The sequence below is a fragment of the Gavia stellata genome, chromosome 1 (assembly GCF_030936135.1).
Source record: "Gavia stellata isolate bGavSte3 chromosome 1, bGavSte3.hap2, whole genome shotgun sequence".
In the NCBI taxonomy this organism is placed as follows: domain Eukaryota; kingdom Metazoa; phylum Chordata; class Aves; order Gaviiformes; family Gaviidae; genus Gavia; species Gavia stellata.
Window position 1 is genome coordinate 40,701,275 of NC_082594.1, and position 144,179 is coordinate 40,845,453.

Genomic DNA, 144,179 nt, shown 5'->3' on the forward strand with positions numbered 1-144,179 from the left:
ATTACTTGCCTTTATTTCTGAAAGCTGAAAACCTGAATTCTTTAGAACTACTGGTACAGTTCTCTCATATGAGCCCTTTTTGGAAGACTTGCCAGTTACTGAAAGCTTAGCAACCTAGTTTTCTTATCTACCCATGTGGAAACCCTTACAGCAAGGTGCATTTCAATCTTCTTCCAAGAACCGTTGGCTAATGTAGCCATACAGTTTCATCTAAGGTGTCTTGATGGCATGTGAGATACCCACATGGGAGTAGCACAAATGATGCAGAATACATTTTTGTTCTCCTAGAAAGTCAACTGATGGTTTTGTGGGAATCGGAAACAGGTGCTATTTAGTCAATTGTCTCTCACTCCATATTTCTTAATGCTTTTATTTCTGTTCATAGATTTTTGGATATGGTGGTTCCTTTTTTCACAATGTTGTTACACCTTGACTAATGACCTCCTTGATCCACTGTACCCCATACCTTTTTAATTTTGCATGGAGTATTTTCCTATCTTGCAAGAGAACCAACCTTTGCTTGGATTTCTGGCTAAAATTATGGTAGCTTTATGTGGCACTACAAAATATAAATCATTGCATTAATAGGTGCAAGCAATAATTTTCCAATGCAAGACACATAGTAACACAAAATGTCTGTGAAGGTGTGTTTATATATAAACAAAGAAGGCTATTGGGAGGGTGATAGTAGGATTGTAATTTGGGTAGATGCTAGGAAGGTATTTTGTATGTATTTTAAAGTTATTATTAATGGTGCTTTTCTGAATTACTTAGATGATTTGATTATTAGTGTGTTGAAACATTGATAGGACTAACACTAAATCTTTTTCTCCAAACACGAAGTGTGTTCCCTCTTTCCTGCAACAAGATTTTGAGTGCAACAACTTTTATCATGAAATGTATCATAACAAGAAATTACATTTAGTGCTGCATGAATAAGAAAAAATCTTCTGTTTTTTAGACTTTTCAAAATATTTACCAGTTTTTATTTCTGCAGTTCATAAAATCCATCTGTAATAATTTGTGTTTTTTAAAGCCACATCTACTGCATTTTTATAGTAAATATTTTTCTCTGAAGTGTTCAGCTGTTAACTCGTTAGTACCTCACTGATACAAGAAAAAAGAGTAGTTATCCACCAGTACTTTGTAATGTTTGGATGTTTCTGTTAACAGATGCCTTGAGATTTTCAGGTAAAACATGCACACAGAACTAAATGTGTAAATGTATTTTCATATATCTATGTATTTCTTAATATATTGCCTGTGTGCCTCACATTGAAAAAAATGAAAAATCTTTATTTTGCCAAACAGAGTTTAAGAAATTGATACAAAAATAGGCAATATTTAAGAGATGGAGAATAAAAAAGGAATAAAATATTTCATAAGTAACATATTTCATGAGTAACTTAGCTTTCAAAAAAACAAAATGGTGCTAGAGGAAAGTACTGCAGAAAGAGTTAGATACTATGTCAGAACGTGTAAGTGAAAATGCATGATGCTCTGATTGTGGTTGTTTAGAGCTGACTGCACATTGTACCACAGATGTTACTTTTAAATGTTCTTTAAAGAGCTGTGTCATAGGGATTCATGTGAACCTTATGAGCGCAACAGGGCAATTTTATAATGGCCCTACATATATGCAGTTGTAATATGTGATCACAATATAAAATGACTGCACTTACTCTGATATTCAACATATTTGTTTCAATTAAAATTAATGTGAGGACATTTTAAGTTTAAAATGTGGAAAACAGGATATAGGCTTTCAATGTGAGCTTCCTCTAGCCAAAAGTAACTGCTCTAAATTTTGTTGGCCTGTATGGCACAAAATAAGACTTGACAGCTGGTTTCATACTTAACCATATTTTACCATTTGCAGTCAACTCAGAACTGTGTTTTAGTGACTGATATGTTACTGAACCATGTGCCTGATAAAATGAATAAAAAAAGAAACAACTCTAAACAGATTTACTCTTTTAGTTTTTTAGGCAGGACCAGTGTACCATCTTACGAAAGCGAAAACAAAGAGGAAAAAGCCAACCCCAAAAACCTAGACCAAACTCAACAGAAAACTAATTTCCACTTTTTTCAGAAGATAATATGCTTGTAAATTTAACTGGTTGGGAGATTAAGGCTTGATAGACAAAAAATACATATACATTCTATGTATCTTGATAACTGGTTTCTGATGGAAATCCCTACAGCTTAGAGAAAATAGTTTTCCAAGGCCAAAAAGGTCTCCAAGATGACATTTGAGGTAAACCTAGCCTCTAGCCATTTCTAGAGCTGGAAATCCCAGACCTACTAAATGTAATAGATTTGATCAAAACCATGTAAACTTTCATACATCTGAAAGATGTATGCACTTAACCTCAACAACGATTAGCAAAAGTTTCCAGGTGCCATGTGAAGCCTGTCTGAACTTTAGCTCTAGCTACTACTAGGTTAATTATCAACAGCTTCCCTTTGCCCAAGGATCAAGTAACATTAAATTATAATAAAGCAGGAAAGTATGTAACTGATACACATACATCACTTAGACACACAGTGTTCTATAATTCCCTGAGACTGATAAGCCAGTTTCAACCTCTAAAACAAAACTTCACTAGACCTTCATTAGCACATTTATGTTAACAGTTACTACTTTCAGGCCACATTTCCTATACCATGTCACTACTTACTCAAAGCAGTGTATCTTTAAGACTTCTAGACTGCTTGTGAGTGTACAATATCATGGAGCTGGTGCCCTGAAGTTAGTGTCAACAACAGTGATCCTTGACTGTTAGTAGTCACTGAAATGATCAGGTCCAAAACTTTTGGTGCAAGGAAGCTAATGCCAAAGTCACCATTTTCTTTCTTCCCCTACACCAAACTCAAGGTCTCCTCTTACAAGATGTTTGAATCTCTACAGCTCCTAGCCTTTGACTCTGTCCCTAGACTATGCACAGTGCAGTAGTGGGGCTGTTACTTTCCCAGGCCAACAGCTGCCACAGCCTGCTACTCCAATTGCTTAGCTATTTCTTTTCTTACGGAAAAAGCAATCTTTTCGCAGTTCTTGAGCTTCTAGTTCTTCTGTGACAAATGTTCATTGGTGATTTGTTTGTGATTCCAGGGCCTCTGTTTCCAGCCTGTACCCATATTGTCAAGGCCTTTGTTACTACCCTATGCTTAAACTGCATGGCATAGCTTCTATGACATAGTAGGCATATGTGCTGAACAGTGGGCCAGGGATGTTTTCTAGCACAGGGCCATTGGGCCTATAAATGCTTATCCAGTTATGCTTTATTTAGTGTGTTTATGCTTGGGTTCAAAACAAGCTAATAGTAAAGTCTTCTTGGCATGTTTCAACTTCTGTGGGTGCAACAGGACTGTATTTTGGCTATAGTCCAAACTATAACAAGTAGGATGTCCTACCCATAAAGATCAAGCCATTTTCAAGAAACCTCAAGATGTTTTTGAAACATGCTTTGGGAATACTCCTAACTAGAACCTCTCCATTGTATGTGGAGACAGAATATTTTTTAATTTATTTAGTACAGTATTTGGGGCTTCCAAACACAGATGTTGAATAAATGACATGTTCTTAGGCCTCTTAACTGTAGAATGCTAAAGACCACTGTTCTATTACCATCTCACCATGTTGGTAAAACTTAGATAAGTGCACACTTTTTTGACACTTGATGCCAGATTAGATATCAAACTCGCTATCAGTTCTCAGTGAATGAGAACAGTTCTGAGTGCTTTATCAGGGAAGCACAAAGGTGGTGAGAGTTTGAGAAGAAAGATGTTGCTGAACATGGGTTCAAAAACACCTTTCAGTCATTTAGGGCAAGCAATTTTAATATAATATTAAGCACAGGTGGAAAGTATGACTATGCCTAAAAAGGATGTTATGTTTTTTGAGTCATCTGACATTCATAAATTTAGTTGATTGGAACACCTGTACCATTCATATTTCCCTTTTCTGCATCTGTTGTCTTTGCTGGCAGAACAGCAACTGTTTATATCATGGGTGAAGACTGTTTATCCCAAACAATATCCAAAAAATCTCTGACCCTAAACCATTACTTTACAAATATAAAATAATCATCAAGGAATTCTGTGATTTTGCATCTGACTTACAGAAATACATATCCACTAGCACTTACAACTGAAATATTTATATTATCATAACAAGTATGATGTAAAAAGTAGACTCTGTTATGGAGAGAGACTATCTTTATTTCACAAGATAACTCAGTACCCTCAGTTTCCATTGGTTTCTATGGCGTTAGTGGTGTGTATCTTCATTTTGCAGAAAGTCATCTTATCACAAGAATGCTCTGCTTTTGTTCTTTTATTTTTTTCCTCTTATGTCAGAGTGCCGATCATTGTATTACTTCACTTTGAGTTCCTGTGACTTTGTCTGAGAAGTAAACACATAGTTGCTGTGACCCTCACAATGGGAACAACTTACATAAATTGCACATTACTTGTTATGTATTGGCCTTTGGAATGTGTTGCATTTGAAAAGATCTTTCCTACAAATATTCCAGAAAGAGCAACTCATTTTCATTATTTAATTACAGAAGTTGGTGTCAGTAGTAGATGTCTAAGCATATGTTCACCTTGCTGATTAAATTTTCAGTACAGTTTGCATATGGACAGTAAATGTTACAGATAAACATAATATATTTATTCCAAAAAATAAGATGAGAATAATGAAAAATATTAGATAACTTTAAGAAAGGTGATATATCTTACATTGTTCTCAATCTCACTTGCAGTAAGCTTGTGCCCTAGTTTCTTGGATGGAGTATTTAGTATTATCCTTTTATATCTGCTGTCATTCATACAGCAGATATTGAAGTAACTTCCTTATCCTAATCAGTTTGCATGAACAATCCATTTTGCATGAACAATCAGATTTACTGATTCAGTAGAGAGCTCATTAGTGTTCCTTTAGAGGAAAGGTGCTCACTAGGGATGCCAGAGACCCACAGATCTATTCATGTATGTGCACAGGAAATAAATGCTATTGGAGGAGTATATAACATAAGAACTGTGCATAGTTGAATACACACAAAGGAATGATAATCTATAATCTTGCCTCACAGCAGTTCTTTTTTCAGAATTCCATTTGTTATAGAAATAGCAGAATACATTAGCAACCTGTAATTACCAACACCTTGTCCCCAAATTTAAAAAATTTTTTAATGAAATGAATTTAGTTAACATCAATATCTTCTAATGGATGTTCTCTTTGAAATTTCATTAGGAGAGTTTCTCTGTTCTTCTTTGCCTTATAGATGCTTATGTTTCCATTGATCTCTGTTGTTTTTGACTGAATAATAGATGTACATTTTAGAAGTTTCCAGCTAGAAATTCTGCTTCTGTGTAGGCCCCATTGAAATTAGCAGCAGTTTTTGCAGCTGTTTTTCAGAACGAGAAGAAATACCCTTCTTAGTGTCACAGGTAGCAACAACATGATGGATCAAATACTACAGAAGTCTATTTTGCTAGAATTCAGAAACGGGCAGCAAAGCCCATTTTATCTGCCTAGCTGTAGCAGAGAAAAGATAATGTCAATGCATATACTGATGAGACATGCTTCCTTTCTCAATACTTAGTATTTTAAGACAAAAATTAATGACATTAAGTGAGTTTCCACATGTAAATAGTTATAAACAGAAAAATTTTCACTTAAACTACACATTTAAGCAATGTCTTCACTTATTGAGCTAGTCTGCTTGAAAATACATTATATAACATTCCAGAAAGAAAGATTACATATGAAACATAATATATTTCTGACTTAATCATCTCCATCAGTCTACCACCTAGTGTAGAATAGGTTATCCTCCAAAAATCTACACAGTGAAAGTATTGGGATGCATAGGACTCCTACTCTGAAATATTCTTGAGCACAAATTTTGCTTTATGTAAATTTTGCTGTATATGTGTATTTCCCCTGACTTCTAATTAGAGAAAGGATAATTATATTAAAATGATATTTTTATATTATTGTCTTTTGTATATATCAATAGACCTAGGTAAAAGTGGTAGTGAAGTGATTAAGAATCACTTCAGAGAAGTGGTTTCTAAGTCATTGTTATGGCTTTACTTTGAAGGATAGTAGAGGAAAAATAGGCATTGAAAGGATCATGGATAAAGATTTGATTAATTCTTATCTAGACTAACATATCCTAGTTTTGTCTGTGGTGACACAAAAAAGCAAAATTGTAATTACTTTCACATTTTTTTCCTCATGCATCTGCATCTTAGCTTTCATTTAATCTTGTAACTCTTGTAAATTAATGTGAACAGTTACCATTTGGATGCAACTAATGTAATACCATTCATGTAAGAATAAAGGATAGCTATGAAAAAGCTCTAGAGATCCCAGCATTTAATTGTCTGAGTTTATTCTCCTATTGTGAGCTGTGACTGAAACAGGAATAAGGGCGAAGGAATACATTATTGGAGTAAGATCATATTGCCTGTCCTCTGATGCTTGAGGAATCATTTCTGAACTACTGATGCACAGTTGTAAAGATTTGGTTTTATTTTTAAGGGGAAGTTAAAAGAAGACCTGTCTCAGTGGTCCAGAAAAGATCAGCAGAAAATGTGTTTTATTGAGAAAGTGAAAAGCTTAATCTATTTAGATCATCAAAGAAAAACTTAAGGGGTGGTTAGATCATAGTCTACAGTTAGCTAGATAAGAAATGGAATTTTTCATAATATAGACCTCTTCAGTCTAACAGATACAGCTGTAAGTGTAAGTCAAAGGTGCATAAACTGAGAACTCAGAGTAGAAATAAGACTTTTTTGATTATAAGAAATTAATCTCATTGTTTACAACATTGAAAGCTTGGAATTAAAGTTTTCAACTCAAATTTGGATGTTCTAAGAGTCCTGTCATAGTGAAAACTGGAATTAAGTCGTATGATACATTGAGGGATTTTTGCAGTCCTCTCCAGTAGATAAGTGAATCACCAAAAATGTCATTACAGCACTGGCAAAACTTTCTACTTCCCATTTAACAGAATACGTGTTACTATTCAGCATTGTCTTAATTCCTGCTTCTGATTTCTGAACGCTTACTTTCAGGAATAATCAGTTGAGCGTGATCTGAATTTGAAAAAATCTTTATTAAACCTTTCCCTTGCTGCTTTCTAAGAAATGTGCTTTTCCCTGTCATTAATTAACCCTTTAATTTAGGACAATAGTTCATCTATAATGGTACCACTAACATTAAAATAAGAAATAACAAAAAGAGGGGGAGAAAGGCAAACAAAGGCCTCTCCTATACTTAGAGAGGACAATATAGGTATTGCTGCACAGTGGTGTACAGTTAGACATTTATTTCAAATGTCTTGCCTTTCAGTGCTGGTAACACACTGGAATTGCTGTATCTGAGATAGTAACTGCCTTCCATGCCACAGAGTCTCGGTATTGCTAGTAACCTGCACAATAATAGAAATGTTAAACAAGGATACAATTGAAAGTTACAGAAAATTTTAGTATTTTAGCAGCTGCCCTGAGACATATTTGCAAGGCATTGTAGCTCCAAAGTGAGTTCAGGACTGACTTGATCTGAGATAATATGCCATTGTTCTATGCCAGTATCGCAAGTCCAAAGGACCTGAGACTGTGCATTCGGAGAACAGCTTTATGTGTGTTTACTGTACAATTTGACTGTAAATTCTGAATATTTAGCAGATAGATCTATGTACCATGTAGATTATCACTAAAAATGAACAGTGTGCCTTCCCTTTAATAAAGCTGAATGTGATCAGGACTATGATGCGTCTTCTGAAGACTCCAGAGAATAGTGTAAGACCCTCTTCCTTCTTTGAGCTTATATTATAACATTCTGGCAATTGCACTAGTGCACATGTGCAAAGGCTTTCTTTCCGCTATCAAACAGGATGAGAGGAAGATAGAATGGCAAAGCAATTAAAAAAAATCTTTAGTCCTGCCTGAAGAGAATGGGTGAGCACTGAAAAAGCATATCCTTGTAAAGATTAAGACAGGATGAGAAATACATAGATCAGTGACAGGACAAGAGGCAGTGGGCACAACCTGAAACACAGAAGGTTCCATCTGAACATCAGGGAACACTTTTTCACTGTGAAGGTGACTGAGCACAGGTTGCCCAGTGAGGTTGTGGAGTTCTGCTCCTTGGAGATACTCAAAGGCATCTGGATGTGGTCCTGGGCAGCCAGGTCTAGGTGGCCCTGCTTGAGCAGGGGTGTTGGGCCAAATGACCTCCAGAGGTCCCTTCCAACCTCGGCCATTTTGTGATTCTGTGATTACTGAGATGTTAAAGATTCTTCCTACATCTGATTAAAGACATGAAAAAATTAAATGTATAAAGTAGTTTAAAATTACTATCTTTCAGTATGAAATTGCATTATTACAAATTTAATGAGTGATTTTTGCTACTTGTAAAAAAAACCCATAGGAACATCTGGTACTTGTCTGTCTACCTTCAAGGTAGAGACAATGAAAAGATCCCTGGAGGAACTGCGTGAGACTTAAAAAGAGCGGAAAAAATGCACACCTGAAGTAACTGGGTTACGTTTAGATAGATGGTCATGAGGTGCTATTAAAAAAATTGGTCATCAATAGTGATAATCAAAAATAATACAATCTGGGCTCATGTTCTCCCACCCATTTCCCTCCTTTGAATCTCTGGGGAATGTATAATCATGGAGGTCTGAAAAGCTGAACAATTGTTTTTTTTCTTCAAGCAGTGAGCAGAGGGTACAGCTATCCTTGGCTATGGCGTGCCATTGCTGTGTGAATGCATGCATTCTTTCCCTTACCACTGCAAGTGGAAAATGCTGACATTTTCTTTGGCAAGAATGTATTATGCTTCCAGGACAAGCAATAGTGTCCTTCTAATGCATGGTATCTTTTTAGTTCAAATGCACATTGCAGGTCTCTGGGGATTCTAGGAAAGGAAGGAAGGTGTGTTCAAAAAGATACTGTAATGGTGCTAGAGACCAATTAATTTACCAGTGGACTAAGGGCTTGGGAGAGTCAGATTTTGCGAATCAAGTGCAGGCACTATCCTCAACATCATAGATCCTAAACATCTGAAGCATAGCTCTAGATTCACTGATTGAATCTGAGGTTGCATGGGGTTTTTCTTGCTGCTTGTAGGTGACAGTGTCTTTGATGCAGCTGAAAGATGGACCCTTCCCTCTTACTGTAACAGGTGATGCCACTCCATTGATCATTCAACTGCAATATTTGGCCAGCAGATTGATGGGGACTGTCTTTCCGCCTTCTTGAAGGGGGCAAGAAGAAAACCCATTGATTCCTACCTTTAACTCTGCATCAGCTCTACTATATCTGATTTTTCTAATATTCCTTTTTTTGCTATTCTTTTTACTAAAAAAAACCAAATGAAAGTGATTTTTCTTAGTGCTTAGACTCTTTTTCTGGCCTGCCTCATGCTTATCCATGGCATAGCTCTAGGTTGTGGCAAGTGGTTCTCACCTAGGTATGTCCACACATGTTTTGAGAGATAATATGGGCCAGAGAATACTTGCACTCTTCTGAGGGTTAATACAGTTTACATCTTTGAACACAGTCTATGCCATGCCACATGACCTCAGGACAAGAGTGTGTTCGCTGGCCTGTGTTGATTATTGGTGTTAATACAACCAATCAATCTAAATCTCTCCATTCACATCTCATCTTTAAAACTCAGCTATCTTAAGTCTAATGTCTGAAGGGTAGCATCCTGTTTGACTCCTTCCTCATCTGCTCTCAAAACTTCTTCAGTTAGTAGAGAGACAGAGTAGAAACAAACCTTTAAATGCTTTAAGCAGACCTAGGTGCTTAAGCAAGGGCAGATGACTGCAGCTTAAATATCTAACATTCAAATTTGAAAATTCAGAAGTTTTTATTGTAATACCAAGACCTAGAGAATCATCATAATCAGATTTCTTTTACCTTCATTAATATATGATAACCAAAAGGCAAAGACCTAATGTTATTTTTTCTCCATTATTCGAAATATTTTAATAAGGCTTTACTTTCTGTTTTGCTGTATAGGCACTTAGGCATTTTCAGCTTCAGATTTTTATATATTGCTTTCCATGTGTAGTTTCTTTTAACTTTCCATTTGAACTTTCAGTTCTGAGTATTCATGGACAAAATCATCGGCATGTTGCTCTGATCTCCTCTCCATTGCTTTTGATAGGCAAAACCACTCTCTCCAGCAGTATGACTAAAATCTGCTGCCTCAGAGGTGTAGTTCCTGCATACAGTCAAGCAGCACCCTTGGGGAATGGTTAGTTGCCATGAGCAAATCATGTCCTTTAAGATACCCCTACTGATTGAGAGGAGTACTCACTGATCTTTCCTACTGGGATGTTTCTAGATTTTTGGTTTTCCTTTGTAATGTATAGGCAGTAAAAGGAGACAGAAAATAAAAGTCCCTGTGGAAGGAGCAAAAAACATTTGTAGTCCTGCTGTGGTGAGAGGATAAAAGATCCTCAAGTACAAAGAGACAAGTAGTGAACCCTGATCATTCATCCAGCTACTGTCTCACTTTACTGTCCCCCGATACTTTTTAAGAATATTTTTTGGGGATTCAGTTGTAAACAAGAATTCATCTTGTGGAACAATGTCCATATGTTTTATTACACAGCAAAAGCAAGACAACTCAATGAAATTCTAGTTGACTGAATTTTCACAAAGGGGTCTGAAAGCCAACCTCCAAAATAGGCATGCACAGTTTTGTGAAGAGAAATCACTTCAGTACACAGGATCTTTAATTTGATGCACTTACATTAAAGCTTCATGAATTTACACTTGGGTAGAACAGCTACATTTTTAATATTTCAGCCAATTTATAGGTATAATTTTTGTTGCATTTCGTAAGCATTTTGCCTTACTAAATACAGAATATTTTAGTTTGCTAAAGTTAAGGATTCTCTACATGGAATCCAAAATAAACTCATGATAGCTTCCTAAGACTGCCTTGAATAGTTCATGCACTAATTAATAGTAATTCTCATTAACACATCACCTTCATTAGCACATTTATTATGCCTTTCACCGTGTAATAACCTGATGCAAAAGATACTATGAAAGGGAACTCAGTGGGTAAACCTAAGATGCAAACTTAATCTGGAAGAGTGAGATTTTAAGGAGGAAATATGAACATCATGGGGAACCAAATTAGGCTCCAGAGTGTAGACATACCAAATTAAACCTAATACAGGTTTAACAGGTAAGCCAAGTGTCTAGGGCTCTGCTAATACGCATATATAAAGTGGGATTCACTTGCCTAAACATAAATACTAAATGCTATTTCAGTTAAGTGCTTGAGATATCCACATAAGCCTGGCAGATATGATACAGGATTAACAGCAGGCATACACTTTTCTAGTCAAGCAGCTGAGGGCCAGATGTGATACACTAAGTCGTACAATGTTGCTCCAGTGCCTATGCTTAACCAACTGAATCCACACCTAGACATTCATTGAATATAATGGGAATTTGGAAATATCTTTCGCATACTAACTTTTAAATGTACATGCTAAAATTTACATGTCTACAGTCTGGGTCTGAATCTAGATTGGATCTTGTTTGCATAAACATTGGTGTTTAGAGTCATTTGAAGTGATTGGTGGTATTCCACCCAGCTTTCAGTCAGTACTATGGAAGGGGCAGGGTGTCCTTCAGATCTTCAGTCATAGCTGTCATTTCTGTGTGCCTGACTTGAATACCCTAGAATCTCAACCTAGGAGGCTGTGTTCTGGCAACTGCATTGTATGGTGTACCCTAGGGGTTAATACTGCATTCAGTCTTGTTTAACATCTGATACTGCCATCCAGAGAACCCTTGACAGGCTGGAGAAATGGGCTGGCAGGAACCTCATTAAGTTCAATGAGGTGCAGTGCAAAGTCCTGCACCTGGGGAGGAACAACTCCAGCACCAGTATATGTTGGGGACTGTCCAGCTGGAGAGCAGCTTGGCAGGAGAGGACCTGGTGGTACCAGTGGATGATAAGTTGAATGTGTGCCAACCATGTGCCCTTGCCACAAAGAAGGTTAATGGGCTGCATTAGGAGTGTTGGCAGCAGTTCAAGGTAGGTGATCCTTCCCCTCTACTCAGCCCTGGAGAGGCCACACCTGGACTGCTGTGTCCAGTTCTGGGCTCCTCAGTACAAGAGAAGGGTGGTCATACTAGAGAGAGTCCAGCAAAGGGCCACAGGAATGATTAAGGGACTGGAGCATCTCTCTTACGAGGAAAAGCTGAGAGAGCTGGGACTGTTCATCCTAGAGAGGAGAAGGCTCAAGGGGAGTATTATCGATGTATGTAAATGCCTGAAGAAAAGGTTCATGGAGGGTAGGGCCAGGCTCTTCTCAGTGGTGACCAGTAACAGGAGAAGAGGCAGTGGGCACAACCTGTAACACAGAAGGCTCAATCTGAATATGAGGAAACACTTTTACTGTGAGGGTGACTGAGCATAGGTTGTCTAGGGATGTTGTGGAGTCTCATTCTATGGAAATCTTTAGAAGTTGTCTGGATGTGGTTCTGGACAACCAGCTCTAGGTGTCCTTGCTTGAGCAGGGTGGTTGGACCAGGTGACCTCCAGAGGTTCCTTCCAACCTCAGCCATTCTGTGAATTGTGTCCAAAATATATTTCCAGCTTTGTATTGTATATCTATTTACTAACCGTGTATTTTTGCATGTCCAGGTTTGATTTGCCACTGATTTGAAAATTAAGAGTGACTACATGTCTCATTTCAGACACAAAGCAGTTCAAAAGAGAGAGTTACCCAATTCCAGTCAAGGAGTAGGTGTCTCATTCATTTACTTGTCTTTCCCTGGATATGCTCCAAATCCAGTAAGGACATCAGCATCAAGAATCTAGGCATTAGAGATTAAAACATAAAATGTAAAACATACTTAAGTTTTGAGCATGGACACTGATTCCTAAAAGTACATTTGACATTTCATGCTGATTTTCTAACTTCCTTTTTCCTCTGGAAACACTGTTGTGCTTGACATTAAAGAAAAAATGGATTAAACTTCACAAAAAATGCAATATACAGTCAGAAATTTATTTTTTGAATGAGACTCATATAGGTAATACTGATAGAAATAAATAGTTTTACTTGACAGGAGGAAGGTAAACAACATATTATATGATCAGTATCTAAATTTTACAGTGAATGTTTTTCTGACCTTGAGAAATAACATAATTTGTTACTATTAAGCTGCTGGCAGAAATATTTACATGGCAGCTTGCAGTTTGGAGCACAATATATGCATTTTTCTACTTCACTGACAATTAATAGGTTAAAGAAGCTTTAACCTTATTTGGAAACCTAATTTATTAAATGCTGTCACAGTAATCTTGCAGCCATATGCAGGGTGAAAACATATTTCAAGTTCTACTCAGATTTCCCTGTAAATGCATTGGAAGATTCCTTTTTCTTGTATCACAAATGAAATCACTCATCTAGTAACAACACTCATTCATGCACATTACTGATACAGTTAGAAATACTGTGCTACTGGTAGTAATATAACCTCTTTGATAGGTGTTTTCTTTTTTCATGGATGTTTTATGAATTCTTAAGTATTTCATTTATTATTTCTGAAGTACCTCACTAATTACTTCTCCTGGTGAAAGTCTTTAATGACAGTGTTTTGTGAGAACCTAGATTTTCCTACTTTTGTTAGAAATCTCAGTATGGATATGGGTTCATCTGATAGAATTCAGGACTACAGCTAGGACTAGGCCTATGAGGAAAACCCATTGCAATTACAAAATCAAAACAATTTAATGTTAATGCATCTTGAAATGTGCTTTCTTTTAATATTTTGAGTGGGAGTTAACTTTTAATTAGTTGAGAATGTCTCTTTACGTGTTGCTCTGTTTGCTAAAAAGTCTTATTAACATGACTTGTGCTACTTTGAGCAATGTCTTCACCTATTTTTCAATGTAAATTTAAGTTGTATGTGTTGATTATGCATATGTATGCTAGTGAGTACTTTAATTGTGCAGTAGTTTAAATACCAAGCCTAAACATGATTATGTTATGAACTGAAATTAAGGGCTACATTAATGATCAGTTTTACATTCTCATCTATACTTTATCATCATATTTTTTCTTTTATTTTTTTCTGGTATGTGATTAATTTTGAGGACTTAGAAATGTCAAGACAAATCTCATCTTTCACATGAAGAAAAGCTGAATGTCCAGATGAATGCCACTGTTCAAAATTTCTCTTCTATAAAGATCAGACATTAGTCACACTTCCCTCCTCATGCTTTCTTCCACACTTGCCTTGATCTGTTCCTCAGGGTCAAAGAAAAAACTGGCAAATGTTGATTTGGTTTTCAGAGGCCCCCCAGATGGGTTCATAGATTTTGGAGGCAATGTTGCTAAGGCTGACACTGATAAGCCTAGTGTTCACAGCCAAGTCCAACTGAGCTCTGTGCCTTTCTGAGAAGATCTACTGGCATCTAAATAACATATGAACAGCATGATTTATTAGATTACACAAAGCAAACTTCTGCACTCAAGCCATATCTCTGGTGCTCTGTCCTTTATTGCCAAGTCATTAACTTTTCTCCCTTAGTTTCCTGTGAAGTTGAGATAAAATGCTAAGTACTTAACATCTGTGAAGTACAATATAAATGACAACAGGCACCAAAATTACACATTGCCCTGCAGCATAGCTGGTAGCCTAACAGTTTGATTCACTACCTATTTGATTGTCTTGGAAATTTTAGGATATGCAAGCCAGGTACAGGTATGTGCCTCATTATCCTCGTCACAAGGAATCTAGCAGAGCTGGAAGTTGTATTCATGATACTCTCTTCATAAATGCAGAATTCTAGTCAGGCTTGCTAGGTCTGAACAAATCACTGAATCACTTCCACTGTCAGGCTGGCAGAACACACACTGGTGTGACTGTAAAGACAGAAATTTGACAGTGGTAGTGAACAATTATTCTTCTGGTCTTCTACAGTGTTCTAACAAATTGCTGTAATGGTCTGCTTAACTAATTGAGCCTTATGTATACAGTAGAGTATCTTCAATGGGATCGAATATTTCAGCTTCTACAATGGTAGGAACTTTCATCTTGATGGAGTTACTCCTGCTCTTTATGTGGGTAAATCAGAAGATAAGTGCCAAGATACATTGACCTTCTATGATAAAGTAGAATGCCAGATACTCTCGGGGGGGAAAAAAAAGGAAGCCTGACATTTAAACTTACTGGGTTTGGGTTTTTTGTTCGGTTTTGATTTTAATTTTGGAAACCCAGTGTGAACACTAACCAGATGTTTTTAATATCCTCTGACATACTTTCCCTTGGGATGTGATTTCAAAAAGCCTTAAATATATGTCCTTAGAGGAATAAATGCTCAAGAAACCTGTAATAAGCCTCAGTCCATTCATTGTTATACCCATGAAAGTCAGCAACAAATAAGAAATCTGCCTTTTCTGTTCACAGAAAACATGCTTTTTTTCACTCCAAAGAAAACAGTTGTGCCCATAAAGATGTCAAAAACTGAGAAGGTTTGACTTCTAGCTATAAATAACACTGTTAAGATTCAAGCTCAACGTATCACATCTCCAAAAAAGTGAAGTGATGAGATGCTGTATGTGAATTATTGAAGAAAAGTCAGTTTAAAAACCATGAGAATGTTGGTGCAATGCAGAGAAATAGGAGCATCAGCTCTCTTACACTGAGCTTTTTACCATAAGTAAAATATGATAATCTCTTCTACAGAAGGACCATCATACAGAACTCAACATACAGAAAAATGTAGTGGATAGTTATCCACTAGTTGAGGTTATCAACCACTCCTCACAGTTTCATATCATCAGTGAACTTGCTGAGGGTGTATTCTGCTCCATCGTTATCATTATCATTAATGAACCTGTTAAGCAGTATTGGAGCCAGTACTAGCCCTTGGGCTACAACACTGGTGACTGGCCTTCAGCTGCTTTTTTACACAGCTGATTACAACTTTCTGAGCTTGGCAGTTCAGCTAGTTTTCAGTCCATTTCCTTGTCCACTTACCTAGTACATACTTTATCAGCTTGTCTATAAGGATTTCACAGGAGAAAGTTTCAAAGGCTTTGCTGAAGTTCAGATAAACAACATTCACTGTTCTCCCCTCATCCACACCACTCATCTGATGGTGGAAGGCTATTGGTTTTATTGGACATCATTCCCTCATCATAAATCCATGCTGACTATTCCCAACCACTTTGTCCTTTCCATGTTTGGAAATGGTTTCCAGGATGATTTGCTGCATCCCTTTCCTAGAGATTGAGGTGAAGCTGACTGGCATTTAGGTTCCCAGATCTTTTTTTCTTGTCCTGCCTTAAGATACCAGTGACAAGTTTTTTTTCTTCCACTCTTCAGCAAGTTATTCTGATCACCATGAACTTTCAAAGGTTGTGAAGACTAGCCTCAGAATTACATTGACCAGCTCCCTCAGCACTTGTGGGTCCATCCCGTTAGGTGTTGCAGAGTTGTGTATGTCCGGTTTGTTTAAACGTTACACAATCTCATCTTCCTCCACTGAGGGTAAGTCTGCCTTCTTCTAGACTTTCCTTGTGGTCTTGGCAACCTGGGATTCCTGAAGACTGGCCTTACAGTAATGACTGAGGTGAAAAAGGCATTAAGTACTTTGTTTTTTTCCATGACCTTTGTCACTAGGTGGTCTTTCCCATACTGCAGTGGACTCACATTTTCCCTAGTCTTCCTTTTGCTGCTGATACACTTTAGTATCCTTTCTTGTTGCCCTTCACATATCTGATCAGATTCAACTCCAGATGGGCTTTGGCTTTCCTAAACTCATCCATTTATGTTCAGACAGATATATTAATTCTGGGTCATCTGTCCCTGCTTCCACCTCTTCTGTCCTTGCTTTCTATGACTTAGTTTAGTCAGAACCTCCCTGTTCATCCGTGCAGACCTCATACTGCCTTTGCTTATCAGTTGCTAAGAAGTTGCAGTACTTAACTATTATCAATAAAAAGTTCACATTAACTTTATATAGCTAATAAGATTTCAAAAGTTTTTTCAAAATAATATGATTAAAAGTAGTTGTTGATGTTTAACAGAGTTACACATGAGTATCTATGAGTATCTTTCTGTTATATTCCTTATTTTACTGCAGTACAGTTTTCATCAGAGGAGGGTGTATGTGACATTGCTAAATCTAAACAGCACTAATATAGTGGCTTGAACATTGCCTGGAATTCATCTAAATACTGTTCTGTCTGGTAAGCAAAGCAGCTGAACTTACAATTTAAGTCAATAGAATAATGTACACATTGTTGTGGTGGATTGACCCTGGCTGGATGCAGGAGCCCACCAAAGCTGCTCTATCACTCCCCTTCCTCAGCTGGACCCAGAGGAGAAAAATACAAAGAAAGGCTCCTGGGTTGAGATAAGGACAAGGAGATCACTTGGCAGTTACCATCACAGGCAAAACAGACTTGACTTGAGGAAATTAACTTATTTATTACCAATCAAATCAAGAGTAGGACAATGAGAAATAAAACCCAATCTTAAAAACACCTTCCCCCCCCACCCCTCCCTTCTTCCCAGGCTGAACTTCAGATTTTCTCTAACTCCTCCCTGCAGGCAGCACAGAGGGATGGGGAATGGGGGTTGCAGTCAGTTCATCACACTCCTTCTTCCTCACACTCCTCCCCTGCTCCAGCATGGGGTCCCTCTGTATGGGATCACCCGGCTAAACCGGTTTCGGAGCACAAAGGCAAGATTGTAGGGAGTTGTGATTCGACTCAGCTTTGTCTCACCTTGACAGATCCTTATCTATGCAGAGAGGACACGTGGGGGGGAGCAGCGGAAACTGCTTAGCCCCGGGTTGCCTGAACACTGCTGAAACCGAATGGAGCTGCCGTGAATGTTCCTTTGACAAACTAAATACCCTGAGTACCATTCCACCACTATTCAGTAACTTTGTGTGCTAGACATCACTAAATTAGCCATACAGACTATGGAGCCATCAAGGCACCAGAGATAAACATTCACGCATAATCCTGCCCCCACCCATCAAATCAAGGAATAAAAACCATAAGGTTTGGGCAGAAAAAGGGGGAGTCTTTTTCCAAGGATACAGCTGGCCTGTAGGAGACTCTTTCCCCCTTGTCCAGGACGCTGTGCAAGGTAACTTCCAAGAGGTCTTACCTGAGAGAAGGGGGTAAGTGATTAAGAAAACTTACGTATGATATTTGGCATGCTTTAAGATCGTGATTAGTGCATTCTTTTAAGGTATTAATATCTAGCACACTTGTGAATAGTGTATTTAATTGCACTATTGCATTCCTCAATTGTATCCATAAAAACCTGCAATAGTGGTGTATTGGACCTATGAGTGGAGTTCAAGTAAATTGTTAATTCGAACCTGACAGTGAAGTCTTTTCTCTCTGTCACACTCTCCTATGGGAGACAGTCCTCCACAAACTCCTCTAACATGAGTCCTTCCCACAGGCTGCAGTTCTTCACAAACTGCTCCAGTGTGGGTCCTTTCCATGGGGTACAGTCCTTCAAGAACAGACTGCTCCAGTATGGCTCCCCCGCAGGGTCACAAGTCCTGGCAGCAAACCTGCTTCAGCGTGGCCTCTTCTGTCCAAGGGTCCACAGGTCCTGCCAGGAGCTTTTTCCACCATGGCCTTCCCACAGGGTCACAGCCTCTCTCAGGCATTCTTCTGCTCTGGCATGGGGTCCTCCAGGGGCTGCAGGTGGATATCTGCTCCACTGTTAACCTCCATGGGCTGCAGGGGGACAGCCTGCTTCACCATGGTCTTCACCACGGGCTGCAGGGGAAAGTCTGCTCTGGGGCCTGGAGTACCTCCTCCCCCTCCTTCTTCACTGACCTTGGTGTCTGCAGAGTTGATTCTCTCCTATATTCTCTCTCCTCTCTTCCCTAGCTGCTGTTGCAAAGGTTTTTTTTCCCCTTTCTTAAATATGTTATCCCGGAGGCGCTACCACCGTCGCTGATTGACTCAGCCTTGGCTAGCAGCGGGTCCCTCTTGGAGCTGGCTGGCATTGGCTCTATGGGACATGGGGGAAGCTTCTAGCAGCTTCTCCCAGAAGCCACCCCTGTAGCCCCCTTGCTACCACAATCTGGGCACTCAAACCCAATACAGTTGTATACAGCTACAAGCTGCAGTCAACTAAATGTATCTTGGTAGCAGTCAGTTTAGTTGCACTCAAAAAGGTGCCTAATACTGCACGAGAGGTGCTAAGGAGACCACAGCATTCATGAAGGACATTGAAACACAACAGAGGTTAACATGATGCCATTGGGAGATTGTGTCGTCTTGGACTGGCAGTCAGAGCCAGGTGACCTACCTCAGACCACAGTCTCAATGGCATCTATGTATGCTCAGATGATTCAAACCATAATGTCTATATGTAAGCTAGTTTTCTTATCTACTGTTATAGGCAGTGGTGATACAGTCAATGGAGTCATGGCAGTTAGAAGGTGTGGTTCGTCCTAGCATGACATCTATAGCCATTAAATCTGCAGAACCCTCAGTGATACTCAGCTGAACACACACAGACATCTAACACCATGTAAAGCAATATACGACACCTCAGTAAGGTATACATAGATGGCAGCTATGACACAGTTATGAGATATCTGTGCTCTTGTGGAGTAAAGGCTGGAAGTCAGGCAGTATACAGGATCTAAATCACCTGTCCAGGGTGCACACAGGTTACTAAAGACGAGATTGGTTGTGAAACCACAGTGACAATGTTCCATGGCACCTAAAAGGATACTATATACATGGTTTGATTTTCTCGTGTAATGAGATCATGACATTTGTGCTGCTAACCTACCAGTATATGACATTCACAGTTCTCATGGATCCTGCATCTTACCTGTCTGTTCCATGTGGATGTCTTTGACAAGGTATCTCAAATGACAGTGTGTGTGTGTAGACTACTGAATTGATCTTGGTGTACCATCTGGAACTGTCCCCTATTTCTATAACTGTTTTGCTGCCTTGGCAACCTATAGAAATACGAGGAAAAGAATTAAGTGCTAGTACTGTTGATCCTTCTATTAGCTAAACTGAATGCTGCTGTTACTCACAGAGTTTGTGAAATTATTTCCCTCAATTAAAACAAGGAGCACTTTTAACAACAACGTTGTTAGTACTAGCTGACAGTAAATCTTGTTCCCTTTAAAATGACAATGTGATGCTGCTATGCCTGGCTACCTGGTAGCTGGCCGTTTAATTTGCTGTCTGGAGGTGGATTTAAATGTCTATATTTATGTACCCAACCTAATTAATGTAAGTCTGTGACCCACTGAGCATTCATGAGGAGTAAGTAACACACCTAGCAATGAAATAAAGGATTCTAGCATTCCTTTCCCTTTTTTAGAATTAAACTACAAAAATCCTCTTAGTAAAAGGTGTAATAGTTGTTGTGCTTCATCGTTGTGTTCTTCTAAGCAGAATTATTGATGTGTCATAAATGATTGGGACTGGTGTTACTGTTTCTTAGATAGTAACTTCCAGAGGAAATCTTAAACAACTATTAGAACAAGTAAAGATACTTGCTGATGTGTTCAGCCTTAAGGAAGTCTTGCTTTTTTCTCTCCAGAAACAGATCAAGGGGACAGATGAGAACTTTCTTTACTAATGCTGTTAGAAGATTTGCGGATGATAGCTGCCTTAGAGAAAAATAGAACTAAAAGTATTTTCCTGTCATCTGTTATTATTACCACAGCTGCCCCCCCCGCCCCTTATTACTATTTCTATTAATGGAATTTTGGGGAAAATGATGTGTTATTAATTCAACTTAATATTTCCTAATTTCTCTGCTTGACATAACAGAAGTCTTAATCAAAATCTAAGCTTATTCGTTGTATTTAGGGTCAGGTGTAATGAACTTGATCATCGAATCGTAGAATTGTATAGGGTGGTGAAGACCTTTAAGATCGCAAAGTCCAACTGTAAACCTAACCCTGCTAAGTCCACCACTAAACCATGTCCCTAAGTGCCTCATCCACATGTTTTTTAAATGCCTCTAGGGATGGTGACTCAACGACCTCTGTGGGCAGCTTGTTCCAATGTTTGACAACCCTTTCAGTGAAGAAGTTTTTCATAATATCCAATCTAAATCTCCTCTAGTGCGACTTGCAGCCGTTTCCTCTTGTCCTGTCACTTGTTGCGTGGGACAAGCACCCACCTCTCTAAAACCTCCTTGTTTAACATCCTGAGTATCACAAATTTAGAATTGTATTCTGTCATGAATACAATAGACACTGTGTTCTGTCATGAGCTCATTAATATATAGTAGTGATTGATGAGAGATGGAAGTTGACCAGCATTAAGAAAAAAACTATAAACAAGTTTTTAATTTCTATGTAAGTTAAACAAAAAGTAAATGCAACTTGTAACAGTACATTGGTTTTTAACATCATGTCAAATTGTCTTAGAGATCAAAAGGTCATTCCATTTAAGCAATGTGCACATATTTGAGTTTTAGAAACTTGATCAGTGGGTACTTTTTGGTATTTCTTTAATAATGTCATCATGTGCAATTACTTGCATAGTTGATTGCAATATTGTGAAGGATTTACTGAGCATATAACTTTACTAGATGAAGTAAAAAGATTTTTGAAAGATACAGGAAACAATAAGGATGAGCCTGCAGGGAAGGCATATCGTTAATCCGTGGCTGCTTTGGAAGCTGCATCAGGGTGTTGATTCTGGGAAGAGATTAGCAGGAAAGTCTTGTTATATGGTTGCTTTCTATAGGAGCTTTGCAAAGCAGCTACAAATTACCCGCAAAATGTTACTTTTCTTTGAGATTTCTGTGTTCCACTTATGGGATAGGTGGTGAATGTGCTGTGTAACTGCCAAAAGAGAAAAAATGCTGGACCACGTAAAATTGACGAGAAGCCTACAGGAGAAATCTTGTCCTCTCTGAAGTCAGTGGAGCCAGAATTTTACCTCATAAAGCTATTTGGATTACTTTGGAATTGAACTTCCATGGATGTTCTTATGAGACCATTTTCATTATGAAAACAAAAGTGTGAATCCTATGTAATAATTAAGCAGTTTTATTTGTGCAGATAATTCTGACAAGGTACCCATAAAAAAGAAATACCTGTTGAATAGCTGGTTTGACGATTACCAAGATGCTTGTTAACTTCCAAGTGTAGAACATACTTTAATATTATCCAGAAAAAAAAAACCAAACGAAAACCCCAGCAAGTTTTGTAAAATACAGTAATCTTTTTATAATATTAAAAATGTATATAAACCTTGAGACATGCATGGAGTTTAAATATTTCACAGTCTTAAGGCTATTATAAAAGTTTTAGGTTTTTCTAATTTGGCTTATTAAAAATGTATATTAGAATAGCAATAAATGAAAACAATTGTAATTTTTTTTCTAGAAAATTGGTTCTTTATTATATTAATCTTCAGAACTTACGAGCAATGTTCAAAAATCTCATTTTTAAGCATTTCTTTGTGAAATTGGTAGTGTTTAACTGGATTCCATCACATAATGAGATTACTAGGCCATATATTAAATGTTAAAAGTACAATAAGATCTCCTATTCTGGGGTAGGTTTAAAGCTTTTTGTTCATAACCTAGCTCATTGTTTTCAAATTCTGTTCTTCATTATGAAACTTAATTTTTTTTCCCCCAGAAATTTCCCATGCTGTTTCTTCTGAAATAGGTAGCATTTTCAACTTTTCAAAATGTCAATAAAAGCAGAGAAGATGATAGCATAGTATTCTTTTTGAAAGAAAATTACTGTTCATTTCCAAAATATTTTTTTATCAAAATTACTGTTCATTTCCAAAATATTTTTTTTCATCTGAAAAGATCAGGTGTATCAATGCAAAGCAAAATTAAAAAATGTGTTAATCATGCATGCTTTCCAATAGAAAGAAAACAAGTCTTGTTTAACTAAGTCTGACAAGCTTTCTATGAAATAAATTTGCTGGAGACAGGATGCGTTCCATGGATTTATTTCTCATTGCTTGCTTCTATTGTATTCAGTAAAGATGTCAGTCTTAAAATTAAAACCAGGCCTAATTGCCCATCTAATAGTGTGCTTCACATAATTGCATTATGAGACTATGTGGTGGGTTGACTACAGGTAGAAGCTAAGCCCTGCATAGCTGCTCACTTACACACACACACCTGCAGGATGGGTGAGAGAACAGGAAGAGCAGAAGTGAGAAAACTTGAGAGTCAAGATAAAGACAGTTTAGTAAGTGAAGCCAAGGCAAACCGTGGCAAGGTGAGGCAGATGGTGGGGTGGGGGGAGCAGAGTGAGAAACAGAGAAGGCCTTCAGATTGTGCACTGTTCAGCAATAGCTAAAATGTTCGTGTATTATCAACACTGTTTTGGTCACAAATCCAAACACAGCACCATACGTGCTGCTATGAAGAAAATTAATGCCATCGCAGCCAGACCCAGTACAGACCATAACTTCACAAATTCAGGATGAATTTTTTCACTTTCAGCAACATATTTTAACTTTGCAGATGTTTTGGAGAAAAGTAAATAAATTCTTATACAAGACTACAACATTGTTTTGTCCAAGTTAAAGGTTTGTTTTCCTCTTCATTGAAGTGTATGGTGTCCCTAAGGTTTGGAGGGTTTTGCAGAAGAAAAGTTTAGTGGGAAAATGGTAACATGGTTGCCTTTGTGTCAGGATATGATTGTTGTTCTAAATCTGCAAATTAATTTGAGTTAACAACATTGGGGTTCATAATGGTCAGTTTGCAGATGCTTACCTGGAGACTTCTCTGGTTAGAAGGTAAGCTGGTTGTCTAATGACTCCAGGATATCCAGATAATTATTTCTTTTTCAGAACACTGACTATATTCATTATGATCTGCAAATTCTCTATTCACAAAAAAAAGGTAACTGGAAAAAAACCTGGACATTGTAGAAATGTTTAATATAAGCAATGCTTCCTTTGAGAGACTAATTTTGTAGGCTTTCCTAGATAACTATAAAAAAGATAGAATGTACCAATACATTCTTCCTTGCTTGTTTCCTCAATTCTGCTAAGTGTTCTTTGCGGTATTGTTACAGATCTGTAGCTTGTCCAGTGCTTCCTGAGGCTTCACATTGTGTGTGTATCCAAACATGAATAATCTTTTTCCCTGCTTCTCGCCTTTTGAGAGCATCCTTCCTTGATGATCTTTCTGGCAACTTCATTATTAAACAATAAATAGTAATTGTTCCTCTCTTTTAGCCTTGTGAACTAATACCAGCTGAAAAGTATTACATGTCATTGTGTACTTGAAACTGTTCCCTGCACTTGTTCAAGCAAACCTTCAAAGATTTGATCTTCTAACACTTCTGCATGCATTCTGGATTTTTTTTCATATTCATTACATCTTTGCATGCATGTAATACTTTTTCTTAATAAACATTGGGGTTTTGAAAGTTGGTCCGTAATCAGCAGGTATTGGTAGTCATTCTTTTCTTTGGTAATCATTTAACTGATGTGAAAGCTTTTAATAACCTTCAATTTGATCATAAAAAATAAGTAGTATTTTGTTGTGTGTGACACAGATGAATAACCTTTAAATTTGTCATAAATTACTAATTGATCGCCAAGACTAGGTATTTGTCCATCTTTCACAGAGGGCATAAATAGATCAATTTGAACTGGTATTTTTTAACCATGTTTAGAGCATGTTGTTAAAAAAATAGGTAAAGTTATCATTCTGGATTAGAATCATACCCTTGTTTTCACATGTCATTTTTTTTCTTACTGCATCTGAGCATTTACAGAATACCTAGCACAGACTGTGTTTTCTTCCTTGATGAGTCAGAAATTTCAATCACTTTCTCTTTCCTTGATAACTGCCTTGGCATTTCGAAGTCTATTACAGAAAAATCTTACCTGCCTAACACATATTTTATTATCATTTTCCAGACCAAAGGTTTAAAGGGGTTAACATTAATATTTGGCATGTGTTTGGCTGTGACGGATATAAATGAGCATTTACAAAAGGACTATAGGAATATCTAAATAGAGATATTAGATACAGCTGTCACTGAAGAAAGGAGTACAACAGTCGAAACTCTACTTTCACAGTTGTATTTTGCTCAGGATCTAAACTAGCATGTTACAAATGTCTTTAAACATCTTTGTCATGAGCTCTATGGTTCATGGGCTTTGCTAATATAATCAAAAACATACATCTTACTTCTAACAGATTTGAGGTATTATCGATCTTCAGGAAGTCATGTAGGAAGATTCCTAAATGCTCTAGGGTCTTTAAAACAGTTCAGTTCTTTTTTCCCTGGATAAATTAGAGTGCTAAGGCTTCCAAACAAGTTTGAAGTGGCTGATCCTCTTCTGTGTACTTTGGGCAGAAAGCTTATACTGTTGCCAGAAGAACAGCAGTCTCAGTTTGAAAGTTGAAGGCCTGAGGCATAAGTATGGAAATTAAAATCTTGCATTAACAATAAAAAAGGTCACTAATTACCCTTGACTTTTAAATACAGAGAACAGGTCAGCAGAAAGAGTAAGCCTCTACAACAGTGAACAAACTTCCTAACAGAACTTGTTACAGTGTATTTTCTCTGAAAATAACAGAGGAACTGAGTTTCTATCAGAAGCATGTTTGTGACATTAAAAGCTAGCTAGCAGTGTTCCTGAGAGGTGACTGACTTTTTTTTTTTCCAAGTTAACTTTTAACATCCTTTTCCAATTTTTTTTAATCTATTATTATTATGCTGCATGAAATCCATTTACACAGCTTTTCACACAGGGCTGACAACGGTAGTTGGAAGTAGAGATTACTGACTCACTTAACATTAAAAAAGAGAAAGCATTTACCAAATGTGTTGCCATTGTGATCCCCAGGTTCATCACTTACATAGCTGAAAGCTACAGAAAAATTCAAATAGCTACACTCTGGGGTAAAACTGGTGTTGATATAATTAAACATGTGTAAGCAGCAGCCATGGAATATTTCTACTAGTCAAATGGCCTTAACCACAGACTTTATTTGTCAATAGGTCCATTATCCAGCCTCAAGAATATTAGATCTAGTACTGTTTCTTTGAAAAGTTTTTTCTTCTGGGACAAAACTGAAATATCGGTTTGTGATTATTTTGTAAGAGAAAAGTGAATGATTAAAAAAGTACTCCAGTAAAAAAAATATCCAACACTTGGTGAAGAGAATCAGTCTGTATTGTCCCTCTTGTTCATATGCACCTGTAAAATCAGGAATTTTGCATTTATGCAGGTTGATTTCCCTTTATTAGGGAAATAGTTAATTTTATTAGCATACCTATTTCCTTTTTCTTCCTTTTAATCTTTAGGCTAGCACAGATCTGAAGTCTTATTTATTTAAATATTCTATAATGCAGACAGTTCACTTTCCCTTGGATGCTACCGGTCTATTTAATAGACTTTTGACTGTTACTTGTACATTTGCAGGATTGTATTTCTCAGCTTTTACTTTTGAGACCTCTCTGAACTTGCAATTTTAATAGGGCAGCTTTTACATTTTTCCAGTATATAATGCTCATAGTACTTGTCTTTATTCATTTAACACATTACAACTAATTTCATACAATTTCAAACTGCGTGGCAAAAGTCTGAAACTTCTAAAGTGGTTCTGTTCTTTCCCTTGTTAGCTTTCCTTAGCTGTATATTCACTTATTCCTTTGGTAAATCTGAGATCACATAAAAAGACAAAACTGTGTTTCTCTCTTTCTTGCTGCTTTTTTTATCATAGGAACGTAAAAATTCTATGTTTCATGACACAAAGTTCCCGGTACCCCATTCTACTCATCTTCACTGCTGAATTCAGACATGTATTTTTCAGTTGTGTTCACTTGTTTCATTTCCTTTTCTGAAAGTCCAATTTTTTTCAGTATACTTTTCTGTATTAAAATTACAATACTAAAATTACATGTCTTCGTTTTGGATCATGGATTGTTTATATCCATCCTTCCCATGTATATTATGACATGACCTTCCAAAAAAAATCATTATACTGCATATGCTAATAAGATTTCCCTCAACATTTCTGGGTTCTTTTTAGTATGCACCACCACAAACTCTCCATTTTTTAAATTTGAATTTTCCATTCCTTCAGCTAGCTTCCAGATCCATCCCATACCTTTTTGCTATAAAGGGCAGCCTACTGAAGGGGGAAACAAGGTATATAGGTGGTGTTTTTTCAACTGTTGTGCAAGTGTCTGCGTAAAAAAACATCTCAAGTATGCACAACGGAAACTCAGACAATTTTATTTCAAGTTCTTTGTTTCAAACATTATTCGTAAGTCTAAAAAATACATGCCCTTTGAACTATATGATCTCATCTTCAAACCATCCCTGTGTTAGGTTAAGTTTACCTTAAAATAACTATTCATGTCCGTTTTGACATTTCAGTGTTGCTGGTAACACCAACGGTTACTTTCCAGATCTTGCTTTTGTACAATCTCAGGATTTGTTTTGCTGGCTGCTTTTTCCATGATATTAAAGACAATGTCAATTTGTGCTCCCGTTATTTCGTGTCAAGGAATTAGATGTCAGCTTTGTATCTATCTTCATATATTTAAGATTTATGGGGATTTGCTGTGTGGTGTTTTTTTTTGTTTGGGGTTTTTGGTCTTGTCATTCGTTTTGTTTTGGTTTTTTTTAATAGAAGTTTACAAGTTGTCACAGTTGAACTTGGTCTGGAATACCAACATTGATATTCAGGTATTTTACGTTTTTTCAATCTCTCATTTTTATTATCAGCAACCACGAATTTATCAGGTAGAAGTGTGGGGAAACAGCAGGGGAGGACTTACTGATGCCTGTCGAAGTACAGGTGGTAGTGGGCTATCCAGAGAATTTACTGTTGCAGTTTAGGAAGTCTTCACTCAACAAGCATAATTCTTTAAACGACTGTAGATTTGGCAGTTTACATCCGGTTACTTACAAAAACTTTACTCTTTGTTCCAAGACACCTAGCACCAAAACAATGGAAATTAATAAATAAGATGTAATATTTTATTATGGGTAGCACAGTGCCTCTTTTTCAGCCCCAAAGAGGTATTCTGGCAGAAATATTTGATGTGTAAACAAAACATTGATTGTATTGAAGTGAAACATGCAGAACATGAAGTTTCAGCCTACATGTTAGGCTGTTAACAGCTTTGTTAAGTTCTAGACTGAAAAATAAAAGAATTTACAGTAAGAACATTGTCTTCATTAATGCTTAGGATTATCATCTTGCCATGTTTTCACTTTCAAAACTTAGATTTTAAACATGCTATGAGTACTTAAGCGAGCAGATGGAACCAAACACCTGTGGTGGGACTGAATAATACTGTTTATCTGCATTTTTTTTCTTTTACAACTCACCCTTTGCCATCAGAAGTGAGAAATTTTCAGTGGTTATTCTCTACACATAAAACTGATTTTTCAATAAGGAGTTGTTCTAATCACTTGTAATAAAATCCCATTAGTTACTCTATTTCTATTATATCTTTGAAAATAGAACATAACAATCTACTACTGTAGGTGCAGATACATGTGAGAATTTTTTACATTGAACAAACTAATTTTTGCTGCTAAGCCAGCTGTGCTTTGGAAAGTGTCTGATTCAGAACTTCTTTTGTGATTATTACAGAGTTTTCCATTATTTTTATTACGAATCACCTTTTCAGAAATTAGCATGCTTTTTCTTAGATTAACATTGTGATTATTCAAGCACTGTCTACATAAGTTTTCTGTCCATTCTTTTTCTTTTGAATGTCAACATACATATTTTTGAAAGTATATTTTAATACACATCTGTAAACACTAATTTCAGTTACGTACTTTTATATCCCAGAAACTTCCAAACAAAATGGTAACAGATTTAAAAATTTAAATGGTCTTTTGAGACCACACACAGAGACATATATATGTATGTGTATATATTTACCTATGTATATAAACCCAAGAATGTATAATACAATTTTCAGAAACAGTGTATATTTTAAGACTTTTGTTAAATTTGTGTGTTCCTATTCACTCTTGCTATCTCAGTATCTTGAATAGTATTAAATTTTAAAGAGATGAAGGATTTGATACTATTATCAGTGAAATAAATACCATTGAATTCAATATATATAAGACAAAACTTAAGGATAAGACATGATCAATGAATAAAGATCATAACTAAAAATGTAATAGGCTAAATGTGTGGTAAATGAAACTAAAACGAGGCCAATATTTTATAATGAGGTAATTAAATATTTAAACTGATCGCATTTCCTGTGGCCAGATGACTGTAACAGAAGAGCAATATACAAAGCACCTTACTGATTCTTTCAGCAAAGAGGCAATGCTTTGGCTAAATTAATTTATTTATTCCTGAAATAGTCTTCAAGTCCTGTTTTAATGTTTTTTTGTGGTCTGGGGTCACGTAGGTTGTACAACGCTTGCTGGGATCTTCAAACATTCTCAGAATCGCTGTTTTTCTGTTCTCATTAAAGTCAACAGGAAAAAAACTCAGTGATGCTTTTGGGAATAGACTTGGGCTATGTTAACGTACTTTTGAATGTCATTATGGCATCCTTCTCTGGCTCAGTAGTCATGAAAATAATTTCAGACTTGATGAAACAGAAGTGTATCTCTTCACGGAACATCCTGTTCAGGAAGAAAGGAAGATAACAATAAAAACAAAGGAGAAAGGGAGAAAGGAGAAGCAATACATTCTTTCTATAAAGTAGTGAACTCAGGATACTATTGTCAGCAGCAGTAGCATTGATCCATTTTACTATAGACCTTCATACTCTTACTTGTTTGTCTGATTTTATATGTAGTTGATTTAACTGTTGTATTCTTTTCTAACATGCACATACTCCATAATGCTTATAAATCAATACTGCTTTTAATTTACCAGCTTCATTATCCAAGTAAGTATGAAGTTTTCACACCTACTGTTACTGCCTCTCAAACTGTGATGGTGACAAAACTTTTGGCTCTTGTTGGAATTCTTGAAAATTCTGTTCTTCAGCGGGGAAGTGAAAACCTTCAGAAACCACAACATAAGTAAAAAGTTCTCTGTTTCCAATTTAGAAATAGGTACAGCTTTATTCTGTATTTTATACACAAATAGAAGGGAAAAGGCAATGTAGAATCCAGCCAGGAGGAATACCTGCTGAAAAAGCTAACATACAGAGTGGCATAGTAAGAAAGAAAACCTAAACCATAGTCCAAGTCCAATCATTGTCTTTGCTTTATATATCAATAGAAAATACTGAATAGGAGATACCCACCTGCCCTTTCTCTACACACATAAATGTCATCTTTTCTGTCTCCAGCCTGGTACGAAAACAGACGAGCGGGCCAGACTAGCTGAGCCTGTCTGCAACAGTGGTGGTGCCTCTCTGGTAATGTATTTAAGAAAGGGTGAAAAAATGCTGTGCAGCAGCTGTGAGAGAGGAATGAGAAAATGGGAGAGAAACGACGACACAGACCACAGACATCAAAGTGAGAGAAGAAGAGGGAGGAGGTGCTCCAGGCACACGAGCAGAGATTCCCCTGCACGCCATGGAGAAAACCATGGTGAAGCAGGTTGTTGCCCCTGCAGCCTGTGGAGGACCTCATGCCAGAGGAGGTGGATGTGCCCCAAGGCAGCCATGACCCTGTGGAGAGCCCACACTGGAGCAGGCTCCTGGCAGGACTTGTGACCCTGTGGAAGGATCCACACTGTAGAAGTCCCATTCCTGAAGGACTGTACCCCATGGAAAAGACCAATGATGGAGCAGTTCTTGAAGAACTGCAGCCCGTCGGAAGGACCCACATGGGAGCAGGGTAACAGCACGAGGAGGAAAGAGTGGCGGAGACGAAGCGTCACAAACTGCCTGACATGCCTCCATTCCCCATCCCCCTGTGCCACTTGGGGAGGAGGTAGAAGAGTCATGAGTGAAATAGAGCCTGGGAAGACGGAGGGGGTGGAGGGAAGGGATTTTTTTAGTTTTCTTTTTATTTCTTACTATCCTACTCTGTTATTAGTTGGCAATAAATTAAATTAATCTTCCCAAGTCGAGTCTGTTTTGCCCATCGTGGTAATTGGTGAGTGATCTCCCTCTCCTTACATTGACTCACAAGCTTTTCATCTTCTTTTCTTCCCTTGCCTTGCTAGGGAGGTGGAGTGATAGAGCAGCTTGGTGGGCATGTGGCAGCCAGACAAGATAAATCCACCACAGATATTCAAGTCACCTCAGACATGAAAAATGTACCAAAGTTAATTTTCCTGTAGTCTGTTCTCAGGCTAAACTAGTATTTTTTGTGATTTCTGTGTTGTTCATAATTGTTTTTTCAAAAAGATAAATTGTTTACTTTTTATATTACACAATGGTTTTTGTTTTTTTAAAAATCAGAATATTTAAAATTTTCTCTATTTAAAGGTTGAAAAAAGTACAACTGGTTTTTTTCGCAGAATTCTGTGTTCTGCATTGTAGTTTAGCAAAAATAAACTCAGTATTTCTAGTCTGTGAGCAATATTTGCCTATTTCCTCTCTGTTATAATCTCTATATTCTATCCCAAGTGATTAAGTATTAGTTTACAAGCTAGATACAGATGCAAACTCACCAGCTTTTATATAAAACCTGAGGCAACTGAATGAATATAGCTTTCAGTTTAATTACCAGTTGTGTATATCTAATTCTCCACACCATTTGCATCTGTTTCTGCCATTTTTGTTCCTAAAGAGACATAAATCGGTCTAGTTGAAGCGTTCTTATACAACGTAGAAAATACAGAAGGAACAGTGGTGGTTGTCAGTCTCACAGGAAAAGAAAGTCTATTCTCTTGTGCTGTTGTCATCCTGTAATATAATGTCTCATAAATCAAATGTTATGTTTGGGGGCGTGTTACAATGAATTGTTGAACAGTTACATATAGCATTTACTTACATTTTTACTTTGTTTATAAAAAAAAAATTGGTTGCTTTACTTCTAGTGTCTTTTCATTTTGACCCTGCTTAGAATTTGCAGTTTTGTTTCTTTATTTTAATCATCCAGTAGTTGCTTGGGAGGTCACTTTTCTTAGTTTCCTCGTTAATGTAAAGAAGATTCCTGATAAAGAGTGAGAATGAAAGGGAGAAAAACCTTGAGGGGAATGGTAAGAGAGGGATGTGACATAAGCAAAATGATTCAATTTTTTATCTGTTGTGTAACAGTTGAATAGTTTCATCCAAAGCTTATAAATAGTTTTTATGCCTCCTGGCTCTAACTCTGAGTAAAGGCTGGAATGTAACATGAAAAATATACATAAACTGTGTATATGTCTCATCTGAAACAAATGGTTGTGGCTACAGTTCATTTACCAAGTGGAGTCCCATTTTGGTGCCATGCAATTAGTACACTAGTGCAGAGAGCATTTGAGATGTATTGCTAATTAATTGTTAATAACCTGCTGGGAACATAACCAAGACAGGCACTAAACGGCAAAGCTAGTTATCAGGAGAGACAGAGAAAAGGGTTTAAAGGTTTTAATCAGAATTCTGCATACAGCTTGCTTTCTTTCTATGTAGTGTATACATATATCATACAGTATCAAGAAATTTGTGTCCATAATGTGAATAGCATCTGAAAAGTTTTATATTACAAGTTCTGTGAAGCTCAGCAAACTTAGGACTATGCTCAGTAACCAAGAGAGAGAATTATGTATACATGTAGATAATTAACAATACACTTTAAGTAGAATTCATTCAGTGAGAAAGTCTGTCAGAAGGACATTGATAAGTGAGATCACCAAATTCTGTAGGGAGAAACAGTGATTTGATGATGATAAAGACAAAGAATCACAACAACTTTGAAGCAATTTATAATTGTCTTTTGAAGTTTAAGGATATGATCAGGGTAAGAAAAGAATTCTTCTCATGCATTTAAAGCTACCACTAACCCTCAAGCTTTTGGTGTTGAAACATATTCCCATAGTTCTAATGCCTTTAATAGAAGAATAAAGTATCTGTAAAGGGCATGAGATATCCATGACTAGAAGTAGGTGATAATTACCGCCTACCTGCAGAAATTCTTTTCATGTAATAAGGTGATCATAGCCCTTTGAACATGTTGATTTTTAGAAATGTAAGAACCAGCTCTAGGGAGGTGAAGAAATAATGGAACTGGTTGGAGACAGTTGAGATGTTTGTTCTGGTCCTGCCAGGTGTAACAACATAATAAAAGTGTGGAAGGGGAGGGGCAGAGAGAAAAGGAAAGAAAGCAAGGGGGACAGAGAGGGAGAGAGAGAAGGATCTTTCATAAGACACACTCATGCTGAATGTCGAGTATTTGAAGAAATATTTTGAAAATCAGAGTATCTTTTTTGAAAACTGAAATTTTAACTAAGCTGGCACTGCTGAGCATAGAGGGAGACCCATTATGAATGCCTTTTATTCCCATTCAGTTATATGGTTGAACTATTTTGAGTCCAACAACTCTGGAAACAACCTTTTGAGAAGTCCATGACACTGGCTAACCAAGAAATGGCCTAAGCAAGGAAGCAGAAAATCCAGAAACCATGAATCTAAGACCTGTCCAGGAAATTTGAAAAATGTTTGTTTAATAAACTGGAGAGCAATGGAAGCTGGGCAGTCTGGGAATGGCTTGTTAAGAGGTTAAGGTGGATTGTGTGGGGAAAAAGCTGGACATTCAACTGAATGGCATTTAAGATAATGGTAATTCAAGGGAGGTACTCCCAATCTATAGAGAGGCCAAACAAAAAAAGGATGCTGGCTGTCCAGCCACAAGATTTCATGAAACTGGTTTATTCTCTCCCATCATTACAGACTGATTCAATTAGCATTATCTGTTACAAAACTGATTTTTCATAACATTTCTGCTCAACTCTAAACATCCATGTTTGAACACTCTGCTTTTCTATGTCAATACTTCCTGATACAGAAAATGCCAGTTCATTAAAAAAAAGAAAAAAGAAACCAGTAAAAAATTATGTTCTATGCTGAAGAAGAGTTTTTATATTTTAGACTCCATTACAACTATCAGGTTCTTTCACCCTTTTCTCTACTTCCTCATTGTAACTGCAGAAGTTGTGGTAAAATTCTGTTAAAAATAAATACGTATACACACAGGGTACCAAGGGAAGGGAAGATAAGGGTTCCTAATTCTAAGCAAGACCCTTCAGCTGGAAGAAGAGAGATGTGAAGTCATTGTTTGTGCTGCGTATTTCATCTGTCCTGTTTATACTGGACATTTATAAACCCTTTTTAAAGAAACAACCAAGTCACAAAGAAAGGGTAGGAATTCCTCTCCCAAAATTGGGGCAGTGCTTTCCCTAACTTTGTGTCACATCCACTGTGAAAGTCAAGTTTCTTCTTGCCTCCTTATCCACTGACTAGTAATTCTGGAATTCAGTGGTCCAGCTTTCATAGGAAAAGAAAACATCATTCTTGGACAGCTCCGTGACCTGGAATTTATGGTATTTTGGGGAGATCTGAGTGTTAACAGTGTTCCACTTTAGCCTGAAATGAATACACTAGGTTTAGAGCTCTAATACATTAGCAATTGCATGAAAGACATTAATACAGAAATATTTTTGAAAGCATGAGGACTATCCATGTAAGCACCTGTGAGCACATGGGGTCAGATACCATAGTGAAACTTAGGGTAGCCAAAAGAAAGACCATAGCTTTCAATGGCATATAATTTAAAATCTATTGAGTGAGATAGGTATAGGAGGGAGATGATAGCAATTTCTGTTTCAAGACTGCTATTCTACAACACTCGCACCAATCAAAGCCTCAGCCCTTCCAGTTCCGCTGTGACCAGCAACATGGACCCAGGGGAGAGGACACTCTAGCTATCATTCAACATGTCAAGGGGTGCAGAAGTTCCAGCATGGGCTAACGTATCTACAGGGTGTGGGATGCCCATATTGGACGTTCCCCATAATTGGGCACTTTTTCTTCACTACTTACTGTTTTGCTAACTTGAATGGTTAGATGCAGATGACCTCATTGATCGCATCACTCCAGGCCAACTTACTTGATTTTCTCCATATGTAAAAGCTGCTTAGATGGTGCTGCTGGGGTTCTTATTACCCACTGGTCTCACTCCACAGTTGTGTCACAAGGAAGTAAAGTTGTTAACAGGTCATCTGTGCTTGTTTGGGGTTTTTTCCCCTACACATAGCTAAATCATGAGCGCAGCGCAGACAGTCCAGACCGCACTGGCAGTGCTTCGAGGTAGGCCTCCTCCTTATAAGTATTTGTGTTTGGTTTGTTTTTCCACTGCATACCAGAATCATGTAGTGAATTCAAGCTAGGCAGATGTCTACAAAGTCTCTCTCACTTGATCAGTGTTTGAGGCGGGCTTTAACTTGCGACAGTGTGGGATCTGAATTGCTCTCTGGATGCCTCTCTGCTTCTGTCATCTACAGAAAGTGCATGTCAGTGCGTGGGTTCAGCTAAATACATATAATTTAGCAGTATGAATGTAAGTTCTTATATGTAGCCTTGAATCAAATATCTAAAATCCAAGGAAATACTGTACTTTAACATACAAGTTTGTGAATTGCTCTTGAAAGGCTTCAGTTTCTTCCTGCTTGGGCCCCATGTGACTGTGCCTGCCTTCCATAGGCCAGTGAACGCTGGCAGGTATTCCCACATCTTATGATAAAGCAGTACTGCACTTCACTTCAGACTTTGTATGTACACTGCTGTGGGGAACCTAATTTAGACTATCTGGGCTGCTTTCTTCAACCCCAGTTTTAAAAATTTTTTGCAACCCCTGTGATGGCATTTAAAATTGGTGGTCTGGATCTTGTGTGTTTAGTTTTTAGAAATGCCTGTTATCTTTAAATAAGTGATGACAGTAACTTAAATCCAGACTGATTTAATGTCAGACTATAGCAGAGTTCTGAGAATACATTTTTTCAAGCCCTTAAGCTAGTTTCTCAACCCCTTCAGCTATTTGCTAAAATAGCCCAAGGGAAGTGAAACAGTCCTAAACCATTTAGTCCTGAGTCATCTAGAGAGATCGGTGGCTAGCGTTACAGTTACTGGCGTTAAAACACTAAATAGTAGTAATCATTGTAGAATCTTACCTAGAAGTCTCTTAGAAATAACAATACTAAAAATCATACTATGACTCTACATAGATTTGAAAAAACAGACAAGAAAATGAGAAAGACATTTTCAGTCTCTTTGCTATAAAAGAGGTTACTATTTATAATAAGTAATGACAATCAGTATTCAGTACCTAGAGAAACGAAATCTCCATATACTTGAGATCTATAGTAGGAAGAAAAAGGAAATGTAAATTACTATTTTTGGAGTGAATGCTACACATAGAACAGAGTCATGGGAGGCATATAGTTAAACAACCCCCTCTCCCCCTAAATCATAAAGGTAAGAGAAAATTTCTTCAATGTACATGGGTTATTTGAGCAAATCAGATATGATTTAAAGGCTGAATTCAAAGCTTAAATAAAAAAAAGGTTTTCTATCTGAAATAGTAATTTAATTTAGAAATTACGGAAGTCTCTACCTCAAAGAACCAACAAACTACAAGAACTAATCAATGCATAGTTATCAGAAACAGGAAACCTGCAACAAAATTTGTGGAATGTACCTGGAATGATGTTACAGATAGGAGATGAGATTCTGGCTGTGGCCACCTCTGATTGCACATAATATGTGAATGAAAGAATAAAAGGTTTTTTGGTGGGTTTTTTCCCCGCTCATTTTTTGGACCCATCACATGCATTGGGGTAAATTTTGTCATTTTTGTGTTGCCATTAGACAATGTGGATTTGAGATAAGGCTGAAGAAGATTACATGAACTATGCTAAACAAGGTTAGCAAGGTATGACAGAGACATACAGGTCTTACATGAATTCCAAAAGCAAAGTCTGTAATAGAAATAAAAAGTTTTAGCTACTCAGACATACTTGTGAACTAACGTTAATTGTAGTCATTAATGAAAAGTTGGCTTGTGTTTTAGATAACTTTTATAAGGCATTTACCAAATACTATTATGAATACGGATACACTAGATTTTTTTTCTGAATTGTTACATTACTCAATGTAAATAAAAGAACATTGAACTAAAGGAAGGCAACATCCAAAATTAACCTACCGAATTCATTGTCATAGTATAAGACATCTGTCAAATTCTAAAGACAGTATTTTAAAAATTGGATGAATTTACATGATACATAATACGGTATTTCTGTGTTCCTGGAAAAGATGGAAATTTGATATGTAACAGCATATTTCAAACAATATTTCAACCTTAAAAAAATTGCACTATAAGCTGCATCTTCTCACATACATTAGTTTCTTTTAACCTTTTCTCAAACTAATTAACATTATCTTTTATTTGAGGCATGATTTTAAACTAGATGGACTGCTGATCTGATGAACTGAAGTAACTTGGATTTTTGTGGGGTTTCTGTCTTCAGAGATCTTTATGAAGAAGCTTTTTTTCTGCATCCCTATGAAAAATATCAGTTGGGTTTTTTTCCTAGAAAAGTCCACATACCAAAAAAAACAAACCAACAAAGAGTAAAATTTGTTTTGGAAGTAGATCTATGTTTTTTGGAAAAGTAAACATTCAGGGAGAGAACACTAGCCAATACGATTTTACAAGCTGGACGTATTTGTGCCAGAAATTCATTAAGTTTATACTTACAGTGGGTTTAGCACTGACTCTTTACCAGCTTCAAAAGTGTTAAGTTGATTTCCAAGGTTGAAGTGATTTAATTCCTCTATTGTATTTTAGCATGTGCAATATATTGGGCCTAAGATCTGTCATATCCAATAAAATATGTTTCTGATGTGGAAGAAAAAAGGGAGCTCTTTCTGCAAACAAGAAAAAATTTAAAATGAAGAAAAAAACAAAAACAAAATTTGGTCTGGTTGGTGAGATAATACTTGTGTCATAGGACTTGGCAAAGCTCTAAAAGATTGTTAGAGAATTCCTGGTGTAACTGAAAGCAGTAGGAAAGATACTACTGACTTCTGTGGGGCCAAGATATTCCTGCCTACTGAGGAAATAACTCTGGACTATGAGTGGTCTAAGCCTTTGATCACTTTAAGTAACATAATTTTTAAGTCCAATATGTTTATTGCAAGCTATTTCGTTACTTGTTTCTAAATGATTGTGTCATTTTCTGATTATTAAACAAAACAGAAAAAAAACCAACAAAAAATACAAAATTTTTTCAAGCCCCTAACATCTGTTTCTTAGTACAGATGGACACAAAGGACTGGCATTGTTCTAACTGTAACGAACATAATAATATATAATTCTAACTTTAACAGGCATATTTACAATAATATCTAATTCTCTATATAATAGCTTTAGTGTACTTTAAGAGAAACACAGATTTGACAATCATGATATCTGTTGTGCAGATCTATCCTCAGAAATAATCAAATGCTTCAAGAAGCATTGGTGTTTAAATAACAGGGGTCTCACCCTTTTTTAAAAAAGAAAAAAATTAGAAAAAAAAGAACTTCAGTTGAGTTTGGACAAATGTTTATTCTGATATGCATTGGTGCTTGAACTCAGAACTTTCAACACTCTTTTATATAAAGGTTTTTTCCCTAAATATTCTAGCTTTTAATTTGCAACTTCCCTAGAATTACTAGAAAGCTATTTTATAAAAGTCTAGCTACTATTTATGACTGCTATTTTTTATCTCCTCTTACGGAATTTACGGGAAAAACTAAGTTTACATATTCAAAATTTACCTGTTTAAGAAAATGTAACGATGTATTTTTTAAGCAAAACATTAGAAAATGTGTGCATTTTACAGAAAATCAGAAAAGCTGAAAGAAAAGTTTTTCTGGAACTATAAATAGCAAATGTATACTATCAATCAGCTGCATTTTCTTTCTGAAGAGCAACTATGTAAAAAGGATTCATTTATAGGTCTATAGGTGCACTAAAGAAAATGTGTGTATTTTCAGAGTCACATTTTTAACTATTTTAATGTTAAAAATAAGTTTTGACTCTGCTTGCTTCTCAGAGGCACAGTAGCACAAAGCAGTGGCACAGCTGAGATTAATCCCAATCTGGTGTATGCCTGATAGCTGGCAGAATCCCACTTACAAAACAGTACATTTATAATAAAAGCACATATTTATGGAAATCAATGAAGCTTTAGAAGTGCTACTCAGGACTGAAACTTTCTTGCAGCATCTTCATTGTCATTAAGAAAAAAATAGCTTGACTTTGAACTCTCATTCAAAAGAAGGCATTAGACATGATTATTAACAATATATCAATTTCAGTTTTGACTAAGTTAAACCAAAAATCTTTTAATGCGATAAATTGAAGAGCAGAATGTGTAAAAATTCACAAAAAGCACGTTGGATAATAGGATACCTAATCTAAACAACAGGAAACACCAAAGCCTTGTTACCTTTACTCCTGGGTCAGGAACATCTTCAGCAGAGAGTCAGCTGCTTAACTTGAGGCTAGGATACAGTCTGAAATCGCCTCCTAAACTTAGACTTCTTTTACCATAACACTGCTTTTTTAGTTGTTATTATTTACATTGTAATGATCATACTTTGTCTCATTTGCAACAGATGATACGAATTCTTCTAAACATATTGTTTCTGGATGAACTGATAAATAGTAATGAAGTCTGAAGTCTTAGCACACATGGGACCATCCAGAGACATTTAAGAGTAGTAAAATGCAAGCTCTAGCCAGTGTTTCAAAACTAATTTTTAAACCTAAAAATCCATCTATTCTCTCATCTATACATTTTTCACCTTGCTTTTAATACTGATTTCTTTGAGAAACCTTTTTTATATAGGATCTAATTTTCACCAGGCACTGACATAAATAGATTCTTTTGGGTGCTCAAGTAATACAGAACAGCATCCAAATAATTTGTGTATGAGTTAAATACTGTCAGTGATGAGCAGAAATACGATCTTGGAAATTTCTCCTGCCACATAAAAAGGTGGAATCATGCTGACAAACAAAAATCCATCAGTACGAAAGGGTACAAATCAAGAGATTCTTGGCTTTCTTCCACAGCACAGTAAGTTACACATTGCTTTGTGACCATGAATACCACCAAACTACAATAAATTCGGTGAGGACGGAGAGTACTCGGACATACACAGAACACATCCTTTCATACTGAGGTTTTTTCTCTTTTCCTTTTTTCTAGGTAGAGGTCGTGATTTGTACAAGTCTTTGGTTTGAAATATTTCAGAAGTTTCAAAATCTTAGAATTTCTTCCGTAATTACTTAGAAAATATATCTGAATTTCACTTTGTTCCTGTTTATCAAAACTGTGACACCTTCAAATCTGTAATTCACAATTTTTTAAGTTATTGAAGAAAGAATGCACAGTGAAATGCTATTGACAGTGCACCTTGTAAATCAATATTAATAAATCAGTATCATTACTGTGATATTCAAAACTTGTTGAGTTAAGCAAATAAAAGCTCAACTCACGTATACAAATTAGCTGTAGGATTGTGTTAATTTCCATTTTACTCGATTATCAAATTATCATTTTGATAATACTCTTAGATAACATTAAAAAAAATTTCTCCAGTAAACATGTTATATTTCCATATATATATACACACACACACACACATAAAATTCCCTTCCAAGAAGATGACAGGATTGATCTATGGAATATCAATCAATTTCCTAAAATAATTATGCCTTTGTTTTACTGAGACTTGTTCAACCCTATCTGAGATCTGCAAACGTGGAAAAAAAAAAGTATAGACATATTGGTGGGCTCAGTAGAGCAGAATTCAGTATTCTGAGAGACTTCATGGTAAAATGTTCCAGTTAAAAAATGTTTTTGTTAAAATAATATTAGTGTGTTATCCTTAAATTAATCATATTTTGATATTAAACATAAGGACATAGAATCCCGTAAAATCTTTTTTTCATCAGGTCAGAAAGATTTCAGGAAAGTTCTCATTTTAAAAATCAGAATGATTTCATCAGCCACTTTAGTTTATTATTCAAGTTTCCATTTGCTCCAGTTTTTTATTTTCCTGATTCTTATTCTTGCAGGTGTTCATTTCTTCACCTTCCTGCTGCCATATCTACTGTGCAATGACAAAGGGTAATTAAATATTAAAACATTCAGTATTGGACTTAGGTGTTCCGTCCAAAATGTTAAATTGCTAACCTCTCAATAAAAGGATTGCAAGTCCAAGAAATACAGTGACATTTTCAATGCCAAAATAGCTACCATTTTTATATTCTAAATATAATAGACAAAAAGAAATTCGGGTTTTTTTTGTGTTGTCTGTTATATTATTATTGTTACTACTACTACTACTATTATAGACAAAGGTGCTTTACCTAAGTGTATGGAAATGACTGTCTTTTGTTTACAACAGAGATAATGTATTCCAGAGAATGAGGCTCAGAGGACTTACTCCCCAAGTTTTTTCCAGTTGCCACTTTACTGCTTGAAGACTTTGGCATGGTCATCTGGCCCCTTGCTGATTATTATCGTTGTCTTTTTTCACCGAGTTGCCATTCCTACTGATTTCTTAAACACTAGTCTTTGCATTACCTATCTCAACTTGGATCCCATCAACTGGCTTCACATCTCCTTGAGTAAAATTTTAAAATTTTGGTTGTCTCTCGTAGTACACTGAAAAAGAAATGATTTTGAAGTATGATATTGAAGATTACACTTCCAAGTACTGAACTTCTCAGATGAGAGTTTGAGTGGGTTATTGAGAAGCCTCTGCTGTTAGACTGAGCCAGCTGGAACCAGCACAGTAAAAAAGAGCTTTTCCAAATGTCTTAGGCAGTAAACGACTACTGAAAATCCAGATGAGACTGCAGTTTTATAATCGTGATTCCACTCATGCAAAAAGTGAAATGTTCTTATTTTCCAGGATGAAGAGGTAAGTATAAAGCTATTGTTTTCTTCTAAATTTCTGTTTCTGATTTCATGGAGTTAAATTTTTCATAAATTAGGGGAGAAGAAAAGCGCTGTTTGTTTGTATTCCTTTCATGGACTTCCCTGCTTTCGTCCTTTAGTAGACAGCTTTAGTTGAGTCTCTGACCTACCCATTTCCTTCTTTAGTGTTTGTATCAACAGTTTTTCAGCAACGAAGATAGTTTTTTTTAAAGACAGTTGTAATGACTGCTACTTATGTTTTCTAAAGCTGGGCCCTTTCACTGTTTCTGACTGAGTATTTCAATGTTACGTCAAATTACTACAATGAAGTGGAATGAAAAGAATACTTATTTTCTTAGGTTGATCCTGTAATTGAAAAGAAGCTAACAGCAGGCTAACGTACACCTATTGTCTACAAGAAAAAATGTTGAAACAGAAATCACTAGAAGTGTTTCAAGGTGAAATGATTTTTTTTTCCCCCTCTCAAGTTTAGATTTGTTTTGACTGTTAACAGTTATGCTGCCTGCTATGCTGAATCAGGCAGCAAAATCACTGAATTCTGTGTATGATTTTTGGTACCTTTTTTTTCTGTTACCAGGAGAACCCATCTAGTTCATGGGGTGGGGGAATCACAGACCTATAAAAATACATCTAGAAGTGGTGCCAGAAGGTCATCTGCTTCAGTTTCTGTCTTAGAAACCATTCACTTTCTCTGTTTCTCTTCCAGTGATAGTAGACTCCACAGTTTTCGCACACATTGTTTCACGGCTATTCTAGCCTGATGATTATATTCTTTTTCTTCCAAAATTTATCCAATGGCTTCCTTTCTGCAATTTAAACACATTGTTATTTTATTTCTTGTCTTGTTTTGTTTTGTCTTACCCTGTCCTATCCTGTCCCTCCTGGAACAGAGAACAGACAAGTCCCTACATCTTTGCAACTTACTGCATAACTGAAAACTATTTTCATACTGCCATCTCCTCCTCATGTTCTGTAGACTAACTAAATCATTCAGTCACAGGTAAAAGATGTTGATAATGCCCATTAATCTCTTTTGACCTACTTTCAGTTGGCTCAATACCATTCCTGAAGTGAGAAGTTCAACAGACAGAAGATTGAGGTTGAGTACACAGACTTTTCTGTACCTTTTCCAAAGTATCTCCAGACTTCTGAGAGAGAAATCTCATGACTATCAGTACAGCCATTTTCAGTAATCTCACTAGAAATTTTTCCAGAACATTAAGGTTTCTCCTTACCAGCCATTTTTTAATTCCTTTATGCAAACAGGAGAGAGAATATTTTCCTGAATGTTAGTTAATCACTGATTTTTTTTTTCTTTCATTCACTGCTTTAGTTCTTGTTCCTTTCAGAGGTTTCAAAAGTGTTTCATGATTGTTCTTCCATCTGTGAAGTATTCAATCTATCTGCTGATAGTTAAAGACCCCTTATGATTTATGCACACCATACATGAATTCCAGAATGCAAGACTTATAATACGAAGCATTAATATTTATAGACCTTTTCCTGAAAGGTGCTGAACATTCACAGTTACGATTTATTTCTGTTTCAGTGAGTATTGATGATACTCGGAACTCTACAGGAGATTCTAAGCCTGGTCAGGATTATCTTAAGTTGTTTTTCCTTATGGAGGACACAGCTGGTCAGACCTCAGGGCACTCATCAGTGTGAAATTGTAAAATAGTATTTTTTTTTTAGTCTAGTAAGATCCAAGAATATCATAAAAGCAGAAGAAATAAAGTTTTTATGAAGGTTAAGAGCCATTTAATATTACTTTTATTCTCACATATTTATTTAGCAAAGCTTTTTATTTTCTGTCTGTTATTCAAGTCCTTTTAATAGCTGCTCCTGTTACTGGTACAGTTTTTTAATTGGAATGAAACATTTCTGGTAGTAATATCTGACTTTCATCTAACTGCAAACTATCTGCCCAAATTTAAATACTATCATTTTCTGAACTTTATATGTATCATGTATAGCTGGCATAGTCCTAATTTCAGTACTGTTGGAGGTATAATGCATTATAGACTAGAATGTATTTCCAGAACAGCCCTTTATCATATTCACCTTTCTACTTCCTTTTTTTTCCCCTCATTTTTTATTTATTTTTGCTTCTTCACTCATACTGCTGTTTAGGACACCATATTTTCTTGCAAACCTAATTTTTTCAAAGAAATTTCCAGGCTTCTATAAAAATCACATTTTCTTAAAATTTGAATTGCTTACTAATAAATCACAAAATTCATGCTGTTGTAGCTTTTTAATACAATCTGTCACTAAAATCATGCAGGTTCTTTAGCACTTTGGGGTTTCATGTTGAAGTGTTACTGTGTCTGACACAGGAAAAGTTGCATATGTGAAGAATGAGCATACCTCTGTTTTGTAAGGGCCATTTTACGACTTTGTTTGCAATGTGTCTCATTTTGTACACCTCATCAATATGGAAAGCCAAAGCCTGAGAAAGCCCTTCGAACAACTGAGTCATTTTGCTCACCATTGTGCTTAAGCATTCTTTATGGCTGAGGGTATGAAAATTAAATACACAAACTATTTGAAAAATAGTCTTTCCTGTAGTATTCAACCACGTGCAATTCCAGACTCAGTGGCCACATGCTGAAACAGCATTTTTTATTACTATATACTGCCTGAAACATGACATTTATTACAAGTTTGGGTAGTAGAAGAGGTGGCAGCTGCGTGTATTCAGTTTGTCATTTGTTTCTCAAGGTTACCAGAACGAGGACAGCCAGCCATTTACATACTTCATTTACAGAATAATTCATAGCATACATTTCTCAGTACATTGTGGGAGCCAGAGGTCTATCCCACTTCACTTTTTATAAGATGAAAGAGCTGCAGATATTTCTAGAAAATTGTTCTCTGCCTCTGGCAGAAGCCTTTGGGTAAGTGCTTTGATATTGGACTGACAAGTAACATGCCACTTTTAACAGAAGAAAAGTCAGGTCTTTTTTTTTGTTTGTTTGAAGAAGCCATGAGAAGTTCAACAAACAAACTTACAACTTGTCTTACTCTCAAGAAAGGAGGTCAACCAGCCATATCCTGTCTGAAGAGCTGCAGAGTTTCAACCCTGCTAAATTACTTTAGCAGTTCAAAGACACAGCTGATTGTAGAGCTTTTCCCAATCCTATTCCTAAAACTGGAGTTGCTCCACACTCATGTGCTGCTTGCCCCAGATGCTATTTTTTATCGGTACTCAAACAGAAGAATTCAGACTGGGTTTATTCAGACTGGCAGTGGGAAACCATCTGCTGTAGTTTGTGAGCATTGCAATACAATATAAAGTTATTCCGAACAATTCAACAAAGCAATTCGCTTAGAGCACTGGCAGTCCAACCAACAGTGACATCTGCCAGAAAATGAATATAAGGCATTGATCTACTGATTACAATTTGGTACTGGGAAAAAAAAAGTGGCAATGCAAAGACAATCTCTACAGTTTGTATCTACCTCCCAATCAAATACAAAAAATTTTCCTTTCGGAGGATTAAAATAGTCTTGTCACAAAGCTGGAAGAACTTCCGGTTGTGGAATAATATTACAAAACTGCACCAGTGTCATTAAAACTTTTTGTCTTGAAAATTCCTTAGGGACAATTTTCTCAGTACTAAGTGTAAAAGCACGATCTGTAAATATACAGATAAACACCCGTACACAGACTGTTACATTAGCACCCAATAAAAGGTGTATTAGTACAGTATAAAATGTACTGCTGGAGAACATCTAGTAAGTTAACTTGAAGTGACACACCTGAAATGGAATAAAACACAAAAATACTTTTCACCTGCAAGAAATAAGACCCTTCTTCCCTTACTGACAATCCATGACTATAGATATGTTTTGAAACACAAATAATTGATCTTTTTCACCATTTTTCTGTTAACCTTAATCAGCTTTTTAAAAGATTTTCCACTACTTTTGATAAAAAATGAAAGCAGAACACATTCATTTTTTAAAAACTTGCAATAAAATGTTTCTGTGTCCAAGGAAATAGAAACAGTTTCAGGAATTGAAATAATACAACAACAACAAAGTGTGCATGGTTTTTTTTCTTAATGAGAAATACTACAGCTTCTTTCTTGTTAATGTTTAGAAGACAATTTTCTTTGCAAAATAGTGGTTAACGTTTTTTCCTACAAAAACAACAAACTTTCGGTTGGTGTATATTTATGGGGCTGTGTTTGTGTGTATTTCCCTTTGTCAGGTTCAATAAGAATTTCTGAAATGAGTCCATATTCCAAAATACTTACGTTCTTACAAGTACTGGGAAAATTAATAGTTTTTCTCAATAGAGAGCAAGGCTTGAATTTTACCAAGAATACTACTAATTTTTTTTTTGTCTTTTGCTTAGTTGATTACAATGAAATAGTCCATATATTGGCACTTGGCTGATGACACAATGGTAATGAAATAAAAAGAAGCAACAGCAGAGTAATTTGGCATAGTATTCAAGGTTCTTGACTAAGATTGGCTAATATTGATTGTTTATATAATAATATCATTTAATGGAATTTGTTTTGTTAGAGGTGAAGGTAAAACTGAAGACACTCCCTAAACCTTTCTTTTCTCCAGAATAATGACTAGGTTTGTATTTAGCAAGTGGATTGGTTTAGAAAAGAAAAGAAAAAGAACTGATTTCAGCAATTTTTGTGCAATTTGAACATTTTCAAAGTAAGCCTGGAATGTGGAGAATTGAGGAAATAGTAAAGCCAAGTTGGGAATATAGCGATGCAGAGAGACTAACAATGTAAGGATAAGGAGACTAACAAGTGATGGAGGAAGGAAAAGAAAACAAATGAACAAGAAGAAAAAAGTAAAGTGAACAAATCAAAAATTGATGCTAAATACGAGGCTGCTGTGAAAGAATAGTTATCTGACTCTTTATCTAAAATGTGCCTCTTTTCTCCTGGTACTCTATAAAAAAGATTCATAGCTAAGTAGAGATATTGCTAAGTGTTCATATAATTCTAATGAAAAACAGGGGAGATGATACACCTGGAGAAAAGCAAATATCCTTGGTTCTCATGTTCATTGAGCTAGCTAATTTTGTTTCTTAAAAAAAAAAATTATCCCTCTAAAATATTTTGATAACTATTTTGCACAATTTATTTGTTTTTAAACATATGTAGTGTTCTTAGATAAGCCGGTCTTACTCTTTGGTGTAACTATCCCTATTTTCTTTAGCGTGGCTTTATGATGGTGTAGTTACAGCTCCACGGCTAATGTTGACTGAAGGAGCTGTCAATCTTAGAAAGGGAAAATGAGTATATAGTGAGAAAACATCACTTCATTTAGAATTTCAGAATTCAAGTTCTTACCAATACATGTTGCAGAGAACATGTTACGTGAAGCTGGTATTCTCAGCAACAATTTTATGTTGACTGGAAAGTCTAGGTTTTGAATTTTCTTGATTTTCAAAACAATGCATGGAATTACTGTTATATGCATATCTCTGAAAGATGTCCCAGTAGACACATTACCCCAACATATTCCCACAGTGTAACTGAGGTATAAGACTGAAGCCTGTTTCTGCATTAGCGATTTCCTACAGTTCACTTTTGTTTTTCTTTTCCTAGAATGATATATTTTCATTCATACTGCAGAATGAATAGATAAACTTTCCCAGAAATAAACACAATTTATTTAGAATTAAGAGCTGAATACATTTTACTCTCAGAACCGTATGTTTGGACTGGGCAGGTAGTGCCAGGGGAGGTTTAGATTGGATATCTAAGGAAAAATCTCTTCACTGGAAGGGTTGTCAGGTGTTGGAACAGGCTGCCCAGGGAGGTGGTGGAGTCATCATATCTGGGGGTATTTAAAAGACGTGTGGATGATGCGCTTACAGACATGGTTTAGTGGTGGACTTAGCAGAGTTAAGTTAATGGTTGGACTTGATGATCTTAAAGGTCTTTCCGCGCCTGAATGATTCTATGATTCTGGTGAACCAAGGAAAGATAGTAAACACTGTCAAGGAAGGTATTTAGATGTCATGAGGTCTCTCCATCAGTTGTACAATTCCTAAACCACCGAGCATGATTGGAGTTTAGGCACTGTTTCCTAGAAACCAAGTGATCACAACTCCTAGAAACGGTAAAGAGCAACTGTTACTTGAACGTGGTTATCCCTTTTTCCCTACCTAAATCAGCATTTAATTCATGTTCTAAGTGTGTCTTTTATTTTATAGACCTTTCTGTACAACGATTTTTCAAATGAACAGTGTATGCTAATAAGGAGAGAAATCTGTGCTCCTCAGTGAGGTGAAGTTCTACGTCACAGGAAGCATTTGAACTCTTAAGCCTGAACCTGCACTGAGCATATGGCTGTAGGGTGAGTCATGGGCGCTCTCTTCTGTTCTTGGCTTTAGTTTTTAAGGCTTTTAAACATAGTATTCTTGTGGTGTATGGCAGGAAAGAGAGTGGTACTTGCAACATTGTTTATGTTAATGTAGTAGTATATCTTTCACGTCTTTAACTTCTCTAAGAATAAAAAAGCTGTTCAAGAAGTAATTTTTGTATAAGCTTCAAAACTTAGAAAAAACCCTTAGAATTCTCTAGCACCCTGTTGGAATTTCTGAGCTAGCAGGATTTGTATTTATGCTTCAAGCGACTTACTATTTTAACTATTCCCATCACTGGTTGCAAAATATCCAGAAGTGCATCATTGACAGACAGTACAGGGAAAAAAAAGATCATTTATTCTGTTTTAAATAGCTCTCATGTTGATTTTCATGCTCTCAGTGGTGCATTATTATTTTGCACACACACACACACACACACAAAAAGACTGCTGATCATGAGGGGATGCCATGAAGGAACACTGTTGAAGATCATTTCTGATAAAGATTGTTTCTGAGTCTAATATGAGCCATTTCTTGCAAGCACACACATACGTGCACGTACATACATAGTCTTATGTATGTGCTCTAGCCAGACCAGTTTAGGATGAACACAAACATGTTAACTGAGCAGCATTAGCATTGATTAGAAGGGTTCATTTAGCATGAGAACAATTGTTACTCCAGGTGACTTATACTAAAATCTGACCATAATTTAATTGCTCTATTATAGATTGACCCAACATTTACATTCGCTTTTTTTCTGTTATTGTTATTACTGTTAATTTGGGATGTTCCAAGGATGGGGCTATGAGCAACCTGATCTAGTGGAAGACGTCCCTGCTTATTGCAGGGACGTTGGACTAGATGAGCTTTAAAGATCCCTTCCAACCCAAACTACCCTATGATTCTATGGTAAGTTCTGTTCTGATCACTCCAGATTACAATGCAAAATTTTAGAACAGACTCTTTTAGCACAGGGGACTATATAAAAATCTATAGCCACTTACTGCCAGTAAATTAACACCTTATTTTAGTGATAAATATGCTGCCCCCTCATACAAACAAAAAATAAACTTTTCAATTCATCTTACTTTTTATCTTAAAATTTTTGTCTGTTAAAAGATTAAAAATGAGCCAGAGATGTATGATAAACTCACTACTTCATTTGACTAATCACCTGTGTTTTCTACCTGAAATGACCTAAAAACTAACTTTTTTTTTATACTGGCAACACAAAGATATATCTGTTAAAAAATAACACTACGTATATTGACACTGCATGAAATAAGCACAGACTGCTTATTCATTTTATGAATAGTAGGTAGTACAGGAAACATCATGTTATTCCCAAGGGCAGGCTTCCCAGAACAAGTGTAAGAATCATTAACCTTATTTGGAGTCAGATTATTGGGATATGTGTATTTTAATATAATAAAATAGTTCCACATGCACATCCAGGTGAGCATGTTGCTTATTTACACACAAACATTAGTTGAATTTCTCTGTCCTGGCCTTTAGGAAGAAGAAATACCGCACCTTGCCATGGTTTCTTACAGCCTGTTTAAATTTGTTGCATCAATGCTTCTTACTTTCTACATTTCAGTTTCATCAGATAAAACACGTTCACATTAATATCAGGTAAGGAGGGTTGTTAAAGGTTCGATAAATTCAGAACTGCTCTCTCAGTTGAAAGACTATGCTGCCATACAACATCATTTTTTACTAATGCAGAACTAGCTAAGAAAAGATTTATCTCCTTCAATTTAACAGCCGTGGTTGCTAGCTTCTTATATGACTTAAGAATAGTTTGAATGTCTGCAAGAGCAGTGCAAATTTTAAAACTTACCTAACCTTAGACTGACAAATCAGAATAAGAGAAGAAGGAAGGAGAAGGAAGTCTGTATTTAGAAATAATAGAAATTTAACAATGTGATAGAATGGGAATTTGGAATAGATGACTAAAAGAATGCAAGTTAATGTATTACTCATTATTTAAGCCAAGAAGGTTGAACAGCTGTGGGACAAACTTTAATTAGCAATTGCAAAATAGCTGCTGAAAATAAAATACAGATAGTTGATCCACATTTTCTTGATAGTAAATGTCACTCATCCCCTTATCTTAGTAGAATTACTATGATTTATAGCAATGTTTTCAAAGAAATTTCATATATAGGAGGAAGAAATGTCACAGCCTCGAAAGATTTAATAAATCCTCTTCTTGGGTTGGTGATCTTGCTTCCATATGTGCTTAAGGACAAGAATTCTCCAGTTGCAGCACTATGAAGATATTGGCAAGGGCCTTCCTTTCTCAAAACATATCTAGAAGTGGAACTTTGGGTTTCGATAATTCTTCTATTATTCCCAGCTCCTGATCTTGACCAGTTAAGAAAATTCTCTGCACATCCGCAACCAGCTGTGCTATAAATTATCTTACTTTAGGTATCTGTAGTTCTTAATGATTGCTAGCTTTTCTTCAGTTTTGGCAGCCCCAGTTAAGTTTTTCTTCAAAATCTATTTGCAGTATTTCTTTCTCAGAGTGGACCATGAAAATACATGCATAATCTTAATTTGAAAGAAATTTGAAAGCAGACGTTAAATCCATTGTTGCCAAAGTAGGTTTAGTATTAACTGTATTTACAGCATAAGGTAGACTACACTTATACAGTGAACATAAGCAAATCTTTGACTACATTTAATGCATTTGAGTAAGAGTATGCATTCTCCATATGTGGGAGTATTCACAACTGTTCATCTTCCTAAATAGCACCTCAGAGTTAATTAGAAATTACTGAGCATGAATTGCAGAGAGAAACTCTAAGACTGCACCATATAAGAAGACTATGATGATAATTGCCCCTGCTAGACATAAAATACAAGAGAGGACTCTTATGAATAAACTGTTTCTGTAAAAATATATTTATAATGTCGTAACACAGAAAATAACATCTCAAACACCAACAGATTCGCCAAGGAATTATTATGACTTTGATGATGAAGAATTAAATGTTGTCAGCTTTATTTCAGATATCCATTTATTATACTACTTCTTTCACTATAAACATCTTGCATATTTATGCTAAGAGAACATTTTCTGCTTACAGGTTTTTCTGCAGTCTCCAAAAGTGACATAGGTTTAAGTATGCTTCCATGTATTACAAAAATTTTAACTATCTTCTTATGATATAGCCTTTGGAAACTTAATAAGTACCCACATGTATTCTTCAAGAGTGTCTTGAAATTGTCTAGGTCATTTAGATTTTGAAAACTGATTTCTGTTTTGTCCTTTACATGTCTTTACTTAGAAGAATAATGTATGCTTGTTATAGATTGGGAAGTGGACACAGTCTGCAAGGCAGGCATAGAATGACTCTGCCTTCTGTTGTTCTTAGTGTATACATGCCTGTTGGTATTGAAATCAGTGGATGTTTTGAGAATGACTTTCAAAAGAATAGGAAGGAGAAGAGAAAAAAAAAGGAGGGGGAGCTAGATACATAACATGCTTATTATTTTTATGTTCTCATCTTCAGTTCCATGATTTCCGTGAAATTACAGTTAAGTCTCTCAGACAAAAACAACTGAAAGCAACCTTGACAAGACCTTGACTCAGACTAAAATACCACATCAGTGCTACAGATGTCAAGACTAGCTTACTTGCCAACAGAGTATTTCTGTACAGCTAACCATCACCGTTCACATCGCTGCTGACCTCTGTTAGTGTAATAAGAATGGAATAGGAATAAACATATCTTACTTTTTCAAAAGGAAGTAATTTTCAGATGATGAACAGATGTTAATAGTCTATACCAGTTACAGATCAGATACTGACTTAAATTTAGGACTCAAGGAAATGGAATGAAGCTGAGTCAGGGGAAGTTCAGATGGGACATAGGGAAAAGGTCTTCACTGAGAGGGTGGTCCGTCACTGGAACAGGCTCACCAGAGAAGTGGTCACGGCACCAAGCCTGTCAGAGTTCAAGGAGCATCTGGACAATGTTTTTAGTCATATGGTTTAGTTTTAGGTAGTCCTGCGAGGAGCGGGGATGTGGACTTGATGCTTCTTATGGGTGCCTTCCAACCTGAGATATTCTATAACTCTGTGAAATAGAACCAAGGATATACATACTAATCTGAACACATATAGTGAGGCTTAATAAATAAAATATAAATTTCTTGTCTTATTCTGGATATTTTCACATAGGAGAAGTTGTCATTGCAATGCCTAACTCTTAGGAGATTGTGTCACCGTAAAAGTTTAAGTGTCTTGCAGTATGGTTTACAGAAACCAGCACAGTGAAGAAAGTAACAGTAAAGCGATGACAGTCTAAAAGCTGAGGAGAACATCTAGAGAGATATGCCTTAAATATATTCTATGTTTGGAATTCCAAATGTTAATCTTATCCTAAAGCACCTAAACTAGATTTGATCTATCTTTCTCACTGAAGGCATTGCACAATCCCTTTTAAATTCCAGAGTATGAATCATTTTTCTGCAATGTAAGGTTTTCAATCTGATTGATTTTATTTCTGTTCCTGTTACTCAGTATTCAAGTACTGAGCTATGTGGTATTTTGAGTGAAGTTCTCCCTGTCTTTTCTTGCAGAAACTATTCCAGTTTGTATAAATACTTTAATAATTATTGGAGCAGGAACTAAAGTGTAAACATCCCAAATGTGCTTTCAACTTTTTAGATTATACCTTCTCTGATGAAAAAACAAAAGCCAAAACCAAAAAAAACCCTGTCTTTAAATAATACATAAACTGTTCTTGAAACAATAAGTTCAGGCCAGATAGTCCCACACTCCTTTTAGGTGTGCATTCTAAGAATTAAAATGCAGAATCATGTATTCCCATGTGTACTCTGTTCCATTTTAGAACAGCTTCAAAAGAAGAAACTGCAAGAAGCCTACATTAATACATTCCATAGCTGAAGAGGTAGAATGTTTTTCTGCTTTTCTGAAATCCAGGTTCAAATCTGCTCAGAATTGGGTAATGCAGTTAAGTCTGGGTCCCATACATTTGGTGAACTGTGCAGTTGAAAGGTGTTAGAAAGCATTAGAAAGATACCATCACACTACTTTTATGGTCTCTTGGCTGAAGTTATTCAGAGGAGACATACATAGCATGCCTAATGGCCTGCAGGTTAGATGGTAACTCAGCTTACTCAATGTTTAGACATTTTTCTGCATTCTCAATATTGGACACCTAGTTGTCCAGAGATATTAAACTGCTACATAGCTCAGTGAAAATGGGTAAGAGTTTTATGAATACTAGAAACTCCTAAATTTTGTATGTAGGTGCTTAAATGAGTATGTATAAACGTAATTCTACCTTTTGAAGCAATTACCAAATTGCGTTATAACTGTGAGAATACCACCAGTCTCATACTGTATCTCATAACTTCTTTCATGACTTTCTCTTCCTCTCTCTTTCTGCCTTTTTTCCCCTCTCTAATATAACTTCTTTCTACCTCTCAAAATGTATTTCCTCCTACATCTTAAATATTCATAAAAAGTGCTGATGAAATGTCAGTTCTTTATCTCACTTTTCAGGCAGATGAATTACCTTTTCATTTTAGACAGTCTGTAATGTAAATCAGATTTTTTTTAAAAATGTCACTATTACTTAATTGGAAATACTTGTGATGCATGTAAAGAAACACAAAAAAGTCAAGTAAAATTCATATTATATTCATTCAGAAAATGTTAATTTATAAGTAGCTTAACTGGTAACAAAAATTAGTAAGTTACATGGAACACCATGCATTAGGTAAGCAGTGGCTGTCATTAAGAACTTTGAAAACTGCCACTTCAGGCAAACTAAATTTTCTATAATCTTTAAGATACCTCTGTAATTACAATGCATTTAGACTATTGACAAAAATACAGAACACTGAGTTTATGGTACTGTCAGTACTCCAGTAAATGCATATTTAGAACACTGATCCTTGTGAAAGAAATGCGTTAATATGTTCAGAGACCCATTTGTACTGTTGGCAATCGAATATATAGTAAGAAATAGTATAGTAAAAATTAAAATAAGTTACAGTAAGTCACTAGTTAAATGGATTATGTATTATATATTGGCAATGTAATGCTACTGCATTTACAACTGATACAAGCCTTAGAATATACACTGAACTAGCAAGTGGCCAGCCATAATTTGTAGACTAGAACTTCTCAGAAAGTTTTCACATACTGTTCTTGAGAATTAGGATTTGTAGCTCATTTTGGCCAGACTGCAGATTTCTTTGCAAATCAAAGTGAAGATTCACATTTATTTGACGGAAAGTTGGATTGGGACATAAGATTCAAATCTTTCTTTCCTTCCTTCCCTTTAATTTTTTTTTTGAGCTTTTATACCTAAAAAGTCCTTTTTTTCAATAATTAGTCAAATGGAATATGTATTCATGTATGTAATCAATAACACAGCATGGGTTTATTTCAAAGTTCTTTATAAAAAAATCCCCAACACTTCTAGATTAATAGGTTTACTACCTTTCAAATGTTACAGTAGAGGAAAAAATAACTACTAAGTTTGCATGTATCATGTGACAACATTTTGATGCAAAATAGTGGTTACCAGTTTCCTAGTAACTTTCTCGCTTGTCGTAATTTTATGGTATGGCATCAACTTGTCTAGTAATTCCAGTAGTACATGCATTTGGGGAGAGATACTCCATGTCGGGTTTCTGTTTCTCTGTAATATCTCTCTATATGTTTTCCTTGTTGTTTTCCTTTATGTTTTATAACCAAAGCCACTGTACACATTCTTTTAATGGTCCAGATAACCAAAGATCTTTTTACCGAGTTAAAGTTGGATTTTCTTCTAAAAAAAAGTTTATGCACAATTAACTGCCATTAGCTGTCATTTCCCAGTCTTAAGCATATCTTGGCCAATAGAGTATTTTAGGGGAATTAGTAGAAAACCCTGTGTGATTCTAGCATTGCAGAATACACATAGATCAATTCCTGAATGACTGTATTGCAGAACACACATATTTCACTTCCTGAATGATTCTCTTCCTACAGGCTATTATGTCAAAAGGACGCCTGCTTATTCTCCTTGAAGTAGATGCCTGCTGGAGAATAAGAGCTGCAGTAGTAAATCAGTGCTTACTTTTGAGTTCTTCCTTCCTTCCTTTCTTTGTCTCTCTTTCTTTCTTTCTATCTTTCTTTTTTTTTTTAACTGAATCCTCTGTTGCGGAAAAGTAATTTTTGGTGCAGTTATTCTTTCGTTTTTTCCCCAGATAGAACACGTCTGAAATCTAAGGAATTCTTATAAAATGGAACTTCCATCCTACACACAGCTCCATATATAAGCGTGCAGCAGAAATTCGTGGGTGATAGCCTATGCTAGTCTGTACAATAGAAGAGGTCAAATTAAGTGTACATGATTGGTACTTCTGGCCTTTGACTCTACACATCACGTAGGCAAATAATACTTTGTAATGAATGCAGTTCTTTGTAAGATATTTGTATTTTATACCTTACATTAAATAGGTAATTAAAGGAATATACAAATACGTGTATTAACAGTATGCACCCAGAGTATCAAAAAATTTCTCAAGAGGAAATAATCCCCCAAACAGTTGGCAATACACCTGGTTTTTTACTGTGTTTCTTTACATAGCATATATTAAGCAGCAAGTGTGAATAAAATGCCTATGCTTGGATTCAGACCACTGCAGCACTTAATATTAATTGTTGTTGACAAAATGGGTGTCAGAAAAGAACAAAACAAAACAAAAAACCTGACTGAACATCTTTTGTTCAAGTCCCAGCTCCATTAAATCTTCCAGACAGAACTTCCTTGGTGGAAAATTTATAATTCCCACTTCCCCCTTTAAAACCGTAGGTGTCCCTTACATGAGCTATAACTCTTGCATAATTGGGCAGCCTAGGACTCTTTCCAAGTTTTCTGTGACAGGCATAATTTTTCATGAACACATCTGCCGTAAGTTTACAAAAATCTAGGAACAATTATCCAAAAGAAGTAAATCGTGATTTATGCAGTGCCTGTAAGATGTGATAGAGAAAACCTTGTCTTTTTCTTTTTATCAACAAAATGTTTGTTATGTCAGTTTGCACTTTAAACACCTCTTAATAATATATGACATAGGCATATTTCTGTTATTTGTTTCCTCATGCACTACTGGTTTATTGATGAAAATGTGTAGTTTCGTATGGAAAACATATGAAACTTCATATGGCCATTTGGAAAAGAGCACTCTATATTACTGCAAAGAAGAGTTTATTCTCTGAATAAACTATTTTTTCCCATACTGATTTGGCAAGACAAAAGGTAGCAAGAGATTTTGGTAGCTGCTTTGTTGTTCGTAGGTTTAAGTCAAACTCCAGCATGACCAACATGAACACTCCTGTTGATTCAAGCTGACATAGAAGCTGGATTTGTTTTCATGGTGACATCATGGTTCAGATTTAAGAAAATAAGTAGGTATTATATGGTCTTACTCTTCTGTTACCTGTACTACCTCAAAGAAACCTCACTCACTACTTTGGCTTTTGGATCTCCAGAAATCAACTAAGCAAGAAGTTAACTAGGTGTCACTGAGATGCGAATGAAAACAGAAGGATTTTGGACACCGAGGAAATCAGTCAGACAAAGACTAACCTATTTGTATTTGAGATATGAACATTTTCCTGGCATTAGGTCCTTGGTTTTATATGAGAAAACAAAGGTTAGTGGTTGTTTCTATACTGTGGAGAAAATGCTTTCTGTGTCATTCTGTTCAGTCCTAATTCAAGCTTCACATACTGGTCATTGATTAATTAGGAAGGTATAATCTGCAATAAATTTTGCACTCTTTAATTGATTCTAAGGCTTGTACAATCAAAGTGTACTACAAAACTGCTGTCTGTTCTGCAGGGGTCCTTGCACTAAACTTAAATACATTGGCTGGGGAAGGGCACATCCTGACAAGAAGATAGAAGGTGGAAAAGCTGGATACCTTGGGCCAGAACTGAGTGGCTTCACTGAATACTGCAGCTGACCATCAGGTTAGATTAAAACAGTGGGACCTATTCAATCCCTTTGTGCTTAAGATCAGTCAGTAACGTGGCAGATGGAACAATAACCTAAGATATGGGGGAAGACTCAGATGCTGATGAGATCAAAGACATAAACCCTTACCTAAGAAAAAGTCCTCATCGTCTGACTGTTAGATTAGTTAATGCTGGCAGTGCTCAATTTTTGCTTTAAGAGTTGTTATATTTTATTTAATAAAATATGTTTTCTTCTAGCACAGAATAGAAAAGAAAAAAAAAGTATGAAAAATAGAACATTCTGTATCAAACTGCTTTCAATACGGTAAGTGTGTCCGAGTATGCTGTTCTTTTTTTCTGGGGCTTTGCACCAAAAAAATCTTTCTAACTCGTATGTGCCGATTAATATATGCATTTGTATATGGCATCATAAAGGAGATCATTTTAGTTCAGAATAATTTTCCACTAGTTCTAACACAAAAGTGAGAAAAGTTTGGTGTGAAAAGATGTTTAGCAGATGTAAAACTGTCATATATGATCTATAAAACATTGTATCAGCGACAGGGCCCTTGTTGATAGTGAGCAGTGTCTGCTTGGGCTTTAGTGAACTGTCCCAGTTCTGCCAGTTACAAGGTGACAAAAGTTAATTCCCTTAAAGTCAGTGCTCTGAAATACATTACCGTAATATCATTAAAAACTATTCAAGTCCATATTCCCCAGAAAGTGACAGAATTATGAAGATTTGAATTCTATGTCAAGGACTGGATTTCGGAGTGAATTTAAAATGCCCTATGGAAATTTTAAAACTTGGAGACTGAATGTCACGTTCCCATTATTAGGAAATCCCTCCCTTCTCAGTTCCTTTAAAGGCAAGTTATGAGTCAACATTGTTGACTTACAACATTGTTGACTCATAAGCTGAAGTGTTTTTCTGCTGTCAGTATGAAAGACTAAGATTCTTAAAGACACAGTTCTTAAATCATTAAGAAAATCAGTTGAAACAAATCTTCAATTTCTGTGTAAGTTCACATAGACCTCCATTTTCATATTTCTGCCCATCAGTGAATAAAATTTCTACCAGTGGCCTAGATGTCTTAGTTACCACCATGCTGATGCATGGTGCTTTGAACTCCAAAGAAAAGGGAGTTTTATTAAGGATTTCATGAAGTAGACTGTGTCTCTTATTTGAAAATTCACTTCTGCATTGAATTTATTTTTCTTAGGTGCTATAGATCATTTGGTCAAGCTTTGGACTAAAACAACTGAAGGTGAATAAAGAACAGTGAGAAATCTAATGCAGGCAGGAAACATAAGATCTTGGGACTGAGGACAGGTGAAGAAAACAGAGGAAAAGACGGGGATCAGTTGGGCTATAATGAGATAATGGTAAAAGACAAGTGATTTGTGTAGATGTTTTTGCGAACAGATCAGAGAAGTGAATATTAAGAAGCAAGGAGGGTGGGGAAGAAAACGTTGAAACATGAGAAATGATCCAGCTGAATATGACCAAAACTGGGGCTTTACCACCAACTAAAGGTTTTTTCTGTACAATGTGGGTAATTACTGTGATTACTTGCAAAATACTTATTTTGGTAAGGATGAAGAAATAAAGCTAGTCCCTGATGACTTCAGTGTAACATAGATGATAATGGTTTGAACAGGTGAAAAAAAAAGTTCGTCCTATAATTATTTAGGTAATGTATTTTGTCATGTGTACAGATACTCACATAAGTATGAGAACAGGTAATAAATAGACATACTGAAGTAGAGAACTAACAATACTTTGCAGAAGTAGTACAAGTTGTTCACTATGTATGTGCTTACATATACATTCTACAAAATGTCAAAAGTCTTTTTTATTCTGAGAAGTTAGGAACTAAAATTAGCATTCAAACATGACCAACCATACAACAGACCTAGAGGCACTGAGAATCTACAGACTATATGTGCCAAGAAGCCAGATGCCACCTTTGGAATGAAATCTTTCAGGCCTTGGCATCAGAAATCTGTGATGCCATCCAAATGGTTCCTACACTCTATAAAAGCTGTTTTCTTCAAACAACATACTAGCCACATTAACCATCCAGCTATAGAATAAAAATAGATGATGGTTAAGGTATAAGCAATCTATTTGAAGTCATCTTACATAAAAGAAAATGTACATGCTTATAACACCTGGGACTGTTCTTTTAAAATTACACTTAAGCAAAAGTCAAGAGGATAGATATGTGAAAGTTAAGATAGGCATTTTTCTGTGTGCTCCAGAAATCTTGTTTTCTCTTTCTAATACAGTGCCGTGAATTTCACCCTGTGTAATGTTAATAATAAATAAGTTTGAAAACGGCAATCACAAGTAACTCTAATAAAGCCAAGCTAATTACACATAAACATTATTTTATATTAAATCCGTGATGAAAGACCTGCTTTTTTACTACAGGAATTTGACGTCTACTGATTAGCTAGCCGCTGAGGTAATGAGAGTTCTGCTCTTACTTCAGGAGGCTTGAGATTAGTCCATAAAGCTCTCACTGTAAGATTTCTCTGGACTTGATTTTTGGTATACCTTCATGATCTTTACTGAGTATCTTCCACACAGCTCAAGGCATTGCAAAGCCCCATTGGAAGCTCTAGATACAAAAAGGAGGCAGAACGTCAAAGAAGGTAAAACTGGTCCAGCTGCAGCTGTGTGAATGGAAGGAACGTCTTGTTCTCCTTCCCTTCTCCAGCTGCTCATGGCCAGTCCCCAGGAATGCTTGTCACCCTTCTGGTTAGCTGCATGATCGCTCCCTAAACCATTTCAGTTCAGCTGGCAAATACCGGCTATTTAAACTGCTTAAATTAACTTTTGTTTGTTTTCCCTGAAAAAGGCCACAGAGTACTTAAACAAGGAGCTTAATGGGCAGATCTGACAGGGGGTAGTGTTGAGCAACTGGGGACAGCAATTGCTTTTCCTGAAGGGAGTGCAGCTGGAAGAGCTGTAGGCTGAGACTATATCCTGAACTGTATGAGCTGGATAGCAAGAGTTGGACACTAAAGGAAAGATAAAAAAATCAGTTTCCAAAGAACTGGTAAAATTCAGTGCAAAAGTATTTTCTCAGAACTGATTAATCCAATGACCTCTCTTTCGTGTTGATTGCTTACATTTCAGTTTTTTCTTTGTTGTCAGGAAATACCCCAAAAAGCTCTATCTGTATTAAATTTGTAAAATCAAGTATGAGTGTATTAAGAAATACTTAACACTACTCAAGCAAGAGTATACTTACTACCTGAAGTATATACTACAACAGCATTTGTCATTAAAATCAGTATTTAGTGACATTAAGTTGGACTCTGCTTTTCTCACTATAAAAGAGGAGCATGACCTAGACTTGAAGATGAATTTTGTCATCTGCACAGTTCACAGTCCATTTGGACAGTTCTCCACGGGGGTTATGGAAGAAGTTCACTGGTGGAAGTAATGAACAACAGGGTAGTAATTCTTAGTTGAAACAGTTGAATTTCTCATGGAATGTAAGTGCGAAAGAGTCAACTATATCATGTTACTAGAAATCTTCATTTTCAGCTTGAGTTCTCCCACTCTTTTGATGTGTTCTGAGAAGAAGTGGTCTGGCTTCATCTCTATACTTCCATGATGGTGCAAAGGCACACCAATTTAAATGTCCCGGAGGCTCACAAAATCAGATTAGGCAGGTGATAAACTCAGAAATAAACTTTATTTAAACCAAAAGTGTTCAGCAGAAAGCTAACTAGGAATGAGGCTTATCAAAACCGTTCAACACTCCCACAACATCAGTAAACCACGGGTTCAGGATGATGTACGAGGAACTGATAACGGCACAGGTGGTTTTAGAAATGAGGATTCAAAATGTGCACAATCACTCACCTACAAGAGGAGGGCTCTCGACCTCATGGCGCTTCCCTGGGCAGCAGCCTGACCAAAGGCGGAGAGTCCCCAACTTACAGCCCCGCTACTCCAAGAAAGACTGACGCTCAATTTCCCCTCCACTGGGGCTTCATTTATAGCGTAGTCAAACCCGAGCTGTGTGTGGGCAGTGGTCTAGAAACGTCTCTTGGCTGAGTCGTTTCATTGGCTCAGGGCCTTGTCTGTCAACCAGTGGGGAGACTGGTTGAGGGATCGGGAGCACAGGTGGTGGTTTCCTCAATCTGTTCAGTGGCGGGGAGGAATGCTGATAGGAACAGGGAAGCGAACCTGGTCAACGTGTGGCTCAGAGACTGGTGCCATTGGAGGAATTTCGGGTTTTTTGACCATGGGGTGGTCTACACGGCACCGGGCCTGCTGGGTGCAGACGGTGTTCAACTATCCTCAAGGGGAAAAAGGATCCTCGCTCGTAAGTTGACGAGCCTCATTGAGAGGACTTTAAACTAGATTTGAAGGGGGAAGGGGATGAAGCCAGGATACCTAGAGGTACGCCTAGGCGTGGCATGCCAATGTTGGGGGCAAGATCAATAGCCCAGCTCAAGTGCATCTATTCCAATGCACGCAGCATGGGCAGCAAACAGGAGGAGCTGGAAGCCGTTGTGCAGCGGGACAGCTATGACATAGTCAGCATCACAGAAACATGGTGGGACGACTCACATGACTGGAGTGCTGCAATGGAGGGCTATAAACTCTTCAGGAGGGATAGGCAAGGAAGGAGAGGTGGGGGGGTGGCTCTGTACGTCAAGGAGTGTTTCGATTGTATAGCGCTCGATGATTGTGACGACAAGGTTGAATGCTTATGGGTAAGGATGAGGGGGAAGGCCAACAAGGCAGATATCCTGCTGGGGGTCTGTTATAGACCACTCAACCAGGGCGTAGAAGCCGATGAAGTGTTCCACAAGCGGCTGGCAGAAGTCTCACAATCGCAAGCTCTTGTTCTTGTGGGGGACTTCAATTTACCAGATGTCTGCTGGAAGTATAACACAGCCGAGAGGAAACAGTCCTGGAGGTTCCTGGAGTGTGTGGAAGATAACTTCCTGATGCAGCTGGTAAGGGAGCCTACCAGGGGAGGTGCCCTGCTTGACCTGCTGTTTACAAACAGAGAGGGTCTGGTGGGAGAAGTGAAGGTCGGAGGCCGTCTTGGGCTTAGTGACCATGAGATGATAGAATTCTCAATTTTTAGCCAAGTAAGGAGGGGGGTCAGCAAAACTGCTGCCATGGACTTCTGGAGAGCAGACTTCAGCCTGTTCAGGACACTGGTTGAGAGGGTCCCTTGGGAGAAGGTCCTGAAGGGCAAAGGGGTCCAGGAAGGCTGGACCTTCTTCAAGAAGGAAATCTTGAAGGTGCAGGAGCAGGCAGTCCCCATGTGCCCTAAGAAGAGCCGTCGGGGAAGATGACTGGCCTGGCTGAAGGGGGAGCTTTTGCTGAGGCTCGGGGGAAAAAAAGAGAATTTATGACCTCTGGAAGAAGGGGCAGGCAAGTGAAGAAGAGTAGAAGGACCTCGTTAGGTCATGCAGAGAGGGAATAAGAAAGGCAAAAGCCCAGCTAGAGCTCAACCTGGCCACGGTCGTAAGGGAGAACAGAAAATGCTTCTATAAATACATTAACAACAGAAACAGAGCCAAGGAGAATCTTCGTCCTTTACTGGATGCGGCGGGGAACATTGTCATGAAGGATGAGGAAAAGGCTGAGGTACTTAATGCCTTCTTTGCCTCAGTCTTTAATTGCCACACCAGGTATCCTCAGGGTATCCATCTCCCTGAGCTGGAAGACAAGGATGGAGAGCAAAATAGGCTCCCCACGATCCAGGAAGAAGCAGTTAATGACCTGCTATGCCACCTGGACACCCACAAGTCTATGGGGCCTGATGGCATCCACCCAAGGGTGCTGAGGGAGTTGGTGGAGGAGCTTGCCAAGACACTCTCCATCATTTATCAACAGTCCTGATTAACAGGCAAGGTCCCGCTTAGTAGATGAGGGAAAGGCTGTGGATGTTGTCTACCTGGACTTCAGTAAAGCCTTCAACACTGTCTCCCACAGTATTCTCCTGGAGAAGCCGGCGAATCGTGGCTTAGCAGGTGCACTCTTCACTGGGTAAAAAACTGTGTGGATGGTCGAGCCCAGAGAGTTGTGAATGGGGTGAAATCCAGTTGGCGGCCAGTCACAAGCGGAGTCCCCCAGGGCTCAGTTTTGGGCCCAGTCTTGTTTAATATCTTTATCGATGATCTGGATGAGGGGATTGAGTGCTCCCTCAGCAAGTTTGCAGATGACACCAAGTTGGGTGGGAGTGCTGATCTGCTCGAGGGTCGGAAGGCTCTGCAGAGGGATCTGGACAGGCTGGATGGATGGGCTGAGGCCAATTGGATGAAGTTCAACAATGCCAAGTGCCGGGTCCTGCACTTGGGTCACAACAACCCCATGCAACGCTACAGGCTTGGGGATGAGTGGCTGGAAAGCTGCCCAGCGGAAAAGGACCTGGGGGTGTTGATTGACAGCCGGCTGAAGATGAGCCAGCAGTGTGCCCAGGTGGCCAAGAAGGCCAACGGCATCCTGGCCTGTATCAGAAATGGTGTGGCCAGCAGGAGTAGGGAAGTGATCGTGCCCCTGTACTCGGCACTGGTGAGGCCGCACCTCGAATCCTTTGTTCGGTTTTGGGCCCCTCACTACAAGAAGGACATTGAGGTGCTGGAGCGTGTCCAGAGAAGGGCAACGAAGCTGGTGAGGGGTCTGGGGCACAAGTCTTATGAGGAGTGGCTGAGTGAACTGGGGTTGTTTAACCTGGAGAAGAGGAGGCTGAGGGGAGACCTTCTCGCTCTCTACAATTACCTGAAAGGGGGTTGCAGAGAGGTGGGTGTTGGTCTCTTGTCCTACGTGACTAGAGATAAGACGAGGAAATGGCCTCAAGTTGCACCAGGGGAGGTTCAGGCTGGATATTAGGAAAAAGTTCTTTACTGAGAGAGTGGTGAGACACTGGAATAGGCTGCCCAGGGAGGTGGTGGAGTCACCCTTCCTGGAGGTATTCAAGGAGCGTGTGGATGTGGCATTGTGGGATGTGGCTTGATGGGCATGGTGCTGTGTGGTGTGGGTGGTTTTGGGTTTTTTTGTGTGTGTGTGGTGGTTTTCATGGGTGGATGGGGTTTTTTTTTGTGAGGGGTTTGGGTTTTTTTTTCTTTTGTTTTTTTTTGTAATGGTTGGACTTGGTGATCTTACAGGTCTTTTCCAACCTTAGTGATTCTGTGAATCTGTGAACCAAAGGGCCCTGCCTTTCCTGCCCCTCGACCGAGGTGTATAGGTGACAGGTTGGCAGTTGGCAGGCATCACCTTAAAGGATAAAGGTAAGGGTGTGAAAAGTAAGGATGCAGCAGTCCTAATGCCCCCAGTCTCTTGTCAGGGCAGGCGCACCTGCCACACAATCCACCCTGTGACCACAGTCACGATTCAACTGGTTTCCTTGGAGTGGTGTTACAGTCACCTCTTGCCTCCAAAGTTAAAAGGGCGTGCAGTCTTGGCAAGTTGAATGCTCACTGTGAATCATTTCTCGGTTGTTAAGGTTGTACTGGAACATAAATTACATGAACAGAGTCTAAAGGAACATCACTTATGTGAACAGATTTTGAGGCAGTATACTCCATGGTTAACACAGATTTCATTATTGTGTGCTTAATGCAGCTTATAATGATACAAATCACAACAATTACAACTACAGCCATTATCAGAGATTGGAGAAGACTGGTTAGCCATCCTGACAAAACCCAAACACATAGAAAACTTTCCCTAACCAGTTAGTCCCCAGTGCAGCAACAGTTGCCTTAGAGTGTATTGCTACTTTCTTCATTTTGTTGATTTGGTCTTGGAAGGGGCACTGACGTGTTGGGGATGTGGACACAGTGCTCATCTGCTGATAGGTTCAGGACTCTACATACATCTCTCTCCTTTAAGAACATCAGATCTAATACGGCTCAGTTTTGAATAGTCATTCTCTACTGGTATGTTGTAGTTGATTATCTAATAGCCCCAAAACATCAGACGTGGCATTGGCCAAGGCTGACAGCTGCAGGCCGTGTTCTGTACCAGCGCAACTCCCACCCCAAAAATGGATTCCAGCCACCATCCTATTCATGCTGAGGCCCTCCCACCATTCTCCCCACAAGTCCTGTGGGCTGCGATCCCATCGCTTGTGTGGCATGGATCCTTCCCGATAAATGGGACAGAAAGAGAGCACGGCTAATGTGCAGTTTAGTCCCAGGATGGCTGGCTGTAATCGGGAACATAGGTGGCTGTCAGAATGTGCTCCCACTAAACGGGATGTTAGGGATGGTGGATGTTGGGCATGAACTTGGCATGGTAGTAAGGGGATGACAGTAATCTATCTTACTACAACCTAGGGCAGAGGGCCATAAGTAACTCGTATTGCTACACAGTGACAAGACCAGAAGTAATGAGCACAAACTGAAACACGGGAGGTTCCACCTGAACATCAGGAAACGCTTTCTCACTGTGAGGGTGACTAAGCACTGGCACAGGTCGCCCAGAGAGGTTGTGCAGTCTCTTTCTATGGAGACATTTAGAAGTTGTCTGGATGTGGTACTGGGCAGCTGGCTCTAGGTGTCCCTGCTTGAGCAAGCTGGTTGGACCAGATGACCTCCAGAGGTCCCTTTCAACCTTAACCATTCTGTGATGCTGTGTTTCTTGTCAGTTAAATGCTCTAGTGTCACCAATAGGTGACAGAGACCAACTGTGATCTTAATGACTATGACTAAAGAGTAAGAGAATATGCACAGGGGAACAGAACAAAAGATGACTCTCAAAGGATGACCTTGGGAGAAGATTCCCAGATTTGGAACTGATCTGGTCTAGGAGCCAAGATTCCCAAGTCTAGAACTGATCTGGTCCAAAAACCCTCTCTGTGGTGCATAGTCTAGCTATTACATTGTAGAATCTCTGACTATGGAGAGGGAAAGACAACAGAAAAGCTGTTTTGCTGACATTTTGTGACTTATACACACAGTACACATTATTTGCTTTAATATGGAGAAACATATTGTAAGAAGCCACTGTTCACAAATTTTCCTAATAAAAACTGTCCTAGCTCACAAAATAAATCAAGTTCCTATCACCTTACAGTTCTGCATCTCTGCATTTCCTCATATTTCTTCATACTGCCACCAAAATCAAGTATATTCAGCTGTCATCCATGGAAAATGATCTTTGGAAACTGTTTCACTGTGAATATATTTGGTAACTTCAGTGTTAACTCTGATGTACTTCAATGTAGTCAAACACAGTGGAGAAATTACAAATGCTTATATTTTTCTGTAGACCACAGGGCTTAACTCAGGGAGACAGAGTTTCATTCTTTGTGCTCTGAGCAACATATATTATTGGACAAATTAATTAGAAATATAAACCTACGTAAATAAATACTTTCTGTGTTTTCCTTCACCAAATTAGGAGACTGAAGACCAGTTCCTGTTGTACTGATTTTCTACATTCGGAAAAGATCTTGGACTTCTAGTTTTGCAATAATCCCTCACAAGGAAGGGTAGCATGGATTGTTTGTGAATAGGGAAGGTACATGATTTTACTAAAACAATACAATGTAAAAATAAAATCGTGGATGCAGATAGTACCTCCTTACTGTGCAGAACTTTTACAGCATGAGTAATTAAGATTGGGATTTATAAAAGGATTTATGTGAATTCATCTGACATAAACTGATGCCACATACGCCAGTAAACCAAAATTTAGATCCTTAAATATCTGTTCAAGAGTCACATAACTTTGAGGATATTCAGAGTATCTAGACTTCACCAGTAGGGTCTCAAGACCCCCTAACAATCCTTAACAAAATATATATATTCACTTTCCTACCTCTTTCATGTTTTAGTTCAGTGGCTAGAGGCCTCAGCCCAGGATTTCGGTATCCCAGATTCAATTCTCATGTCTGAGACATGTTTCACATATGACTTCTCTCTCCATCCTCTGAAAGTGTTGCATCTTGTAGGAAGCAATTAATGGGGTGAGAATCAGTCTGATTCTACAGTGTGTTTTTCACAGCACTTATCTGCTAAGGTGAGACCTGAGCTTTAGTTACAGCTCCAGTGAGTATATTACTACCCATAGTACAGTGCAGAAATGCCCAAAGATTCTCAGGGAAGAAATAAAAAATAATTAAATTCTTTTCTGATGAAAATTTGAACAAATGTCTCCAGAAGAGCTAATATTAAACAAAAGTAATTGCATGTGTTCAGCAGAGTAAGATACATTAATGCTTTTATAAATATGGGAGGTTTTATAAGACACTTTTAAAAGCTCAGGAAGGACAAAAAATCAGCTAGGGAGAAATAAGAACTACCAGTATATGAGGGGAGACCGGTGGCTGAGATTTTAAGCATGAATTTTCAATCTTCAAAAAACCATATAGGCAGAAAAGAGGCTTAAACAACAGACTGAAGATCACAGTGAGAGATACCATTGGTTTTGAAGAGAATTTAGAAGGTTTCTTGATAATGTGCACATACATAAATGTGCGACAGGTACAATAGTTTCTCTATCCTGGTCTTCAAGTATTTATAGATCTATCATAACCTGACTTAGTGATCAGTTAGTCAATCAGTAGATATTTATCTTTTTTAATCTTTCCTTGCAAATAACCCCTTACAATACTTTGATCTTTTTATTGTTTATTGTTCTTGTCTGAACTCTCTAGTTTATCAGAATGTTTCCAGGAAGAGTGAACGCAAACTGGTACAAGTTCCAGATCAGTACCTGAAAGGAATCACTGAAGGAAAGCTAAGTGGGTAGGAGGGAGGGGGGAATGTCTGTGGATGAGTTGGATTAGACCTGTCAGAGAGTTTCCAAAGGTAAAGTGATTGGATTGGGAGCCTTATAACTGAGCAACTGATCATGTGTATGCTCTAGTGGACAGATGAAGTGGGAGGAAAGGTATTATCAATGTGTAACTTTCATGAATGAAATTAATAGATGTGAAGACTGGAGAATAAGCAAGATGAGCTCACTTGAGAGAAAAATTAAGGGAGAAAGGAAATTGAAAAAATTAAGTTTGTTGCTTAAGTGTTAAAAGACTGCAAAGAAGGGAAACAAAATTAGCAATGAGCAGAAAGATGTTGTCAAACTATAGAAAAAGATACCTGTCTGCCTGGAAATCTGAGGGACTACCTGCTGCCTATGCCAGCTGGACTTCGAAACTGTGTAGGCTTCTCACCATAAATTCTTTCTTAGTTCCTTTCTCTCTATTTGGAGGGCATCATATTGTGTGTGTGTGAGCATTCTTATAAGAAAAAATATTACAGTCAGTTTCCAAGAATTTTTGCCTGGATTATCCGGTTTGCAGATTATCTGTGTGTTTAAAAGAGGTTATGAACTCCATGCACCACAGAAAAACAACCAAACCAAAACAGAACGACCCCCCCTCAAAAATAACACTCCCTTCCCCCAAACCCTGAATAGAAATGCCCTTTGTTGGAATTGAAAAGTAGCAATAAATAAGAATGAGGAAATAAGGGGAAGAAAATAATGTTTTATGGGAATTTCATTAGAGCAAAAGATAATAGCAAAAATAATTTCTCTTTCAGTGTAAATCTGACAAGAAAACTCCAAAACTTGTGACAATAAAAATTTAGTGACCTGAAAAAAAAAATAGTCCTTGTGGGTTGAGTCTAGGCTCGCTCTTTCGAGGAGAGAAAGAAACAGGTTTATTGGCATCACAAGAAAATGAGTTCATAGGTATAATTTATTTTCACACTACATCATGAATCCAGTGTATAAGCTAGGGTCCAACATTCAAGGAAGAACACAGGGCTGGAAATAGTATCTCCACTGTCTTGGGATATTGAGTCCAAACTAACAAGTAATTCTGAAGACGTTTCAGATGTTGTTAAACTGCCTTTGTGGATCAGAGGCATTTGATGCATTCTGGTGGCTCTGTACATAACCTGTCCTGGTTGCATGAAGGCAGCACCAAATTCCAGCTAAACTTTGCAGCAAGACTCCTACACAGTCCTATTCTACTTTATGTACAGGGTTTTGGGAAGCCCATGTTGGATGAAGCATGATGTGTACTGAAAACTAACCTGAATATGGTGTCATGCCTACACTTAATAAGCCATCAGAGAACCCAAAACATTGACAGAGTCAAAGAGTTTTGCAAGGGTTTGTAGCCAAAGTAGTGAACCATAAACTAATAATGTGCTTATTAGGACATAATTAATATTACTCTATCTTGAACCCTACTATAAGCATACTAAAAGAGTACAATTGGCAACAGTTAAACAAGTATCATGAAACAGTGTAGCAGTATAGCTAAATTAAACATGAGCATTTTACATAAACATGAGAAATGTTCCCACCAAAGGGGAATACAAAAGATATGTGTAGTTGCATGCAGGAGTCACATAATCATTAAGGTTGGAAAAGACCTGTAATATCAAGTCCAACCATCAACCCAACACCACCATGCCCACTAAACCATGTCCCGCAATGCCATGTGTACATGTACATGGAAAAATGTGTGAACGGAGAAAAAGGTAAGAAAATTGTAAGTTTAATTACAAACAAGATAATCACAAATGACTGCAAATACTCAGACCATCCTACTGACTACATTATATATCACTGTGGAAGCTGTGTGTGCAAAGAGTATATGTAATGATAAAGAAGAAACAACTATAGACATGAAATGTTAAGGAATTAGAAATCAGTGAAGTTTTGTTTAAAAGGTGAAAATCAACCTGACTTGTCAGTCTTCTAAACATTTCCATCACATTTATCTGTAGTTACTCTCTCCTTGTCATCTTCTATGATTTTGCTTATTTTTGTTTAAGCTCCCTGTTTCAGCTTCCTTGAAACCACTCTGAGAATCTTTAGTAGAATCACTTGGTGTGGTTAGAACAAGTCTATTGCCGTGCTCCAGGTGGCAGTGATCTAGTGCACAGCTGCCCATCAGATACCTGGAAAAGCTCCAATATTGGTTATTTTGGCCATTGTCAGCAGCTCCAATAAGACCACATTATCTTCTCGCTATCTTTTGATGCCCTTCACACAAAAGGACTTCCCAATACCTCCCTTTCAATTATCTGTAATGCCCATTAGTTTCTCCTGTTGTTGCATTATTAATCTAGCCTTAGTTCAGTACTTAACTACTTTTCACTTTTTTTTGTGTGTGTCTAATGTTGAGCTGTTTCTCATGCCATTAAACTAACCCCATTAGTTTAACTTTGGGTTGCGTGTTTGTTTACATACCTTAGCACCGCTTGAAGAAAAAAAAATCACATCAACAAATATTTGTTTTCGTGGCATGGGTTCTACATTAAAAAATAGTCTCAAAATACACAAATATAGCATTAGTAATAAATCTGTCTATTGACAAGGCATACAGACATGAGGTTGGGTAGATTCATCGGTGAATCAGCTGTGAACTGGTTCCAGTTCATATAAACACAATGTTATGTCTCACCTTTCCTAGATTCTCCAAGAAGACTGCATTCTTAGTGAAGTTCCACACAAAGATGACTGTATACACATTGGGCTGGAGCTGGATCATTTTCACCATGCAAAGTATATTAATAGAGACAAGTTAGAGGGCTCATGTTAACTGTCAGGAAATCTTTATAGACAATTTTATGACCAACCGAGGTGCCATCCTTGATACTGTGGATCTTAGTAGACAGGTGACTGAAATTTGAGCCCTACAATGGTTAGCACTGAAATGCTGAAATCCTTTTCAGATCTAGCCTTAGGTCATTACTTGTATCTTGAGGAGACAAGAGGGGTGTTCACAAAAGTTGACTACAGAGGCCTGGTGCCTTAAAATTCCTCTACAGCTAGTGGAGAGAAGTCAGTTGTTCCAGAAAGGGATCCAGAACATATAAAATTAAACTCCTGAATAGCCCTTGAATAAGGCTCTTTCTCCAATGATGGAGAAGTTATGGAGACCAGCTGCACAAGAATAAGTCTGTTTTGCATATACACACAAAGTTGTTTCCCAAGTAATTTGAAAAGTTTTCCCCAAAGTAGGCAAATATCTAGTAAGAATTTGTAATGGTGAATGGAAACATTAGTAAGCTATGAAGTTACGAATATTTTTTAACGTCTCCAGCAGAATGGTGCTATCTCAGTTTCCCCAAAATAAATAGAAATTAGTCCTCTCCTGTAATTTTTCCCTCTCCCTTTATTCCTGTTCCTTTGGTCATTACATCATTTAAGAAAGTTGTATAAATTTCTCCTAAACAGAACCTGAACCAGGTCTTCAGATGAGGATGTCCTAAGCATCATTTTAATATCAAAGCTAAGACTAGAAAAATAGGTATAACTTTAATGGTGCACATGTTATGAGCTCATAGGAATAAAATATTAAATTATGATTAGGAATAAATTAGCTGGGCACAGGTTAAGTGAAAAAGTTTCAAACCCTGCATTACAGTTATCAGAGTTTTACACTTGCCTGGCAAATTTAATAGACCTCCCAGAATGAAAAACCTACACACATGTTCCTCCATCCCAAAGCTCTGAAAGACCAGTAATTTCAACAAGGAAAGTTTTTCATTGTGATACCTACTTTCTTGCTATTTGAGAAACAAGTAAACAAGTGAAAGAAAAAAATGTACTGGATTCAAGAAATGTGGATTATGTTCTGTGTGGTTTCACGAACGGAAGTGTGAACAGCATTAATACATTCACATTTAGATATCTCTCCTTGTTAAATAGTAACAGAGTAGCGTAAGTCCTGATACCTTGGTGAGGGAGGAAATCTCGGGGAAATCATGGTTTCCTTCGTATGCATATACACTACTAAGTGTATAGTAGTAAACTATTAAAAACATCTTTAGACTGAGTTTTGTTCTTTTTATTTTATAAAATGTGTTCATTTGATGTGAGAACTTTTTCAGATAATTTATTACTAGTAATGACCAAAATAAGTCTTCAAGCAAGGTCATATATGATTTACAACTATGTATGTTTCAGCAGCTGCAAGTATTATGCTGCTATACATGTTTTATTTTTACAACATTCTCCTTTATGTTAGAAAAGACATCTCTTTCTTCCTGAGGTAATCTCCCCTCAAATCTTTACGGTTAGTATAAATGAAAAGTTTTTAATTTGCTCAGGAAATTAGATGAATTGCATATAGTCATGTTTTAGATAAGAATATTTTATGCAGAAAATAGCTGATTGAGTTTTAAGATTGTCAAGTGGAAATGATGCGAACTTTCTCAGCTTTATCACCTGTATGGAGAACAAAATGTATTTAAAGCCTTTTCCTACTAAACTATAACATTGTCGCAAGAACAAGGTAAAAAGTTCTAAATGAATATAGACTTTGCAATTATAAAAAAGAAAGTATAGTCAAAAAAGGCTATTGTACTTAATTGCATTGTTTCTTTGTTCATTAGCTGCTGTGCAAACTGTGTTTACTGTTATTGTGATGAAAAATGACAACAACATTTTAATGATTTCTTTTTCCCACAGAAGCATTTGTATATGCCATTCTTGAACTATGGCAATTAACATTATCTGTAATATATTAATAAACCACTTACTTACAAACAAAAACAAAACATACCACACAGTGAAGAAACTTAACATGTTTAGAAATACAGACTTTCTGAGAATATGGAACAATTTTTAAGTGTCCTTGTGAAAAGTTCTGATAAGGTATGTCTGTATAACTATCTACCTATACTCAGGATATGCTAGTACTACTTTTCCTCATTATAATAATATTCTAAACGTTAACAATTCAGTGTACTGATGAGTAACTGTAATGGGAAATGGGAAATAGCCTAAAGCCAAATTAATTATGTTTTTCATATGTGCATATTAAGGGTATGTCCATATAGGTATGTAGTTAATACAGAAGTTGAAAAATGAATCATTAAGATATCTAGGAAATGTGAGAATAAAGGCTACACCTGCAAAAATAATTCAGCCCCCAGGCAGATAAACATCATGGAATGTGGCATAATAATACCATTGGACAGGCAGCCTTTAATTCTGTTTTTCCTTACTTTTTGATTACTTTGTAATTTTAATATTCACTAATGTGTCTTTTTATGCATAAAAATAGATGAAAAAAATAATCATAGCATAGAAAAATAGTAGTCTCCCCGTGAAGTCATCAACAGGCTTGAGATCTTTACAAGAATTTCAGTTCCTTTATCATATGAACTAATTGAGTAAAATATAGCAGTAAGGTGGCTGTTAACTTCTGCATTAGCCTAGCATTACAGAAGGATGGAGACACTCAGAGTTCTAAGTTGGTGTCACAGAATTTTTTTAGGCTTATAAAGGAACATTGAATTCAGGAATAATACTTTCCCGCCAAAGGTCTGGAGAGAAGTTTGTCTGATGGGATAGACTGCCACCTTCCTTATTACTGTCATCAGTCTTTCTTCTGACACTGCCTTTCTATTCTCAGTGCCCATTCCTGTTTTTTGTTTCTTTTGCTCTTCCCACAATCTCATGCTTGCTCCATCCACTTCCTGGGTTCTATTACGTATTTGCTAACCCCTGCCTATGCCTGATTTGGTGCCTGCATGTCTCCTTCATCGCTGTACTTGACCGTCCTCTTCCACAATCAACTCCTCTCTCTACTAAAATTTGTCATTCCCCCTCTCTGCTCCTATCCCTCTCTAGTCTTTTTTCCTGATCTTCTCTACCACACAGGCCCACACATCTCCTCCTATTACAGTTGCCCTCCAACTCCTATTCAGAAATCTCTATTACTTAGTGAGAATCTTTTTTTTTAAATCAATCTATTTTTCAGCTATCAAGCAAACTTTAGAAAATTTCTACTGAACACAAATGGCAAATGTTTAGAGACCAAATTTAGGACATCTTTTTAGTCTTTGTCTTAAAGCTTAAACTAGCTCTCAAAAAGCAACAAGCATGACTATATTTCAAATATGCAGAACAAGATCTTTTCCTCAAACTCCATTCTAAGAAAAAGTCGCACTCACTGATATATCATAAGGCAGGTATCTAGGATGGGAATTTTAGGTCTAAATGGCTTCAAATTGGCAAAATTACAGGCAACTGAAAGCATGATTTTGCTACAGACAGCATCTAGGAAGCTTAGCTGTCTACACTGCCTATAAATCGAAGATTGCCATCAGGTAATGAAATAAATTTTGTCTAGAATCAAAGAATTATTGACAGATTAAAATTGGAAGGGGTAGCTGAAGGTTATCTCATCCAACCTCTTGCTCAAAGCAGGGCTAATTTCAAAGTTAAAACACGTTGCCCAGTGTCTTGTCTAGCTGAGTTATGAAAACTTCCAAGGGTGGAGATTCCACAGCGTTTCTGGGCAACCTCCTCCAATGCTCAGCCTCTTTCATGGTGAAGAATTTTCTCCTCAGGGTCAGCCACAATTTCCCTTATTGCATTGTGTTGCTTATTGTCCTTCTGGTATGTACGTCACAGGAGGAACTCTTACAGCCCTAATTTAGGTAACTGAAGACCGTAGGTCAATCCCCTCCTTTATCCTTTTCTTCTTCAGTTCAATCAGACACAGTTCCCTTAGGCCTTTCATTGCACTCTCTCTGGTTTCTCAGCATCTGTCTTATACTTTGGCATCAAAAATGGGACACAGTTTTTCAACCACATTGCAGTATTCCAGCCCCATAAGTACCAGGACAAAGGGAATAACCACTTCCCTTGATATACCAGCTGTACTATATCCTGGTGAAAGTGGCTCAATGTACAGTTAGCTGTCATCACTGCAAGTGCACAATGCTGGAAGTGAATACAACCATGAAACGCATGCACTTTTAATTTACAGAGTTTGCAGGATTCTGCTTCAGTTACACTAAAAACATACACAATTATTTTAATTTATTCTTCTTGTACTTAGAATTTACAAAATGTGTTTCATTCAGTTTTGGTCAATTTTCCAGTATATAAGTATAAAATTATTTTCACAGATTAAATTTTATGTATCAGAACAACTCAAAACTTTTTTTTAATGTTACTTGTTTTTAAATCAATGAATAAATGGTATTTGCTATTTCCAATTATTTTTGGCAAAAACTAGTTTTGTCTACAAGGAATAGAGATTTTGGAACATGCAGGTGTTCTGTGCTAGCTGAAGACAATGTTCCAAGGTTGATACCTGTCAGCACCACACAGCCAGTCTCTCACTCCACCCCAGTGGGATGGGGGAGAGAATCAGAAGGGTAAAAAGTGAGAAAACTGGTGGGTTAAGATAGAGACAGTTTAATACGTAAAGCAAAAGCTGTGCACACAAGCAAAGCAAAACAGGAATTCATTCACTACTTCCCATCGGCGGGCAGGTGTTCAGCCATCTCCAGGAGAGCAGGGCTCCATCATCTGTAATGGTTACTTGGGAAGACAAAACACCATAACTGAACATCCTCCCTTCCTGCTTCTTTCCCCAGCTTTTATTGCTGAGCAAGACATCATATGGTATGGGATATCCCTTTGGTCAGTTGGGGTCAGCTGTCCCGGCTGTGTGCCCTTCCAACTTCTTGTGCACCCCCAGCCTACTTGCTGGTGGGGTGGTGTGAGAAGGAGAAAGGGCCTTGACTCTGTGTAAGCACTGCTCATCAGTAGCTAGAACACTGGTGTGTTAACACTGTTTCCAGCACAAATCCAAAACATAGCAGCATACAGGCTGCTGTGAAGAAAATTAACTGTATCCCAGCCAAAACCAGTACAGGGACACGAATTGGAGTCCAGATGAGGCATGGGTAAGGGTCTTCTCCTATAGTACTGTCATAAATAAAAGTTTCTTTCCTTGCCTGATTTTATTTCAGTAAGGTTTTATCTATCATAGACAAGGAATTAATTGTCAATCATAATTACGATGTTCTATCAGAGTGCTGAGAATACTTTGATTCTCCCTCTGCTTACAGGATAAATGTCTGCTCCTCTTTTTGAATAAAAAAAAACTAGGGAAGGTTCTGGCTAGCTCAGTAACAGATGCTGTTATTGATTCTGATCCAGTTGTTGGCACTGTCTTCCCTCCCCCCTGTTACCACAACAAGAGAAAAAAAGAAAAGTTTAATTTAGCTCTTAACCTTCAGCCCCTCTGAGGAATGTGTCATCATTTCCACGTGTTATGCCAATTGATTCCATATGCATTATTTTACTTTCATCCCTAAAGTGGTTTTGCTGCATTTAAAGCTGTTAAAGCAAATGGAGAGTAGAATTGCAGAAATATGAATGGAAAGTTTGACATCAGGGAATAGGTAACGATATGCCTTGGGGCAGGATCCAATGAGAACAGACATACTTGAGGTGGGACTTAAGCGACATTTATTTGTGTATCTCAAACTTCAGTTTCCTCTTTCCCAGTTCAACAGCTGTCTGCTTATTCTTATTTGACCTTTGTGCAGTTTTAACAGGCCTAAGGATCTTAATGCTAAGCTATATTCAAATCTATTAAACAGTTATACTTCTATCTGAGTCCTGTGAGGGGCCATATCAAGATCCCTGTGAAATACAAAGAAGGCTGTCACTTAAAAAAATGTGTGTATGTATATATGGCAGATGTGGTGATCAGAGCTCACTGAGCAAACAGTCTGCATTCAGTTCTTTCCTCTGTGGCTGGAGGTTTAACCCTCCAGACTGGAAGCAGTTCCCAGGAACTGGGAGTGCTTCCACCTATTTTACTGAGGCTATGGAATTGTGCAGAAGTTTTACAAGGCCCCAAAAGAAACAGGAAGAGTATGTTATTCTACAGTTTATTTGTTAGGGAATTACCTGTGTAAAGAAATCATGATTTGCAGTCACGACCTGCTAGGTCTTCCTATATATAGACCTGGCATATTAAACTAAAAGTCTCCAAAATAGTTATGAATAAGCATCTATCCTTACTTTCACTCAAAACCTCTTCTCTTTCTGGTCCAGTAAGAAATACTCTCTCTCTGGTCCAGTAAATTCTTTATCCTTAAGAATCAATCCTCAGTGTGTTTCCTTATATTTAGTATGAACTATAACGTGTTTTATGAATTGCAGATGTTTTGGATAGCATTTTAGAGGACACAAGGACAGTCATCTCCCGTCCCATGTTGGTCAGACGTGATCCAATCTAGTCTGGCACCTGGTAGCTGTATTAGCATGGTACTTTCCTCAGGATAATACTCTGAAAATAAATAGTACAGTGAAGTGAACCTGCTTCTTCTTGAAGTATGTAACTCTTCCTATGCATCAATCATGAAAACCTATGCACTTAATTAAGCCATGCATCCAACTCAGATCAAGGATTCCTCTGTAGTGTCAAACATCCATACAATGATATGTCTTGGCACCTCACTTCTAAATATTCATGTCTTGGATTTACTTGTTACTCCTTGTTACTATTTTAAGGCTAACACTTTTCCTCTGTATCATTTCTATTAATAAAGTATATGCTAAAAAAAAAAAAAAAAAAGATGTGATGTTTATGAAAACAGTAGAGGGAAGGTGTTTTCTCAGAGATACATGCATTCAAACCTATTCATTAAAACAACTTTTTAGAACTCACTTGTAAAGGCAATTAAGTACCTAAGAACCAAGTAACTTGTTTCGTAGTCCTTTTCATAGTCTTTAACTATGATGGTAACATTCCTACACTCATACAGATGGAAGAAATAGTGTAACATTAGTATATAATTTTATACGTGAATACCAGAAGTCTACGCTATTATTTTGATGATGGCCTAAGTCTACCAAATCCTACAGTTTCTCAAAAATCATGACATTTGAATATTTAACCAAAACAGCTCATTTTAACCTAATGTAGACTAAAAATGCTGTTTAATTTAAAAGTCATAAATTCCTCCCTAAGGGTGACACTCCCTTTAAAAATTTTTTCTTTATTTCCTCTTTATGTTTTGACAGTACTGTTTCATCAGTTAATTCTTCTGAAAAATAAATACTATATTGATATAACCAAGTTAGAGTCCTCTTTAGAATTTTTCACATTATTGCGGGTGGCTGTGAGGGTTCAGAGACTGCTCTAAATGAGGAAAAAGTGTTAATAATTGAAAAGCAAGTTCAGTTGTAACAAAATGCTCAGATTTCTCAATAGTTGATGTGAAAACTCTTCATAGTTTGTTAAGTACTCTGGATATAGGAATTAGGCACAGGTTTTTTCATGAACATAAAGTGTTCAAAATTTTCAGGAGTTCATAACCAATTACTGCAGTCACTCTACAGAATTATTAAATAACATTGTCATATGATTATATTATTTGTGAAGTATGAAGGGGTTTATGTAGTAGTTCCTAACTGTATCTAGTTGAAAACCAATGATTTTTGGGGAAAAAAACATAATACATCCAAAAACCAGACCTATAGAACATGACCATTTTTCTGGAATGCTGTAGGTGGCATCTTTTCCTACCAATGGCTTTGCTGGTGACATCAGTACTGTTCCTGTAAACACGTACCCCAACAGCAGTATGCCATCATTATCATTCACAGAATAAAGGTGTATAGACACCGATTTAAAGAAGTATTTAGGTGTATAGAGACACTAAAAGGTATCTTCCTACCACCAATTACAACAAACGCAAAGGACATCTTCTTGGTATACTACACTACAGTCCCTGTAGAGATGGTGTCAGAGTCGCTTTGAAGCTGTCCTACTGTTATATCCTGTGACAACATCAGCTGCAGAGATACTTCATGTGTCAGAATTAAGTAATACGTGTATTGTTTGTGTATTGTATTACATATGATACATGTGCCAGTGTTCTCCTTCATGTTGTTTTCTCTACCTTATCTTTCTCCATCCTATTTTCTCATACAGTGATTCACGTGCCTATGCTGAGAGCCCCCAAGGTATCCAAAGCATGGTAGAATGGTTAAACAAAGCAGATGATACCTTGTTTTACAGAGTTCCACGTGACTAACAAGAACGATTTGATGTTCCCCCGTTCTGCTCAGGGTGCCACCTACAGAGAGCTTGTAGCAAACGTGGGACAGTATGCTCTGACGAAACAGGTGGCCTGCTGAATTTAACCTCTTCACCTGATGCACTCGGAGACAGTATGTGCAAAGCTCTTCTTTATGTGATTTCCAAATGTTTAATGTACTTCTTCAAGAAATACAATTTATGTTTTATGGCATATATACACATATAAGGTTTAAACTTGTTATGCAGATATTCCAGAGCAATATACTAGTCATCAGCTCATGTCACGCCTTGAGTCACAGTCTCGGTGCTCTCCTTCTCACTTACTGAAAATTATCTCCTGTGCAGAAATGAATCTAAGATCACAGAGAGGAAAGGCACACTGTGATCTGATTTTCCATTACACCAATGACTTCATTACTGTGAGAAATAGGGTAAGATGCAGTTCTTACCACAGTTGGTATTACTAAGCATGCATTTTGTCTAATGAATTTCTAATGACAAATATATGTACAATACAAGGAAAAGAGATCAGAACCCAGTATTGCTTATGTCCAGTTTCTCAGAAATCTTCTTAGGTGCCACAGTACACAGACAATACAATTTATTGTGGGACTTTCAGAGATGTTTGTGAGTAACTTGCACTGAAATCAACAGTATCCCAAAGATATAATAGCAATAATAATAATAAACAATAAAAATACAGTCCTTGTTGTTTTAATTGGATAATTACAAATGTGACAAAATAATGATTGCTTCGCCATAGTTCATTAGAACACCACAGGTTAATTCCTATTTAATTACAGTGAGAGTACTACCATTTACTACCTGTAATTTAGATTTTAAATATTGTATCATAACACAAAGTTTATTTCATATAAATTCATTAGGAATGACATATTAATTACAGATACTGACATTTGTAAAGCTGTGAAAACAATTCTAATCCCAGTTACTAAAGTATTATTATTAGAACATTAGACATCAACTATTACTCTTATCCATATGATTGTTAGTATTCATCATTTCCTTACTATTAAACTTTAAAAAAGTTTGCAAGCATATTAAGTGTAATAATGTTTATTAAATAATTCAACATTCATGTAGTAGGATGACAAAAACTATGCATGCATTAAAGGCAGATAAGTCTGGGGTTGCTGGTTTTTTTCCTTTTTTCCTCCAGAAGGAAAATCATGAGCTAGAAATAAGGCATATACCTGAATGCCTTCTAATGCAGCTCTGTAAAAAATATATCCATTCTATCAATTAAATAATATTCTACAAAAGTTCATCTGCTTTGTGAGGAATAAAATGAAATGCTAAATTTGGAGTTTTAACTTCTTGACATTCCTACTGTTCCACTCACAAGTCTTATGGCAAAACAGAACACACCATATACATGGAACCTAGAATTACTTGTTTGTCTAGTTAATGATTTAATAGTCTAATAATCCACATTGCCTAATTAATTCAGAAAGTCTCATGAAAATGAGTTAAACAGATGTGAGAGCTTGTTCTGGTTTGGGTTTTTTGTTTGGTTGTTGTTCCTGCAAAGTGTCTCTTAATTATCAATTCCTTTTCCCTGGAGTTATGCTCACTCTCTCAGTGTTCCTCTGGGTCCCATCTAAGAGTGACCATTGCAGGCTCCCTCTAGAAGAAAGGGGCAGGATTACATTGAGTTGCCACTACTCTGAGTTCTTTGGTAATCATTTCATTCTCCTCAGCCTTAGGCACGTCTGGATTTAGTTTTGTGTTTTCTTACTACAGTGTGTTTGCTTCACCATCACACAACTGGTCATCTAGACTAGATCCAGGCAATAGTTCCCTTATGGTGTATGAAGAGATACTCATCTGATGAATCTCTAACGCCAAGCATACATACATTGCAGGGGCATGGGTCAGTAACCAGTACGCCTGACCTCCAGTTCCAGAAATCTGTCTCAGGTACTGCAGTAGGTAGCTGGAAGAGAGTCTTGTTATGGGATTCCCTTAGAGTGCAGCAAGAAGTGCCTATTCACAAACGGTTACAAGTTCTGAAGGCCCATAACAGCAAGCCAGGGAGTTGGTTTTTTTTAATCTCATTTAGTTGCTGCAGTTATTGACAAGAAGTGAGTACAGACCATTTATTTTCATTTTGGTTTTCTTTCTTTTTTTTCCTTGGAGCTGCAGACAGCACAAAAGAGAACCTTGCATGTTATTTTCATGCAGTATTAGAGTAGAAGAGACAGACGACACTAACTCAAAAAAGACAGTAATAAAAAGTTATAAATAAATAAACAGACACACCACACACATACATATACAGACCACAATGTGAGAATGTACTGGAAAGTTTGCAGAACTGGTATTTCCAGCCTGCATAAATTTAAAACCACCCTAGCAGCCTTTCCTATCACAACTGCAGCAATTGCAGCACTGTGTTATTCTTCAGTAGTGTTCTTCAACTTGGTTGTTCATACAGCTATTGAATCAAAGGAATTTCAGCAAAAAAGTTGCTTCTTCACACATTTACAATATTAAACTAGTAATAATAAAAAAGTATGTTAGTAATTGCCCTCCATCTTCTTGAATTAGTATATCTCAGAAACTCAGAAAATTCTTTTTATATGAATTTTTTTTGAAATATAAAACATAAAGTATCAAGTGAGGTTTGATTTCTGTTGGGTTTGAAAGTCTGTTTCAAGTCTTAGTGGTTTTGTAGAACTTCAGAAGACCTATAAAAACAAACTCATAATACACATATTGACATAGAGTATGATTTTTGGTAATTGTATGATTTTGATACAGTATGAAATTGATAATTTTGATACTGTATTTTGTATCTTGCACTTTTACGGGGACAGTTTTTTTCCTTTGCAAAGTGTACAAGTGCCTCCATAACAGTGTTTTGAACCCAAAGATATCCTATTGCATATGTAAATATGATACTCTGAGATGCTATTATTCATTTGGAATATTATTCAGACTGGATATTAGGAGAACTTTCTTTACTGAGAGAGTGGTGAAACACTGGAACAGGCTGCCCAGGGAGGTGGTGGAGTCACCCTCACTGGAGGTGTTCAAGGAACATGTGGATGAGGCATTGTGGGACATGGTTTAATGGGCATGGTGGTGTTAGTTGATGGTTGGACTTGATGATCTTACAGGTCTTTTCCAACCATAGTGATTCTGTGATTCTGTGATTTTATGTATGAGAAATTATTATATTATTCATAGTTCTCTGATCATGATCATATGATCAAAAGTAACCCAGAAGCAACTAGAAGTCAAGAATGCTGAAGAGGAGCTGAGATTTCCCCCTACTAGAGGCAGATTCCCAGGCATCCAAGCAAAAAGGATCTCTCCTAATAACTGGAAACCTCAGAACAGATAAACAACAGATAGAAAATCAAGCAGCAGATATGTTCTAAGATTTAGATGAGCCCTGAAGACTTCTGGTTTACCGTGAGCAATTCTTGTATAATCAATGTGAAATGGACCAAGAGATGTGTGGTCTGCAGTTCTTGCATCCTGACAAAAGAAAGTCACTCAGGATTGCCTGCGCTCCATTTTTGGACATGCTGACAGTCTTGAATGGTACTGGACAATTGATTTTTATTGGAAGGAAATACCTTTATTGCCAGCTGCAGTATGAGACACATGTTTAGGTCATCCTTGCAAAATATTTTGAGACCAACATAAGAAAAATGTTATGCAATCCACGAAAACTCGTATTTGTCCTCAAATTAATAATCAGGTGATAACCCTTGTGTTACTTACTCATTAGTGCAACTTCTTTACATTCACTGGATGCCTTTTTCACTTAACTCTTTATTTATTTATGTTGTCTTTTCTAGACACAGAAGAAAGCTGCTTTTTAATTTTCTGATCTTCATGTCATCCCTGGTTCAGACTAGCAGCTCAATTTCTGCCAGAACAGGTGATTTTGATAACGCTCTATCAGTATACAGTCTTACATTTCCATTTTAGCAAACCTTAACAATGTGTTTTCCCCATAAACCTCGTTTCTGGTAAAAAGCTAGAGTAAGACTGTTTTCTGTAAGCACAAATTATTTCACAGTTGGCTACTGAGAAAATAAAATATTATAAGATATTGCCATAAGCTGTTATTGTTTCCTGTATTAAGGAGTGCTTTCAGGAGAACCATGACAGTGTAATGTTAGGGGGGGAATATTGTTGTTGTTGTTGTTGTTGTTAATAATTTTGTTTGATCAACTGATTTCCTGAAGCGTGAAGTGACCAGAAATACTTCCAGTCATCATTGGCTGGAAAGAAAACTACAGATTTCCTTCAGAGGCAGCTATCAACTTATTTTTCATTTGCCATTGTATTGTTTTTATACAATTTACTTTGGAATGCTTTTACTTAATGGAATAGTGGAAATGATAGCTTGCGGAAATTTTTTTTAAGAAAAAAAATCAAGAACTGAAAATCAATTTCATATGGTTAATTTTTTTTACTTGCTTTCAGTTTACATGCAGGTGCTGATTTTAGACCAAATATCATTCTTTTCTACCTATTTCACACTGTAGTTCTGGTCATGAAAGAAAATTAGGTTGTAACTTACAAATTAGAGCTCAAGACAACCTGCATTCTCATTTCTTTGCTTCCAGGAAAGATCCTTCTAAGCCATACTTCTACCACTACGTGATTAATATTCTGGTCTTTTTCTATTTTAGGCCCTTGCGATACATATACATGGTTGCTGGTCCCCAGTTCAATAATCACATTAATCTCAGGTGTAAGAGCTGAAGGGGTTGCTTATATCACTATTCAGTCTGTTATGATTTACTATGTGAATGCATCAGGTTGCTATGGTTATTTCACTGGCATATGTAATATAATTAATAACAATGAAAGTAAATGAAAAAAACAGCAGAACTGGCTGATTAGGATTATGACACAGGCTTTTAGCAGAAATCTATCTGAAATGGGAAAAAAACCAAGTGGTTTTGAGGTCCTCATATGATTCTGTCCTGTAACATCATCATCCATCATCACAGAGTTGTAGCGTCACTTAGGTTTGAGGGGACCTTTGAAGGTCACTTGGTCCAACTCCTGCTGTGGTAGGGCCAGCTACCAGGTAGATAAGATTGTTCCTGACTTTGCCCAGATGAGTTTTGAGTATTTCCAAGGATGAAGATTCTATAGCCTCTTTAGTCAACTTTTTCCAATGTTTGATGAGCCTCAGTGTTTTTTGGGGTTTTTTTTCTGAGTATCTAATAAGAATTTCCTTCATGATAATTTGTCCTTTATTCCTTACCCTGTGTGTTCACCTCTGAAAGGTGTCTGTTTCTGTTTGGGAGCTGGTGTCCCCAGGCACAGAGAAGCACGAGGCATATCCTGCAGTCACAGACCTGAACAGATAAAGTCCTCCCTCAGCACCCTCATTTCGGTTGAGGTCTCTAATTTGCAGAGACATACTGTCCAGCTGGTGCTATGAACTGTAGTCCTGAAAGTCATTTCTTTCTAGCAGTCCCATGTTGTCTGAGCAGCTGCTCTAGGATCTCTTCCATGCCTTCTCATGCATTTACTGTCAAAGCTTCGTTTGCTCATCCTGGTTGCCACATTCATTGTCAGTCCACAGCAATAGCTAAACCGGCACTCCCTTACAGTTGTTGAATAAGAGCCTGGTATTGCCTAATCAATTAACAGGTGAAGCTGAAGGTCTAGGCACACCTTTATCAGGAAGCAGCAGAAGCAGAAACCTGGCTTTGTTTTCAAATAACAAATAACTTTCATAGAATCATAGAAAAATATAGAATGGTTTGGGTTGGAAGGGACTTTTAAAGATCATCTTGTTCCAATGCCCCTGCCATGGGCAGAAACATCTTCCACTAAATTAGGTTCTCAAAGACTGGTCCAACCTGATCTTGAACGTTTCAGGGTTGAGTTATCCACAACTTCTCTGGACAATTTTTTCCAGTGTCTCAGCACCCTCATAGTAAATAATTTCTTCCTTCATCCTAGCTGCTAAGTCCCTGCTTGCTGGCCCTGTTCACCATGCTCTTCATCAGCAAAACATGGGCTAATTTTAATAGCATCTGTTCTTTTTGCATCTGTGGACAACTGCAGACAGAACTGGCCAGAATATTTAGACCTAGTTTTCATAGCAATACTTTTTCTAGATAAACTTAACAGCAAAAGTTGATGAAAAAAAGTGGTTTCCTGTATTGAGTTACTAGATATGCTTCTCAATTACCCTTGTTTTGAAATTCTAGTTTTACTGAGTTCAACAACAATACTCGACTTATATTATGTCAAGGAAGACAAGATTCAGAATATCCAACAGTCCTAAGAGCTTGCTATTGAAACAATGAGAAATAAGTATATCACAAAGCAAAATTTTAAAATACTATTTTATTTTCTATAACAAGCTCAATTTAGAGTAGAGCATGATCATTTAATAATTGATTTCTGTTTTCAATATAGCCTGCATGCTTCCTGATTTTCTTTTTTTTTAAAGTTACGTGACAAATGATTGCTTTATCCAAGTATAGATTTTACACAATTGTTACAGTTTCAAGTACACAAAAACCCACTGTTTTACCGATGTTTTAGATATCCATGCATAAGTACTTTTAATAGAACAAGATTCTAAAATTACAGTGAGTCCTTGAAGTGTTTGTTTGTTTGGTGAATAATGAATGATTTTTCATTTGCAGCACTGCAACATCTTATGAAAGAATTTTTATCTTTGCTCAGTAGGCTGAAAATCTGCTAAATTGTGCTTCACTTCCTTAACTCAGCCTTGGCATCATTGTCTTTCTGAAGCTGTTGGCATGGATATTCTAAGAAATTGCCTGTGCATTAAGTTTAAATTAGCCGTCATTATTATTCAGAAAATAATAGGACTGAGAGCAAATCATGTCATTAGCAACAGCTTTTGCATCAGTATCATATTTTCTACTCTGTTTACTTCTATATGTACAGTTTACCTAAAGAGGGAGTAAGAGAAGAAATATTAATAAAGGAAGTAGGAGTGAACATGTAAAATGTTATAATATTACTTTGCTGTAGCATAAGAATATATTGTTTCAGAAGTAGGGTGTATGTCCTTGTATGTAAACTATTTTTTAAAGCTTAAAGCAGGATAGTGCTTTACATATACATATGTGACACTTTTCTTAAGAAAGAAATGACAGTATTTTATAAAACACAGTTGGGCCCCCCACACAACAAAACATATCTGAATTTACAAATCAGGAATGAAGAGGTCTTTGTCTCTTTTCCCTGAAAATACCTCTCAGCTCAGTACATGCCTAATACCTCAAATAAATCTGTCAAAGTCCTAGGGCTGCAAAGCCCTCCTTCTGTAGTAAGATCTTAATATCATCTTTTCTTGATGAATAGATGGACATGAAAGAATACTTGAATTTGGGCACAATATTTTTTTTTTCTGTTTATCACACAGTCCAAATACAAAGAGGAGACCTGTAGCAATTAGAACAAAAAAAAAAAAAGTAGTAGTTGGAGAAAAATGAGTACTTCAAGGATTCTATTCATCTCACCTATATAATATAGCTGGCTAATAATAACCATAGACGTGCCTTGTTTACTAGTTATTAAGGAAGCTGAAGATGTTCTATTTAGATGTAATGTCAACATTTGAGATACATCAGTGAAGGACAATAGAAGGACAGCATGAACTCATGAAAAAAAAGACGTCAAAAGTAGACAGATTGGAAAAAAGGACTTAACAAAAGGAACCCAATTCTAGAGTGGGATCTAGTAAGGACAGTAAGCTTGGGAGAAAGTATAAAAGGAAAAAGCCTCACAATAGTGGAACTGAGAGAGACTGTAAATGAAAATTAGTACCAATGTGAGATCAAAGTGTAAAAAAAAGAAAAGAAAAAAAGTGTAACAAATTGAATATCTGAATGTATCTACAATTATTCCTGTTTAAATCAATAAAGATACTATTTGTAATATAAATAAAATGCAGTATTTGCTCTTAATAATCTGTCTGTGTATTCAAATGTGAGCTGGACTCTTTTATTTTAAGTTTTCTGCAGAAAATAAACAGTTCCAAACCTGAAATATTATATAGCTATGTATTAAAAAGATAAACAATAAAATGTTTATTTATTCCACTAAAGGAAAAATGGAGTCACTATAATCCTTTAATAGTTGTCCATTGTGCATTTTAGGTAAAGACCTAACAATAGAAATTCCCATAGTCTGACCCACAGCTATTCTTAGCTTCCTATGGTCTATCACTCTACCAGCCATTCCAGTATCTCCCTCTGCCATTAATGTCTGAATCTGAAAATTCAAAGGTTACCTTTCCTGCTACCCACATGAAGTGTCTATTTTCAGAACTACTGAACAGGACATATTTTCAGTGATACTTCTACCCCAGCACTCTCCAGTTCCAGTGGTTCATGGCTCAGCAGAAACTAGACTAGTATTAAAGCACATCTCTCTACTGCTTAAGAGTGAGCCAAAGGAGCTTATCCTCCAGTCTTTGACATCTAAATTAGATGCTTAAAGGTAATCACAATCAGTTTATAAACACAGATAGGCATCTGGAAGTCATTTGAAGCTCCCTAGCCCAAGACATCTGTATGTCAGACAGATGAGAACGTAGGAGAGACCTGTGTCCTGACACAGCACCAGCTGGAGGTCAGGCCACAACAGTGATATTGGAAAAGTCATCAAATAACTATGTGTGGGAAAATGAGTCAAGGCCATCTTGTAGCTATAGAGCTAATCCATGTAGTTCCTTTATTTTTCTGAATTTCCTTTCTCAAAATTACAAATAATTCTTAAGCGTACAAACTGTGTTATGGGTCTGACTCAGTTCCAGATTTACCTCTAGTTAGAAGCCTACACGTGGAGGACTTCACATGAAGTAGGGGTCTCAACTCTCATTTTAGCCACTGTGGATCTATTCGGTACAGTCAAGGTTATCTATGGAGCAATTCAGTTCAGTCTTATTAGGCAGTTAGAAATCAGTTCAGCTGCCTGAACACAGTATTTTTGAGACATCTTAGGTTATCTGAAAGGTTCAGAGGCAGTTGGCAAATATGATTGTGGGAGACAGGAACCTTTCTGAAGTGGCAGCTGGAAGACAGGTGGGATATTTTAGGATGTCTCAAATGACATTTGGTAGGAAATACATGGGCAACTGAACCGAGACCACAATGTCTGTATTGCTTTTCTTCAGTTGCCTTTTATTTTAGTACATTGAAACTAGGTATGTAATTAAAACAAACAAAACCTGTGATAGTGTTACAGAACCTTCTGAACATTTACCGTGTTACAATATTACGACTCTCTTTTCATACACACAATATCCAGTTTTTCAGAGTTGGTTAATAAATCTAAAGAGAAGAGTAATGTTAGAGAGAGATAAAAACTAAGAACAACAGTCAAGGGAAAAAAGATATGTTTGAAATGTAAAAAGAGATGGCAAGCTGATGAAGCAGAGAGGCAAAGAAAGGTTGTTCCACATGGCAGTAGCTACCAAGCTTCTAATACCTGTAACAGTAAGTGCAGATGGAAGAATATAAGCAGAGTAGATATTGCTAATGAAGGAAAAAAGAGAAAGTCAAAAAGCACACATTGGAGAAGCCTGATAGAGATATTTAAAACACTGGCAGCAGATTATAAGTGAGACAACATAAAGATAAACTGGACTGAATGCAGGAACAACAATGATCTTTCCATGTGCATGACTGTGATTACTGTTCCTTATGTATGTGAGAAAAGATATGAGAGTTTTCTTAATTTCTTTATATTAGAAGTTGGACCAATTTGGAAAGTCATGGGAAGAAGAGATGATAATGAAGAGCAGAGAAAATGATGAGTCTGTGATAGTCCAGGGTTTTACCTACACCATAAAATAGAAAAGGAGAATATAAATAAAGACTGTACAGTTATGAGAGAGAGAGAATATATTTGGGTATTGCAGAGAATCAAAAATACTAGACAAAAAGAAGCAGAAATGCATGCAGATGTCACACAGTCCAGTGAAAACAATCACAGAGCTGCATGCAGTATGTAATACAGTCAAATCCAACCAAACCAAAAACATTAACAGAGTCTGAGACAATGTGCAACATACAGAAAAATCTGCAAGAAATATAACAAATCACATCACTGCATGAGCATCAAAAGCTACAAATAATAGCAGCAGAAGGATACTGAGGCAGATTCCCTGCCTCAGCTGATTTATCCATAAAATGCCTAACTAAAATGACCTAAAATATTTGGACAATCTTCCTGAAAGGAAATAGGGTGTGAATTAGTTTTAAGCAGGATATGAGTGCTTTCTGTCATTCTATAAATAAGGATATTAGCAAAAAGAAGCCTAAAAAGTGCACTCATGATTATATACGTTTACAGTGTATCTTGCATAAATGTATGGCTATATCTCAAATCAGAAAAGAAAATCATAAAATACATTGTTGTTAAAGGTATTGAATTAAAAAGACACCCAATAGAATTAAAAGCACAATATGGTCTTACTGTATTCAGAAGGGTATAATACTTGAAGGCAGAAAAAAAAGTGGTGTGAAAGGAGTAAGAGTTGCAAAACCAATCTGAGCGATAGTGGGGATGTGACATTGGATTAAGGCTGGTTTAGTCCAGATTTTTTGCCATTTATACTTGCAGGGAAATTCTGATTGTGTGATAAATAAGGCTGAAAAAAGGGGCTGGATAGGCTTATTTTCCAGTTGGCCTGGTCCATATGAGAGTTTTAGGAAAAATGATGAGACTTTGTTTATGAAGAAACAGAAATAATCAAATATATAAAAAAGTTATTCTGGCATTACTAACCAGCAGAGAAAACTTTGTGGAAATGGCAAATCATGTTTCTTAAGTTTAATGGTGTTTTTACAGGTACCTTCGGAAAAAACATCCATATATCTCCTAGGAGATTGTTTTTCAGACAGCCATATGGATTTTGTTCAGCCTCCGAAGCATTCCATAGGAAAATAAAAAACATTTCAGTGTATAGACAGTTGTATACGTAGAATGCATGGGAAAAAAATGGTGTGGGGAAGGGGAAAGGAAGAAGTTTCTAAATAGAAACATTAAGAATCTTGGAGTGTGGCTCTGTTAAAGCAGAAAAATCTAGTGGGAGTGACATGCATCAGAGAAAAAACAGACACAGCAAAATTTACACAGCTTAAGAAGTACTGCGTAAATAGCCCTAAGGAAAAAAATTTTCAGAAATTGAGGGAACTAATTCTTGAAATCCTGATCTTGAGACAGTACCACATCACATCCAATTGTCTGTCTGTGTCTGTCTTCTGGGACCATATTATTCCTCAACTGCTACAACTCCATGATCAAAATGTCAGATTGCTATTTTGTGCATTGATGGAATTGACAAAAATTTGGCTGGGATTCTCATCTTAGGCATTTGCACTGATCAGAAGCAGGCAATTCTGGTGTATGGTTTATTTTAATAAATAAAGATGGTACTTTAGGGTGAGATAAATCTGCATTGAGAAATGTCTGTTGACTATACAGACGGTCTAACTCAAAGCAAACACCTACGTTGTAGGAGAAAAAAATACCGCACTGTGTATCTAGATGCTTACATTCAGAAGTATGATTTTCTTTATAATGAATATATACATTTTTTCCTGCTTATTTCTTTATTTGTAGCAATTACTTTGAAGGAAAACTCATCATACTAACTAAAAAGCCTTCTAAATATTCAGGATTTTATTTATTTTATTTTCCAGGTATAAATTTACAATCCTCTAATATAATCTGAAACCATATAGGAATTTGGAAAAAAATGGTGGTTGTAGATATATCACTTAGGTATTTGACAATATCTGCATTTCGGTATTGCAACACATTAACATTCAGTGAATTCTTCCAGATTTACAAGTGTAAATTCTTCAGAGTTGTGCTTTTCACATTTTGCTATATAATTCAGCCCCCAAATTATGGGTTCCTTCATTTAAAATTATTTCCTACTTCATCATTTTAAATAGTAATCATCAGATAACTTCTGATATTTTCTTTCATTTGTTGGTTTTCCTTCTATCTTAAGATGCCTGATTTTCTTTTAGCAACTGCTACTTTAGCGGGCAATCTTGAAGAATGAGTACAACCACAAATATAACAGATGTCTCATAAAATTAACTTCAATTGCTTCTATATGACCTCTGTTGAGGAAGTGAGACTCAAATTTCAGTCAGCAAGAGCAGCTGTAGATTCTGCTGTTAGATAACCGTGACCTGCATTCCCAAGGGTAGTGCCCATAAATAAGAGAATTGTGGTCCTGCAAACAATAAATGTGATTAATGCCAGAATAACTTAGCAAGCATAGCTTCAGCCACATAGTGATGTGGCATCTTGGGTCAGAAAGAATAGACTCAGTAACAACAGTTAAAATATATTCACTAGGTAAGCAAATCTCAGCTGGACTCAGGAGAGAACCATATACTGAGTTTAATGCTACTGTGATTTTATCATGTTTGGGGTTTTTTTCTTCCCCTCCACTTCTTAAATTTTCTCTCTCTCTTTCTTATTTTTTATAAGTATCTTTCATAAGTAGCTATATATTTAGGCAGCATATATGTATCTATATATCGGTTTAGGTATCTAATGAATAATCTAAATGTCAAAGAAGTGTGAGAACAGCTCTCTTCCTCGCATCTCCTCGAATCTAGAAGGGATGAGAGATGGCAGAGAAGCAGATACTACAGAAATCACTAGATAGCATATTGATAAATATAACTATGGCAAAATGGAGCTGGCATGGGCTAATGATCCAAGTATTTACTCAACTTCTTGAGCAGGCTTTGCAGCTCTCAAGTCTTTACTTTTGCCATTATATATCTCAATATACGTGCATATTAGGTGAGGTGACTGGAGAGTAGAAATGCTTAGACTTTTGATGCCAGGGTAGTCATGAGAATACAAGAGCAATGCCCATATAAATTTCAGATTTAGCTGAAGTGATATATCAAGACTGCTATCTTCCTTTTGATATTTCTCAGTCAGTTCAGTGCTCAGGATTTTTTTAGGTGTGAGGAAGCCAGACACACTGTACACTAGGAATGTCTTCCTGACTGTATCCTATCACATCACTAGATTTTACACAAATACTTAGAAATGTACTTTTTACAGCAGCACAGATCAAAGCTGCTTCATCCGTATACTGATTTACACTTCCACTTTCAAAATGACTTTATATGTGGGCCAGTTTCCAAAACTGATTAGGTAAAATTACAGATTCACCAATTGTTTTCCAGACCTCTTGAAGTCCTACTATTATTGTTCTAAACTAGCACCAACCACTTTCATGTAAAATCATCTACTGGTGTCAGATACAAACAATTTCACAAAACATGTAGTAGTCTTCAAATCTTGCTAGTAATTGTATTTTTATTTAACCATGAAAACCACTGGTGCACATCCATTCTGCTTTAATTTAGTTTCTCATCACCATTTTACTGGTTGCTGGAAATTCTTAGTCTTTCTTAGAGTTAGAAAAGAATATGAACTTATTCTTGGAAGGACCATGGTCAGTTATGTTAAAGAATTGAGGCAGATTATCTCTCCCAGGGCAGACTATTTAACATAAGAACCTGCCATGTTTCAAAGTATTCCAATGACATTTTAAGGTACCACAGCTTCATTGTGAATTTAGACTGACTGTGCCACACATCTGTATGTTCTCCAGCAATGAAAATCAGCATCCTGCCCAATATAATGAATCATTTTTAAAAAGGAATTACATTATTGCTCTAAATGTTGACACGCAAAAATATAACATCCACCGCTCTATAATAGATAGTATAAAACCAAAAAGTATAATGCTATATACTAGATGCAACTTCAGTTGGTAAGTGACTGCATCAGGCATATGATGGAAGAGGTTGTCAGAGAGCACAAGGAAGGAGTACAGTGTAGCGCTATAGTCTGGTAAGTATAATACTGTCACTACTAGTAGCAATTGACAGGTTTCTTATTAACATAAGCTAGAGTCCTGGATTTCCAAGCTCTGTCTGAACTTGTGTTGGCTTGTTTGCAGTTTGTTTTAGCTTGCTTAGTTGTAACAACTGTATAATGACCAGGTGGCTAAAAAATAATTTGTCTAATTTTTGCTTAGCTTTCTATAATTGGGTGCCCTAAAACCTCTTGTTAATAGTTTTGATATAAATGCAAAAAAACAAGTAGTTAGGCTTTGTAGAACGACCTATCTATAACCCTAGAATAATGACGCTAAGTAAAGGAGCACAAGTATGGGATGATAGCAGAGGCTTCAAACATCTGGGCATAGGATGATACGGGAAGTCCCAGGGCTGTCAACAGCTCAGCAGTGCTCAGTTAGTGGCAGTAACAGAAATTTAGGAACTGGGTGAAAACTAATTTCAGGCATTATGAAAAGGGCAAATATAAAGCATGTGATATTTCTAGCATGCACCATATATAGTAAAGTAAAGTAAGATGTAAAACAAAGTTGCAGACTGATGAAGAAAGAGTAAAATGGAATTTAGAAAAGACACAGAAATGACCCCAAGTAAACTCAGCATGAAGATAAAAAAAAACCCCAAACCAACCAACCAAAAAGACTCACAACATTGACATTGTGTTTCTGTTGGCAAAAAGAACATAGAAAACCCCATCATTAACATCACACTCCTCTTGAGGTAGAGCTCAAGATGATGCCAACCTGGTATTTCCCCTACTGTAGCTAAACCTATCAACCTCAGGATTTAGAGGAATAGTGAGACAGTGAGCATAACACCAGTGCAAAGACTTTACTTGCATAATAATTTTAACTGCAACATTGTTAGTAATATTTGTTTTGTTTGTTTGTATCAAAATTAGGTGATTTTGGACTGCCAGTCCTAATTTACTGTATCTGGACTAACAGTAGCAATTATTTGCTGCATTTTGATTGCACAGTGAAATTTTTTAATTAGACTAACAATAAATTCTTGGTTTCAGATATAAGGTGTGTTTCTTGTTTGCTCATAACATGATTTTGAGTGTAGCAGGGACAAGAGATTAGAAAAGACACTTGCAAAATAAAGAGAAAAATCAGAGATGATTAGTAGAAATAGTAAAATATTAATCAGGAAAAAAAATCTGCATTATGTGACATCAATGGAAATACATGATTTACAGATATATAGATATGACCTGTTTTATTTGGGTAACTTTTTCAGTATGTTCTGAGGGGAAATGCAGAATTTGATGCTTGCCACCTGAGCTTCAATGATGAATCAGGCCTAGTCCAAACCCTCCAATACATTAATGTAATGCAGATTCTGCATCAACATTAGTTTAATACAGCAGCTCTTTCCTTATAAATGAAAGTATTTGCTTCTTTGCACTTATACAGATTTTTGATAAATCAATTAAAATCAATGGACTAGACAAGCTTTAAAACCGTGTTTGATCTATGTATGACAGTGACACTGTATATGGATATCTACAGTTTCTAATATGCTGTGTTCCAGTTGAAAGTTTTTTACTAGTTATTATCTGATTTCTTTCAGAAAACATTTTAGGTAAGCAAGAAGAAAAAATATTTTTTCAGCCAACTAAATAAAACTCTTTTTTCCTGTTCTAGGAAATTCTATATAATTATCTATTCATTAAGCTCTCTAGCAAACACACAGATTAAATTCCATCCCAGCAGCAAAGTAGCCTAGAGTAACCTATTTTAAAATACAACCAGACTGTGAGTAGTTATTGTGCAAAGTGTTTATGCTTAAACAAAGGTATTTGTTATAACTGGCAAATTTAAGTAAGATTCACAACCTGGAATGTTTATTCTGAGCAATGACAAAGTGGGTACAATTAAACAATGTTTCCTACATAAAAAAATACACTTTTCAGCTATGCGTACTCATTTTATCAGTTTATGTTAATTCCTGAATAAGTTTTCAGTATCCATTTGTTAAACATTTTAGTTTTTGTCTAGACTACTCAAAATCTTATTAATCTGTATATCAAAATGATTTATGCATTAGACCATTAGACATTTCCTAGCAACAGTTTGTAGTTTTTGTAGAGTTTATGTCATATCATTTTTCTTTCTATAAAAATGTAGATGGTTAATATTGTTTGGAATATTCCCTGAGCAAACTGTAAATTCCTCTTTCAGTTTGCAAGACCAACACCTGAGAAATACAAAGTCTACACCAGCATAAGCTATACCTCATCATACAGTAGAATTTATTTTTTTTTAAAGTCCACTTTTGACTTTCCCAGTTCTAAAGATACTACTTTTTCTCTGCCTTTTTATCAGTTTCTTTCTTATCTTACTGATAAGTCTATTAATACAAAACAATATAACCTCTTTTGTCTAATTTTAGATGTATTTAAAATACTGTTCTGTGGGTCAGCGAACAGAAAAAAGTCATCTTTCTTCTCTGTGGTCTCTTTCATTTCTGTACTTCAAAGGTATGACTCCAGAATAGTGGTTATTAATGTTTGTCTACCTTTCATCATGGAAATTAAAATATGCTATAAAATGGTGTTTTAAAGTATATGAACTAACCCTTTAATTTTTTTTTTCTTATAGCAAAAGAGGATTGCTCTTACTTGGGATTATACTAGTATGGTTTTATTGATTGATGTGATATTAGAAACACATTACCATGTATATAAGGATCAATTACCTGCATTTTAGATGTTTTCCACAGTCTCCAGTGAGAAGATTTATATATTCATTTGTTAAAGGAATAGAAAAATCAGGAACTGGTTAAAATAATTAGTTATGAAGTATATACATCTATTTTCACTAGTCATCTTTTTTATTAGTGTAAATGAAATCTAATGTGTTAACAAAAGATAGTATTTCCTTTTTTTCTTCTTCTTTCATTTCCTGAATTCATCTACCCTAAATTTGTTCTGGTTTCTCTGCCAGATATATTTCATAAGTGATATACTACATACACATTTGTGTTGCTGTTTTTAAATAAAAAAATATGTGTATGTTTTATGCTGAGATTTGATTGTCCAGGTTATGGCTTTATACATTCAAAAGATCATATAAAATAACTGTACAATAATATTTATATACTTTCTTCTCTATGTTTAAAGTCATTAAATTCTGTGAGGATACATGCACAAGTCTAAATTGAATGCCTGCTGATTTCAGAAATTAAAGTGCACAGTAAATTATATCTTCAAAGGTGTCTGATTTTTATGTATGCCTAACTTCAGCATTTTCAAAATAAATGTCTGAAAATGTAATATTTCACAGTAATTCTCAACATTAAGCAGCTTCAATCATAATTGTACAATATAACCAGGTTGGTATTTTAACTGTTGTCTCCCCATTCAGAACGTCTGGGAAGTGGTGGGTTTATTTTTATAACATATTTTAATGTTTTATTCATGTTTGGGGATGAAGTTGTAAAAATGTCAAATGACAATTATTACAATATTGCTTTTCAAAGTCTGTGCATTACTATAATTATTTATAAGGTAAAAGTATGGCTTAGTGCAGCCTAAAAAGTATAACAAAGGGAATGTAATATTTTGTGAGAATTCTGAAACCAATCCAGTTGAAATAATCTTAGAAAACAGCAGAGCCCTGATAAACAGTTTTCCAACTAGTATGATGGAAACTTGGCTTAAAATGGAAAACTCTATTCTGTAAAATTCCAAACAGTCTGTAACACAAGAAGCTCATTGTCGTCACGGACGGACCTAATGTCGTCAAACAGACCCATCGCATGGCACAGCTGAGCCCCTCAGCCAAGATGATGGTGCCTTGGGGAAAAGGCAGTTAAGAGGTGACGGGGGGTGATGAAAGAGTGAGGGGGTGACGAAAAAAGTATGTTTAGCATGTTAGTAGTATGTTAGCCAAGGAAATGCAGAATACAACTCTCAGTGATTTCATTGGTGTAAGAATTAGATCTAGAAACCGAGTATGCCATCTCTTTGGACCACTAGCTTCAGGTACTACGTGAGACAGAGTTTGTTAGGAGAGGTAACACCTTCTATTAATGTTTTGTGCAATATATGAAAAAACTTCTATCTACTATAACACTCAGTGTGACTGAAAATTTGGAAAGGGAGTCCCAAACATCTGAAAACTTCCGTTTGCATATTCTGATTTATTTTTGAGATAACAGTGGCAAAAAATGGTAAGCATCCAAGTAAACCATTGGTTTAAGGACAGCTTCTGCTGCTCCTAATCAGGACTTTATCTGCATACTGCATGACATAGGTTGCACACCTAAAGCTGAATTAACTTTCCTTCATTCTGAAGTCCATTAGTATCATCAATATTCATTCGTCTCCAAATCAGTCCTCCTAGATAGAGGCATGGAATAGGGACTGTATTCTCTGTAACTTGAGAAAGACATTGGAATCCATTCCTGATTGCATGCACTTTGGTTTTTTGTGGGATCTTCACTGATAAGGATACAGAAAAGGTTATTTGTTTGATATTTTCCAAATTTGAAAATGATCATTCCTTCAAAAGAAGAGTTCGGAAATTTCTACAAGCCTCAGAAAACAATCCATTTCCATTTTAAGAGTGAGAACTCTCCACCCTCCAATGGTCTCTAGGACTTCCTTCATAAAGGCAGAGTATGGCCCCATGCACAGTTTCTCATAGACTTATTCAGAATGCTATGAAAAAAAAAGCCAACTGTTTTGAGAACAATACCAGTGAAAACTCAAAGAACTAATCTAAACTAGAGCACCACCAAGGATGGAAGCTCAGTTATTGTTGTCCTGTAGAGAAGCAGCAGTTGGTAATCTACCTTCAGAGCACAGCATGTTGCTCCTTTCATGTGTATTACACTGGTGAGATGATCCATCCTAGGTGAACAGAACCTAATCCATGAGAAATGAGGCCAATGTCCCGACTTCCTCTCTTTCTTTCACTACATTGTTGTCTTGTTGTCTCGTTCCCTTTTGTCGGTGGCTTCTCTGACAACACTGTTGAACACCAGGTCTCAACCTTTAGCAGACATTGTTGGAGCAATAAAAGATGAGCTACTTACTCATCTGGGGGAAGATGACTCATCCAGGGAAGATGATAGGGGAAGATGACCAGGGATAGCATATTCTACATTTACTGCCTATTATCTAAAGCCAGGGAGGATAACTACCAGGTGAAGCCCAAGTAATAGCTGAATTTTTGCAATGGAAACCGTCAATAAGATGCCTTTAATATCCAATTTCATTAATAAATCTGGACAAAGCTACTTTCACTAAAACCACTTGAATAATGTCTCCTAAATGCTAAGAGATTTTGGCCACTCTAATAATCATATAATTTTTCTTAATGACAATTTAAAAGTCAAATTGTATTGCAGAGTATTTTTTGAATTTTTTTTTATCAATGTGTGTCCTGGTTTTGGCTGGGATGGAGTTAATCTTCTTCTTAGTAACTGGTATAGTACTGTGTTTTGGATTTAGGATGAGAATAATGTTGATAATACACTAACGTTTTAGTTGTTGCTGAGCAGTGCAAGTCAAGGACTTTGCAGCTTCTCACACTGCCCTATCAGGTGCACAAGAAGCTGGGAGGCGACACAGCCAGGACAGCTGACCCAAACTGGCCAAAGGGATGTTCTATACCATATGACGTCATGCTGAACAAAAACTGGGAGGGGCACGGCTGCTGCTCTGAAACGGGCTGGGTATTGGTTAGCGAGTAATGAGAAATTGCATTGGGCATCATTTGTTCTGTATATTCTTTTACCATTATTACTATTTTCTTCTTTTTTCCCTGCCTTATTAAACTGTTTTCAGCTCAGCCCATGAGTTTTACTTTCTCTCTGATTCTCTCCCCCATCCCACCGGGTGAGGGGAGTGAGCGAGCGGCTGTGTGGTGCTTAATTGCCAGCTCGGGTTAAACCATAACAATGTGTTACTTGTTTTATATTTCCTTTCAGTTTATATTTGGGTAGCTAGTGTTATAGACAAAAATATAAGTAGAATATGAATTTTAAATATAATGTGTAAATATGTAAACATTACCTTGCAATCAATAAATGTATTTCTCATTGGAAGTTGGACAGATTTTTATGAACTTGAAACTTGGCTTGACACACACTGACTGGACTGAAGGCTTTGATAATGCCTGATGCAAGTTGTAGGAAAATGACCCTGACAAGTACATGGCTTTGTTTTGCTCATGTTAAGTCCTAATTTTGCACTTTTCTTTTTAATCCCCCAAAAGGATCCCTGCACCTGGTTATAATTCCTACCAGTGGGACACAACATAGGCAAAAGAGTCTCTACTTGTGAATCCTGGTGCTTGATTAGCGTATGAAGTTTTCGCAAAGTACTTTGCATAAGTTTGAAGAAATACATTTTGAATACTGCACAAGCTAATATGTATTTTACAGGTCTTAGTTTCTCTAGAACTGATACCTCAAACAAAATGAGTGTAGTTCAGTGAGGAAAAAGCTAAATATATTCTAAATTTTCTAGTCTTTGTACTTCTTCTACTAAGACTGAAAGACCAATTTCTCTGTAACACACTGCTAGCTTTAAGAATTGTGGATGTTCCTTGGAGAATGACAGTATTGATGTATCTGGGCAATCAAAACTAGGCGGCGGAGTTCAATTCTGATAAAGGATCTGTTCAGCAAAAATCAATAATCAATAAAATAATAATAATCAATAAAATGAAAATAAAATGAAAATAAAATACAAACTATTACCAGATTAAAACATAGCAATGGAATTTAACTATGATATATTAATCACTGAATGTAGTTATCCAGTTACTTTTTTTGTAAATGTTACATAACATCCATGAGAACTTTTTAATAGCACGTGTCATTGATCAGTGTGCGTTCCAATGCATGGGAAACAAATACAGACAAAGGGCAACGACGTCATTACCTTTGACCACTTGTGGTGGGTGTTACAGAGGAGGATACAAGATGACACACAGGGAGCAAAGATGGTATGGTATAACAGGAAAGAAAAAAATGAAGTACTAAAAAGCTAAATTTATCACAGAATATGACACAGAATCATTAAGGTTGGAAAAGACCTGTACGATCATCAAGTCCAACCGTCAACTAACACCACCATGCCCATTAAACCATGTCCCACAATGCCATGTACACACGTTCCTTGAACACCTCCAGTGAGGGTGACTCCACCACTTCCCTGGGCAGCCTGTTCCAATGCTTCACCACTCTCTCAGTAAAGAAATTTTTCCTAATATCCAGTCTAAACTTCCCCTGGTGCAACTTGAGGCCATTTCCTCTAGTCCTGTCGCTAGTCACTTGGGAGAAGAGACCAACACCCACCTCTCTGCAACCCCCTTTCAGGTAATTGTAGAGAGAGATGAGATCTCCCTTCAGCCTCCTCTTCTGCAGACTAAACAACCCCAGTTCCCTCAGCCGCTCCTCATCAGACTTGTGCTCCAGACCCCTCACCAGCTTCGTCACCCTTCTCTGGACACACTCCAGCACCTCAATGTCCTTCTTGTAGTGAGGGGCCCAAAACTGAACACGGTATGTGAGGTGCGGCCTTACCAGCGCCGAGTACAGGAGCACGATCACTTCCCTACTCCTGCTGGCCACACTATTTCTGATACAGGCCAGGATGCTGTTGCCCTTCTTGGCCACCTGGGCACACTGCCGGCTCATAATCATCCAACTGTCAACCAGCACCCCGAGGTCCTTTTCCTCCGGGCAGCTTTCCAGCCACTCTTCCCCCAGCCTGTAGTGTTGCATGGGGTTGTTGTGACTGAAGTGCAGAACCCAAAAGTTTTTGGGAAAGTTTATTCCTAAATCCAGAGGATTTGTAATTGGTTCATTACCAGAGACATGAAAGTTTATAGTCCTAATATTTTTTTCAATTTCTTTACAGTAATTCTACGTATTCTCCTTATCTATATAAATGTATTGCCTTTTCTTGAGCACTGTGATACTCTGCATTTAATTATGCATAATATTTCACTTTGAGTACTGTTGCACCAGTTGTTTGTAAAATATCCTTAAATATTCTGGACAACAGTCAGATTTATCAGCAGAAGTGTTTATGAAAAACATAATTTTGAGAAAATGCTGTGGACATATATATCTGGAAAGATACTTTGATTTGTTAAGTCAAACATTTGCAGTATTAAACTTTAAGGTATATAATGAGGAAATAAGGTGTAATTAAGAGTGAGATTGATCTTACCTATATATAGCTATATAGAAGATACACTGGTAGTGCATACCAGTCATTCAATTGCCTACAGAACCACCTGCAGGAAGTGATTCAACCCTCCTCTCTTTGTCACTTATGTTTAAAGTAAATGTTACCTTTTGCAAGATGCCCATTTCCATTGACTGTAGAGGACATCTAGATAAATAGCTTACATTATGCGCCTAAGTTTTAGACAGCATCTTGGTAGATGAATGTCACTTTACTCATCTAATCAATATTAAACATTCTCAGTTACTATGCATTTACGAACTAATGCTTGATACTGTCAGATGCTTTGAAACCTAAGCATGCTGACAGGAAAGTCTGTAAGGGTGTGAAACTTTCAGTTCTTGCCAGAATGCTTGTCAAATTTGTGGTACCATCACATAAATTACCTTGTAAAAATAAGGGCAAACCAATTGAACTGTATTTTGTTGTATAGTTCTGACTTCTATAAAATAAATTTTTAAAAAATTGCCTATACAAGGCTTTGTTAATTTAAAATTCAGGATAAACTTATATCTCTGAAATATCTTTACATCTATTAGAAGTTGTTTCAATACATATCTGTTTAAACAGCTTCTAATAGATGTAAAGATATTATGCCGTGACTTGAGAACGTAGATATGCAATAGTTTTATGAACAAAATATGTGAACTGGGCAGTAGACTAAAGCTACTTTTGTATTTGATGTAAGACTTAAATTAAAAATTAACAAAATTTAGTTTGATAAATCCTGTGGGGAAGAAAAACAAAACAAAAAGCCAGCATTACTGCTACCAGATCAACATACTCTGAAACACTGATGAAAAGTCACAAGCTGTGATGAGTTGACCCTGGCCAACAGCTAAACACCTACCCAACTTCTCGCTCATTCCCCTCTCTCTCCAGACAGGGAGAAAATAGAAGGAAGGAGAGAAGACTTGTGGATTGAGATAACAGCAGTTAAATAGAGAAATCAAAAGCTGCATGTGCAAACAAAGAACAACAAGGCATTCATTCACGATGTCCCATCAGCAGGTAGAGGTTTACCCACTTCCTGGAAAGCAGAACCTCAACACTTGTAATGGTTGCTTGGGAAGACAAACGTCATAACCATGAACATCCTGCCTTGCTCCTCCATTCCCGGAGCTTTTATTGCTGAGCATGCTGTCATAGGGTATGGAACATTACTTTGTTCACTTGGGGTCAGTTGTCTCAGCTATGTCCCTCCCAACTTCTTCCCCAGCCCACTCACTGGGGAGGGGGAAAGAGGGAGGGAAAGCCTTGATGGTGTGCATGCACTGTTTAACGATAGCCAAAACACTGGTGTGCTACCAACTCTGTTTTAGCCACAAATGCAAAGGACAGCACCATATGGGCTGTTGTTGAAGAAAGTTAATTCCATCCTAGCCAGATCCAGTATATAAGGCAGTGGAGGAACTGCAAGATCTACATACTGCATTCAGAAAGGATTGAGAAACTCAATTTCAAAAGAAAAATGAGAATTTAAAGGTGCTGTGTGGTAAAGGGTGAGGGAGTTAAAGAATCTATACTATATTACACCACTACAGGTCAACTATGGACATGTTGAGAACCTCCAGCGGAAACCTGACAGAAAATAGATCGATATTTGGGCACTGTATTTTATTTTAGTGTATATTTTTTCTTTGAATAGATGCTTTTTGTTCTGTAAAAATGAGTTTTTTCCTTATAGAGACAGCTTGTTAATTTGTTATAAGTGTCATTGTTCCAAGGGGAAGAGGAGGAATAAGCACTGAAAAGGTATATTTAAAGTGAGACTCATGAATGGCAGAGGGAGAACTGCCACTCAGGGCACAGTATCACACTGAAAACTCTAGAGCAATTCTGCTACAAAGTGAGGACAAAGCCTGCATGAGATCTGAAAAATGTTTTTCATCAGGGCCATGCAAAGTCAGACCTGTGGTTAACATAGGCCATATTTGTATTTATTCTGGAAAATATAAAAGTTTCACAAATTAAAAAAAAAAAAGAAGAAGAAGAAATAGTACTTAAATAAATAGCGAATACTGATCATTGCTGCTAATTCATATGCAGAAACTTGTTCTAAAAAGCTAGCTTTTCTTTTTAAAAACATCTTTTAAAAAGAATGACCAAGCCAGAATCCCAGCTGATATCAATGTAGTTAACCTTACTGAATGAAGAAAATTAAGCTAATTATTACCTCATTTTTCCATTTTGATCTGGAGTCTGATTATGAATGATTTGTGATTACAAAAAAGGCTTTATGTACGTATATAATACGACCCATAACTACACAGCATAAGCGTTGAGGTTTATTCTCAGTCCAGGAATTATTCAATAGCATTATGTGTCAGACACTTTCCAAATTATTCTATGGTAATTGTATGGTTTTCATGTGGAATTCAAGTAAAGAGGTAAAATGTATCAAATGAAGTATTCTCTTCAAACTACTCAGTTATGTGTTTTTTAAACACTAGAGGAACAATTAGTGAAAATTAGCTCTGTAGCTTTTAAAATAAAAATAGTTTTTCCCCTTTCATACTTTTATCATTTAAACAACCTCAATAAAAGCCAAGCAGCAAGGAAAATGGTATACAATATACATGTATTTTAAAACATTAATCTATGATACTGCATTAGAAGAAAATACTTAGCATGATTTTTGTGAAATATTGAATAGCTTATATGTGAGTTCAGGCTGATATTTTAAGTAAAGCAGTTTTCTCCTTGCTCCTAGAATTGAATGGGTTAATAATATGACCAAAAGAAAGGGCTCTATTAGTAAGATGTTTCATTTACTTGACAAAAAAAAGTTGTGGCTTATCACTGTTCAGTACTGCTTTCATTACACATTTGGAAAAAAAAAAAATTCAAAAAAACACAAACAAAAAAACCCCTTCAGTTCTCTCTTGTATCTTTTTAAAAATATTGTTTCTGAAAAAAAAAGTTAGAAACATACAATAATTAACACTATATTCTGGACTTCCAATAATATTGTCATTTGAAGGCATGTAGTCAGCTCATCGTTTATTTCCTTTTCTTCTCTACCCTCTTATCAAGGAAAAAACAGTGAAGTTGTTTTATTTTCCAAAGAAAAATCATTAATAAGCAGAAGATTGAAGTATTGAGAAGCTAGTTTGAAGTTTGAAGAAGGTAGACACATAAAACCAGACTTCCTATACATTATTGCTATTAAAATTATTGTTACTGTTATCCTCATTTACATTTATGTGGCAATAAGAAAAAGTCATTAAAAAAAATTTAGGTGTTCTAAAACCAATTAAACTTTCAATCATAATGATGACCACATAGTAGCACTAAGTACTCACATACAAGTAACATACTAATTCAAACAGCCAATAAATCAAACAAGAAAAAAAAATAATTGCCCTTCACACAGAAGTGTAACTTCAAATTTCTCCAAAACAAATAGTTCATCATAGTTGTACCCCAAATGGGTATTTAGCAGACATAATTATATATGATGATAATAACGCATTAAGAGAATCAATATCAAAAAAATGGCTGAAGGCTAGATCTCCCCCCAGAATTTGTGTTTTAGTTTCTATTTAAAGTCCTTACACTTAAAACTGAGATTTTAAAAACTTCAATTCATATGTCACTAATTCACTATGATGTACCTAAATCTTTGCTATCAGCATCTCCAAAAGTTTTTCAGACAAGTCTAGAACTTGCTAAATAACAGTATCCAAGGTTAAATCTAAAGGAGCTTTTAAAACACTATACACTGTGTTATTTAGGTTCTTTTGTCTCTTGTCCCTTTTCTATATGCATTCACCCTATACAGTCATGGGAATGATTCAGTAAATTAGCAGAGAATCTCACAAAGCCACTAAGCTGAGTTACAAATTAAGCAAGAAATACTGAGGAAAGTGCCTGTGTTGAGGTATTCAGAGATTTTGGTTGGGAAACCTAACTGGAACTCAAGCAAGAAAACTACATATTTACTCTGAAATAATGGGGCATAGGTCACAATTATCTTTCAAAATTTGTAATGAAAGGAACTAGGTAAGAAGGCACTGGTTTCCTACTACACAACATCTCACCCACTGAACACACAGAAAGGAAATGTGAGCTCAGCAAAAGATTAAAATTTATTGAAAATAACATTTTAATCTCTTCTTTATAGAATTTCCTAACCGTCAGGTTATTATTACAAGGTATGCATGGCGATGGAGGAGTCTCCACAAAAGCTGTTTGCTCAAACAGTGGAAAAGGTGGTTGTTTATGTCTTAGTTCTCATGCTGCCCTGTTGGGATAGAAGTCTGAGGAGATATGGAAGCTGCTGTTGTATCTCAAAATATATTATAAAAGCTAATTTACTTTTTCCTGTCTTAAAATAACAGTGTCAAAACAGCAATACATTCAAACAAAACACAATATTTTTCTCCCCTTTTTAATTTGAATGTGCACCCCAAGAATGAAAAAACCCTCATAGTCTGCCAAGACCCAAAGTAGCATTGTTTTTTGAAATTTGTAACTGGCTGATCAAATAATTCAATCAAAGTATTCTGGGAAAGGCGTTAAACAATTGGCTCTGAACTCATCTCCGTAGCAATATTTTAGCAAATCCAATTTGCTCTTGATTATCTCATTCCACTTCCTTGTATTGTTGTTTGGAGACAAAATCTTATTTCTCTTTTATTTATGCACTTATTTTCTTTTCCTGTCCCACAACTTCAGCATCAACAGGGTGAACTAGTATGCAAGGAAACCAGACAAGTCTTCAGAGCAGTGAAAAATGATTTGACATACAGAATAACCACAACTTAGAAGATGATATATTCATTACTTTCTGTCATCTGATGGTTCTTCTGCTGACAGGAAGAAATGACCCTCAATTATCGAGATCTATGGGAATTTTACTTTTCAGTAAAACTTGAATAACTGTTTCTGGAATTGTCCCCTTCTATACCCCTGCTACCTTATGAAGCACTAGAAAACATAGTAGCAGGAATAATATAAATAGTAGCTTGATAAAGGATTGGAATAGGTGAAATGGAAGATGTGAAAAGCCTAAATAAAAACTGGCAGCCTTTTGTTCTTTTGAAAGAGAAAAGAGTATGTTTGTTCTCATGCCACTTGTTACAGCTAGCTAGCAGTCTGACAAGATTTTGTAGAGGATCTTTTGAAAACACACCAACATAGATTTTCATTAAAACATTGTGTCTCGACTCACATGTCTTTTGAGATATGAACAGTTTATCAAATACAGTTCAATTTGTAGCGAGAGGGCACTAAACATAAGAAAGTAATGAAAAAGTTCTTTTATTTGAATGTAAAGATGTGTTCCAGAAACCTAAGATAATTTTTCAGTTTTACAAATACTGATCGTTATATTTGCTTCCTAACTTGAATATCTATATCTATGCCTTGTCCAAACAACCTCATAGGATACTGAAAAGATATGAATTTAATCCAGGGATCTCACTCATTATTAAGCCAATTAGTGCAGTGTACCGAACATATTTGCTCACCAGTACTGTAACATATCCTGTAATCTTTAATTATCACATTTGCTTATCTTTTTCTGAAATGTAGTAAAACATACAGTAATCACTCATCTCTTATGAGAGTAATTCATAAGGCTATACATGAAAAATCACTAAATGATCTAATATACTCATTGCTCATACTTTGAAGAATGCCTCTTGCGTAACAGATCAAAAAAATATTGACATTAAATTACTGGAAATTTTGTGACTAATCTGAAAGACAGCAAAATATGGCAACATTGTTCTTTCAGACAAACACAGTTTTAAGAAAACCTGGAATCTATTTTAAATTTTGAACTTGTGGACAAATAATAATTGGTACGGCTTTAGCTGTAATGTGGTTGGCTGTATCTATCAAAAACACTGTAATACTCTAACTGATTTTTATGGGACTTAGATAAGAAATTTTCCAAAACTTTCCCATCTGTGATGTACCTCTAACAGTCTATCAAGGAAGAATTAGTGAATTCTTTTTTTAATTCCTGGAATGGCATAAAAATAATAGGATGTACTATTTTAAAGTGTAAGCCTATGCCCCAAAAACTCCTGCTCAAATTCTTACCCTTTATGGGTTATAGTTGTAGTTCCCAGATGATTATGGAGGTACAAAGAAGATATCAAACCCTATCATTGAGAAAGAAGGGGGGGAAAAAAAAAAAAGTAAGCTGTATAAAAGACTTAAAGAGTTTATTTTAGTGATTCAGAAAAGAATCCTGAAACCTGCTGGTAATCATAAACATCCAAAACAACACTAAGGACATCCTGAAGATTTAAAAGCTGAACAAGATCTCAATATGAGATGATGGACTGGATCTGAGAAAGGGCTAAATAAGAAGAAAAGCAAAGCAAGAAGTAGGCAGTTTAGAATCTAAGTGATATAGGCACGAATTGTCCTATCTTTCAAGGTTCCATTTAAGCCTGACCAATATAATTACCCGAATTCTGCATGAAGTGGAAAAAATTGGGCATATCTGAATGTCTGCAGAATCCAAGTCTAAATATTCCTCTTTCAGCTGATGTTACAGGGAATTGTCTTGGACAATACAGAGCATATCTTTGAACAACTGGAATTAAACATACTGGAAATTTTTAGATGAAGAAAAGTACCTACATCCATTTGTTTATTTTTTCATTCAGAGTTAGGAAGTCTTGGAAAGTAGGCAGAGAGTGACAGCTTTCCAAGTCTTTCCTGATTTTCAGTTATCAGCATCACAAATTAGTCGCTCTGTCACACTTGAAAAGAATGTGTTGGGCCTCTCAGACTGAGACAGCCACTTGCAGAGCATCTGCTACAGCACAGCAGTGTAAAGAAGTTGAATAACCAGTATCCTTTAGAGGTAAATGTTATTTCCACTCAAGAGGCAAGATTAAAGGAAGTATTTTGTTGTTTCCTTTTCTGTTTTGGATGTGTTAATCATAGCACATCATGATTTGTTTAATTGTCAAACAGCGAAGTCATTAAAGAACACAAACACCTGAGAAAATGGGAATCTGAAGTAGAATAACAAATAAGAAATGTAGTCGATGTGATGTTGGTTTGGATGTATGACATTATCACCTGTTCACATAAAAAGACACATTTTTCTAATATATACCCTTATACCCTGGAAATGTTACATGAAGTTTTAAGTTATTATTGTTTTGCCTCTCTTGCCACTATTTGTAGAGTAAATATTACTGTGGGGGGTATAGGGGGGAGAACCAACCCAATCAAACAACAAAAACCCTAAAAAAACCCCCAACCAACCAAAAAACCCCACAAAACCACCTTTTCTAAAATTAGGATAATTTAACATTGGAACACCTTGTATGAGAAAGTCTTGCTGTCACCAGGACTGGGAGTCTTTGCAGTGAGATATTTTTATTACTTTAATAAGGCATCTGGAGAATAAATCATACACAACCTATACATTGCTGAGTTTGCATTAGTTATTCACTCTATACAATCTATGAAAAGCTGCTACTTGTAAAGAAATGTACACATAATGCTAGACCTAGAGAAATAATTTTGCACAGGAATTTGTATCATGCTGATACTCACATGATTTGTCAGCAAGGTCAAGTCTTTGGATCCACCTCAAAGACCTCTGCTTCTTGAACTAATAAAAGAACTGATGACAGTTGCAAACCATCTCACAAGCTTGCTCCTGCTTCAGTCCTTGTCATTCTGACCCCCTTCCATGCCTTTTTTTTCTGACCACTGTTTTCCTTCTCAGTTTATCCCTCTGTACTTTTCGCTGCAGTTTTATCTCTATTTTCCAATTTATCATTCCTAATCAGAGATCCCAATTGCTGTTTCCTTCCAAAAGGTATGTCCCAGACTACTGCCTCCCTTTGCATTAAACTTTTTTTCATGTCATTCTTCCAAAAATTGCTTGTTGCCTGCCTGCCTGCCTCCTGCCTATCCCTTCCTGAAACTCAGTTACCCCTTTTGAGTTCTGGTTTCTATTGCATTCTTCAGTCTGATTCTGAAGATACTGTGGCCTGAATGTGAATGATACATAGTTCTCTAGAGAAGTTGTCAAGTCACTGAGAACATTTACATACAGAAACAAATAGTCTGTCCACACAAGAGAACAGATGCAGAAATATGCACCTAAGCAAATAAAATTTTATGTCAGAACCCTTCTGCTGTCTTCTCTGTTGCCATAAATAGTTTTGAACTACAAAGTAACTCATATCATTACTCTGCATATGGAATTATAAGAAATTAATTACCAAAAATAAACAAACACCTTCAATATTCCATCCAAATTCCATTTGAGTAGTCAGTTATTTTTTCTCCACTTGTTTGTCTTACATAAATTATGAGGTGATAATTTTGATATGAGGTGACAATTACGACAACCTAAAGTAACTGTGAAGCTGTTGTTGAACAATTACTGTAACTTTTACTGAGGTAGTAATCCTAACTCAGGAAAAGACCTTCTCATAAATTGTGGAACTGAGGAATATGTTACAAATATTTTTCAAAAAGACAAATAAATGAAGGGAAGATTCAGTCACCTAAATGTAGGTGTCTAGCACAAGTTAAGTTGTCCCACACTATCCCCCTTGGCATCCAGTTGCTTGTCCAGAAGTACATGTATCTCTCAGATCCTGTGTTACATCTGCCAGGGTGGCTGTCACAGATTTGTTGAGATATTCTAAATGCCACTAGATAGGTATCATGCATTCAGCTGCATGCTGGCAACAGAATCACTACCAAATTACCCGTTCGGTATTTGTTAGCTAGAGAAGGTTTATAGAAAACTGGAATAAATGCCCCATTAGCAACGCTGTGTACCTGTTGTGTAGTCCTCAGAGTGGAATTCCATACACAGAGCTGCCTGTAGAACTGTATTCTCAAAAGAGTTATAAAATTATGTTTCTGTCTCCTTGCCATGGAAATATATGTAGTAAAACCCATTCTATTGACTAGATTGATGAAAGACTTACTCAGACACAATCACACATTCTTCTGTGAACATTAGATTAATTCTTGTAGGTAGGGTTGTGTCACAAAACTTGATTGGGCTTCAATATTTATAAAGTACTTGAAAATATAAAGAATTAGACATAAATGGCAGGGACGAAAATCATACTTTTAGCTAGCTAGCTAGCTAGCAGCTTGTTGATCTATCTAGTTCCTATCTGTAAATAAAATATGATTGACACTTGATAATTGAATTCTTCATAACTGGAATGATTGCCAACAACTTATTTCTCTTATTAAATATATGTTAACACCAGCTGGCTTGCAGAGTTTTTTGATTACTGATGGCATAAACAATATTTTGAATTTTTTTTCTGGCTGTTAAAGATGAGTGCAGTTTTAAGTGAGTAGACATATCCCTTTATTTCTGGAGGTATGTAAAAAAATTTTAACATATCTCCAGATAGATAGAGTGCTCTTATCATAAATAAGCAACAAAATAGCTTCCCCGTTGTTGCATGAATATCTGACATACCTTTCAGAATATCACAAGTATTTATTTATTAATGGACTTCTATCAACTAACATATCGTTGAGTTTTGAAAATGGAAATTATCTGTCATCTTTTGCAATAAATCAAATAAATGAAATAGTTATACAGAAGATTCCTTGGAACACCACCAAAAAAAGTGAGACTTTTAACAGCAGGTGTAGTACAATGGGCAATTACATAATAAAGATACCAACTTTTTTGAAAAATGTTGGCTGGAGTTTGCTTGGAGTATGTAACACTAGAACGAATAAAAGGAGTTTTCATCAATGTAACACTACACCTGCATATGATAAATATTCATGATGTCTTTACTATTGTTTCCTACTTAATGTTACACACAGTATTTGAAAGGAAGTTTGAATCTCATTGTTTGTCTTACTTATGGGAAGAAAGCCTTTATTTCCAGATGGATATGTAAAACCACAACAGAATTAAAGAAACAAAAGACCACTCACATGTTGAAGAGTGTCCTTCTTTTAAGGTTAAATCTAGCATCATAATCTTTCCCTCAGTCAAATACCTGTAAAATAGGAGAAAGAAAATATTTGTTATTTAAAGCTTTTTAGGTGTTTGGGGTTTTTTTAATTTAGGGTAAAATCTGTGAGTGCCTGCTGTTAAAACTGACGAAGGACAGACATTATAAAGTAGTAGAACCATCTGTTACTTAATAAAACACCATAGTGTTGTCAAGAAGTAGTTCTGGCTAACAACATATTCCTCTAGAAACAAAAGACTTAAATTACTACTGTAGAAACTAAAGACGATTCTTAAATCTTTTTTCTTAAATCTTGTGTGTTCAGTCCTTTCAGATAATATTTTCACCCCTTGCTTCTCCTCCTCTCCTCTCTAGCATTCTTCTTTTGCCAATTTTCAGTTTCATTGAAGTAACATTGATATGAATAGTATTAGAAATCAGTCAGTAATTTCAACAGCAGAACAGACAGACGTGAACAGACCTGTGGGTCAAGAGATGGACAAGTACTTTGGATAGACTCGGAAGAAGTCATAAGTAGGGAATGCTCAGAGAGACAGAACACTGAGTGAAAAAATACAAGCAAGAAAATCTACAGAATTTCAAGGCATAAAGTAGCAATGGTGAATGTTCCCCCCTTCTTTTTTCTTCATAACACTAATAATAAATATTATTTTATTCATAAGACTAATTATTCTTCATAACACTAATAATAAATATTTTTTCTATTTTAATATTACATTTTATAATCATGCATCAAATAATTTCAGATTGCTTAAAGCTAGTATCATTACCTTTCCAAATACACATTTCCGACATATCACATGTTGACCACACAGGATTGGGGAACAGACTGTTGTTTTCTAGTCATTGTTTTTTCCCTGCAACACAGTTGATAACCCTTAGAAGGTTCTAACTTCTTTAAAAAAGATACACTGTCTACAGTAGCCATGAGAATTACAGACACATAAAGTTTGCATAAAGATAAGGTTGTCTCTGTTGTTTTACACCTAATGCTGTATTCAGAGACCATAGGAAGACAAATGGGAACAACTTGATCTTTTCCCTAAAACAGATGATGTAGAGACATATCCGATGAACAGATTTTGATCAGTTTAGCAATACACTGCCTAAAAACTAAATCTCAGCTTCAGTAGAATAGTTCCAATTGCTGCACATGCTGCCTCAGTTCTCTAAATGTTAAAGTGTGAACATTTGCACACTTAGACAGTGGTTGCACACTTAGTGGTTCACAGGAACCAGACTACTGAATAGTATCCTATAAAAAATGGCATAGAGGGGTGTTTATGGACATAGAGGGCATAGAGGGGTGTTTATGGTAGATTTAACCACTTAACAAGTTGCAAATACACACATCTGTAAATTTTGACTCAGAACTAGAAAACTCCTTGTGTTACCTCTCCCTATATGACTTTAATCATCTAGACTACTGCTTGATTTTTCTCAAAGCAGAAAATTCATCTGTATTTCTCACTGCTGTGGCAGTCCAATATCTTCTGTGATATGGGTTGTAGCCCTATTACAGCTTTTGAGCCACAACAATCTGCTTATGGTGACAATACAAACCACACATCGTAACATAATTGTAGATATCTTTGGAGACTGAAACACCTGCAGCTAAATCACAAATCTAAACACAGAAACCTAAATCAACCTGGTGATGGTAAAGAAGGGAGTGGAGTGCCTGAAAGAACTTCTTAAATCTCATATTTTGTGTATTTTATGGATTAACTTCTGGCCAAACAACAATTAATTAATTAATTGAGTCCAATAAGAGCAAGAGAGACCATCTGGACCCAAATCTCTTATATTTTATCACTGTGAACTAAAATCATATTCCTTAGGGAAGCGCCTTAGAATTTGTTTCTATTAGACAAATGAGAGATGGATTAGGCTTGTCATCCTTTGCTTATTCTATACTTAGAATGAAAAATGCGTTTCAACAGTGTTCAAGGAGAGCATTCCCTTGAAAATTAACCAAAGTTCATGACTATAATCTCCTATAAAACATTCTGTGAATTCATTTTGGAGGGCTTTTAATCAGTAAAGGCCAGACCTTGTTGCTCTTCCTTTGCAATAAAAGCACCTGCTTGGAAAATTGACCCAGTAACTTCACAGAAAAAACCCCAAAGAAGTATTAGTTGCAGTGCAATATTCCCTCATGTAATTTTCTCTCTGTAACTTTCTTTTGTAGCTTCTGTACATTCTGTAGTGGGCCATTCTAGCATTCATACAAGTACTGATGTTCCAGTAAATTACTGCTGGTTCCTTGAAGATAAACTATATCAGGCACTGAAAATACTTTCTGCAGTGAGATTTGTGTTGGTCATGGCTGAAAAGCTAAAATATTAGAATATTTTTAGAATTAGAAATTAGACAAAACTGTGGAATGGCATTATGATTTCCATCTCCTAAGAAAAACAAATATTTCTTCTTCTAAATTTCACTTACCAGTTATAGAGACAGTGATATAATAATAATAGGACAATATGTGTCATGCCATACAGGCTTTTTCTGAAAATTATCTATAGCACCTTTCAGCTTCATAAGTTCAATGTGTGAACCACATTGTTTCTTTGTGGTTCCTAACACCTTTATTAGTTCAGAAGTTTCCTTTACTATAATCAGACCCAACAGATAAAAGATCTTTAGAAATAGTATTGTTATATAATAAGTGGATTTAATTAGCTAACTTTGCCACAATATATTCTATGAAACAGAACTTCAGAAGTTTATGACACAAATAACTTGAACAAGATTTATATATTAATTATTTTAAAAATATATAGGTTTGGTATATAACAGGAGAATCTTATCTATTACTTCTGATTACTGAACCATCTGACAGGCAATAGAAAGGAATTATTCATATGCATATGAATTTAAGTAATTGAATTGTAATATTGTGGGACTGTTTTAAAGTTTTACACGAGGAAGTTGAATCTCTATACCTTGGAAGTTCAGTCACGCTGTGGACACCTATATGCATAGTAGGAGGTATCTAAAACTATTTGGAACTAAACTAAATAGTTTCACAGGCTGGAGTGTTTCAGTGAGCATCACTGTGTGACTTCAGCTTAGTTTTGCTTAGGAAATTGTTGGTGATCTGTGAGAAAGTTCAGACCATGCAGCATATGAAAAGTTTAAACACATTATTGAGATGGCAATGGTTTGCAGGTCGAGAATTCAAGACAGAAAATACGGACAAGAAAAGGTATAAATCCCTTAGAAACATGCAGAGAATCAGAAAATGGCATCTCAACAACACTGAAGATTAGCATATTCAAGGATAAAGGGAAGGTAATGCTTCTTTTCATGATTTATGACCAGCTGCCCAACAAAGACTCAAGGTGGTTAGCTAGTGGTTAGCCTTGTGACATCCTGATCCTAGATATCTTCTGTACGTATTATCCAACAAGTGATCATTGTGTGATTCTAAGTTGTCTATGTCTTTCTTGTAGAATGGGAAGAGATAGCTAAATAAAAGTAACCCAGAGAGAGTTACAAGGTCCCTGAATTCTGACCTGAAGACAAGTGTCATGCTCGCATTTACACTAACTGCCTCTAAAACAGGTTAGCTGTGTCTGGTGCATATAGAAAACAACCCTGAGTATCCCAGAGAAATAGACTTTTCTGTGATTTGAATCTTCTCATTCTAGGGTAGACCTAGAATGAAAAACAGCCTACATGAATCTCACTCTATTTTCCTCACTGACTAAAAAGAGACTACATGTGTGGTATCCAGGCGCACAAATGTAGGTTTACAGTGCCTTATATGACCTGATTTCTGAAATATCTACATGTGGCTGGGAGACATGAAGTGGAAACAGTGGGAGAGGCATTCACTTTTAAAACACCAGTTGGAGTCTGTCTGTGATATCCTATGACTTCTAAGAAGGCTTCATACATCTATGATCATGCAACTGAATCCCAAAATAATTCATGTTTTAGCAAAAATGTAAATATCTGTATTTCTCATGTCTTAGGTTAGCCAAAGGAAATCCAGCTTCTAGTACCTACCAGAAGAAGCAGTAGATTTTAAATTTAGTATGATGTTAAAAATGTCCATGTCTGTAGAAGATATGAACAAACACCAAAAATGTGTGCATTGGTGTGCAGATGTGTGATTTGACATGCTCTTTAAAAGCTGGATAATGCTCTGATATACAAAAGTTGAGACAAGATGATAGAACACGATTTAAGAAAGTAACCTGTGCTGAAGTGATCACTGTAAAATGGCCTCAGAAGTCAAACACAGGCTGGTTTGAATGAGAAGTTGCTGATAATTTTATATGAAAAAATATATTACAATTATTATTGTAAATTTCCTAGTAGGGGAGAAAGACTTTCAGTTTTTATGTATTTCTGTGAATGCACCAGAACAATCACATCAAACACTGAAAAAACCACAACAGCTTGACCCAGCTCTCTCTGAAGTAATTCACCTAAATGTGGACTGAATTGGAACTGGACTAATTAGTCAATGAACACAAAGTAGGTCATTTCCAAGTAGTTAATGACTGAAGAAGCTCTTTAAAAGAAGAAAATCCTCACCAGGGTGAAATACATAGGAATTTTCCCATTTGCAGGTTTAAAATGCCTAAAATTCATCTAGTAGCTACACAAGAGCCTTTTCAAATAAAATGTTTATGAAGTTTTAGCAAAAAAGCTAACTCGTTGTTTGTTGTTGTCATAACATCATTAATCAACTATTTTTCCCCTTAAGGATTAATATCATGTGAAGCCAAATATTCTTATTGAATATACATTAAAATAATTATGGTCGTCTTCTGCCTGATGAGAAAATCGTTTTGTGTAGTTTTACCGAAATCTACTTCATGTTTGGTAAAAGAATTATCTCTGTTATCAGCATGGGTTGATTTTCAAGAATTCAGGCAAGTGTAATGAAGAGGAGCAGATGGACTTTGTACTTCTGTGTTTCAGAGACTGTTGAAATTCTGTACATATCACAAATACAGAACACTTAAAACACTCACTTGAATTTTACTGTCTTTAATTAATATACTGAGAACTTAATGTTCAAAAGATACCATAACTCCTACAGCTATAAAACTATTCTTAGAATCTTTTTAACCAAAACTCACCAATCTAATTTACTTATGATACTAGTATACTGAAAATACATGTATTCAGAATTACTTCAAAAATTCAGCATGCATGTGAGAAAAAAAGATTAAATTTTTCACATTAAACAGAAAAAATAGTATGGAAAAATTCTGCAACTATTTGGGACTTTATTTCTCTCCTCAAAATCTCTTGAATTCTTTCCTGCTTGTTTTACTCATGACAGAAATGATGGAATGATGGGAGCTTTCATATACCTCCAAAAAACTTACTTTACTTGGCAAGTGGGGCACTTCTGACAGGTGTTGGTTTTGAACATTCTCAGAGTAAAATAGGAATTGATTCCTGGTCTTCTGGTTTTGGGGTATGTTCTATAAGCATTTTGTAGAAAGGGTGATAGTTTTTCTTTTCTTTGAACAAAGAAGAGGAAATATCACTTATTGCTGCTTAATGAGGGAGTCCAGTGCCATTAGTATGTGTCAGACCTGTTTTGAATGCATTATGAATGTAACATCTCCAAAAACAAAGCAGAAGAATGTATTACTTCTTAAATCCAGACAGCATTGAATTTTGGCTAAACTCTTAAAAGATCATTGACATTTACAAATGTAAAAATCTTAGGCAATGAAGGAGTTCTTGAAAGTACACAGCTTAAATATTTCCACTATTAGGCAGAAACAATGCTTTTCAGGATTTTTTTTTTGTTAGATGCCATAATTTTGTTTATACTAGGCATTATTGTTTTATTTTGTTTCCATATACAGGGTTTAAACTTGTCATAATATATCACAGTGTTTTGACATAATGAACAAAGGGAAATATGATATAATAACAATATTGTATATCCAGTAGAAATGCTTCTGTGTTTTGTACAAGGATTTGACATCCTCATAACTTCATTACTCAAATTCATGCTGGAAAAGATTCAAAACATGTTCCTTTGGTTGATTATAAAGCAGTCATTCTGAAACCAAAAAACAGTCCTCCAAGACTGTCGTTGAGATCTGATATTGGAAATTCTTGATTTGCAAGCAAAAAGAGTTGCTCATGCAGCTGAAATAATTTCGTAAATACAATATTTGTGCAAGAATAATGCAAAAAAGTGCAGTTATCAAGAAGTTTTCCATAATTATCACTAAGAAGATAGGTTAGAAATACTCATGAGTAAAACAGACAATTTGGCAATACATTAAGCACCTAATTTCAATTTTTAATACTTCAAAATGGGAAGGATTTTTCTTACAAATTGTGGATGTATTGTATCTTCATATAAATCACAAATTAAGTTAGTTCAACTTCTGTTGCAGTGAGAAAAGGTAAAGTTTCACACCACTCAGATTCTGTTCAGGCTTCTGAAAGGCACTTTGAACTAAGTAAAGCTCAGTCAATGTGTTTCACATGATTAAAAGGATGAGCACAGTCATTAACAAAACTGACTAATGGACTAGAGGGTTCTAAAGCTCCCAAATGCCATCATGATGAAATGAAGGCATTTTCTTATTAATTTTCCTGCATAGATCTCAGCTGGAGAACCAGGACTCTGTTACTACTTTGGAACTTCCCAGGCTATGTAGGTATCATGGGTGTAAAGTGATATTGCTTATCCTATGACTAGAAGTCTTGTCTTTTGCATTCTAGCTATAATAGAAAAGGTAACTTCTGTTTCATATTTCACAAGTTAAAATGTAAATTTGTGTTTAGTTTTGTGGTGTTATTTCAGGCTAACCCTGCTAGTTCAGTTAGGAGTTAACATAAATTCTGCATTGATCAGAATTCAAGGAATAAACAAAAAAGATAAGATGTAGATATACTCTACCTAGATACACTCTTCTTTGTTTGACCCATTAAAGGATGTTGCTATTTATCTAGTACATAGTTTGCCAGTTACGTAAGGTTCTGTAGAATATAATTTCAGTCTCCTATGCGTACTCTATTTCTAAAGTTGGAATATTTAACCCATGCTGCTGGGTTAAGTACTAGTTTAGTAGTAACAGGTAAGCATCAAATATTTAATTAAATAAAGATACATATCGCCATATTCTAGAATAAATATCTATTCTGAGGCCAGATTCTGGTAGTTCTTACATGGGAGAGCATGATTTAACAAGCTAGCAACTACATAAAATAAGGAAAAAGACTACTTAAACATTATGAGTTCGCTACCCCTGAAGTGAAACTTTGAATTTTTAGGAGCAAAGACTGCCCATTTACTTAATCTGTTTTCCTACTACACAAATTCAGAAATTGATTCTCACAAATTTATGGATCATAACCTTAAGAGTTTTCCTCACCTTGTGGCTATGATTGTACCCTCACCACATTAAGAGTTAAAGATACTCCTGTAATTTATTCCTAGCCTGTATTTGCCATCTGATGTATTTACAGATAGAAATCAAGTATCTGTTCCCTAGCCTTCATTGCAAAAGTAGTAGTATCTTCCAAAATAAGAATTCTAGCATCCTATGTTTGTAATAATGTCTCCTCCCATTCATTCCATTATCCAAAGAACTGGGTAATTATTTAATACAAAACGGGAGACCTATGAATGAAAAAAGATTCTACTGGTAGCAATATCATAAAATGTTAGCTGATTGTCTCCTAAATGAAATTAAAACCTAGGTGTAAACTTTTGTAGCTGAGAAGTAACTTGCTTGTTACCAAGTAATTCTTTTTGTTATTGGTTAAAAACCACTGTAATTACACAATTCACAAAAAAGTGAGAAAGAACTATCCTTAAAATACATTGAAATTTAAAAAAAAAAAACCATCTCTTCATCTATTGTCTAACTTTGGAAGAGGAAAGAGTTAAAAGCAGTGAAATTTCGTATTTTTTTTCCCCACATAAAAATTAACAAAATTCCTGAAGTGACAAAAAAAGTAGTGCGCGCATCTCCAGAAGTGGACAAGTATCACAGAATCACTACGGTTGGAAAAGGCCTTTAAGATCATAAAGTCCAACCATCAACCCAACACTACCATGCCCATTAAACCATGTCCCACAATGCCATGTCCACGCGTTCCTTGAACACGTCCAGTGAGGGTGACTCCACCAGCTCCCTGGGCAGCTTGTTCCAATGCTTCACCACTCTCTCAGTAAAGAAATTTTTCCTAATATCCAGTCTAAACTTCTGGCGCAACTTGGGACCATTTCCTCTTGTCCTGTCGCTAGTCACTTGGGAGAAGAGACCAACACCCACCTCTCCGCAACACCCTTTCAGGTAATTGTAGAGAGCGATGAGGTCTCCCCTCAGCCTCCTCTTCTGCAGACTAAACAACCCCAGTTCCTTCAGCTGCTCCTCATAAGACTTGTGCTCCAGACCCCTCACCAGCTTTGTTACCCTTCTCTGGACACACTCCAGCACCTCAATGTCCTTCTTGTAGTGAGGGGCCCAAAACTGAACACAGGATTCGAGGTGCAGCCTCACCAGCACTGAGTACAGGGGCACGATCACCTCCCTGCTCCTGCTGGCCACACTATTTCTGATACAGGCCAGGATGCCATTGGCCTTCTTGGCCACCTGGGCACACTGCTGGCTCATCTTCAGATGGCTGTCAGCCAGCACACCCAGGTCCTTTTCTGCAGGGCAGCTTTCCAGCCACTCGTCCCCAAGCCTGTAGCATTGCATGGGGTTTTTGTGACCCAAGTGCAGGACCCAGCACTTGGCCTTGTTGAAACTCATACAGTTGGCCTCGGCCCATCGATCCAACCTGTCCAGATCCCTCTGCAGAGCCTTCTGGCCCTCGAGCAGATCAACACTCCCGCCCAACTTGGTGTCGTCTGCAAAATTCCTGAGGGAGCACTCAATCACCCCATCCAGATCATCGATGAAGATATTAAACAAGACCGGTCCCAAAACTGAGCCCTGGGGGACTCCGCTTGTGACTGGCCGCCGACTGGATTTTGCTCCATTCGCCACGACTCTCTGGGCTCGGCCGTCCAGCCAGTTTTTTACTCAGAGAAGAATGCACCTGTCTAAGCCACGAGCCGCCAGCTTCTCCAGGAGAAGACTATGGGAGACAGTGTCGAAGGCTTTACTAAAGTCCAGGTAGACAACATCAACAGCCTTTCTCTCATCCACTAGGCGGGTCACCTGGTCATAGAAGGAGGTCAGGTTGGTCAAGCAGGACCTGCCTTTCATGAAGCTGTGCTGGTTGGGCCTGATCCCTTGGTTGTCCTGCACGTGCCCTGTGACTGCCCTCAAGATGAACCTCTCCACAATTTTCCTCGGTCCCGAGGTCAGGCTGACAGGCCTGTAGTTCCCCGGACCCTCATTCTCGCCCTTCTTGTAGATGGGCGTCACGTTGGCAAGCCTCCCGTCGTCTGGGACCTTGCCTGTTAACCAGGACTGTTGATAAATGATGGAGAGCAGCTTGGCAAGATCCTCCACCAGCTCCCTCAGCACCCTTGGGTGGATGCCATCAGGCCCCATAGACTTGTGAGTGTCCAGGTGGTATAGCAGGTTGTTAATTGCTTCCTGCTGGATCATTGGGTGTTTATTTTGCTCTCCATGCTTGTCTTCCAGCTCAGGGAGCTGAATACCCTGAGGATACCTGGTCTGGCTATTAAAGACTGAGGCAAAGGCGGCATTAAGTACCTCAGCCTTTTCCTCATCCTTGATGACAATATTCCCCCCCCCGCCCCCCCGCATCCAGTAAAGGATGGAGATTCTCCTTGGCTCTGTTTTTGTTGTTAATATATTTGTAAAAACATTTGTTGTTATCCCTTACAAACATGGCCAGATTGAGCTCTAGCTGGGCTTTTGCCTTCCTTATTCCCTCTCTGCACGACCTAACGAAATCCTTGTAGTCTTCTTCAGTTGCCTGCCCCTTCTTCCAAAGGTGACTGATAAACTCTCCTTTTTTTCCTGAGTCCCAGCAAAAGCTCCTTTTTCAGCCAGGCTGGTCATCTTCCCCGCCGGCTCTTCTTAGGGCACATGGGGACTGCCTGCTCCTGCGCCTTCAAGATTTCCTTCTTGAAGAAGGCCCAGCCTTCCTGGACCCCTTTGCCCTTCAGGACCTTCTCCCAAGGGACCCTCTCAAACAGTGTCCTGAACAGGCTGAAGTCTGCCCTCCAGAAGTCCATGGTAGCAGTTTTGCTAACCCCCTCCTTACTTCGCCAAGAATTGAGAATTCTATCAGTTCATGGTCGCTAAGCCCCAGACAGCCTCTGACCACCACTTCTCCCACCAGACCCTCTCTGTTTGTAAACAGCAGGTCAAGCAGGGCACCTCCCCTGGTAGGCTCCCTTACCAGCTGTGTCAGGAAGTTATCTTCAACACACTCCAGGAACCTCCGAGACTGTTTCCTCTCTGCTGTGTTATACTTCCAGCAAACGTCTGGTAAGTTGAAGTCCCCCACAAGAACAAGGGCTTGCAACTGTGAGACTTCTGCCAGTCGCTTGTAGAATGCTTCGTCTGCCTCTTTGTCCTGGTTGGGTGGCTTATAACAGACACCCAGTAGGATATCTGCCTTGTTGGCCTTCCCCCTCATCCTTACCCATAAGCACTCGACCTTGTCATCATAATTGTTGAGCTCTGTACAATCAAAACACTCCTTGACGTACAGAGCCACCCCACCGCCTCTCCTTCCTTGCCTATCCCTTCTGAAGAGCTTGTAGCCATCCATTGCAGCACTCCAGTCATGTGAGTCATCCCACCATGTTTCTGTGATGGCGACTGTGTCATAGCTGTCCCGCTGCACAATGGCTTCCAGCTCCTCCTGTTTGCTGCCCATGCTGCATGCATTGGAGTAGATGCATTTGAGCTGAGCTGTCAATTTCACCCCTGACATTGGCACGCCACCCCTAGGCTCATCTCTAGGGGGCCTGGTTTCATCTCCCTCCCCCTTCGAATCTAGTTTAAAGCCCTCTCAATGAGGCCCGCCAACTCATAAGAGAGAATCCTTTTCCCCCTTGAGGATAGTTTAATTCCACCTGCTGCCAGCAGGCCCAGTGCCATGTAGACCACCCCGTGGTCAAAAAAACCAAAATTCCGCCAACGGCACCAGCCTCTGAGCCACACGTTAACCAGGTTCGCTTTCCTGTTTCTTTCAGTGTTTCTCCCCGCCACTGAAGGGATTGAGGAAAACACTACCTGTGCTCCTGATCCCTCAACCAGTCTCCCCAGCGCTCTGAAGTCCCTTTTGACCACTTTTAGGCTACTTTGTACAACCTCATCACTGCCAACCTGCAAAACCAACAGTGGGTAGCTATCAGTGGGCTGTACCAGACCAGGAGTTTCCTAGTGACCTCTCTCACCCAGGCCCCAGGGAGGCAGCAGACCTCCCTGTGGGTTGGGTCTGGTTGGCATATTGGGCCCTCTGTTCCCCTCAGAAGGGAACTGCTGACAACAATTATCCTCCTTTTTGTTTTAGTAGAGGTGGTTGTGATGCGTGGGGCAGAATGACTCACCCTAGGCAGCCCCCTGGAAGGACTGTCATCCACATCCTCATTATCCTGGCCCTCAAGTTCCAGAGCCCCGTATCTGTTGTGTAGGGGCAGCTGGGAAGGTGAGGGAGGCCGGGAGGGGATTCGCCTGCTGCCCCGAGCAGGGACCTGTTTCCATTCCCCTTCGTCTCTTAGGTCCCCTCCTTCTGCCCGGCAGCAAGAGGGTAAGCGATCCTCTGTTTCTTGTGGAGCCTCCATCAGCTGCCTTTCCCTCAGGGATCGTAGGGCATGGCTCCACCAGTCTATCTCCCTCTCGTGCTCCCTGACACTCCTCAGCCTCTCCACTTCCTCCTTCAGCTCTGCCACCAGGCTGAGCAGATCTCTCACGTGGTCACAGTACACACAGGTGTTGTCTCTCCCGGCCTCAGGCACAAGCAACAGGCTCAGGCACTCCTGGCAGCCGGAGACCTAGACAGCCATGTGCTTGAGTGGGAGCTCCAACTGGGTCACCACATTCCTTCTGGCAATGGCTTTCAGCCGAGAGGAGACCATAGCTGGGCCTCTCCTGGGAGGGCGATGACCACTCGTCAAAGAGAGCCTCTGGAGTCAGGAAGGACTGCACCCTGCCCACACACCTTCCCTGCACACCCTGCCTGCACCAACTGACACACCACGCCCTTCTGACACGCCACGTCCTGTTTCCCCGCCCTGTTTGCCGAACTCCCCGGGGGCTACTCTTGTACACGAGGGGCGTAGGCCGCCCTCACTCCAGTCCCCGTCCACACCGAGTCAGAGCTGCTGCTCGTCAGGAGGTCGTGCGGCCGGCTCGGGGGGGGGGGGGGGGGGGTGTGGGGGCGGGCTGGGGCACCCTCTCTCTCCCTGAGCTTTCGCCTTCACCGTTTGCCGCCCTGGGAAGGGTCCCCCGTCGCGATCCTCCGCTGCGGAGCCCTTTGCCTCTGTGGCGTTGCTGAAATGGCGGCATGCTCAGCACGTAAAGCTGGGGGAAGAAGAAGGAAGGGGGGCACGTTTGGAGTGATGGCGTTTGTCTTCCCAAGTAACCGTTACGCGTGATGGAGCCGTGCTTTCCTGGAGATGGCTGAACACCTGCCTGCCGATGGGAAGGAGTGAACGAGTTCCTTGCTTTGCTTTGCTTGCGTGCGCGGCTTTCGCTTTACTTACTAAACTGTCTTTTTCTCAAGCCACGAGTTTTCTCTCTTTCTCTTCCTTTTTTCTTGTCCTTACAGTCCCTTGAATACACTACCCAATTTCTCCAAAATTTTCTTAGGTGTGTTTTTAGTTCTTTGGCGTCACTTTCATGAGGGACTCAGTAGAAGACATAACTAACTTTTATGACTGAGGAAATACTAAGTTTCATAACTTATAAACAAAGTGGCTATGTGCTTTTTGAACTAGATCTGGTTATTTGCTGGCATTGTTTGATCTTGTTTTGAGACAGAATGCCATGGGATAGAGCGTAAGACATCCTAGAGGAGCTTCCATCAGCATTCGTGCCTCACTCAAGGGTGCCCTAACGGTCTAATCAGATAAATATCTGGGGGTTTGGGGGTTCGGCCATTGCCAGGCATTCGAAAAATGCCTAATTCAAAGCATTCAGTTTGTTTGGGCTGTGCGATGTGTGCTATGAGATGATCACGTGTAGCAGATTTCGTGATAACTCAGACAAGAGGACAGTCAACCAAAAAGACCAAATGAAGAATCAGGCTTCTTCGAATCCGGTTTCCTATAGTTTTTTTCGGTCTGGGCTTTGTTTCTTCTTTTTTCATCATCATCGTTATAAGATTAATAGAAAAAAAAAGAAAACCCCGAAAAAACCAACCAAGCACCAAAAACCAAAGCCACAACCAACCAAACCGAAAACGCCTAGACAGCCCAGGGGTATTTCTAAAACAACTTTGCGTTTCCTTTTTTTTCATGTAGCAAAGGAAAGATCCTTTTTTATGACCAAAGAAATGTGAAAAAACCTCCCCATTTTTCTAATGGCTTTAGGAAGTAAGTGGAACTGCCTGCATAGAGATGGTCATATCAGAACCAATTGCTAGAGTTCAGAATACCAGTTAGTTTCTTCCAGGCCTTGGCTCAAAATGACACACTGGTTATTTTTAAGGATATGCAATGAGAGAGCGAGCGACTTAACATTTTATTAGAAGTAACAAATAGAAGGGTCCTTACAGTGCAATAGAAAGAGTACTTCAAGAAGTCTGGCAAAAATGTAACAGCTTGAATGCAACTGTATCAGGGAAGAAATACCTCAAGGACCTTGCTGGGAAATGGGGACTGCTCATGAGAACTTTACGGAAAAAGCTGAACAAGCAAGGAAGGCTAACTTTGGTGGGGATTTTTGCTCCCGTTGAACTGCATGGGTGACATCAAGGAGGTACAGAGGGCTCCTTGCTCTTCTCGAGCTGCTTGGATCTCCCCTGTGTCACATGCCCAAGAGCTCCTTCCCCATCTTTCTCCTTTTCTTGTCTCGTTGGCCTTCACTCCCCTCTTCCCAGCTCAGGTGTCTCTTCCGGTTTCTCTGGTTTTCTTTTTCCCGTGAAGAGCCTGGTAACCTTTCCGTTCAATAGTATTGTTAGACAGGTAAAGGCACGAGAAAGTTGAATCAATTCTTCTCTTAGTCCAAGCTAGCAAATGTTACCTTCTTTCCCCGGCCACGCTCTTCAGGTGTTGGCTTTCCGGAGCGACTGCAGGCACCTGCAATGGACGTGGAGAAGTTACCAGGTGGCGAGGGCCTAGCTGGAGCAGGAAGCAGTGGTTTGCCAAACTGCTACCTTAGCTCTTCAAGGCACATCCCTTGGATGGGCTTGCTCAGCCCAGCTGAGCCAGTTGTGGCGGGAGCATGGCGCAGAGTGCGACGGCCAGCGTGCATCAGCCTTACCCTGCACTTTTGCAGAGCTGCAGGCTGGTGGATGACCTTGACTGTCCCTGCGGCAGCAGTCCCGCCTTCTGAGGCGGGAGGCTTTTGTTGTCACGCTGTCTGTGGACCTGACATACCTCTGCGGTTTGTGCTTCTGCCCCCGGTGCTGGCAACTCCTCGGCTGGTGCACCACCGGCAAGTCCAGCCACCTCCTCCCCAAAGAGGTCCTCGTAGCTCTCAATGAGGAACTGCACCAGCTGCGTCACCTGCACACAGCAAACCGTTGGGTTCAACCCAGCTGCCTGAAAAGGGGTCAAACAGCCTTTCCCACTCTGGGCCCTCGCTTTTGTGCAGAAAGCTGCAGCTGTGGGGCTGCTCTTCCCGGCAGCTCTTCCCGTCCACGAGCGTTTGCTGAAGAGAGGAGGCAGCCAGCTAGCCCTGAACAGCAAAGCTCGTGTGGGCCCGGAAGGCTGTAGCCAGCTGGTAAATAGAGCGTACCTTCCCCGTCACCTGCACCAGCACTTCCAGGGGGAGCGTGTGCTCCTCGGCCGGGCTGAGCAGATTTGGCCCCACGCAGATGGCCAGGTTGCTGGCAGTCATCCTGCTGCTGTCAGCGTTCTTGCTGATGTTGAGCAGCAGGGAGAGCAAGCGCTTCAGGAGGAGGAGGTTGGCGTGGGGCAACTTGTCGGCCACCCTGAGGGAACAGGAAGACAATGTTAATAAAGTAGACGCTGTCAATGCTCGTCGCCCCGGCTGAGCTCACCCAAGCCCACTGGAGGTAAGGCTCCCTGGCCACGCCTGGTGTGCAGCAGAGGGACTGCCTTCGCTGAGGTACTGCCACCTCGCTCCCTGCCCTTCTGGCAAGAGTCGCTCGCTCGGTGGAGCAACCTGCAATGCCTTCAGGAAGTGCTCCGAGGAGAGAAATGCTTCCGGGTGCCACTTCCCCCCCACATCCGAGCCCACAGCAGCAAGAGGTGGCTGGCAGAAAACACAGCTTTTTCAAGGAGGATGTCACTTCTTTGCCTCGGCAAGTGCCCGGCCTCTGCCAGTCCCTGCGGAGTGGGCAGCCCGCTCGCCACACTTACTCTTTCAGTCCTGCCAGCTTCTCCTGCCTGCTGGTCTTCTGCAGGGCACTCATCCACTCCTCGTAGAGCTGGACATCGAGGAGCTTGGCAGGGATGTTCCGGAGGAAGTCCTGCAATGCCGAGGGCTCCAGGTGAGGCTTTGAGCACTGCCGCGGGGAGCACAGGCAGCGTCCCCAGCGCTCTGGCTCACGGGCAGGCGGCCGGGTTTCAGCTCCTGCTCTCGCAGGTGCCCATCAGCACTGAGAGAGCCGGCAGCTGCCGGGCTCCAGGTCAGCAGGGTTCACCTTCAAGATGGTGGCCAGGAGGTGTGCAGGCTGGCTTTGCAGGTTGACTTCCACGCCACTGTCGAGGGCCTCCCGCAGCTCCTGGCAGGCGTGCTTGCCATCCCCAAGCCGGAATATGCCCTCCGTGGAGGGTCCTTGCTCTTCCAGGAGAGCCAGCAGGTCCTGCAGGGGGCACGGGAGGACAGTTGCGTGGCTGGAGACAGGCCCAGGGACAGGTGAACCTTCCTTAGAGACAGGGGCAAGTGTGGACGGCTCCTCTGCTTTCACTGGGGCGGGACGGAGGGGTGGCTGGCTGCAGGTAGGTGATGTGGGGAGGAGCTGGCTTTGTCCCGAGCCCCAGCCGGGGTCCCTCTGCTGGGGACAGCAGCTCTCAGGAGAAGCCAGAGGGATGGGCAGCCCCTGGCCAGGCTTGCTTACCTGGATGGGTGGGGGCAGCGCGCCGTCCTGGCTGCAGAGAGCTGCCAGGGGCCGGCCGAAAAGAGCCCCCCTGCCGCCAGAGCCCGACTGCCCAGGCGCCTCCGCAGCGGCCGAGGTCCCTCGCCGTGCAAAGGGCCAGGGCAGCCCCCTCCTCCTGCTCCGGGTCCCGCCCGCTGCCAAGGAAAACAGAGCAAAAACCCCTGGATGAGAATGGTCAGGCCAGCGCTCCCGGACCCCTCTCGGTGCCGTCCTCCCGCCGCTGAGCGCAAGGGAGAGATGCCGTGTGGGGACCAGGGGCCCCCAGGGGCTCAGCCCTCTCCTGCCGCTGAGCAACTGAGCAACGGGGACGGGCGTGCCCTGCGGGAGGGGCAGCAGCAGCCCCAGGGCAGCACGAGTTCCCGCCTGCAAGAGGAGGAGAGAAGGGCCGTCCCGCGCGTCTTCGCCAAACTCACCTGCCGAGTGGCCAAGTCCGCCTTCGCTGCCGGACGGGGCCGGTGGTGGCCGCTGCTCTCCACCCGCCTGCAAGAAATGGGCTGCGCTCACCGAGCAGCCCCGCAGCAGAAAGGGCCCCCGGCGAGCTGCACCGGCCCCTGGCCATGTGTGAGAGGGGCGGACGGCCGAGAGGCTTTGCTGCAGCCAGCAACCCGGGATGTGCCCAGCGGGGCAGGAGGCCAGTGCTGGGGAAGGCTGGGACAGGGGGCCTCCCCGCAGAAGCTCCCCCCGCCGTCCTGAGACACCGGATCGCACCCCGAGCGATCCTCACCTTTGCCTGGCCCTTGACCAGCCTCTCCAGGCTGCTGGCGTGGAGTGTCGTCACCTGGGCAAGGGAGAAAGAGCAGAAGGTGAGAAGCGATGCCCCCGATGCTGGTCTGGAGAAGCATCTGGTGGCAGAGCAGAGACAGGAGGGACACTCACATCGTGGCGGCGCCTCAGCTCCTTCACCAGGAGCTTGATGGAGGGCAGCTGGGTCACCTGGGCTCCCTCCCCTCCTTCTGGTGGCCTGTGCACGGGGAAGGGGCAGAGAAAGAGCTGCGTGAGACCCAAGGCACCTTTTCTCACTCCTGCCAGCCCGGGGGGCACTTCCAAGTGACGCCCAAACAGCCGGGTACCTCCCAGCAGTCGAGCAGAGAGCAGCAGCAGTGGTGAGGACGGGGCTGGGTAGCTGATGGCTGGACGCAGCTGGGCAAAGCATCTGCCCAAGAGCTGCCCACAGCCGTGGGGCCACCTCTCCCCAGCTCGGCAGCAGTGTTTCTGCCTACGACTACGCCTGGAGCATCCCCCCAACGTGAGCATGGGCCCCCCAGACTGAGCTGCCAGGCAGGGCTTACCCACGGAGCGCGCTGACCCACAGCTCCTTCACCGCCTGGCAGCTGCAGAAGGAGAGGAGAAACAGCCTGAGTGCCCGCTGCTCCCCAGCCTGCTGGCAGAGGCGGGCGCCTGCACAGCCCTTGCCCTGTGGGGATGGCCACAGAGGCAGGACGATGCCTCGTGGAGCAGGGCAGAGGCGCTGCCCATCCCCGCCGTGGGCTGTGGCACCGAGACTCACGGGAAAGTGACAACACAGGAGCCGCAGGGCCAGACGAGGACAAGCGAGTTGGTGTGCTTGCTGCCTTCCTCCTCCTCTGCATCCCCGGCCTCCCCCTTCCCGCTGCTCAGCACCTGCAGCTGCTCCAGGGCCAGGCAGCGCTGGGGCCAGCGGGTGCTGCCACATCTGCAGAGAGGAGAGAGAGGCAGTGACCTCGAGGTGGCCTCCTTGCGAGCTCCCAGGGCACCTCGGCAAAGCCGTGTCCCCCGCACAGAGCCCCAGGAAGGGAGGCCCCCAGGCTGCGGTGGCAGCCACCAGCCACGGGCATTGCCTCGGGGGCACATGCTGGCTGCTCCCAGCCCGGTGGCTTCCCTCTACCGTACGCCTGCCATGGGCACGGACGTGGGTGCATCCAGCACCGGGGTCCCGGGGGCCTCGGGCTCTCCCTTGGGTGTCCCTGCCCCGGTCCCAGGGCCAGGCCTTGGGACGAAAGGCAGCTGGGATCTGCGGGTCTTACTTGGGCTTGGCGATGACCAAGGCATGCCCGAAGAGGAGGAGGTCCCTCTTCCTCGTTGCGCGGCCCTGGGTCACCCGCACGCGCTGGCGGAGCAGCGGCTCGGGTGATGCCGGGACGGGCGCGCACTGCTGCACAGGGCCAGAGTCGTCCCTGCAGAGCAGACAGCGTCAGGCATGAGAAAGGCGGCTGCTGTGGGGCCCGGCTGTGCCGGCGCGTCCCCGAGACGCAGCGGGAGCCCACCTGAAGCCGCGGCAGCAGTTCACCTGGCCCATCCCTCCGAGGCCAGGAGCAGCGACGCGTGGGACACGCTGGCGGGGCTCAGGAAACTGCCCAGACGGACCAGGCGAGGCTGCAAAGGGGGGTCCCGGTGCCTGGCAGCGCTGCTCGGCAAGAGCCTGACTCTCTCCGGTGCCGATCTGTGCCACTTGGCAAGAGCCTGACGCTCCCCAGTGCTGATGTGTACCAAGCCAGCGCCGTCCCTGCAGGCACTGGGGCCGTTGCCGGGGCAAGCACAGCATCGTGTTCCGTGTTCCGTGTTCTAACCTCAATGGTCGCGCTGGGGCGGGGCACGGGGGAGGGGCACTGGGGGTCTCTCCAGTATGTACATGTGCTTCTGCCTGCTCAAGCCAGCCCTGTTGTCTCTTTGGCTCCCAATGTGGGAAGCACAGCAAGAAGGAGCTGGAAACCAAAGCCCGAGCTCTTGTGTGACCTTGTGTGCTGGTTTTGACTGGGACAAATTTTCTTCATAGTAGCTCCATGAGGCTATGTTTTGGATTTGTGCTGAAAACAGTGTTGGTAATACAGGGATGTTTTAGCTACTGCTGAGCAGTGCTTACACAGAGTCAAGGCCCTTTCTCCTTCTCACACCACCCCACCAGCGAGTAGGCTGGGGGTGCACAAGGAGTTGGAAGGGCACACAGCCGGGACAGCTGACCCCAGCTGACCAAAGGGATATCCCATACCATATGACGGCATGCTCAGCACGTAAAGCTGGGGGAAGAAGAAGGAAGGGGGGCACGTTTGGAGTGATGGCGTTTGTCTTCCCAAGTAACCGTTACGCGTGATGGAGCCGTGCTTTCCTGGAGATGACTGAACACCTGCCTGCCGATGGGAAGGAGTGAACGAGTTCCTTGCTTTGCTTTGCTTGCGTGCGCGGCTTTCGCTTTACTTACTAAACTGTCTTTTTCTCAAGCCACGAGTTTTCTCTCTTTCTCTTCCTTTTTTCTTGTCCTTACAGTCCCTTGAATACACTACCCAATTTCTCCAAAATTTTCTTAGGTGTGTTTTCAGTTCTTTGGCGTCACTTTCATGAGGGACTCAGTAGAAGACATAACTAACTTTTATGACTGAGGAAATACTAAGTTTCATAACTTATAAACAAAGTGGCTATGTGCTTTTTGAACTAGATCTGGTTATTTGCTGGCATTGTTTGATCTTGTTTTGAGACAGAATGCCATGGGATAGAGCGTAAGACATCCTAGAGGAGCTTCCATCAGCATTCGTGCCTCACTCAAGGGTGCCCTAACGGTCTAATCAGATAAATATCTGGGGGTTTGGGGGTTCGGCCATTGCCAGGCATTCGAAAAATGCCTAATTCAAAGCATTCAGTTTGTTTGGGCTGTGCGATGTGTGCTATGAGATGATCACGTGTAGCAGATTTCGTGATAACTCAGACAAGAGGACAGTCAACCAAAAAGACCAAATGAAGAATCAGGCTTCTTCGAATCCGGTTTCCTATAGTTTTTTTCGGTCTGGGCTTTGTTTCTTCTTTTTTCATCATCATCGTTATAAGATTAATAGAAAAAAAAAAAAAACCCCGAAAAAACCAACCAAGCACCAAAAACCAAAGCCACAACCAACCAAACCGAAAACGCCTAGACAGCCCAGGGGTATTTCTAAAACAACTTTGCGTTTCCTTTTTTTTCATGTAGCAAAGGAAAGACCCTTTTTTATGACCAAAGAAATGTGAAAAAACCTCCCCATTTTTCTAATGGCTTTAGGAAGTAAGTGGAACTGCCTGCATAGAGATGGTCATATCAGAACCAATTGCTAGAGTTCAGAATACCAGTTAGTTTCTTCCAGGCCTTGGCTTAAAATGACACACTGGTTATTTTTAAGGATATGCAATGAGAGAGCGAGCGACTTAACATTTTATTAGAAGTAACAAATAGAAGGGTCCTTACAGTGCAATAGAAAGAGTACTTCAAGAAGTCTGGCAAAAATGTAACAGCTTGAATGCAACTGTATCAGGGAAGAAATACCTCAAGGACCTTGCTGGGAAATGGGGACTGCTCATGAGAACTTTACGGAAAAAGCTGAACAAGCAAGGAAGGCTAACTTTGGTGGGGATTTTTGCTCCCGTTGAACTGCATGGGTGACATCAAGGAGGTACAGAGGGCTCCTTGCTCTTCTCGAGCTGCTTGGATCTCCTCTGTGTCACGTGCCCGAGAGCTCCTTCCCCACCTTTCTCCTTTTCTTGTCTCGTTGGCCTTCACTCCCCTCTTCCCAGCTCAGGTGTCTCTTCCGGTTTCTCTGGTTTTCTTTTTCCCGTGAAGAGCCTGGTAACCTTTCCGTTCAATAGTATTGTTAGACAGGTAAAGGCACGAGAAAGTTGAATCAATTCTTCTCTTAGTCCAAGCTAGCAAATGTTACCTTCTTTCCCCGGCCACGCTCTTCAGGTGTTGGCTTTCCGGAGCGACTGCAGGCACCTGCAATGGACGTGGAGAAGTTACCAGGTGGCGAGGGCCTAGCTGGAGCAGGAAGCAGTGGTTTGCCAAACTGCTACCTTAGCTCTTCAAGGCACATCCCTTGGATGGGCTTGCTCAGCCCAGCTGAGCCAGTTGTGGCGGGAGCATGGCGCAGAGTGCGACGGCCAGCGTGCATCAGCCTTACCCTGCACTTTTGCAGAGCTGCAGGCTGGTGGATGACCTTGACTGTCCCTGCGGCAGCAGTCCCGCCTTCTGAGGCGGGAGGCTTTTGTTGTCACGCTGTCTGTGGACCTGACATACCTCTGCGGTTTGTGCTTCTGCCCCCGGTGCTGGCAACTCCTCGGCTGGTGCACCACCGGCAAGTCCAGCCACCTCCTCCCCAAAGAGGTCCTCGTAGCTCTCAATGAGGAACTGCACCAGCTGCGTCACCTGCACACAGCAAACCGTTGGGTTCAACCCAGCTGCCTGAAAAGGGGTCAAACAGCCTTTCCCACTCTGGGCCCTCGCTTTTGTGCAGAAAGCTGCAGCTGTGGGGCTGCTCTTCCCGGCAGCTCTTCCCGTCCACGAGCGTTTGCTGAAGAGAGGAGGCAGCCAGCTAGCCCTGAACAGCAAAGCTCGTGTGGGCCCGGAAGGCTGTAGCCAGCTGGTAAATAGAGCGTACCTTCCCCGTCACCTGCACCAGCACTTCCAGGGGGAGCGTGTGCTCCTCGGCTGGGCTGAGCAGATTTGGCCCCACGCAGATGGCCAGGTTGCTGGCAGTCATCCTGCTGCTGTCAGCGTTCTTGCTGATGTTGAGCAGCAGGGAGAGCAAGCGCTTCAGGAGGAGGAGGTTGGCGTGGGGCAACTTGTCGGCCACCCTGAGGGAACAGGAAGACAATGTTAATAAAGTAGACGCTGTCAATGCTCGTCGCCCCGGCTGAGCTCACCCAAGCCCACTGGAGGTAAGGCTCCCTGGCCACGCCTGGTGTGCAGCAGAGGGACTGCCTTCGCTGAGGTACTGCCACCTCGCTCCCTGCCCTTCTGGCAAGAGTCGCTCGCTCGGTGGAGCAACCTGCAATGCCTTCAGGAAGTGCTCCGAGGAGAGAAATGCTTCCGGGTGCCACTTCCCCCCCACATCCGAGCCCACAGCAGCAAGAGGTGGCTGGCAGAAAACACAGCTTTTTCAAGGAGGATGTCACTTCTTTGCCTCGGCAAGTGCCCGGCCTCTGCCAGTCCCTGCGGAGTGGGCAGCCCGCTCGCCACACTTACTCTTTCAGTCCTGCCAGCTTCTCCTGCCTGCTGGTCTTCTGCAGGGCACTCATCCACTCCTCGTAGAGCTGGACATCGAGGAGCTTGGCAGGGATGTTCCGGAGGAAGTCCTGCAATGCCGAGGGCTCCAGGTGAGGCTTTGAGCACTGCCGCGGGGAGCACAGGCAGCGTCCCCAGCGCTCTGGCTCACGGGCAGGCGGCCGGGTTTCAGCTCCTGCTCTCGCAGGTGCCCATCAGCACTGAGAGAGCCGGCAGCTGCCGGGCTCCAGGTCAGCAGGGTTCACCTTCAAGATGGTGGCCAGGAGGTGTGCAGGCTGGCTTTGCAGGTTGACTTCCACGCCACTGTCGAGGGCCTCCCGCAGCTCCTGGCAGGCGTGCTTGCCATCCCCAAGCCGGAATATGCCCTCCGTGGAGGGTCCTTGCTCTTCCAGGAGAGCCAGCAGGTCCTGCAGGGGGCACGGGAGGACAGTTGCGTGGCTGGAGACAGGCCCAGGGACAGGTGAACCTTCCTTAGAGACAGGGGCAAGTGTGGACGGCTCCTCTGCTTTCACTGGGGCGGGACGGAGGGGTGGCTGGCTGCAGGTAGGTGATGTGGGGAGGAGCCGGCTTTGTCCCGAGCCCCAGCCGGGGTCCCTCTGCTGGGGACAGCAGCTCTCAGGAGAAGCCAGAGGGATGGGCAGCCCCTGGCCAGGCTTGCTTACCTGGATGGGTGGGGGCAGCGCGCCGTCCTGGCTGCAGAGAGCTGCCAGGGGCCGGCCGAAAAGAGCCCCCCTGCCGCCAGAGCCCGACTGCCCAGGCGCCTCCGCAGCGGCCGAGGTCCCTCGCCGTGCAAAGGGCCAGGGCAGCCCCCTCCTCCTGCTCCGGGTCCCGCCCGCTGCCAAGGAAAACAGAGCAAAAACCCCTGGATGAGAATGGTCAGGCCAGCGCTCCCGGACCCCTCTCGGTGCCGTCCTCCCGCCGCTGAGCGCAAGGGAGAGATGCCGTGTGGGGACCAGGGGCCCCCAGGGGCTCAGCCCTCTCCTGCCGCTGAGCAACTGAGCAACGGGGACGGGCGTGCCCTGCGGGAGGGGCAGCAGCAGCCCCAGGGCAGCACGAGTTCCCGCCTGCAAGAGGAGGAGAGAAGGGCCGTCCCGCCCGTCTTCGCCAAACTCACCTGCCGAGTGGCCAAGTCCGCCTTCGCTGCCGGACGGGGCCGGTGGTGGCCGCTGCTCTCTACCCGCCTGCAAGAAATGGGCTGCGCTCACCGAGCAGCCCCGCAGCAGAAAGGGCCCCCGGCGAGCTGCACCGGCCCCTGGCCATGTGTGAGAGGGGCGGACGGCCGAGAGGCTTTGCTGCAGCCAGCAACCCGGGATGTGCCCAGCGGGGCAGGAGGCCAGTGCTGGGGAAGGCTGGGACAGGGGGCCTCCCCGCAGAAGCTCCCCCCGCCGTCCTGAGACACCGGATCGCACCCCGAGCGATCCTCACCTTTGCCTGGCCCTTGACCAGCCTCTCCAGGCTGCTGGCGTGGAGTGTCGTCACCTGGGCAAGGGAGAAAGAGCAGAAGGTGAGAAGCGATGCCCCCGATGCTGGTCTGGAGAAGCATCTGGTGGCAGAGCAGAGACAGGAGGGACACTCACATCATGGCGGCGCCTCAGCTCCTTCACCAGGAGCTTGATGGAGGGCAGCTGGGTCACCTGGGCTCCCTCCCCTCCTTCTGGTGGCCTGTGCACGGGGAAGGGGCAGAGAAAGAGCTGCGTGAGACCCAAGGCACCTTTTCTCACTCCTGCCAGCCCGGGGGGGCACTTCCAAGTGACGCCCAAACAGCCGGGTACCGCCCAGCAGTCGAGCAGAGAGCAGCAGCAGTGGTGAGGACGGGGCTGGGTAGCTGATGGCTGGACGCAGCTGGGCAAAGCATCTGCCCAAGAGCTGCCCACAGCCGTGGGGCCACCTCTCCCCAGCTCGGCAGCAGTGTTTCTGCCTACGACTACGCCTGGAGCATCCCCCCAACGTGAGCATGGGCCCCCCAGACTGAGCTGCCAGGCAGGGCTTACCCACGGAGCGCGCTGACCCACAGCTCCTTCACCGCCTGGCAGCTGCAGAAGGAGAGGAGAAACAGCCTGAGTGCCCGCTGCTCCCCAGCCTGCTGGCAGAGGCGGGCGCCTGCACAGCCCTTGCCCTGTGGGGATGGCCACAGAGGCAGGACGATGCCTCGTGGAGCAGGGCAGAGGCGCTGCCCATCCCCGCCGTGGGCTGTGGCACCGAGACTCACGGGAAAGTGACAACACAGGAGCCGCAGGGCCAGACGAGGACAAGCGAGTTGGTGTGCTTGCTGCCTTCCTCCTCCTCTGCATCCCCGGCCTCCCCCTTCCCGCTGCTCAGCACCTGCAGCTGCTCCAGGGCCAGGCAGCGCTGGGGCCAGCGGGTGCTGCCACATCTGCAGAGAGGAGAGAGAGGCAGTGACCTCGAGGTGGCCTCCTTGCGAGCTCCCAGGGCACCTCGGCAAAGCCGTGTCCCCCGCACAGAGCCCCAGGAAGGGAGGCCCCCAGGCTGCGGTGGCAGCCACCAGCCACGGGCATTGCCTCGGGGGCACATGCTGGCTGCTCCCAGCCCGGTGGCTTCCCTCTACCGTACGCCTGCCATGGGCACGGACGTGGGTGCATCCAGCACCGGGGTCCCGGGGGCCTCGGGCTCTCCCTTGGGTGTCCCTGCCCCGGTCCCAGGGCCAGGCCTTGGGACGAAAGGCAGCTGGGATCTGCGGGTCTTACTTGGGCTTGGCGATGACCAAGGCATGCCCGAAGAGGAGGAGGTCCCTCTTCCTCGTTGCGCGGCCCTGGGTCACCCGCACGCGCTGGCGGAGCAGCGGCTCGGGTGATGCCGGGACGGGCGCGCACTGCTGCACAGGGCCAGAGTCGTCCCTGCAGAGCAGACAGCGTCAGGCATGAGAAAGGCGGCTGCTGTGGGGCCCGGCTGTGCCGGCGCGTCCCCGAGACGCAGCGGGAGCCCACCTGAAGCCGCGGCAGCAGTTCACCTGGCCCATCCCTCCGAGGCCAGGAGCAGCGACGCGTGGGACACGCTGGCGGGGCTCAGGAAACTGCCCAGACGGACCAGGCGAGGCTGCAAAGGGGGGTCCCGGTGCCTGGCAGCGCTGCTCAGCAAGAGCCTGACTCTCTCCGGTGCCGATCTGTGCCACTTGGCAAGAGCCTGACGCTCCCCAGTGCTGATGTGTACCAAGCCAGCGCCGTCCCTGCAGGCACTGGGGCCGTTGCCGGGCCAAGCACAGCATCGTGTTCCGTGTTCCGTGTTCTAACCTCAATGGTCGCGCTGGGGCGGGGCACGGGGGAGGGGCACTGGGGGTCTCTCCAGTATGTCCATGTGCTTCTGCCTGCTCAAGCCAGCCCTGTTGTCTCTTTGGCTCCCAATGTGGGAAGCACAGCAAGAAGGAGCTGGAAACCAAAGCCCGAGCTCTTGTGTGACCTTGTGTGCTGGTTTTGACTGGGACAAATTTTCTTCATAGTAGCTCCATGAGGCTATGTTTTGGATTTGTGCTGAAAACAGTGTTGGTAATACAGGGATGTTTTAGCTACTGCTGAGCAGTGCTTACACAGAGTCAAGGCCCTTTCTCCTTCTCACACCACCCCACCAGCGAGTAGGCTGGGGGTGCACAAGGAGTTGGAAGGGCACACAGCCGGGACAGCTGACCCCAGCTGACCAAAGGGATATCCCATACCATATGACGGCATGCTCAGCACGTAAAGCTGGGGGAAGAAGAAGGAAGGGGGGCACGTTTGGAGTGATGGCGTTTGTCTTCCCAAGTAACCGTTACGCGTGATGGAGCCGTGCTTTCCTGGAGATGACTGAACACCTGCCTGCCGATGGGAAGGAGTGAACGAGTTCCTTGCTTTGCTTTGCTTGCGTGCGCGGCTTTTGCTTTACTTACTAAACTGTCTTTTTCTCAAGCCACGAGTTTTCTCTCTTTCTCTTCCTTTTTTCTTGTCCTTACAGTCCCTTGAATACACTACCCAATTTCTCCAAAATTTTCTTAGGTGTGTTTTCAGTTCTTTGGCGTCACTTTCATGAGGGACTCAGTAGAAGACATAACTAACTTTTATGACTGAGGAAATACTAAGTTTCATAACTTATAAACAAAGTGGCTATGTGCTTTTTGAACTAGATCTGGTTATTTGCTGGCATTGTTTGATCTTGTTTTGAGACAGAATGCCATGGGATAGAGCGTAAGACATCCTAGAGGAGCTTCCATCAGCATTCGTGCCTCACTCAAGGGTGCCCTAACGGTCTAATCAGATAAATATCTGGGGGTTTGGGGGTTCGGCCATTGCCAGGCATTCGAAAAATGCCTAATTCAAAGCATTCAGTTTGTTTGGGCTGTGCGATGTGTGCTATGAGATGATCACGTGTAGCAGATTTCGTGATAACTCAGACAAGAGGACAGTCAACCAAAAAGACCAAATGAAGAATCAGGCTTCTTCGAATCCGGTTTCCTATAGTTTTTTTCGGTCTGGGCTTTGTTTCTTCTTTTTTCATCATCATCGTTATAAGATTAATAGAAAAAAAAAAAAAACCCCGAAAAAACCAACCAAGCACCAAAAACCAAAGCCACAACCAACCAAACCGAAAACGCCTAGACAGCCCAGGGGTATTTCTAAAACAACTTTGCGTTTCCTTTTTTTTCATGTAGCAAAGGAAAGACCCTTTTTTATGACCAAAGAAATGTGAAAAAACCTCCCCATTTTTCTAATGGCTTTAGGAAGTAAGTGGAACTGCCTGCATAGAGATGGTCATATCAGAACCAATTGCTAGAGTTCAGAATACCAGTTAGTTTCTTCCAGGCCTTGGCTTAAAATGACACACTGGTTATTTTTAAGGATATGCAATGAGAGAGCGAGCGACTTAACATTTTATTAGAAGTAACAAATAGAAGGGTCCTTACAGTGCAATAGAAAGAGTACTTCAAGAAGTCTGGCAAAAATGTAACAGCTTGAATGCAACTGTATCAGGGAAGAAATACCTCAAGGACCTTGCTGGGAAATGGGGACTGCTCATGAGAACTTTACGGAAAAAGCTGAACAAGCAAGGAAGGCTAACTTTGGTGGGGATTTTTGCTCCCGTTGAACTGCATGGGTGACATCAAGGAGGTACAGAGGGCTCCTTGCTCTTCTCGAGCTGCTTGGATCTCCTCTGTGTCACGTGCCCGAGAGCTCCTTCCCCACCTTTCTCCTTTTCTTGTCTCGTTGGCCTTCACTCCCCTCTTCCCAGCTCAGGTGTCTCTTCCGGTTTCTCTGGTTTTCTTTTTCCCGTGAAGAGCCTGGTAACCTTTCCGTTCAATAGTATTGTTAGACAGGTAAAGGCACGAGAAAGTTGAATCAATTCTTCTCTTAGTCCAAGCTAGCAAATGTTACCTTCTTTCCCCGGCCACGCTCTTCAGGTGTTGGCTTTCCGGAGCGACTGCAGGCACCTGCAATGGACGTGGAGAAGTTACCAGGTGGCGAGGGCCTAGCTGGAGCAGGAAGCAGTGGTTTGCCAAACTGCTACCTTAGCTCTTCAAGGCACATCCCTTGGATGGGCTTGCTCAGCCCAGCTGAGCCAGTTGTGGCAGGAGCATGGCGCAGAGTGCGACGGCCAGCGTGCATCAGCCTTACCCTGCACTTTTGCAGAGCTGCAGGCTGGTGGATGACCTTGACTGTCCCTGCGGCAGCAGTCCCGCCTTCTGAGGCGGGAGGCTTTTGTTGTCACGCTGTCTGTGGACCTGACATACCTCTGCGGTTTGTGCTTCTGCCCCCGGTGCTGGCAACTCCTCGGCTGGTGCACCACCGGCAAGTCCAGCCACCTCCTCCCCAAAGAGGTCCTCGTAGCTCTCAATGAGGAACTGCACCAGCTGCGTCACCTGCACACAGCAAACCGTTGGGTTCAACCCAGCTGCCTGAAAAGGGGTCAAACAGCCTTTCCCACTCTGGGCCCTCGCTTTTGTGCAGAAAGCTGCAGCTGTGGGGCTGCTCTTCCCGGCAGCTCTTCCCGTCCACGAGCGTTTGCTGAAGAGAGGAGGCAGCCAGCTAGCCCTGAACAGCAAAGCTCGTGTGGGCCCGGAAGGCTGTAGCCAGCTGGTAAATAGAGCGTACCTTCCCCGTCACCTGCACCAGCACTTCCAGGGGGAGCGTGTGCTCCTCGGCTGGGCTGAGCAGATTTGGCCCCACGCAGATGGCCAGGTTGCTGGCAGTCATCCTGCTGCTGTCAGCGTTCTTGCTGATGTTGAGCAGCAGGGAGAGCAAGCGCTTCAGGAGGAGGAGGTTGGCGTGGGGCAACTTGTCGGCCACCCTGAGGGAACAGGAAGACAATGTTAATAAAGTAGACGCTGTCAATGCTCGTCGCCCCGGCTGAGCTCACCCAAGCCCACTGGAGGTAAGGCTCCCTGGCCACGCCTGGTGTGCAGCAGAGGGACTGCCTTCGCTGAGGTACTGCCACCTCGCTCCCTGCCCTTCTGGCAAGAGTCGCTCGCTCGGTGGAGCAACCTGCAATGCCTTCAGGAAGTGCTCCGAGGAGAGAAATGCTTCCGGGTGCCACTTCCCCCCCACATCCGAGCCCACAGCAGCAAGAGGTGGCTGGCAGAAAACACAGCTTTTTCAAGGAGGATGTCACTTCTTTGCCTCGGCAAGTGCCCGGCCTCTGCCAGTCCCTGCGGAGTGGGCAGCCCGCTCGCCACACTTACTCTTTCAGTCCTGCCAGCTTCTCCTGCCTGCTGGTCTTCTGCAGGGCACTCATCCACTCCTCGTAGAGCTGGACATCGAGGAGCTTGGCAGGGATGTTCCGGAGGAAGTCCTGCAATGCCGAGGGCTCCAGGTGAGGCTTTGAGCACTGCCGCGGGGAGCACAGGCAGCGTCCCCAGCGCTCTGGCTCACGGGCAGGCGGCCGGGTTTCAGCTCCTGCTCTCGCAGGTGCCCATCAGCACTGAGAGAGCCGGCAGCTGCCGGGCTCCAGGTCAGCAGGGTTCACCTTCAAGATGGTGGCCAGGAGGTGTGCAGGCTGGCTTTGCAGGTTGACTTCCACGCCACTGTCGAGGGCCTCCCGCAGCTCCTGGCAGGCGTGCTTGCCATCCCAAGCCGGAATATGCCCTCCGTGGAGGGTCCTTGCTCTTCCAGGAGAGCCAGCAGGTCCTGCAGGGGGCACGGGAGGACAGTTGCGTGGCTGGAGACAGGCCCAGGGACAGGTGAACCTTCCTTAGAGACAGGGGCAAGTGTGGACGGCTCCTCTGCTTTCACTGGGGCGGGACGGAGGGGTGGCTGGCTGCAGGTAGGTGATGTGGGGAGGAGCCGGCTTTGTCCCGAGCCCCAGCCGGGGTCCCTCTGCTGGGGACAGCAGCTCTCAGGAGAAGCCAGAGGGATGGGCAGCCCCTGGCCAGGCTTGCTTACCTGGATGGGTGGGGGCAGCGCGCCGTCCTGGCTGCAGAGAGCTGCCAGGGGCCGGCCGAAAAGAGCCCCCCTGCCGCCAGAGCCCGACTGCCCAGGCGCCTCCGCAGCGGCCGAGGTCCCTCGCCGTGCAAAGGGCCAGGGCAGCCCCCTCCTCCTGCTCCGGGTCCCGCCCGCTGCCAAGGAAAACAGAGCAAAAACCCCTGGATGAGAATGGTCAGGCCAGCGCTCCCGGACCCCTCTCGGTGCCGTCCTCCCGCCGCTGAGCGCAAGGGAGAGATGCCGTGTGGGGACCAGGGGCCCCCAGGGGCTCAGCCCTCTCCTGCCGCTGAGCAACTGAGCAACGGGGACGGGCGTGCCCTGCGGGAGGGGCAGCAGCAGCCCCAGGGCAGCACGAGTTCCCGCCTGCAAGAGGAGGAGAGAAGGGCCGTCCCGCGCGTCTTCGCCAAACTCACCTGCCGAGTGGCCAAGTCCGCCTTCGCTGCCGGACGGGGCCGGTGGTGGCCGCTGCTCTGCACCCGCCTGCAAGAAATGGGCTGCGCTCACCGAGCAGCCCCGCAGCAGAAAGGGCCCCCGGCGAGCTGCACCGGCCCCTGGCCATGTGTGAGAGGGGCGGACGGCCGAGAGGCTTTGCTGCAGCCAGCAACCCGGGATGTGCCCAGCGGGGCAGGAGGCCAGTGCTGGGGAAGGCTGGGACAGGGGGCCTCCCCGCAGAAGCTCCCCCCGCCGTCCTGAGACACCGGATCGCACCCCGAGCGATCCTCACCTTTGCCTGGCCCTTGACCAGCCTCTCCAGGCTGCTGGCGTGGAGTGTCGTCACCTGGGCAAGGGAGAAAGAGCAGAAGGTGAGAAGCGATGCCCCCGATGCTGGTCTGGAGAAGCATCTGGTGGCAGAGCAGAGACAGGAGGGACACTCACATCATGGCGGCGCCTCAGCTCCTTCACCAGGAGCTTGATGGAGGGCAGCTGGGTCACCTGGGCTCCCTCCCCTCCTTCTGGTGGCCTGTGCACGGGGAAGGGGCAGAGAAAGAGCTGCGTGAGACCCAAGGCACCTTTTCTCACTCCTGCCAGCCCGGGGGGGCACTTCCAAGTGACGCCCAAACAGCCGGGGTACCGCCCAGCAGTCGAGCAGAGAGCAGCAGCAGTGGTGAGGACGGGGCTGGGTAGCTGATGGCTGGACGCAGCTGGGGCAAAGCATCTGCCCAAGAGCTGCCCCACAGCCGTGGGGCCACCTCTCCCCAGCTCGGCAGCAGTGTTTCTGCCTACGACTACGCCTGGAGCATCCCCCCAACGTGAGCATGGGCCCCCCAGACTGAGCTGCCAGGCAGGGCTTACCCACGGAGCGCGCTGACCCACAGCTCCTCTCCGCCTGGCAGCTGGCAGAAGGAGAGGAGAAACAGCCTGAGTGCCCGCTGCTCCCCAGCCTGCTGGCAGAGGCGGGCGCCTGCACAGCCCTTGCCCTGTGGGGATGGCCACAGAGGCAGGACGATGCCTCGTGGAGCAGGGCAGAGGCGCTGCCCATCCCCGCCGTGGGCTGTGGCACCGAGACTCACGGGAAAGTGACAACACAGGAGCCGCAGGGCCAGACGAGGACAAGCGAGTTGGTGTTGCTTGCTGCCTTCCTCCTCCTCTGCAATCCCCGGGGGGCGGCTCCCCCTTCCCGGCTGCTCAGCACCTGCAGCTGCTCCAGGGCCAGGCAGCGCTGGGGCCAGCGGGTGCTGCACATCTGCAGAGAGGAGAGAGAGAGGCAGTGACCTCGAGGTGGCCTCCTTGCGAGCTCCCAGGGCATCCTCGGCAAAGCCGTGTCCCCCGCACAGAGCCCCAGGAAGGGAGGCCCCCAGGGCTGCGGTGGCAGCCACCAGCCACGGGCATTGCCTCGGGGGCACATGCTGGCTGCTCCCAGCCCGGTGGCTTCCCTCTACCGTACGCCTGCCATGGGCACGGACGTGGGTGCATCCAGCACCGGGGTCCCGGGGGCCTCGGCCTCTCCCTTGGGTGTCCCTGCCCCAGGTCCCAGGGCCAGGCCTTGGGACGAAAGGCAGCTGGGATCTGCGGGTCTTACTTGGGCTTGGCGATGACCAAGGCATGCCCGAAGAGGAGGAGGGTCCCTCTTCCTCGTTGCGCAGGCCCTGGGTTCACCGCACGCGCTGGCGGAGCAGCGGCTCGGGTGATGCCGGGACGGGCGCGCACTGCTGCACAGGGCCAGAGTCGTCCCTGCAGAGCAGACAGCGTCAGGCATGAGAAAGGCGGCTGCTGTGGGGCCCGGCTGTGCCGGCGCGTCCCCGAGACGCAGCGGGAGCCCACCTGAAGCCGCGGGCAGCAGTTCACCTGCCCATCCCTCCGAGGCCAGGAGCAGCGACGCGTGGGACACGCTGGCGGGGCTCAGGAAACTGCCCAGACGGACCAGGCGAGGCTGCAAAGGGGGGGTCCGGTGCCTGGCAGCGCTGCTCAGCAAGAGCCTGACTCTCTCCGGTGCCGATCTGTGCCACTTGGCAAGAGCCTGACGCTCCCCAGTGCTGATGTGTACCAAGCCAGCGCCGTCCCTGCAGGCACTGGGGCCGTTGCCGGGCCAAGCACAGCATCGTGTTCCGTGTTCCTGTTCTAACCTCAATGGTCGCGCTGGGGCGGGGGCACGGGGGAGGGGCACTGGGGGTCTCTCCAGTATGTCCATGTGCTTCCTGCCTGCTCAAGGCCAGCCCTGTTGTCTCTTTGGCTCCCAATGTGGGAAGCACAGCAAGAAGGAGCTGGAAACCAAAGCCCGAGCTCTTGTGTGGACCTTGTGTGCTGGTTTTGACTGGACAAATTTTCTTCATAGTAGCTCCATGAGGCTATGTTTGGATTTGTGCTGAAAACAGTGTTGGTAATACAGGGATGTTTTAGCTACTGCTGAGCAGTGCTTACACAGAGTCAAGGCCCTTTCTCCTTCTCACACCACCCCACCAGCGAGTAGGCTGGGGGTGCACAAGGAGTTGGAAGGGACACAGCCGGGACAGCTGACCCCAGCTGACCAAAGGGATATCCCATACCATATGACGGCATGCTCAGCACGTAAAGCTGGGGGAAGAAGAAGGAAGGGGGGCACGTTTGGAGTGATGGCGTTTGTCTTCCCAAGTAACCGTTTACGCGTGATGGAGCCGTGCTTTCCTGGAGATGACTGAACACCTGCCTGCCGATGGGAAGGAGTTGAACGAGTTCCTTGCTTTGCTTTGCTTGCAAGTGCGCGGCTTTTGCTTTACTTACTAAACTGTCTTTTCTCAAGCCACGAGTTTTCTCTCTTTCTCTTCCTTTTTTCTTGTCCTTACAGTCCCTTGAATACACTACCCAATTTCTCAAAATTTTCTAGGTGTGTTTTCAGTTCTTTGGCGTCACTTTCATGAGGGACTCAGTAGAAGACATACTAACTTTTATGACTGAGGAAATACTAAGTTTCATAACTTATAAACAAAGTGGCTATGTGCTTTTTGAACTAGATCTGGTTATTTGCTGGC